The sequence below is a fragment of the Glycine soja genome, chromosome 11 (assembly GCF_004193775.1).
Source record: "Glycine soja cultivar W05 chromosome 11, ASM419377v2, whole genome shotgun sequence".
Taxonomy (NCBI): Eukaryota; Viridiplantae; Streptophyta; class Magnoliopsida; order Fabales; family Fabaceae; genus Glycine; species Glycine soja.
This window is the reverse complement of record NC_041012.1, coordinates 42371286-42486509: the sequence shown is the minus strand read 5'-3', so window position 1 is coordinate 42486509 and position 115224 is coordinate 42371286. Positions and strand designations below refer to the sequence as shown.

The 115224-nt window shown below is 30.8% G+C and overlaps 12 protein-coding genes across 21 annotated transcripts; 11 read left to right on the top strand and 1 right to left on the bottom strand.

The window, feature by feature from the left end:
* The first annotated feature begins 8342 nt into the window (after positions 1–8342).
* LOC114373473 lies at positions 8343–10694 on the top strand. Its single transcript, XM_028330936.1, has 3 exons — positions 8343–8660; positions 9058–9289; positions 9859–10694. Exons 1-3 carry the CDS (start codon positions 8400–8402, stop codon positions 10272–10274), a joined length of 909 nt encoding a protein of 302 aa, XP_028186737.1. The 5' UTR covers positions 8343–8399; the 3' UTR covers positions 10275–10694.
* A 3195-nt stretch (positions 10695–13889) lies between these two features.
* Positions 13890–17533, top strand: LOC114376183 (serine/threonine/tyrosine-protein kinase HT1-like). The gene is made up of 4 exons (XM_028334153.1): positions 13890–14058; positions 14362–15320; positions 15615–16070; positions 16955–17533. The coding sequence occupies exons 2-4, from the start codon at positions 14655–14657 to the stop codon at positions 17222–17224; spliced, it is 1392 nt and encodes a 463-aa protein (XP_028189954.1). The 5' UTR covers positions 13890–14058; positions 14362–14654; the 3' UTR covers positions 17225–17533.
* Positions 17534–30866: 13333 nt separating this feature from the next.
* LOC114373860 (transcription factor bHLH162-like) lies at positions 30867–32520 on the top strand. The gene is made up of 3 exons (XM_028331413.1): positions 30867–31059; positions 31582–31920; positions 32164–32520. The coding sequence occupies exons 1-3, from the start codon at positions 30940–30942 to the stop codon at positions 32248–32250; spliced, it is 546 nt and encodes a 181-aa protein (XP_028187214.1). The 5' UTR covers positions 30867–30939; the 3' UTR covers positions 32251–32520.
* Positions 32521–37399: 4879 nt separating this feature from the next.
* LOC114373971 (eukaryotic translation initiation factor 3 subunit D-like) lies at positions 37400–42456 on the top strand. Of its 2 annotated transcripts, none has more exons than XM_028331550.1 (2): positions 37400–39194; positions 42303–42456. In XM_028331550.1, exon 1 carries the CDS (start codon positions 37517–37519, stop codon positions 39188–39190), a length of 1674 nt encoding a protein of 557 aa, XP_028187351.1. In that variant the 5' UTR covers positions 37400–37516; the 3' UTR covers positions 39191–39194; positions 42303–42456. The 2 variants fall into 2 exon arrangements, with proteins under 2 accessions (XP_028187351.1, XP_028187350.1); XM_028331549.1 differs by lacking the exon at positions 42303–42456 and adding an exon at positions 40268–40660.
* Positions 42457–46801: 4345 nt separating this feature from the next.
* On the top strand, positions 46802–51425 carry LOC114372848 (VQ motif-containing protein 4-like). Of its 3 annotated transcripts, none has more exons than XM_028330387.1 (2): positions 46802–47475; positions 50776–51425. In XM_028330387.1, exons 1-2 carry the CDS (start codon positions 46857–46859, stop codon positions 50937–50939), a joined length of 783 nt encoding a protein of 260 aa, XP_028186188.1. In that variant the 5' UTR covers positions 46802–46856; the 3' UTR covers positions 50940–51425. The 3 variants fall into 3 exon arrangements, with proteins under 3 accessions (XP_028186188.1, XP_028186190.1, XP_028186189.1); XM_028330389.1 differs by lacking the exon at positions 50776–51425 and adding an exon at positions 48998–49516 and having other exon boundaries at positions 46805–47475; XM_028330388.1 differs by lacking the exon at positions 50776–51425 and adding an exon at positions 48995–49516 and having other exon boundaries at positions 46805–47475.
* Positions 51426–59227: 7802 nt separating this feature from the next.
* LOC114376274 (protein SMG7L-like) lies at positions 59228–65328 on the top strand. 2 transcript variants are annotated; one of them, XM_028334302.1, is made up of 6 exons: positions 59228–59492; positions 60735–60831; positions 60928–61530; positions 61630–61752; positions 61867–62069; positions 62842–65328. In XM_028334302.1, exons 2-6 carry the CDS (start codon positions 60772–60774, stop codon positions 64859–64861), a joined length of 3009 nt encoding a protein of 1002 aa, XP_028190103.1. In that variant the 5' UTR covers positions 59228–59492; positions 60735–60771; the 3' UTR covers positions 64862–65328. The 2 variants fall into 2 exon arrangements, with proteins under 2 accessions (XP_028190103.1, XP_028190104.1); XM_028334303.1 differs by having other exon boundaries at positions 60715–60831.
* A 4570-nt stretch (positions 65329–69898) lies between these two features.
* On the top strand, positions 69899–77258 carry LOC114375497 (transcriptional corepressor LEUNIG-like). 6 transcript variants are annotated; one of them, XM_028333285.1, is made up of 17 exons: positions 69899–70150; positions 70249–70346; positions 71181–71275; positions 71372–71628; positions 71995–72046; positions 72133–72232; positions 72748–72797; positions 72942–73142; positions 73941–74021; positions 74127–74180; positions 74359–74503; positions 74891–75000; positions 75108–75257; positions 75454–75609; positions 75949–76065; positions 76181–76375; positions 76798–77258. In XM_028333285.1, exons 1-17 carry the CDS (start codon positions 70110–70112, stop codon positions 76942–76944), a joined length of 2049 nt encoding a protein of 682 aa, XP_028189086.1. In that variant the 5' UTR covers positions 69899–70109; the 3' UTR covers positions 76945–77258. The 6 variants fall into 6 exon arrangements, with proteins under 6 accessions (XP_028189086.1, XP_028189085.1, XP_028189089.1 ...); XM_028333284.1 differs by having other exon boundaries at positions 71166–71275; XM_028333288.1 differs by having other exon boundaries at positions 71160–71275; positions 71372–71523.
* Positions 77259–78485: 1227 nt separating this feature from the next.
* LOC114372881 (40S ribosomal protein S6-like) lies at positions 78486–80914 on the top strand. Its single transcript, XM_028330437.1, has 6 exons — positions 78486–78635; positions 78726–78790; positions 79105–79162; positions 79261–79369; positions 79659–79931; positions 80462–80914. The coding sequence occupies exons 1-6, from the start codon at positions 78630–78632 to the stop codon at positions 80698–80700; spliced, it is 750 nt and encodes a 249-aa protein (XP_028186238.1). The 5' UTR covers positions 78486–78629; the 3' UTR covers positions 80701–80914.
* Positions 80915–82677: 1763 nt separating this feature from the next.
* On the top strand, positions 82678–83953 carry LOC114375385 (uncharacterized protein ECU03_1610-like). Its single transcript, XM_028333159.1, has 2 exons — positions 82678–82849; positions 83148–83953. The coding sequence occupies exons 1-2, from the start codon at positions 82730–82732 to the stop codon at positions 83727–83729; spliced, it is 702 nt and encodes a 233-aa protein (XP_028188960.1). The 5' UTR covers positions 82678–82729; the 3' UTR covers positions 83730–83953.
* A 1280-nt stretch (positions 83954–85233) lies between these two features.
* LOC114374096 lies at positions 85234–86785 on the top strand. The gene is made up of 2 exons (XM_028331696.1): positions 85234–85551; positions 86384–86785. The coding sequence occupies exons 1-2, from the start codon at positions 85321–85323 to the stop codon at positions 86558–86560; spliced, it is 408 nt and encodes a 135-aa protein (XP_028187497.1). The 5' UTR covers positions 85234–85320; the 3' UTR covers positions 86561–86785.
* A 2137-nt stretch (positions 86786–88922) lies between these two features.
* On the top strand, positions 88923–91277 carry LOC114375126 (dof zinc finger protein PBF-like). The gene has a single exon (XM_028332874.1). The coding sequence runs from the start codon at positions 89942–89944 to the stop codon at positions 90893–90895; it is 954 nt and encodes a 317-aa protein (XP_028188675.1). The 5' UTR covers positions 88923–89941; the 3' UTR covers positions 90896–91277.
* Positions 91278–101133: 9856 nt separating this feature from the next.
* LOC114377454 (dof zinc finger protein DOF1.4-like) lies at positions 101134–103388 on the bottom strand. The gene is made up of 2 exons (XM_028335967.1): positions 103152–103388; positions 101134–102951 (listed from the first exon to the last, which is right to left on the bottom strand). Exons 1-2 carry the CDS (start codon positions 103209–103211, stop codon positions 101938–101940), a joined length of 1074 nt encoding a protein of 357 aa, XP_028191768.1. The 5' UTR covers positions 103212–103388; the 3' UTR covers positions 101134–101937.
* Between the last annotated feature and the right edge of the window lie 11836 nt (positions 103389–115224).

Below are 115224 nucleotides of genomic sequence, written 5' to 3'. Positions count from 1 at the left end.
CTTCATTGCACAATTGCAAACACTTTGATTTTTTCACATTTGTAGAATTTACATGGGCTAAATGCATGTTTGGTTTCCAGTTGAAATTACTGTAATGCACGTTTTAACGTAGATCTAATGGAAAAAAATAAAATAAAAGTAAAAGGAAGGGTCTTGATCCTTTGATTTTGTCATCGGATTTCCAAGCATGCACTGAGTTGCAGTTAGAAAGGAAACCCACCCTTGTTTTAATCATGGAAATTAAAGACTTCTCAACAATGAGAGTAGTATTTGAAAAATGTCTCTAATATCGCCGGAACGGTTTGAGTCGGCCCCTCCTGAGATGTTGGCCAAACGATCCAATACTTGATGATGAACGTAAGATATAATGAAATATAAGGCAAAAAATATACAAAGTTGGGATATTATTAAATACTTTTTTACTTTAACTTTTTATTAGTTGAATTATGCAATATCTTATAATTTTATCTATTAAATATTTTATTTTATTTTTAATTAGACAGATTTAATTAACTTTTAATGGGGTGTTATATTTAAAATGATAAATTATTATATGATTAAATTATCATCTTCGCTTAACTGATAAATATATATATATATATATATATATATATATATATATATATATATATATATATATATATATATATATATATATTAATAAACAAAGTACAGTTAAAATATAATAATATATATATAATGCTTTAATTAATAAACTAAAACATTAAATGACTTTTTCCTGCATTTAGACCCTGAGTACACATCAGTGACAGTGTCAATGGTTAATACCAATGTTACACGTGTAATGTCCTAAAAAAACGTGTAATGTCATTAATTGTGAATACTAATCATTCTAGAGTCAACTAACAACAATGAGTAGTGAAGTAATGAATAGTCAAAATTTTGAAAATAAAAGGCAAAAATACATTAACAAAAGAGTTACAAAATTCAGAAAACCATGGAAATAAAGGTAGAAAATATACTACTATTAACTAGCATATTAAGTCATTATTTTATTATGCAAGTGCTTATGAGAACAACGCCAGCCGAGGCCCAAATAAGAACAACAATTCCTCTATCCTCATCTAATTTTTAATATCGTAAAAGATCTAAACAGATATTTATAAAAAAAATTGGAAATGATTAGAACTGTGGGGTAGTGTTAGGAGAATGGATATAATCACAAAGTTTTGTTTTATTCTATTTTCTTCGACTTTACCATTTTTAATGAAATTAAAATGTACTGCATTTTGATTTTTCAAGATTTGTTTTGTTTTATTTTTAAAATACCCCAAACATAAATAATAAATTAGGAGTTAATGTATTATAGTCTACTATAATTATCTTTGTGTACACCAAACACTGCATGAGATATCTATCTTCTGGATATCGCATTCAAAATCATGCATTATTATTATTATTATTATTATTATTATTATATACAACGGTGGAATCATTCACATGCATTCTTAATTTTGCTGATTCTTTCCTTACGCAGGTTCAATTGCACAAGACAAGCTACGATCGAAGCCGACCAAATTTAGTATCAAAGTGGATATGTTCTTCAGTTATTGAGCTCATGACCTTATACGAAAAAAAATATTGAACTCGTGAAAACGTCTCATATCTACTATTGGTTGCATTTTTATCTAAACTAGTAAAAAAAAAAAGCACTCGATGCCTAGATTTGAAAATTAATTATATATGTAATTGGGTATAACTTATTTTAAAAAAATATAACTGTCCTTAAAAGTTAAAATAAAATATTATAGTAATTTATAATAATTGAGAATAAAAATATTCAGAAGAGATACGACACCAAATGAAAATACTTCTTTTATAATAGTTATAGATAATGATTGCTTTTATTTCATTATTTGAATTTGGATGATATTTTTTTAAGTATTTTATATTATTTTTAATTGGAATTATAAGAAAAATTATACAAAATACACCAATTAGCATACTTAATTATATAAGAAGGATTGATTCTCTTAAATAAAATTAATTAAATGTCATAAAGATTGAATGGATTTTTATAGAATAATGTTAATAATTTCGATAATATTATTTAAGATAACAAATATTTCAACAAAGATTGAATGAAATTGAAAAGAAAATGTTAAACAAATCAATTATAATAATTGAACGAATAATTTTGTACCCTTATATATAAGCTTGAAAGAAAAAATGTTAATAAAATGTTTTATTTTTTTTGTCAAAAAATATTATTAATTTTAAAAAGGTCTCATCTTAAGATTTGCTTTAAATAAAAAAAATTTTAGAGGAAGTCTAAACCTCTTGTGTATATAATTCACTCTTTAAATAATACATCGACTAATTACTAAATAAAAGAATTTATAAGAAAAAGTAGGGCCAGAAAAACTCGTGAACTTAAAAAGACAATTATTGTCTAGCTATAAATACGATTCTACTTTTAAGTCTCTTCTAAGATAAGGGAAATATACTTTAAAAGATAAAGTATATATATATATTTCAAAATTTATTATAATTGTACTTAATCTTTATCATAAATGTACTCTCTTTTTTTTTAATTCACGGTCAAAATTTGCTTTCACCTCACCTACCCAACGGCCAACATTAATCACTATCAAATACAAATCTCTCGCTTTCTGATAACGAATTAACAACCTAATGACTGGAATGATCCTCTCATTCTGTGTATCAATTATCTGTTAGGTTGCATTGCATTACATGTGTCTGCAAAGTTCAAACTACATAGACTGTCTTCATTGCTATTGCCAGCCTAGATACGCCAAAAGTAGCACAGCACAACATTATGTGCACCTAAATATGGGTAATTTGTCAGACTAATCTCTCCATAACTATAAATCGGACAATCAATACCGATTATGGCACTTGATTTAGTTTCATAACTAGATTAATGATCAAACTGCCTTGTTATAGTCTCAAATATGATTCAAAAATCATGCATGTCCTGCTAGACTGACTGAAACTTATGTTAATAGCTGATGTTCTAAGAACCTTATTTATCAGGTACAACTAGGTTCTTAGTTGCTTTCTTTCTGTTATTGTATTTCCACAGCATAAAAAAATCACGCTTGCCAATAAAAAAATAACATTTTTTTCATATTTAATAAAAAATGAAATCATTCATTCGATCGAAAAGAATTTTTAGAATATTTATGTGAGAATAAAAGTTAAAAAAGATTTATTCCTACTTTCATAGACAGAAATAAATAGAAAAAGTCCGTGTAAATAATTTGTAAATCTTCTAAATTACTTACATTTTTTTAATTCTATAAATTGTCTATTTTTAGTTCCGCTATACTGTGAACCACGGTCACAACTCACAATCATCATAATTCACAACTACTATTGGGGTCCTTATTATTGCTATTGTTAGGACCACCACAATATGAGCTATCACCACTTCAATAACTCATGTATATATATTTTTTTTAAAAAAAAACAAGGCCATAAAATTTTCATGTAAGTGATTTCAACAAGGCTAACACTTCAATACACTAGATATTTGTCCCGACAAAAGATAATTAGATGGGTTGCTTGTTCTGTCTAATCTAATGCGTTGGAGGCAAGTCTCAATTAAAAGTTGAATATAATGTGTTAAAGGATACAAGTCATTGATGACCGCAAGATAACTAATATGATAAGTTGATCACATAAATTAAAGCCATCATACTTGAAAGTCATTGATGACCGCAAGTATTTGGCTGTTAAGACAAGAATTTAACAAATTATCATGTCACATGTATATATAATTTTTATTTATTTATTATTAGTACTTAAATGAAAGAGTCGTAAATAACCTGATTTAAAAAACAAAAGTTAAAGAATTGAATTGGCAAAAGAATATTAAAAATAACATTTTTTCTGATGTATTTATATGGATATTGAAGAAAAATTAATACATTCTACTAGATATTTCCAATTACTTATGGAATGAGTTTTTTTTTTCTAGACATAATAAGTAGTTTTTAGTGATATTTTATATTTTTATTTCATAATGGTTAAATAAGTAATCAGACTCATCAATAAAAAAAAATCAATTGCTGATATTTCTACACATTCATAATGTATTATGCATATACATTTAATATTAATCATTTGTTTTATTTAGCAATAACGAATAGTCGTTTTACTTTATAAAGTTAGTCGGTCACCATAGAGAAATCATATCCATTAAAAACCTACGCATCAAAATATCTATTTAAAACCCTAAAAATCCATTTGGTGATCAAAATATGATAAAATATATGAATAGGATCGGAATATGATAATATAAGGATTTAAATGCTTTTTTCCATGCTATTTAGCATTTTTTTTCATTTTTGTTATTATAAAAAAATATTTTAGTCATTACAAAATGTGTTTATTTTTGTTTTTCATCTTTAAAGCGCTTTAAATAACGTTTTTCATTGTTCAAACCATTTTTTTGGCGTTTAAAATACTATCTAAAGCTCTTTAAGAACAGAAAACAAAACAAATGCATTTTGCAAGGTCTAAAATAAAAAAAAAATACAAAGACATAAATAAAGGAAAACATTAAATTACAAGGACAAAAAATATATTTAAGCCTGATATTGAGTAGGATAAACTTTAATCTCATCCAATGTTTTATGCATACCATTAAACAAACTTGATAACAATAAGAGGTGGTATTGACAATGACAACAACAATACTAGTAGTGACATGATGATAGTGGTTGTTGTGGGAACAATGACTGTGATGATGATAACAACAATGATAATGATGATAGTGATAATAGGGATGACGATTGTAATAGTGGTGAGATAATGATGGTGGTGAAAATGATAGAGATATAATGATGATTATAGTGACGACAATGATGATGATAATGCAATGGTAGTGGTGGTTGCGACAATAGCGAAAATGAGAGAATGATTGTGACAATAATACAATGGTGATAGTCATGACAACAATGATAATGATAATATATAATGAAATGGTGGAATGGTGGTGATGAAAATATTAGTGACAATGATGATAATAATAAGGTTGGTGACACTCATAATGATATCAACAATACCTGTAATGATAATGGGATGGTGAACATAAAAAAGGGAGAGAAAATCCCTGCTATTTTACTTTCTAACTCAACTTTTCTCTTAAGATAAAAAAAAAATACTACACCAACATGATCAAATAAACAATAAAATAAGTAATTTATATCATGTTAGTGTAACAATCAATTGATTACAACAATGATAAGATAATTATTTTATATTATTCAATCCTATCATGACCACCAAAGAAACCTAAAAGTTTAACTTACACATTAAACATAAGAAAGTTATTAAAAATACAGTTAAACTTTTATTTAAAAATCGTTTGATTAAAAACTTTGTACCAGTTATATCAAGTGGGGAAAAGTTTTTATGCAATTATTGGCATTGAAGAAGAAAAACAAACAGTATATATGTATATATATATATATATATATATATATATATATATATATATATATATATATATATATATATATATATATATATATAAACAAACAAACAAACAGTGGTGTTGATTCACGTACACTCATCGAAAAGAATAGAAGCTTTAAAAGATCACACAAATAACATTTTTTTTATGTTGGTCAATGCATTTATTATTTTCTTACCTTCCTGTGTTGTCATTATTGGACACTCGTATTGGTCGTATTCGTAAAGTGCATTTGGATAAGAGAGCTAGACAACAAATTGTGAGCAATCAGTCAATCTCAATGTTAATATTGTAAAAACGCATAAAGACATGTTAACATTGTAACAGACAACACACAAGTCTTCGTGGGTTGATTTTGATTATATTTCATGCTACTTGTTTAACTCATGCATAATGGGAGAGAGCAAATGTTTTATGAATAATTTGATTTTTACAAAATTGTTTTAATATTGATTATTTATTATTATTTTAATTAATTTATTAAATAAATAAATAAATAAATGTTAATACTTTTTTATATTTCTAAAGCATTAAATATATTTACTCTTACTTAATATTTACCTTAGATAAAATATAGGAAATATTAATTAAAAATATTATAAGTTAATATAACGTTATATAATAATAGAGGAGAATGCGTAAATTGTTATAAAATTTTCCAAATAAAAATATTATTTATTATTTATAGGGTAAATGAATGGATGTAGTTGAGATGTGGACTAGTTTAACAAAAATTTGCTCTCCGTCTCTCTTTTCTCTATTCTGTGGTACATCTTCTTAGTTATTTTTAAAAGTTAAATTATTGTAAATATATTAATTTAACAATTTTAAATAACATATACTATTTTAAATTTTTTTATATCAAACTTTTTTATTTTTTGAAATTCAAATTCAACTCTTTTTTATTTACTAAGTATGTTTTAACAATTTCAAATATTTTTTATTCTCTAATATAATTAATTTTTATATTACACCTAAATTAATAATTCGTATTTCATTATACTTTTTTATATGTTTTTCCTCTCTAATATTTTTCAGATTTAATTTTATATTTTACTTAAATCTATACATTTTTATTTTATGTTTGACTTGAATCTTAACATTTTTATTTTATATTTTACTTGAGTCTATATATTTTTATTTTAAATTTTAACTAAATTATCTTATCTCTTAAATAAAAAAATAAAATATAAGAATATTTGGTAAAATAATTAGCCAAAAAAATAAATTTATTTTATTTTAAAAAACAATCGATTATTTTTAAAATATAAAATTTGATCTAGTATAGTACAGTTTAAAAGATAAAAAATAAAAAATCTAATTAATTTTTTTATTATTACTTAAAGAGAGGAAAAACAAGAAATATACTAGCCAACAAAAAATGCATGCATGATACTCCATCATGGCATGTCTTATTTTAAGTTGATACAAAATTTGACAAAAAAAAAAAAAAGTTAATAGAAAATTTCTGTATGATGATTGATGACAGATGAATAGAGTCCGTATATAATAAGCTGTAGGTATATTTGTGGAGTTGTGTGTGTGTTTTTATTCGGAGGTGGGGCATAAAAATGATTGTACTTGTAGGACGTAAAATTACAAAAAAGTCCTCCAGTTTGTTCCTCCCCCAGGCCGCACCGAACCTTTCTCCAATCGGAATGAATGTTTTATCCACAAGACGCCGCGTATTTCACCACCTTCTTGAAACAATAATCATCCTCTAAACGACGTTTGGGCCCCACCAGTTAATTATCAATCGGATAAGATCTAAATTGCACGTTCCTGATTCTGCAACGTTGCATCCATCACACCACAACATTGCTATAGGCCCTCCCTGCCTGCTTATTTCCACTTTTCCTTTTTGCCTTAAATGATGCCATGTTTTAAATTATTTTATTTAATATCATATGAGAATATGATTATAACTTAAGGAATCTGGCAGTATTTTTTTTCATGAAAAATGATAATGCGTAATATTAATAATACATTAACTTATTATGTTGTTAAGAAGTCTAGTAGTATAATTACATCTGTAATTTTTTTTTAATAAGTTATACTATTTTTTTTAATCTCTTATCAAAACTAGTTTTAACATCATTAATTTTTTAAATTGAAAAAAAATTAAAAAACTCTTATCAAATAAAATTACAAGTGATTATCTTATCAAACTTTTTCTATTATATCAACATTACTATTTGACAATAAATATTAAAATAAAAATAAAATCTAAGTACTAAAATCAAAACAATAATACCTCTTATTTTATAAGACCAAAAAATTATTTAAATATTTTTTTAAAACATGTGATAAATATATAATAATAGAAATTCTATTTTTGATTGTGTATATATAAGAGTGTTGAATATGCACCTATGTTAAATATTTGAAGGAATAATTTTATCGTTGCTCATAATAAATTTATGGAACTTAACTTGAATTGTCTTTTTGATAAAAAAAAATGTAACTCGGATAAAGAATAAATTTATTAATATGTGACTTAGATAAAGAACAAATTTATTAAAAGATATAAAAATATTGCTTGGATCATCTTTTTTACACTTTAAAAAGTAATGTTATCCTATATTTGTGTTGTGATGTTTTACTTGTTTGTGAAGAAATAATGCATGGCCAAAGGCATAAAAAACGAGAGATGAATATTCGAGTATTATCCAGATGATGATTGGGATAGACAAAGGGTAGGTTGGAAATTGGAATTATTGGAGTGAACTGACGTGGATTCTTACTGTATGAGCCGAACCACATGATTGGTCAGATCTGAATCATCCAATTGAGAGCGGCCACATTCGCAACCTCATGTGCGCGGCGGACAGAGACCAGGTGGGCCCCACCCAACCCCAGTTCGGGTATAAAGCTCATTGACAAACATGATCCAAATGTGAGTCAGACAGACAAACAAACTACTGCTACGTTAATCATGGGTCCAACCTCTATGGCCGCCGGAAGAGTCACGAGGTTTTTGGCCAGGCACTACCCTCTCGAGCACCACCGTGATAACGCCGATGTTGAGTTCGACTTTCTTGATGATATTGGAGAAGCCTTGTTAGCTCAAAGTGCTAGCAGTGATGAGTGCGGTCACCCCAATGAAATGGAGGAACAGTTCGACCAAGACGAGGATCACAGAGATACCGTCGAGGAGAATAGAACCTTTTGGGACAAACAACACCAGCTTTTGCAGGTAACAATTCATTACTTAATCCACCCAATACCTTCCTCAATTTAATTACTAATTTGCTAGCTACTGTACGCCTATCTAAGAAACTTGCATGCACCCTGTTAATTTATTTTGATTTTTTTAAATGTTCTCGTTAGATTAAATTGTTTTTTTTTTATATAGTTTTTCTATATTACATGTTTTACCTTATGTGATTTATCATGTGTCATCAAGTTAATAAATTGACGAAAAAATGATTTAGTCTATCAACAGATGTGTTTTTTTATCTATAGATCAAAGAAAATAATGAGATGATGGATCAAAATGTATTTAAGTTGTTTTTGGTTATCTGCAAAGAAAAATATAAATTAAGGAGTATATATCTGTTTTAACCAATTAAGTAGGGTTAAATTTAGTGCAGGCCAGTATATGCAGAACTAGTTCTTCGGAGTCACGGATAAGGCATGCCACCAAAGAAGCGCTTCAGGAAATTCAAAGCGCGGAAACTGTGTGCGGTTGTGGCAGACAGGTGGCTGTGATCACAACTTGTCGAAACTGTTTGATGAGAGAAGTTTCTAGGCGGCTTCAGAAAGCAGGTTATGATAGTGCTATTTGCAAAACTAAATGGAGAAGCTCACCCGATATCCCATCAGGTATATATTCACATTAATTTCAACCACTTGCATTTTTTTCCCTGTTTTTTGAATCCAAAGAGATCTTCTGGTGGGTCTTAAGATAAGATTCCTATAGTAAACTACATTATCCCCTTTTAATCCCACCTAGGTAAAGTCCCTGTCGAATTATAACTGGACTATGCAAAAGTATTTATTGTGATTAAACTATTATTAGTCAGCACTTTAGCTAGTATAGGACAGTATTCATAAGATTTGAACTAGTGGATATGCATTGTATCTGTCATATTCATTAAAAAATGTAAAAAAAATAAAATGTTTAGAGACATCTAGTTGAAGATATAAAACATGTTCCAAAGGGCCTAGTGAGTCTCCGAAGGCCACCTCGCCTAAACATTCTATTATAAAATGTGTTTTTAACTTTTCTTACCAAATTATATATTGGGTGGTAGGTGTACTTAAAAAGTGAGGGAAAAAAATCTCCAAATAAAAACTTGGGAAACTATAGGTTAGGACTTAGGACAACTTGTTGTTTAATTAAATTTAAAACATTATAAGTTTATTGATCCTTCTATGGAAACTATGTGCAGGGGAACACAATTTTTTGGATGTGATAGACAGCACAAAGAAGGGGGAGGTGAGGGTGATTGTGGAGCTGAATTTCAGAGGAGAGTTTGAGATGGCAAGGGGAAGTGAAGACTACAACCGACTTGTTAGGAGGCTTCCAGAGGTGTTTGTGGGGAAGGTGGAGAGACTGAGCAACCTAATAAAGATATTGTGTATGGGAGCCAAAAGGTGCATGAAGGAAAAGAAAATGCACATGGGGCCATGGAGGAAGCATAGGTACATGCAAGCTAAGTGGTTAGGTCCATGTGAAAGGAACACTTCCCCAACCTCACTTTCAGTGAGGTATAATTCTGAGAGGATACTGCCAAGGCCAAAGGCATCCATGTTGACTGTTGATCTGCTAGAGAAGCCTTCCCAATATGCATTGCACTGCTGTTGAGGTTGTGTAATATAATTCTAAGAGAGAGAACCACCTTTTTTTGTTTATTTTGGTAATTAATTAATTCCCCTCCCTAAAAAGGTGAATATTAAATGAGTGATTCGCAAATTAATGTCCTATACACATGTACGTAAAAACAAATTATGGAAATGAATGTGCAGTTCAAAGCTGCCTTTTAAAATTTCATAGATCACTTTTAAACCTAATTAAGAACAATATTTGTCTTTCATCAAATTTGCTAATCTTTTACATGCAAAATGCCAAACTATTTGATGAAAACATAGTGTATACAAACTCAAAAAGACCTTTTTCAATTGGTGTATATAAAGAAATGGTATAAAATAGAGTATCATAAGGGTGGGAAGTATTGTATTTAGCAAAAATAGATTTTGCTTGTAAAGAGAGAATTTGGATTGTTGAGTTTCCCCATCTAGACTCCTCTTTTATAGTCACTGACGTACAAACTTTGCATTATTCATCGCAATAATACTCCACTTTCTCTCTTAAAAAAACAAAGTATTTTATTTTGCTAGTATAAAAACAAACTTTAATTCCGGACTAACCGCATGTCACCCATGAAGATTAACTCCTTGCTGTCTAAATCAATAAATCATACTGGAGATTGCTATTTTGGGTACAAGTGAACATTGCAACGGACTATTTGCGATGACAGGATTCAGGCACTCGAGTGAATCCCATCTAGTTTGTATGTTTTTTTGTTTCTTCAAAGGGTAATTCATCGTAAATGTCCAACAATACTTATAAAAGCACAAAATGTTACACACGTTTTTTATCAGTACGTAGGAAAATATTTTCTTCATTTGTGTTCAGAAGCATTGGGAGTTTTACTCTTATGAGTATGTTTGAATATAATGTTAAAAGTTTTTTTTGATAACTTTTGAGAGTTTTTTTTTTTTGAAAATATATAATTTTTTTCAATAAAGAAGCTCTCAAAAGCATTCATATGTATCCAAACAAGCCTATAAATAGTTACTCATTTCATTTCTTTGAGTATCCTATTCGACAGAAAATATGAGAGCTTTGGTTGTTCTCTCATTTTATAGAGATATATGCATTCTCCAATTATAAGAGAGTGTGATTGTTCTCTTCTTATGTCTTTGATTTTTTTTTTTTATTATCAGTTGAAGGTTTGATACGTTAAAATATTGTATCTCGATTTCTATTTTTCTGAACACTAATTTATTACTCTACAGAACACAAAGCTACTAATAGTTTCCAGAAAGAAGCAAGTTATATAACATGCCAACAAATGTAGGATCAAATACGTCGATAAGCAACATTAATTGCCCCCACTAGCTTTCGTCCATAAGTATCATTAACTAAATTATGTTGACAATTGATTTCAGGGATGATTCAACACGAAAGAATGTACTGTACGTATACTAGTATACTCCATTAGTTTCCCCGGTCTTCAATTCATCAGTGCAACATGGAAAGGAAAAAAAAATCTTAATCCATTGGACTCCTTCAATTAGGTTAGACAGTTGTGTTTATGGAACTCTCGTAGTAGTTAATTCTACACCTACTACTTTATAGCTTGAGAGATGCTTATGTTGAGGACTAATTTGTGCCTACAATGCCAACCATTAATTAGAAAACAAGCATTTTTAGTTATTTGCTGGAGATAAGCATAGTAAACAGTAAAGATTAATAATTATATTTTAATATTTTAAAATAATATTAATATTGAAATAAAACAATTATTATTTATTTCACTCAGTTCAATATCCAAATAATGCAATTCTATTCTACTAAAATGTATTCAGATCATAGAATATAGGCTTTAATTTATTATGTTTCATTATTTTCTATTTTAATTCATTTTATGTCATCATTTTTTTCTATCAGTTCGAACATAGTCTTTAAAACAACTTGAGTGAATCCCATGTAGCTTGTATTCAGATATGCAATTTTCACACTATAGCCAATGACGTGTGTAGTTGTGTTCAGGTCGATTTTTCAAAACACACCCCCATCTTTACTTGTACATCTCCTATATCTTATTATTTTTCAATAAGTGGAAGGAGGTGTAAAAGTGTAAATGGAAGGTGTATTAGCATAAGCCTTCGGTCTTTATCTTTTAGCCCAGTGATGACATAGCTTGTGGACTGGTCCAAAGTCCACATGTATTTTTCGACTTAGCCCAAACCACCGATCTGCTTTTCTCTTCCTGGCATCATTTGGGTTCGAACTTCGAAGGGTAATAACGCTCCAAAATTAGTGGGTTTTAGTAAGCTTGGCCCAAGTTCAAAACGGCAAAAATAATGTTGAAAAGAATAAATAGAAAGAGATAAGAGATGTTTTTATTAGATTTTTTAAGAATATTCTCATTAAAAAATATCTCTTAAAAATACTCTTATTCCATATAATTATTTTTGAATTTATATAAAGAGGGGATTTTCTATTTTTGACGAATATATTTTTTATTAACTTCTAAATATACAAATTTCTTTACATTTTTGGAATCAAGATTTCAAAAGCATATAAATTGTCAAATATTACATTCATATCAAGTTATTCTGCACCCAATTAATATGATTTGAAATTGTCATTCTTTTTTTCTAAACCGAAATCAAACAGAACTGATGCATGTGGCACTCTTAGGCATCCGTGCGAACCGTACCTTCAAAGCTTTGCCCATTTGATTTTGTTAAACTATTAAACTATATAATAATATAAACTTTACTTCACATCAATTTAGCAATAACTCCATCCAGTGTTGCTATAAATAAATAAATGAGAAAGCCTTACACGTAACACTCCCATCCGTACCAATTCCTCCAATAGCGACACTTGGAATCCTCCACTCACCACGTTTCAATCTTTCTTTTTTTTTCATTCATTCATTCATTCCAAAACCAACACACCCGTTTTCTCTGACTTCCTCCTTGTGGTCCCCACATTCCACCACCGCACTACAACCTAACCCCACCCCTCATCATCACCATCTCCCTATGCACATGCATCATCTATTTCATACGACATGTCTTCTATTATCCCCCCAACCCACAACCAAACCTACATACATACCATGCCATACCTTACCTATGATGATGACTCATCTTTCCAAATTCTATAACCGACACACACTACATCTTAGCTCCTCTTGAAATCAATTCTGCGGTCCATTTCCTTCCAAAAATGTTCCAAATATATTCTTTAATATTTTTTTAACGTATTGGTACATGATAATATTATAATATACAAAATGAGTATTTTATATTTAAGGTAACTAAAATTTGAACAATAGATCATTCCATTAAGACACATAACCTACAATCATCACTTTATTTTGAAAGTTGTAGTTGGTATATTATTCTTTAACACATCTCGCTCTATTATTAATGATAATTTATTTAAAAAATAATTAAATAAGAAATAGAATTACCACTGACTGTATTGATCAGTTCATGCAAAATTAATCAAGAAAAATGTGTTAAAAAAAGTGTTGCTGTAAATTTTGGTTTTTTTAATAACAAGTGTTGCTGTAATTTGTGTTCCTCCCAGTAACGTACGGTATAATATCCTTGTATTGACCGTACTAAATATTACACTACTAAAATTAAAAACAAAGAAAGAAAGAAAGAAAGATATCCTCTACAGTCTCCACCTGTCTTTCTCTTTCTTTATGGAAAAAGATGGTATTAGGTGCAGCATTTTTCTATCCTTGCAAATGTAAAAGCAGGTATTGGCAAACAGAAACACCCTTTCTAGCATTGCGATTTGATCTCTCCACCTTGGTGAAAGCCTTGTGAAACATAAGGTAATGCATGCTTTATTATTAGTATTTTGCATGCATCATTTGCTTTACCTTTTTTTCTTCTTTTTAAAATCTGGATTACCCTTATCTGTTAATAGTTTAATGTGTTTGCGATTCTTTTAATACAATAATTGGTCTTTTTTTTTTCTCAGTGGCCATTAGGGACGTAATCATGGTTGTTTCTTCATTATCAACACAAAAATTAGTCATTTTTTTTTGTTGTTGTATATTTTATGGTTTTTGTTCAATTTATTTGTTTTGTTAGATGGATTAATTTATTGACATATCTGTGGGGGGATTTTCCAGGCTTTTACAGAAGGTGGAATTTTGACTAGAAGGGATGTTTGGCTGTTGAGTTTATGGAGGGTCAAGCTCTTTGTTGAATAGTGTTTGTGTTGCCTTTATCTGCAACTTTTAATTGAACCAATCCTACCCTTTTTATGAACATATGAAAAGATCGGTTTTTTGTGGTTCCTCCACTCATTGTTGTTGAAGGGTCTCGCGAAATCAATCAAGTTTTGAGACCTGTTTTCTGGTAGAGGTGTAAGTACAAGATCTTAATAATAAGGATTTTGTACAAAGGAAAAGTTGAGAATAAGATGGGGGAAGATGGTTATTCTTGGATTAGGAGGACAAAATTTTCACACACTGTCTGCCATCGTTTGGATCCTGCTAGGTTAGGCTCTATTCCTATCAGTGTTCAGTCAGAGCAAAAATCAAGGCCTGCTGCCTCAAAGGCTCAGAGACACCCCATAACAAACAAGCAGAGATCTTTGTCACCATTGCCTGAGACTTATCTTTCTGAGGCCTTCAGGGAAGCTAGACATGAACAGAAGAGGTTCTCCACGCCGAATCCCCGGAGGGAAAAGAGGATTATGGGGAAGTTGTTGAACAAAGATTCTAGGGAGACTAAGGAATCAAGTTCAAAGTCACCTTCGCATAGTCCAAATAGGCAAGTGAAGTCAAAGAACCGCAAGGATTCAGCATGGACTAAGCTTTTGGACAATGGTGGAGGAAAGATTACTGCTGTGGAAACAGCTGAAGAGTGGAATGTTGACATGTCTCAATTGTTTTTTGGCCTAAAGTTTGCTCATGGTGCACATAGTCGACTTTACCATGGTGTATATAAGGAGGAGGCTGTTGCTGTTAAAATCATTATGGTACCTGAGGATGATGAAAATGGAGCTTTGGCTTCTCGATTAGAGAAACAGTTCATTAGAGAAGTCACCCTTTTATCTCGTCTTCACCATCAAAATGTCATAAAGGTGATAACATTTTGCCTCCTATTTTTGTATATGCTGATTGCAATGTATATATGCTTAGTCTGGATGCTGTCTTTTATGCCTTTTTAAGTAAGGTTAGCGTATCTGTTGTTTTGTTCTACTTACTGGATTGAATTTAAAACTTTACATCATGTTGAAATATTAAGTTTTAAAAGTATGCATACTACTTTATTCATCCTATCTCATTTATTTTGGTCCAATTTCATATGATATTAAGATGATTTACGAGGATGCTAATTCAGATGCATTTCTTTGTGTGTTTTGATCTGATTACAGTTCTCAGCAGCATGCAGAAAGCCACCGGTTTATTGTATTATCACAGAATATCTGGCGGAAGGTTCCTTGAGGGCATATTTGCATAAATTGGAACACCAAACTGTTTCTCTACAAAAGCTAATAGCTTTTGCTCTGGATATTGCTCGCGGAATGGAATATATACATTCTCAAGGTGTCATTCATCGAGACCTTAAACCAGAGAATGTCCTAATCAACGAAGACAATCACCTTAAAATTGCCGATTTTGGCATTGCATGTGAGGAAGCATCTTGTGACTTATTGGCTGATGACCCTGGCACCTACCGTTGGATGGCACCTGAGATGATCAAAAGGAAATCCTATGGGAAAAAGGTTGATGTCTACAGTTTTGGGCTTATGATATGGGAGATGTTGACTGGAACGATACCATATGAGGATATGAATCCAATACAGGCTGCTTTTGCAGTAGTAAATAAGGTGTGTTCTGTTGTAATTTAAGTCATGTAGTTTTGTAATGTGAATATCTCTCTTTATTTGTCCCTTCATCATTCATTGCCAGAATTCTTTTTAAAAGCCCTGTATTATCCTGGCCTTTAATGGATTGTTCTTTGTGCAAACTGCCTTTGCATTTCTCTAATGCTTGCTAAAGGTTCAGATCCCATTCTCCCACCCCAAAGCCCACTTTGCCATCTGTGGTTTCTTATTGTTTTTTAGAGTTTGAGGTTGTTACAGACCTTTTTGAATGACCAGCATGGAAGAGTAGTGCAAACTAAGCTTCTTACAATTGGTCATTCATTTGGCTTGCAGCTAGACAAGGTATGCTCCGCTAGTGATACTTTTGGAGGAAATCAAACTCTATTGCCACCGAATAATATTCCTACAAGTTTATTCCCATCCTATAATGTACACTACGGTTTATAGCAAAACCAAGTGTTTTGACAGCTGAGAGCCTTTGGTCAAGGCCTCCTTTTCTTAGAAAACAACACGGAGTAGTACAAATTTGATTAATCCATGACTTGGGTTTCCAACTGATTCAAAAGGAAGTCAAATTGAAGTATAAATTTTAATACATACATTAAAATATTTTGTATGCCAATAACTCCTTGAGTGATATAACATAATAGTTAGTAGATTAGAAAGAATAAAGCTTATTTATTTCATAGGATCAACAAATATGCGAAGGGTTTTGCAGCAAACCGCTTAATTTCTTGTTGGTATTTGATTTGCTTGACTCTAGAGTAAATTAATAGTTGGTCAGCTATCTTTTGTTACCATATTTCTTCTCTTGTTTTAAAACTCAAATAACAGAGTTCACGCATAAAGTACTTATATTTCTGTTATGTGTTATCGTGTTTCTTCAGAATTCAAGGCCGGTTATTCCATCAAACTGCCCTCCTGCGATGCGAGCTTTAATTGAGCAATGTTGGAGCTTGCAACCAGACAAGAGGCCTGAGTTCTGGCAGGTTGTGAAGATATTAGAGCAATTTGAATCTTCACTTGCCAGTGATGGAACCCTGAGCCTGGTGCCAAATCCTTGTTGGGATCATAAGAAAGGGCTTCTTCATTGGATTCAAAAGCTTGGTCCCTTGCACCAAAATAGTGGCCCTGTGCCTAAACCCAAATTCACATGAATCTTCCAAGTGTCCTCCTGGCCTGGCTTTTATTGTACACCGGGTCCATTGTAATTAAAAATGAAAGGTTTGTTTTTCAGGTTCTCTGGTTGTGTAGTCACTTTATGACATTCATGTGATAGTATATTGATTTTTAGGCTTGCACATAAAGGTGAAAGCATCTTTTTTTTTGCGAAGTGTGCATACAAAACTTGTACGAAACTCTTGCTTCATGTGTAGTTGGTTGTAGTTGACACTTCACCCCAAAAGTTAAACACTCCTCTTCCACTTTCCTCCCCTTACAAATGAAAATTTATAATTCCGGTGTGAGTGCTGCTTCTTCCAATAGGTAAAAAAGTAGATTCTTTTATGGCTTTTTTTTTTTAATATTTAATACATGTACTAACAATGTAGAGGTTTTATACATTGTCATTTACATAGAATCAACTATGTATAGGAAGTTTTTTTACTTTTATAATAATTATGTTAAAAGTTATATAAAAAATTATTTTGGATTGGTTGCCAGTAATTTTACATGAACAATATATGTTTATTAAACTCCCTTTTATTCGTTACATCATGCACTCAATAGTTTTTCTAATATCGAGATTCTAATTCTACATTTGAAGGGTCAATTGTTTTTTTACTGATGTTCCGAATTATGCAATTCGGAACTAGTGAGATGTTGCGTTCTTGATAGTACTTTGTTTTACCCCCCGCATCTTGCAAATGAGGTTACCATCCATTCTTTGGTTAAATTGAATAGGGGCATGGAATTATCGCTAGGTGATATGAAAGACTAGTAATAAATTTAAGGGTGTTGTTTTCGGCATCCGGCATTTTTGCTAGGACACCTAGCAACATAGGTGAAAGGGTTAAAAGATCCTTCACCTGTTTATTATAAAAGCGTTACAGTGACTCGTTCGTCCGAGTTACTAACCCTTATGCCGCTATGCTTCTTCCTCTTCGTGGTGTCCTTTTTCTGCTTCTTGGTGTTCTCCTTCTTCGTAGTCTCCTTGTTCTTTTGCCTCTTCTTCACCCACACTCATTCTTCACGTGCACTGTTTCTTCTTTCTAGTTGGTGGTGGTGGTGGTTTGTGGTTCTTGCTGGTTTCGGTTCTTCTTCTTAGTTGGGTCATCCTCTTTGAGGTAAGAAGTAGTTATTCGTTCCCAGTTTATGTTTATTGTTGTTGATCTTTTGAATGATTGTATTGATTTTCGATGTTGATGTTGTTAAATGATTGTATTCGTTCCCTCTTTAAGTTGTTATTAGTTTGATGTTGTTGTATTGAAGCACTGTAGAAGAAAAAGGAAGAACAAAAATGATGTTTTTTGGGAAAAAAATCATTGACAATCAGTATGAATATCTGTATGGATTTCTTTTTAAATTGTTTTTTTCAATTTTTTTTTTGTTTTCAAATTTTTTTAATTTTTTTGTTGGATTTTTTGTGTAGAATATTTTTTAATTGAAAATATATATTTTTCAATTATTTTTAAATTGTTTTTTAGCGTAATTTTGTTTTGTAATAGTTAGTGTAATTTTATAATTTTTTCTGATTTATTTGTTAAGTATTAATTTTATTTATAAAACCAAAAAAAAATATTTTAGTTATTACTAAGATTAGATTAGATTGTTAAGACTAACATTAGATTAGATTAGATTGCTAAGACTAATATTAGATTAGATTGCTAAAAATAAGATTAAATTGGCCAAAAATTTAATTTTATATATTATAATATTATATTTGTTAAGATACAACAACATATAAACAAACACAACATTTTTATTTAAGTCAACACTTAAACAAATCAACAAAAATAAAAAATAATATTCATACTTATTAGTGATTGTCTTTCCTAGATGCATCACTTTGTTGGTCTATGCTTTTACAAATTTTTCTTTGTACGAAATCACCCATGTTTGACACACATAGTCCACAAACATAGGTTACAGGGAGCAAATCATTTTAAAGTTTTTAAGGTACTCATAAAAAGAACTCTCATATGGACAGTCAACCAAACTCTCCTAAGCCTCCATCACATAATCCCATGCATTTTTTTAAGCAATCAAAATTTTGCATTTTGCCTTTACATTCTTGTCAATGTGAAACAAAGACAAGTTCGTAGTATTCGGGAATACAGTTTTCACTGGATTCATCAAAGACAAATATCTATCGGTGATAATAACCCCAGGAAGTGCATCAACTTTCATGAAAAGATCCTGAAATCGTTGTAAAGCCCAAACAACATTATTAAGACGTTCTTCTTCCAAGTAAGCAAAAGTAGCGGAAAATGTCATTCCTGTTGGTGTAATACCAACAATATCAAACAACGACAGTTTGTACTTATTTGTTTTGTAGGTACTGTTAATCAAGAAAATCAAATTACAAGAATTGATTAATTTTACTGCATCGGGATGACTCCAGAACAAGTCACATACAACATTATCATCCTACATCCTATGTCAGTGAATATATTGATCTCGATCAAGCAGCATCATGAACTGTTGCATTTCGGTGTTACTCTTTCTTATGGAAGACCAATAAGCATGTTTGACATTATAAATTTGTTTGATTGTTGTATAACTATTGGCATTGTGCTCCTTCAACATCAAGGGAATATTTCTTGGCTTCACCATGGACTTCGTCATATCAGCAACAACAATTTTCTCATCTTTAGTCCGTCGACCCGCATATGGATGTCCAACTAATGACTTTATCATTTCATGGTTGTGAACCCCATAAATTAATTTTACCATCCATCCTTCTCCTCTCAAAATTGGCTTCGCACACAACTTAAACGGGCATCCACATTTTCTACTGTCAGTGCATGTTCTTACCAAATCATTCTTCTTAGGTCTATACTCACCACTCCTTTCGCAAGCTATTAACAAAAATAAGGTCCTTCCTCTAACACCAATATTGGTGTCTTATTTCATTATCACGACAACAAATCCAATGTCATGAGCCACCAATTGAGCCTAATGTAAAACTTCATCACGGCTAGCAAACAACTATAATACAATTCAAAAAAGATTTAAGATCAATAGACATTTATGTAATCTAATTATTGTACCAACAACAAATTAGACAAACACCCGAGAAGTATTAAAAGCATCAGAGCAATCAATGTGTTCTACTTTCACGCCAGCATCTTCCTTATTTTCAACATTCATATCAACTTTTTCAGACATAATATTATCATACATCCATTGTTCTACGTCCATCTTAAAAAAATATTTAACAAATTCAATGATAAAAAAAATACAACTTAAAAAAATTATACAATCACTTCATTTGTTATCAATACAAATATAGCTCTATACAAAAATAAAATAAAAATATATTCTACATCATATAACCACATACTATGTTTTTAATACATATCTTCATTAAAATATCATTCAATAAATATCATATAAATTCTAATAAATACATCATTCAATAAAATATCAAATTTGTTTAATTATTAATCACTATAATAAACATGTAAATACATAATTCAGTTAAATGTATAGACAAAATTATTTTAGCAATCTAATATTACTTTTACCAATCCAATTACTAAATTATTTTCAATTAATTACTAAAATAATTTTAAGCAATTTAATGTTAGTTTTAACAATTTTTAAAAGTTTATATATATTATCATTTTTTTTACCAATCTAAATACTAAATACATTTTTTTTTATTTTTTTATATCACTATAAAATAATATCACCAAATCAAAATTTTTAAAACTGCTAAAATTATTACAAAAAAAATTACATTACAAAAAATATTAAATATATAATTCAGAAAATCTTATTTACAATTTTAAAAAAAATTAAAACCTACGGATCAACAATCCGTATGTTTCTAAAAAAATTTCACGTACCTCTTCTTCTCCGGTGACGAATAACGATCCAACTTCACCGTATACTTCTAAACAATGCAATTACCCCATCGGAGATAAAAAAAAAAAACATTTAAAAAAGGAGCCTAACGGAAGCTAATGGAAGCAACTTACAATAAAGAGTGAGATTTGGCGGGGGGAAAAAAGGCGCTACAAAAATGAAAAACAGATGCAGCTATTTATAACTAAAAATATCCTTTTCGAAAATTGTTGGGTGTCCCAGAAAAATGGTGGGTGCCCCAAGCCCTTGCCTAAATTTAAACTCTACAATTGGTTTTTGTTGAAGTTCTATAATTATAATTCTGTAATACAAAAATCACAACTGTAATCTATTTTTTTTGGAATATAATTAAAAAAAATACAAAACACTAGTGAAAATAAGATTCCGGAATTCAATATAACTATACTCCACATGTGATATTATTTCCCAAATTAAACAGTTAAACTACAGGTTTTAGTTTCCGGTAATGATACAGATATTTCGGAAATATTCAACAGAATTCTGAAATATCTAATTCGTAGGCCAGTAAACAAATGGGCAAAACCAGGTAGGTACAAACATTCATCTGTGAGAGGGTGCGTGGTGGGGGTAATTGAGGGATATTAAAAATTATGGAGTGCAGGTAGAAAATTGTGGGGTGCAGAAGCAAAGGTCTCCATGAATTTTATTTTTATTTGTTTAGATTTGGATTCTGATCAGACCTGTCTATACTATTTTATTGAGTGATCCTGTCTAGGAGTCTTTCCATGGGCTGGTAATTCTTTCAATTCTCTCCCATAAAAAAAATATAATATCTTATTTGTTGTTAATAGGATTGTTTTTGAAGAAATATACATGTAAGAAAAACCAATTCTTTTAGAATTTTTATATTCTCTTAGAATAAAAAAATAAAACTATTATTCTTAAAAAAAATACTACAAAAAGATGCAATCATATCTCCCAAATAAAGTGGCTTGTAAGATAGACTTGCAAGTCATAAATCATAATAGACACGAAAAATGGGGGTTGCAAGCGATTTGTGAGCCGCTACATTGCTTGAATGAAGTAAGAATTAGGGAGGAGAAAATTACAGAACAAGAAAGATAAAAGAAAATAAAAGAACATCTCTTTTTTAAACGAGTTAAAAATAGTTATGAAAGAGATTTTGGGATGGTAGGGAAGAGAAACTGAGAGAGGGAGAAAGCGGGTGTTAGGTTTTGTTTTTTTCTTCTTTTTCTGAATGGATTGGACAAAGAGTCCAACTTAGGTTTTGTTTTTATTTCAACTTTATTGAATAATTTTTTATAGCATGAAAAATTAATTTTATATTAAGAAAAATGATAAGAAAAAGTTTAAATTGTTACAGTTAAATATGTTTTTTGCTTGAATAGAAATTATATGATTTTATATATTTATCTTTTATGTTCTATTTCTTCATTCAAATAGATTAAAAAGAACTTTTTTACATTTTTATTTTCATTTATTCAAATAATATATGTTCTTTATTTTTATTTTTTTATTTCTCTTGTTTCTTTTCCTCTTATGCTTTTCTCTATATTTTATTACTCATCCAATATAAAAGTAAGTCTTATATAACAATTTTTTAATTGAATAAAATGATCTAAATATATTTTTAAAATAAGAGCATACATGAGTCATTTAAAAAGAACGAATGGTCGTGAAAGGAATTTGCCTATTGAAATATGCCACATGTTTTAAGAGATAAAAGGAAAATAATAATTATTAATTACAATAATTATTAAGATTAAAAGAATGTTATAATTTGCCAAATATATTTTATCATTTTTAGTTTTTAATTAAAAGATTGTTTTACATTTTCCACTCTAAAATACAGGTTATATTTTAAGGAGGTCAAATACTTATTTAGGAAAAAACCCATTTGCAGGAACTGAATTGTTTGAAATCCTAAAAACAAATTGCATTGGATGATTCTATATTACTGTATTTATTTCTCTTCAAAAAAAAAAAAACTACTATATTTATTTTTATTAGAATTCATCTGCTACTCCCACGTGGAAAATAAAGTTTACGTGCTCTTTCGTATTTTATTGCTGCTTTTGGTGATAGGATGAACATATGAGACATAATGCTGATGTGAGCTACATGAGGTCAGGTTTCATTTATCATTCCCAATTGAAATGACTGATAACAGTAAAACTTAAATGCTACTAGAGTAATTAAGCATGATAGTTTATTTTCCTAATCTCTAGTTAAGCATAAAGTAAAATAAAATTATTTTAAATTATATTATATATCGTTTAACGTTAAATAAATAAATAATCTAAATATTATTTTAAAAATTGAATATATTACTTTTCGCAAACAATTTCAATTAGATATTAAGATGATTATCAATATGATTTTTTAAACATAATATTCAATATAAAAATGTAGAATATTTAGAATTTTGCAAACAAACAAAAATATTTTCTCTTCTAACCGTATGAACTTAATTATTATTTACTTATTAAAAATACAATATCAATTAAATATTTTCAAAATATTATTAGGATGAATTTAATTAATATTTACTTATATTTCAGTCCAAAATATACATGATTTTTTTTTTGTAATGAAGAAAAAATACAACTAAAATATTAGGTACCAAAAGCAGATTTTGACTACTGCTGTTTCTTTATTTATTTATTTTTTTTTTGAGTGGTCGAAGATACTTTATTTATAACTATTAGAAAAGAAATAATTTTATTTTATATATTTTTAGAAATATTTTATTCTCGATTGTTATAATATTTTTTAATTTCTAATAATAATTATATCTTTTAAATATTAAATAATAATATAAAATTATTTTACAGAAATTAAATTGGGACAATAATATGCAATTAGCACGTGATGTTTTTGCTCGCAAAATTTGGAATTGGATCCCTCACAAGTAACTTTGAGATTTTATTATTTATATATAACTCTTTTAATTTATCAGTCTTTTCTAAGTATAATATTTAATCCTGTAAGTGTGTAAGTGTAAGAGACTTCCACTATAGCAAAAAAGAGTAAAAAGTGTTGTCCCGCCAAACTGACTTTTCCCCAAAATCACGTGCAATCATGGTTCCACTTTGGGACCAATACGACAAATTAAATTAATCCATACACTGTCTAGCCAACAAGGTATGATAAGGATCCGGTAGAATAGACATTATAAACAAAATAGCACTAGTATTAAACAAGACCCTGTCAAATTAATTGTGACTTTTTCTTCTAAAATTTTCAGTTTTTAAAGCAAACTAGCCCCCTATGTAATATTGATAAATAAAAACCAGTTGTTCTACGTCATGTGAAAGGTTTAACATGTTGTCAAGGATGCGACTGAACAATAAATATAATTCAGATAAAACCAAATTTAAATCATTAAATATAATTAAGATGCATTTTTAAATTAATTTCAACTATAGGTTTTATATATTGCAATACATGTTATGATGAGAAAAATTCATTTGAGGCAAACCGACCACTTAGTAGAGGTAAATAGGGGTCATGAGTTTAGCTAAAATATCAGTCATTTTAGAGTAGAGGAAATAATTTAAAAATTATATTTTTAAAAAATATTTTTTCTCTAAGGTGTTTATAATTGAAATTTGATATTAAAAATAAAAAATAGTTATTAAAAATATTTTAAAATATTTTTCATTAAATCAAATAAATAATTAAAATTTATTTATATTTAAGTCTATTATATTTAATTGATGACATTTCTTTTGCGTGGGTAGTATATTTTTTAGGGGATTTTGGAATATTTAAAAATAAAACAATAATCAATGAGTAATAATGGACTCGTACTTTAAAACTTTAAACTGACAGCCCACACACGGCAATTAAATTTGCCTTTATATCATGACAGTATGGGATAAATGCCCGTCCTTTTCGTTATAAGACTGCATCTACGATAAGTGACTCGTGGTTAACGTTAATGAATTGTTTAACGATCTAAATGGTGATGCAATGACATACGATTTTGGTGTGTTTATACAAATAAAAATGATTTATTTAATAGGAAAATTTATATTTGATTCTTATCATATAAAAAAATTTTGAATCAGCATTAATCATACAATATGAATATGATTAACCTTTGATATTCAATGAGTTGGAAAAATTCATGGATTACTTGAATGAATACCATTGAAGATGCTCTGATAGGTAGGCAACCTTAGAGATCATTTAGTAAGAGATAATTTTTTGGTTTTCAGAATCACAGGTTAAAAAATTTAGTTTCTCATATTTAATATGTATTTTTTTAAAAATAATATTCTTAAAAAAATGATGTTTTCTAATAATGTTTTTAATCAATTTCTCACCAAAATGTTATCACAAGGGAGGTGAACTTCTTTTTTCGAGCTTAATTTTTCTACTACTATAATAAAAATATTATATTATTCTTTATTAAATTATATAATGTGATAAATTATTAAATAATCAGTAAAAATATGTAAAATTATTTGATTCTTAAAAAATTTATCTAAAAATTTTCAATGATCAATCAAATAAATTTTATTTATTTTAAATAAGCATGAGTACGAGGATTCATGATTTTTAGACATGAAAAATCTTCTCTATCAAGCATTCTCCTAGGCAAAGTTTGGTTGAGTGAAGCAGAATGAAAAAAATAGGAATTTAAATTAAAATGAATTGAAAAAGTCGTTCATGAGACTCACACTAACAAGTAAAAATTTGATTAAATTGCATTTTTGGTTCTTATAATTAGAAATTCATACTTTTAGTTTTTTTATTTCTAAATCAAGATATTTAGTTCTATTATTTTAAAAAATAAACAATTTTGGTCATTTTATTAATTAATCATCCAAAATCAAATGTTGATTTTAATGTGATATATTGATACTGACGTGAAACATACGTAGACTATTAAGACTATTGACATGATGTTTATGTGAAAAAAAATTAAATGAAGTAAAAAATAAAAAAAGTTTTTTTTCATAGAAATTGAACTCATAATCCTTTATTCATAAACAAAATAATAAATCATTAAGACATTTGCCTTATTTAGTAAACAAATTAACACTATTTTTTATCTATCATTAGTCAAGAGGTATTAATTTTTTTTTCAAATCATTAAAATTCATAAATAAGAAAAAAATTAATATATAAATATTTTTAATTTTACATAAATAATTAGAGTAAAAATAAGCTATATATTAAAATAATTTTTTTAAAAAATATGTAAATAATTTATACATTATTTTATGAAATTTAATTATAAATTGGTAAATAAAAATAAAAATATGTAAACTATTCAAAATAAAATAAAAAATATTTATATATTAAATATTTTTTTAATTTATATATATTTAAAAAATAACTTTTGACTGATGATGCATAAAAAATAATATTAATGTAGTTAACTAAATAAAAATAAATGATTTAGTTATTTATTACTTTCTTTATTAATAAAGGATTATGCCTTCAATTTTTATTAAGACGTTTTTTATTTCTTATTTTATTTAATATTTTTTCATAAAAGTATCATACTAACGATTTACATAAATTTTATGTCAATATCAATATGACACATCAAATCAATGTTTGATTTTAGGTGGTTAACGGTGGGAAGAATCAATTTTTTTTAGAAATTATTCAAAAACTAAAGGTCTTAATTTAGAAATAAGAAAACAAAAATCATGAATTTAAAATTATAGGAAGAATAAAACTTTAATTTAACCTATTTTTTTTTTCTCATTTTAAACTTATTTAAACACAATCAAACTATGATTTAATTGTTTAGTTGGAGTAGGAACGAGGATTGGAGCTAATAAGTATTCAAAAATGGATATTGTTATATTGATCAGCAGTAGTATTTAATTTGAAGGATATTGATTCAGGAATCAATTAAAAAAAAAAATAGTTAGTTCAAATTAAATACTACTGCTGATAACGAATGAATGAGTCGTCCCTAGCTAGTTCTCATCACAGTAGATTATATGAAGAAAAAAAAACTCATAATGCCTTTGTGACTTTTTATCTGATATATATTCAGTACTTAAACTATGGTTTTGTTGTTCCTTTCGTGGAGTCCATGTTTTGGTTCTATAGGGGTTGATGTTAAAAAGAAAAAGGGTTGCAAATAACACCGAATATGGTTAGATTTTAGGTGGAAAATGTGGCAAGTGACAAGTTGCCTCCAAATGATAGGTTGCTTCGTCGTCCATAAATACCAATGACTGAAGCTTTTTCATTCTTTTCAGGCAAAACAGTAGCAAGATAGGTATGTGTTCTGGAGTGTCTAAACTGTTCTTGTGTAAGATTTATTAGGAGAAAAGAATTGAAGTTGGATAGATAACAACGTAATTATTAACAACTTTGTTTCACGAAATCTTATTACATGGATTTCTTTTAATTAAGAATATAGACCCAAAATAGTCTTTGACAAAACACAGTAGAATATCTTAGTGAAATTAATCTTCTCGTTTTTTTTTTTTCATTCTTAGCTAGTGATCATTGCTCCGACTTCCCTTTGTTTCAAAATTCAGAGGGTTTTAAGTATATCTCTTTTTACTTGGTCAATTAAATTATAGCCAATGTGCTTTATTGTTATTTTAGTCCAAAGGCCCTAGCTATTTGCATAGTTTTATTTTATTTTACGTACTACTGATTCATCTTAATTTGTATTCTGTTATCAAGAAACAAGGTATTAAAGAATCACACTTTATGGTTGAAGTGCTTGATATAAGAATAATGCATTATCATATTATATCTGAATAACGAAGGCATAAAAGTCATAATTTCATTGACTAAGCAAAAAAAAACCCAAAATCATATGAGACAAAGGGGCACCAAAACAATTATATATCTTGTTTTTTTTGTAGAGATATTCTACGGTACTCTAGAAATTTAAAGATTTTTATACTGTTATTAAGAAACCGTACGTCTCTCCTTCCTTGTCTTTTAATTTTTATGTGTCCAAACTCATTGAATATTATTTACTTGAAAAACAACAATATTCTAATTAAAACCATTAGATTTCTTTGGATATCATAATAACCATTTTTATTTTTAATCTGAACACAACCATTTGCAAGCTCTCCATAGTATATGAAAGATTTCCTCCTTCTTAATAACATTAGACTTTACCAAGGAAATACAGCCTGAGTGATTAAACATGATTAAACAGTATGTATGCATTATTATAATCTTCTAACATCGAAGAGGCCCCACCTAAAGTGTCATAAAAAAAGATCGTGTTTCTTCGTGATCTAATCTCGATCATCAATCCTGTTCAGTATATGCTTATTAAGGTCATGTTTGGTTCAAAATAAAGAAAAAATAAGTTATTTAAGACACAAATGGAGTGAATATGTTTGGTTCTGGTGATTTTGAAGAGAATAAAGTTATAAATTTCTCTTTTTCCAGTTAGAGTAAAATCAATTTTTTTTCATAAAAATCAATTTTTTAGACATCAAAAATTGATTTTTTGTTTCTTTGATTTTTAGAAAAAAATTCAAATTTTTAGCCAAAAAAATGATGTTTTAGGTACAACAAATGGATTTTCTTTGACTCAAAAAATATTATTTATCACCTATTTCTCTTAAATCAAACAATATAATATATCATTTTATATTTATTTTCTTTTTTGTTTTTCAAATTATTTCTCTTCTATTTTTATCTATCTTATTTCTTTCCTTTAAATACAAACACATCCTAATAGTATTCCTACTTTTGCAGGTAAAAAATATTTTCTAATTAGAATTGAAGCTCAAGACTCTATTTTTGTTGTAACTCTTCATGAAGTTATCATGACAGATGTGAAACTTATACGTGAGAGGCCCAGTTAATTGATGCACTTGTTGGCCCTATGACATTGTCGCTGTGGTTAAGGCACTTGCTCATGTCAACGATAATGTTGCAGGAGTCAAGTCAGCAAACAGAAAACAGCAGCGTATATCATGTTGGTTCAATCCCAAGTGATACTGTAATCTTCATCACGGTTGCGCTGCAAATTCGATATTGTAAAAAATTATGAACAAATACAGATGATGATATATTGTGATACAGTCACAATTGCAGTTGCAAATACTTAAAAAAATCTTGAGGTTGTTGCGGTCACAATTTCAGTTATAAATTGTTTTTTTAAGGTGGTCAGCTGGTCATGAAGTGAGGTGAGGTAGTTTCCATTGAAATGACTTAGTGTGTGTTTGGAAATGTGATGAATTATGTTCTAAAAATCATGATAGCCTTAAAATTAATTACTCTCTGGTGTGGTGTACGTAAAATTATGGTGAGATACCGTGATTTTTGAGTCCTCACCCAGTAATCAAAACACACTATTAAACTAACGGTGTAAACCTACGTACGTGGCTGTGGAGGTTGTAATATAAAGTTTCCAATAGTGGAACTTTGAAAAAATGGTAGGTGGGATTTGCAGCTGGTTATCAATTTGCAGGAGATCTTCTTGCTATTTTTCGGAGAGAAAACAAAGAGGAATTGAACTGGGAAGGAGAAAAAGCTTTGAGATATGAGATTTAGAGAAAAACAGAGAGAAGATCTTCTTGCTATTCTCATTAAGAACTAGTTTGGAATTTCAAGAACTAAGTTGGATTATCTACGTGACACATCATCTCACTAAGTCATTTGCCATATTATAGGTTAGCTCAAGAGTAAACCAATAAGCTCCTTTAGGTCTATCAATAAAAAAAAGAAATTTATTTTTAGTATTTAATATAAAGCAAAAAAAACCTTTATATATTGAAAAAAAATCATATATATTAATAAAAAAATATCAGCATATAATTTTTATTTAAAGTAATATTTTCTTAAAAATTTATTTTAAGTACCTACCGTTGGATTAGTCCTCATCAAAGTCGTATACAATGCAAAAGATCATTTAGGCCGTTGCCTTAAGCCCCAAATTGTGGCCATTGTAGAGTGATTCAATTCCATGCTTCCATAGATAAAACTGTGTTACGTTTAATTCATTACTAATAGCCTAAGTATAAAAAGTGTCAAGATTTAAAACTGATTGAAGATTTGAAGTCACAGCAGAAACGTTACAGTTTTAAGCCAATATTTAATGTTATCTATCTATTTTCAGTGTTTCCATTATTTGAATAATATATACAACCAAATGATATCTTAATAATAATAATAATAATAAATTGCTAATAATAATTCTACCTATAAAAATGCTAAACTTGAGCTATTTTTAATGTTAATAACTAATTATTAATTTCGAATCTTCTTAGTTATTTAGTTCATTCTTTTTTGTCTTTATCTTCATATGCTTTTGAAGATCTGAAATGAATTGTTTAAATAATTTTACAGCTCAAATTAAAAGTTTTAAAAAATTAATATTTAATTAGTATTGCATTAAGTCGTTTTAAAAATTGTCTTAGGCGTCGAAATATCTATATATACAAGGCCCTGGTCCTAATCAACTGTGTAAATCTATTATTGTCTAATGTTATGGAGTTTACTTGACAGAAGCACAAATTTCGTTCAATTATAATTAATTAACTTATTAGTTAGAAAGCATGTGATTAATTTCTCTGTTAAGGGAGGACAAACATGCCCCATCGTATTTTTTTTTACAAACAATTCAAGTGTTCCCTTAAAAATGTTTTATTAATCGAAAAGAAACAATAAACTTTAAGTGATTTGACCAAAGCTAGCTAGGGCCACGACAATGCGTCCCCACCACTATTCCAATCACTGAACTTTGATCAGTAGCATCTAATAATATTATCTTGCTTTTCTAAAAGACATTAAGGATTCAAAGCAACTGACACTATTATATGAGAAGCGTTCTCTTTTCATGGAATGAGTATTTTCAGCTGTTGAAGTTGAGATACAGAAATCTGTTGGCTGGAGTATTGACATGGAGAACAACCCTAGTTCATCCAGAGTTGACAGAAAATTCATTGAGAGGAATAGAAGAAATCAAATGAAAGCTCTCTTTCGCAAACTAAACTCACTTGTGCCTCATCAAAGATCAAAGGTTTTCCTGTCTTTCACACTACTCCTTCTCTTAGCTGCTCATATATTGTATACAAGCAAAGTTATACGTAGTAAGAGTGATGATATTTTGACATTTAAAATTTGTAAACACTTCACCAAAACCTTAATTCTCTTTATCTCTATCTTCTCTCTCATTATATCATAAATTATCAATCTTATCTGTCATTTTTTTCTTTTCTTATATCTCTCGAGATATCTACACCCCTTGAAGTGTCCAAATATATGTTTTCATGTAATAAAAACTAAATAGTAATAGTTGGACGAGACCTAATTGCACATTCAAAGAGTGCAAATAGCTCAATATATGATATATATTTTTCATTTTTTTCTCTTTTTTTTCTTGTCATATTGCATCATCAATCATATCAATCACTTAATATTTCTTATTTATTTTCATCCCTCTCTTGCTGTCTACACTCTACACCTCTTAAGTCTTGAGTGTGATCAAGATTCTTTTTTCTAGTTTGACAGATGATTATTCTTTCGTTTGAATCTGTTGTAGGAGGCCATTCCACTGCCGGATCAGCTAGAAGAAGCCACAAACTACATAAAGAAACTACAGATTAATCTGGAGAAAATGAAGGACAAGAAGAACATGCTACTAGGAAATGAAAGGCCAAATGAGAGAATGAATAATGATGGAAGGAGGGTGGGATTAAAATCTCCACGGATTGAAATCCAACAAATGGGTTCAGCCTTAGAGGTTGTTCTAATAACTGGGTTGGATTCTCAGTTCATGTTCGGTGAAACCATTCGTGTTCTTCATGAAGAAGGAGTAGATGTTGTTAACGCTAGTTATAAAGTTATTGAAGATGCAGTTTTCCATTCAATACACTGTCAGGTGAGCTATATATAAATCCAACCGCTATCTGATCTTTCATTTGTATATATGCAACTAGAGGAATTATTATATGATTAAGGAGTACTATGCTTCCCATCAATTTTAATTTGACATATGTGATATGTGTTATTAACTCTTCTTATAAATTTAAAATATCAATCATATGCAACCTAAAAAGTTGGTCAGAACTATAGTTTGAACCATGTAATAATTTCATTATCTGAGTCTGGTTGCATTTTACAGGACAAGGAAGAAACTGCCAACGGAGCTGCGAGGATATCTGAGAGGTTGAAGAACTTCATCCATGATTCTAGCTACAATGCTTTTTAAATGGGAGTCATTATTATTATTATATACTCAATTTTTCTTCCATTTCATTTTACATAAGTTTTCTTTCTACTTTATTTTTCTTATATCATTTCTTTTATGTATCACTTTCTTCTTCTTTTTCTCTGTTTTTCTTTTACTTCCATCTGTTCCCCCCATATATGGAATGTACACGTAGCCTTAACTTTTTCCTAGTGTAAGACGCGTAAATTGGGAATGTTTGCTGTAACCATTTTGGTGGAAATCTAATTAAATACGGATAATTCTAGAGGATACTACTACTACCATTTTACTATCTAAGTATCTAGCTAGCAAGTAAATTCACATTGTCTGCTTGATGTCTCCTTGTTTCACGGAAATTAGTAGTCTTATTTTACTGTACTTCCACTTCTGCTCAGGATACTCAGACAGACTTTCTGAACCAAAAGATAGAGTTACATTATTTTTGTGCAAATCTTTCAGCAGTTTTTATATAATTTTGTTTTTAAGTTAATTTCTCTTCATCATATTATTAATTTATTTCACATAAAACTAAATAAAAGTTAATAAATTAGTTAATAATAACTAAAATTTAAAAAATTAATTTATTAAATTATAAGTGTTCATTCAAATGAATCTTAAAAATATAAAATATAAAAAAATAATAAAATTGTGATTTATTTAAAAAGATAATAAAATTTTTTGATAATATATTAAGGTTAAAAGAAAGAAAAATATAAAAAAAAACTTTAAATTAAAAACTATTGTTTTAAAATATATTATTTTGAGTAGCAATACTAAAAATTATAAAAAAAATTGTTTATCAAATAGTAAAAAAAATTAACAAATAAAAAAAGTTAGAAACTAATTAAAATAAATTATTGAACATAGTTTGTATATTTTTTTTCTTTTAATTATAAAAAAAGTTATTAAACTTTTTGCATAAATAAATCCTCCGTGTCATATATGTACGTGGCATTTGTATTATTTTTGGAAATTATAAACGAAATGAAAAGTCTCCAAGACTAAAATATTCCAAAGTGGGAGGTTAGCGTCTCGCATGTTTATAGAGAGGCGAATATGATAATTGGTTGCCTTGATTCATGGCTTATGGACAACAATTAGGCTTGTATTGTCATTAACTCATTATAGACATCCCACCGGCTGTGTTATCTTTTTTCTTGAATATGTAATGGGTTATCTACATTTCATACTATTCATTTCTACCTGCTATGCTTGAGGCTTCCCTATGCAAAAATAAAAAATAAAAATCCAACTAAATTTTAATATGAATAGAACACACACATATTCTTTCATTTCAAACCACAAATAAATAACAAATAACTTATTCTCTCAATTAAATACACAACTTGAAACATGATTGTCCTTACTCATTCAATTTGAACTTTTAATATTCTTTTTTAAATATACATTTCACTCACTACTCCCATGGCCAATTAAAAAATTTCTTTTCGACTATATCAAACTAATTTTATTTTATTCGTATACTTGATTTTTAAGATATATTAACTGTTTAACAGGTTTCATTCCTAGCATTAGTACAACTTGCGCCCTATTAGAGAACACATTAAAGAAAATTGATCCGATTTGGGATAGTGAATTTTTAGAAGGCCAATATTTTTTATATTTAATTTAGTCCTTTATTTTTTTTAAAAAAAAATTAACTTGGGTCTTGATTTATTTTTGGTTAACTTAATTTTTTATTTTAAAAAATTTATTTTGGTTCTTTATTTTTTTTTAAAAAAAATTAGTTAAAAGTGAAGTGGAGGGGAAGGAGAGAAAGTTGAACAAAAAATCACTTTTAAATGATTAACGATATTAGTTTAAATAGACTAAATGATTAAACTGAAAAAAAAAGATAAATGATCAAATTGAAAAAAAAAACAAGCGATTAAATTGAAAAAAAGAAGATAAATGATCAAAGTAAATTTTTTAAAAGAAAAATGATTAAAATGAAAAAAAAAAAGATAAATAATCAAATTAAATTTTATAAAAAAATAAATAATCAAACTGAAAAAGAAAAAATAAATGACCAAATAAGTTTTTTAGAATTGTTACTCGTGTTAATCAAATGGCTAAAAATCTCTCTGTTATCTAGGAATTCCAAATTTAGAAGCCCTACTAATTTGTAGGGATTGATGCATCAGATTGGTTATGCATCAAATTTAGAAACCATATGGGAATTTTAAAACAAGTTTCTCAAAACTCTTCAAAATAACATTTTGGTATTTTAAATCCACCCCATAAAAAAAATAGTCAAAAAAAGAGATTCTATAATTTATTTTGTATTTCTGAATTTTGAGATGATCGAAGATTTTTAGTTCGAATTTATTGTAAAATAACGTCCAGTTTTTATGCTCGGTAAGTATTTGAAGTTAATTTTTGTTAGTAGTTGAAAATTCATTTAATTTAATTATTTGGTAAACAAATTTTTTTAGTAATTTTTTAGTAGTTTCTTGTATTTTTTGAAATAAAAAATGTTAGACGCTAGTTTTTAATTTTTTATATTTTCTTTTATTTTTATCTTCAATATATTTATTTATTTTCCTAATTATTTTTTTTAATAATTTACGATTTTATTATTTTTTTGTCATTCTCCACCTTTTAGTTACTTCAATAATTAATTTTACCAAACATTTATAGTTTAATAGGATAATTTTTCAATTAATTTTCTCAAATATAATAAAAAATAATGTTATATAAAGTTTAATATAGATATCGACAAATGATTGATTCAAATGATATTGGATTGTGTCCTTCCTTAAATAAAATTGATGTTCAAATTTTGTGAATGAAATTAAAATGTGATTGGATGGTTAATGAAATACTTCACTAAAGGTGGGTAAGATTTTTGAACAAAATAAAACTAGTGAATGTTCCATATACAAAAAGAAGTCCAATATATCTTTAATGAAAGAGAGTAACGTCGATGAATGGATATTTTTTTTCCTCAATTAATCAAGAACAAATGAATTGAGAGATATAAAATTAATTGAATAATTAAGAAAAAAAAGAAGGTGAAAAAAAAGGTGTCAACAAGAACTTTTATAGGGAAAAAATGTTGACTACAAAACATCCCCCCAACTAATAGAATTTCTCAATAAAAAGAACTATAATGTTATAAGAGTTTACAAGTCATGTTACAATAACATATAATTGTTCCAACACATATATTAATTCTTTTTCCTGCATAAATTAGAATAATCCTCTATCATGATCATAAGAGTGATCATATATATTTTACAACAACATACAGTGAGAATGGTCAGTTGTAAGTTTATAGTTCTACGTCGTACATATTGCTACCTTTCGATCCCTATTATATATTGCTGTTTAGATTTTGCTTTCTCATGCTTTCGGTTACACATAAAAGTTGCAAAATCTGATGAAAAGGTCTTTATTAATTTAATTATATAACTAGGGTTACCATGTTTCTATATATTTAAATATTCAGTTTGGAGAAAAAGTAAGGGAACGTGAAAGAAAAGAAAAGGACAATGAATCTATAATCAGGAAACATTAATTAATAAATTATAGCTTTTCGTTTCGACAAACGATAAGTTCATTGTTTTTTTATTCCCTCTACTTTTTTTTACGTATTGTTTTTTATTTTTATTTTTTATTTGCGCAACAAGGAGGTGTTTTGTTTTTTTCAATCTTCTTAGGGGGTGGGTGGGTGAATTAACGAGGAGTTGTTTCATTCATGCGTGACAATAGGGCGAATTTGGCTCTCCTTATTACTCTTGTTACTTCAAAAGATGGGACATGTTCGAAAATTTGGAGAAACAAACATAAAAAATTTAAATCCAACCTTGTAACACTTCTAATAATAGCCCTTACACAACATCTCTTTATAAGTTGAAAATATAGTTTTTTTTTTCTAAAATACATTGAGCCGTAAATACATAAAGATCTAAAATAGAATTACAAAATTCCTAAAACTAACCATATCTAATAAAAAGAAAAAAAATAACTTGTAAAGGGGTAAAACAAAAGAGCGTTGCTGTTGAAAAAAAAGGGAATAATACTTGTCGCCAAAACAGATAGTTATCACTAATTGCTATAGCGCAAATCACACTAGAAGAAAGTAGAAACAAAATGCTTAGGATATAAGAATCTTAAAAATAGAAATGAATATACAATTATAAGATTTACATCACAACCACAATCAGTTACAAGTATGGGTACAAAACAAGTAAAACAATCCAATCACAAAATCTATTATGATTAATATTTATGATTTAATATGTTTTTAGTAATAAAAATATGTTTCTGATTTTTATAAAATAAATCAATTTTAATTTTGGTGAACACAATAATATGATAGGATAAACATCTTTTATTTTAATAGGATATTTGTTGTGTGAATAAATATGATAATGTTATCCTATTTTTTATATTATTTTATTGGTCTAATGTAATTATTATCCTAATGGGAGATCAAGTTGGGTTAGGAAACACCAAAATAAGATAATCTCTTTTTCTTCTTTTTCCTTCTCTGTTTCTCTATTTATATATTATGATTTTTTATTAAACATAATATATAATAATTTGATACGTACATCTAAAGTGTATTATAAATCAAAATATTCATAATTAAGAGGAAATAAATTATATACTAATAATATAAAATAATTTTACATTATCATCCAATTATAAATTTATAACCTACCATTTATAAGAATTTGCCTTCTATGCTAACTAACATAAAACTAAAAGTTATATTAATGATAATTTGTCATCGAATAAAAGTGTAAAATTGTTTTACATCATTAGTATGATCGTTAAACTTTATTTATAATATATAATTATAAAAAATAATAATTTTATCATTTGAATATAATTTGTAGTAATATGCTATCTTGCATGGTGTTTACCAATCATTACGTAGGATAACAGCTTATTATATCATATTGTACCATATTTTGTTCATAAAATGAGCCCTTAATATTTATTAAAATTAAAATCTGCTTACAAAAGCTAGGTTTCTCAATAAGTTCATTGAAGATTGACAGCTCAAAATATGGTGGGCTAAGGTCAAATTAAGCCCAATATATCATTTAGGTAAAAAAATAAAATCCACTAACTCAGAGTCCAACCCACACATGGTTTGCGTAAATAAGAGGCATCGCAAGGGCAAACACATGACAAAAAAGAGAGTATAAAACATTATTTTCGAATTAGGGTTTCTGACTGATCTCCCTCTCTCTGCTCTCTGAGCACACCTCCACTCTGTTCCTCAGATTCATCACCACCTTGCGTTGCGCCAATGGGAAAAGCATTCGACATCGGAGCCGTTCCGTTCAACGCCGAGGGGTGGGGTCCGCCGGACAGCACCATCACCGGCAGCAACATCAACCTCCCTCTGAACGTCCCCTTCGCCCCCTTCTCCCGCTCCGACAAATTGGGCCGCATCGCCGACTGGACCCGCAACTTCAACAACCCGACCCGCTCCAAGAACCCCGCTGACGCCGTCTTTGACTTCACGAACGACGACGACGACGACACCTTCCGCCTCGTCGACCCCAAGCCCCCGCCGCGCCCCAAATTTGGTCCCAAGTGGCGCTTCCCGCAGCAGCGCCAGCTCCCTCAGCGCCGCGACGAAGAAGTCGAGGCGAAGAAGCGCGAGCAGGAGAAGGAACGCGCCCGCCGAGATCGTCTCTACCACATGAACCGCTCAAACCCTAATCAGCAGCGCCGTGAAGCCGCTGTTTTCAAATCCTCCGTCGATATCCAACCCGAATGGAACATGCACGACCAGATCCCCTTCAGCACCTTCTCCAAGCTCTCCTTCACCGTTCCCGAACCCGAAGACCTTCTCCTCTGCGGCGCTCTGGAATACTACGACCGCACTTACGATCGCATCACGCCCAAAAACGAACGCCGCCTCGAACGCTTCAAGAATCGAAACTTCTTCAAAGTCACCACCACCGACGACCCCATCATTCGCAGACTCGCCAACGAGGACAAGGCCACCGTTTTCGCCACCGACACGATTCTGTCCACTCTCATGTGTGCCCCTCGTTCTGTTTATTCCTGGGACATTGTCGTCCAGCGTGTCGGAAACAAGCTTTTCTTTGATAAGCGCGATGGGTCGCAGCTCGATTTGCTCTCTGTTCATGAAACCTCGCAGGAGCCATTGCCTGAGTCGAAGGATGATATTAACTCTGCCCATTCGTTGAGCGTTGAGGCTGCTTATATCAACCAGAATTTCTCTCAGCAGGTGCTTATTAGGGATGGGAATAAGGTTACTTTTGATGAGGCTAACCCTTTTGCTAATGAAGGTGAGGAGGTTGCTTCTGTCGCTTATAGGTATAGGAGGTGGAAGCTTGATGATGATATGTATCTTGTTGCGAGGTGTGAGGTTCATAGTGTTGTTGACGTGAACAAGCAGAGGTCGTTCCTTACTTTGAATGCGTTGAATGAGTTTGATCCCAAGTATTCGGGTGTGGACTGGAGGCAGAAGTTGGAGACTCAGAGGGGTGCTGTGTTGGCCACTGAGCTTAAGAACAATGCAAATAAGTTGGCTAAGTGGACTGCTCAGGCTCTTTTGGCGAGCGCGGATACGATGAAGTTGGGGTATGTGTCGAGGATTCATCCCCGTGATCATTTCAATCATGTGATTTTGGCTGTGGTTGGATATAAACCCAGGGACTTTGCGGCACAGATTAATTTGAACACGACGAATATGTGGGGGATTGTGAAGTCTATTGTGGATTTGTGCATGAAATTGAATGAGGGGAAGTATGTTCTTGTGAAAGATCCATCTAAGCCCCAGGTTAGGATTTACGAGGTTCCTGCGGATGCTTTTGAAAATGACTACGTGGAGGAGCCACTTCCGGAGGATGAACAAGTTCAGCCTCCATCAGAGGGTGCTGAGGGGGGAGAGGCAACTACTACAACTAATGACGTGGAAGATAAGCAGATAGATGGTCAAGCTTAAAAAGGTAATTGTATTGAATCTGGTTCATACTCTAGTTGGTTTTATTAATGTTATTATAGATGCTTGTATCTTGTGCCCGTTTTGTGGGGGTGGGTTATGAAAATGCGTCTGCTCTGCTTAATGATCTGTGACTCTTCCTTTGCATGTTGAGATGACATGGTGTATTATGTTGTTGCTTTAGAGGTCATAGTCGTATATTAGCTTTCCTTTAAATAATTTGTGTTGAACATGTTGGTTTTAGTCCATACCTTTTAAAAAAATGGGTTGTCTATTGAGGTGCTCTAGTCCTTATTTCAAAACCTGAATGTTCCAACAAGTAGTGTTCGAAGACCTTTCTAATTAACTTGCTAGTATTAGAAAATGGACAACTGCATTTAAGTTGGTGGAAAGTTGGAAATGGCTTGGTCAAGTAAATAAGGCTATAATTGATGAAGTTGTAAATTCCCTGAATTCCAAGTGATGACTTTGCTGATAAAAGTTCTTTATCATATTCTTCGCAATAGATTATTGATCATGCAACATGTTTTATTAGTGCACCAATACGTTAAAAACATTAACATGCTGATAAAGTTACTGAATCTTAAATGTGCATGCGTAAGGAATACTCAGTATAAAGGAGAAAAAGTGATATTGATTGAAGGCGAAAGAAGACATGTCATGTAGTCATTTAACTTTCTATAACTAGTAAGTTTGGTAGTTGTAATAGTTTTGCTGTCGATGTGGGTGAACTTGAAGTGACCAATGACTTGTAGTGTTTCATTTGATAGCGCTAGAAAAGGCTCAAAACGCAGGTCATGTTGGCGAGGTCAGAACCTTGTTGTGTGATCACTAATGATAATCAATTATCTTTTATGTATTCTTATTTCATTGTTTTAAGACTTTAAGTTGGAACCCTTCATTCCTTTCTTTATGTTTATTGGCGAGATATTAGGTTTTTTAAGGATATTCAATTATTGTAGGTCAATTACCAATGCGTACAGTTTAATGTCGTTTGATATGCGGAAGTCATAATATTGATATGGTATTCTGCTAACAGTATATATTCGTATATGACTTTTATTTTTTGGGTCGGTGCAGGTCATTTTTTTATTGGAGTTGATGGCCGTTCATTTGGAAAAAAAGATCGTACTCGGATAAATTTTCTTTAACACTGCTTATTTGTCGGCCAAAATTTTGCAATATGTGATGTTCCTTTTGGACCAAAAGTTTAAAGCAAAACTTCTTAGTGTTTTTTTTCTATGCTACAGCTGTTTATGATTTACAGACCTTAGCATATTTAAGTGGAACCACCAAAGCAGTAATATCTTTCAAAATTGTATTACGCTCATTTGGGCTTAGGGTTATTATTGTGGTTTACAAATTTCCATGTTTGCACAGAGTGATCTTGAGATTCGCAAGCTACAAACATTTTGGTTTGTTATCGTATTGTAAACGACCAAATTAGATAAAAACATGCTTTTATTTCTTGTATTTTTTGTCTGAACATGCTTTATTTCTTGTATTTTTGGTCTGATACAAATATACAATTATAGGCCATGTGAGACATGAATGAGGAAATGAAGTAATTGTAGAAAATAAGCAAAAATGTCAAGAAATTAAAATTTAGGATAAGTAATGGAGATAAATCAAGAAATTAAGAAACACGTGATTTTTTTTAATGCTCTCCTTCAAGCTGGTGAATAAATATTTATTATTTGCTTTTAGTCAAAAAAATATTTATTATTTTGTAGTTTGAAGGAAAGACTTAAAAGCTGCTTTGTAGGGATTCTCTTTTGAATATATGATTTGTTAATTGATGTAACGAAGTAATTGTTTATAACTCTATTAAATGTTGGTCTGTCGCTGGAATTTTGTCATTTTGTAGTGGGTTATTAGCAACACTAACAGTTATCACAAAATAACTTATGCTACAATTTTATTTAGATGTCATCAAGTCTTGATCTTGTTACTATATTTTGCTTCTAGTTCATTTATGTCACGAATTACTTTGTTGGGATATCTTTTTCTAATTGATCCTGCACATGTCTGTGTTTGTGTACACCTTGATGGATAGCTTTTTCCTTTCTTAAATAACAATAATCTTTCTGGTTTCCTCTTTAAATTCTTAAGATTCTTGTCTTTGGCTTGTAAATAACCGACACTTGTAAGAGTAGAAAATGAGGAGATACAATACATTGGTCAACAAACTAAAATCAACGTGTGCACCTCAGTTTTTAGAAAAGTTAAACGAAAAGAACTTCTATAAAAATCAATTATAAAATCTTCATCAGGAGTATATAAAATATGAGTACTAAGTACTAAACATTTATGCAAGAAAAATCATCAAATAGTCTAAACTTAAGAAAATCAGAAATAATAAATATCAAAATAGGTATATTTATTATAAAATTATTCTTACTGTTTAATTAATATAATTATTAAACAATTCCGAACCTTATGGGTGGATTGTTTGATTTAAGATATTTTAAAGAACTTCCACATATAATATTGAAAATAATTTTGACATTTTACATTAATTGATGGAAGAAAAAAAAAATCTTAATTTCCAATCATTTCTATATATGAAAAAAAATGGTCAAAGTTTTGGTTTCAGCTTTCTATAAATTAGTGTCTGATCCTAACCTCATAGTGCACAACCATCTCTCTCATTTCTCTATCTCACACACCCACTTGAGTAGAAAAATGGCTAAAGCCTTGACATTATTCATGTTCCTACTGAGCTTTATCACTGTGTTTGAACCCAATTCACTCTCCTAAACACCAACACCCTCCACACCACCATATCTCTCCCACTCTTACACCTCATCCCCATTCACCATCCCACCCTTCACATCTTCACCATCATCATCATCACCATGGTCATCACCATCATCATCATCATTATCCGACCCATGCACCTCATCCTTCAGTTCTCTCTCTTAACCATGCTCCAGCTCCGACTCCTGCACATCATTATAAAAAAAACCTGCTTTGCAACGTTGAACCTCTGATGATGTTTGAGCGCAAACATCTCCAATAAAAATTTATTTGCGTTGTGGGAGTTGTTTTTATTTTTTTATACTCAGTTATGTTAAATTGATTGATATATGCTTCCATTTTTTTATTGTTTCAGGGATGGAGGCTTATGAGCCTAAAGTTGTAATGATGGAGGTTCAATGCTTAAATTATATTGTAATAGATTTTATTTGAAACAAAAGGATTTAATATAGAAAATGTGTGGTTAGTTTTGAATATCCATTTTTGAAAAACAAGGCTTTTGTAACGAATTTGCTTAAGCTCCATCTCATATCTCTTGTATGGGAAAATTTTGGGGAAAATGCACGTTAAATATTTTGTTAATGTTTCTGTCATGAACGTACCACCAGACCAGAAGTTTTAAAAAGTATATAACGTGCATTTTCTCCGAAATTTTCCACCTGTGCAATTAAACCCTAATCGCACAAAACTAAGCGAAGTAATTGCTCGAATTCAAATCTGCCCTGCGTTGATGTAGAATAGATTGGGCAAATTTTTGTGGCTGCGTTTCATCTCTTTTCTCTGAATTCTCAAGAGCCTTGAAATAATTTCCCCATATTTTTCATTCTGCTACTGTTTTTCTATGAAACTTTCTGTTACTAGTTTAGGAGAGAACAAAAAAAAAAAGATTTTCGGGAGGGATTAGGTAGTAGAAAAACAATTCGATACATGATGTTTGTAAAAGAGAAAAGTACTTTCTAATATACATGACGATAACTTGTTGTCTTTTTATGTGTCTATCTTCTCTATGAATTAATGAGAAAATGTCCAACTCTCTAACATTCAGCGTGGAAAGTTGACTTATCATTATAGGAAGGATAGAATGAATTGTGTTTCTCAATGTTCTTAAGAAAGTATTTTCAATAATTCACTTTTAGTGAAATGAAAAAAAAAGTGTTAAAAAAAGGATTTCTAGAAGAAATACATAAATGAAATGCATGTATCAATAAAAAAGAAAGGTGTAAATACGAATAGCCACAATTTTTTTGGCTGGATTGAGTCATGTTATTGGGTTGGATCGAATTATATTACTGGGCCTTTATTGCGCTAAATAGCACTATTGTTTCTTGCACTTCCATAAATTGTTACTAGCACCTCAAACAATATGGAAAGCCCAATTCAGAATGTAATTTACATTCCAGATTGGATTTTCTGGAATGTAATGGGTGCTGCTAAAAATTTATGGAGGTGCAGGAAGTTTTAGCCACTGTAGTATGTTTGGATTAGTTTTACAGTAAAAATAATCAATTATTTTTTATGATAAAAGTAAAACAATAAATAATTATTTTTACTTTTTCATTATAGCACCATGATTTTTAAGGTAAAATTTAGAGCAAATTACAAAAACATCACTTTTGTTTTACTCATTACACAAGGATTTCCTCTTATTTTTCAACCTACAAAAAACTCTATTTTTTGCATTCCCGTTATAGCGGTCCTCCTTGTGCTTCAAACGACGTTAACTTGGTCTGGTCACATGACTAACACTTTATTCGTGAGATTTTTTTTTTTTTTTTTCTCAAAGCACCCTCATCTCTACAATTACTTACTCATCCCTTGTATTTTATACATATTACATATGCATTCCCTGTATTTTTTAAATGTTAGGCATGATACTCCTTTATTATTTCATATCTAGATTGACAATTTGCACTGCCATATTTATTGAGAATACAAACTTGTCAATTTTGTATTATCCAAACACATTAGAAGTGGTTCTAAACAATAAACAATTCAGAATTATAAAATGTGTGAGGTGCAAATGTTGAATTCCAATGCATGGCTAAAAGGATAATGCGGTTATTGTTAGGAAAGGAATATGAGATTGTTTATACTTCATATGAATAGGATGCTGCAAAATCTAACGTAGCCAAACAAGGCACAAGGAGGCATAAAGCGTGACAGGGAATGAGGATGGTTTTTCTTCGGCCTCTGTTAGTCAATGCCAAATATTAAACCCTTTTTGACTATTTTTTTTACTTTATGTGTCACCACATCGGTCCCACTTCTGTTTCTCTAAAATTCCTAACACCAGCATTTGCAATCCCTTACCCATCCAACTCAACTCACACTAGTCGCGCGTGTTTACTTTTTTCACCTTCTTATCTATATATTCACTCTTAGTATGCTCCTAGATTAACTTTTGTGTATTACACGTCAAAATTATAAATATTAAGGTATAAAATGTGTTTTAGAACTTCTTGCACCATGATGATTTTGGTTTTTGTGCTTTTTATAATTAGTGATTTTTTTTTTATATAGAACTCATGAATTTATGATACATGGCTGAGAGATGAAATTTGTCAATTATAAAAATATAAGAAGCATAATTATTGTTTTTAAAAATACAGAAATTAAGATATAAGACCAATTTTGGTCGAAAAATCAAAGAATTGAAAATACATTGTACCTTTTTTTTATAGGACAGATACATTGTACCTATATTTCAAATATATATATATATATATATATATATATATATATATATATATATATATATATATATATATATATATATATATATAATGTATGGTAGGAATTTGTACAAAGTTGACTTCTATAGTGGCTCAAATGAAATAAAGTGTATCTTGGTCCAATATTTTCCATTAAAATTGTTGAATGTGAAAGAGTATTGATAGTTGCAAGGGTCGTTTTTCATGGTGGTAATTTTTTTCTGTGAGACATGATAATTATGAATATATACCATAATATCATATTTAAATGGTCAATATTAAAAAGAATGCACATGAATTTTAAGTAGTCACGTAATCACTAACTATTTTTTGTAAACCACTAACTAATTTTTATTTTGGATCATTCATATATAATTATATTATCTAAATTTATAATTTTCATTCATCACAATAACTAATTGTCCCACTTGATACACATACCACACTATATTGCTCCCATTATACGCACAAAAAGTAATTTTACCCTTTTTAAAAAGAATTATATTATTATTTTTTCAAAATATTTATAAATTAAATGAATTGGATTGTTTTAAATTCTCCTCTCTTCAAAATTCATTGATCAAGTTTAGTGTTTTGTTCAAATTTAGGAAATTTCAGAATGTTGCTTTCTTTAAAATTATAGTTTTTTTTTTACTAAATTACGTTAAATTTATGATTTCAGAACCTTTTAAATCTTTGCATATTCTAAAGTTTTCCTAAATTCTCATTTTTAGCAAAAAAATAATATTTGAGATTTTATAGAGAGAATAAATGACAGGACGATCTATTTATAACAATAATAAAATTACAAATTTAAATTTAAATTTAAATTTATTAAATTTCTAAAATTAATAATTAATCATAACAGAGATCCAAATTAAAAGTTATTAAATTTATAAAATTAATAATTAATCATAACAGAGAGGTCCAAATTGTACTAAAACTTTTTTTTTATTTGAAACAACAAGTTATCTTTTTTTTATTATTGAAGATAACATCTTATACTAATATATTAGAACATAATTAATAAATAATTTTATCTTTAAGTATGTAGTCATAAGTCTAATATGTGTATAAAAAAATATTTATTGGAAGAAGTCAATTTTTTAAATTAATCTCGATATCTTACAAGATTAGTATTTGAATTTCGGTTAAATATAACTTTTCAGAAATAAAAAGTGAAATAACACGGAACTGATATGTTGAGATTAAAGAAATACTATGTCACCTAAATTGTTGTTGAAAAGGAAAAAAAAATGCCAATTCCTCATTCTTGAATGGTTTTTTGGAAAAAATATCATTAAGATTTTGCGTGGAAAAAATGGATTTTCTTGAATACCAAAACCATCATTCCATCAACTAATTAGTCATAATGTCATACCATATAATGAAATAAATTATTCTAAAATTATTTTTAAAGACATTATCAAATCTATTTGATTGTTATATAATTGTTTTCCACTGTTTGTTTGCATCAGTAATTATATTGTAGCATAAGAAAATTGAATATAATCAATATATACTAAGGCTTTGGTCAGTTTGAATATTTTTCATTCTTTTCAGCAAAGTTTTCTCTATAATAGTAATTAAAAATGTGGGTGAACATATTTTTTTCTCCATCCATATCTATTTCTTTTCATTAATGTCCTCTTTATACCAATCATTCATTTGAATAATAATAATAATAATAATAATTTTCTTGATGCATGTTATCATGAAGCAGAATTTAATATATACTTAATATATATTTATTGTTAGTATAAAAGTTTTTATACTATTAATAAGTCAAAAATAATTTATTTATTATTTTAAAACAATTATTAAAAAATTCAATAAAGTTAATATACATAATAATTTACAATTAACCGCATATTTTTTTAATAGAATCGACTATATCAATGTAGTATTATTTTCTTCTAAGAAAAAAAAAATCCAATTTTGCATGTTAGATTTTCTAATGAATAGTTTGACTAGAGTGTAGTGTAGCACACAAGAGGTGCATAGCGCGTAGGGAGCGAAGGAGAGGAGAAGAGAATCTAAGGTCCCTACGAAACATTTCATTTTCATTTCATTTCTTTCTTTACCAAAACAAAGTTAAAAGAAAAAATAAATAAAATAAAAGTCTCATCTCTTTTATTTACACACATCTTCTTTCTTTTTTCTTTTTCTCTCTCAGACTCTCATCAAAGTCATTACCAATGGACTCCATTTCCCCAAAACCTCAAGAGAATAATAATAATAATAATAATAATATTCCGAAGCCCATGACGAGATCAGAACCCGCGAACTCGTACCCAACAACGTTCGTCCAAGCGGACACAACCTCGTTCAAGCAAGTAGTCCAAATGCTAACCGGTTCCTCGGAGACAGCAAAGCAAGCCGCCGCCGCCGCCGCCGCCGCCTCCTCCTCCTCCTCCTCCTCGAAACCTGCGAACCCGATCCCACCCATGAAATCCATACCCAACAAGAAGCAGCAGCCGCATTTTTCTAAGCTCTACGAGCGCAGAACAAACTCCCTCAACCTCAGGAACAGTCTCCACATCAACCCCCTCACCTCGTTTTTCTCGAACCACACTAATTCCCCGCGAAAAGCCGACATCCTCTCCCCCAGCATCCTTGACTTCCCCGCACTCGTCCTCAGCCCCGTCACGCCTCTCATACCCGACCCTTTCGACCGATCCAACGCTGCCATTGATTCCGAAGCTGAAGTCAAAGCCATCAAAGAGAAAGGTTTCTTCTTGCATCCTTCTCCCAGAGACAAAGCTCAACCCCTCTTGCTCCCTCTCTTCCCCACAACTTCTCCCAGAGCCTCCTCAGGTCCTTCTTCTTCCGCTCCTCCTTCTTAGAATTGTTTTTTTTAATTATTATTTGCTTTCCCATTTTGTGTAAGATTCTTAATTCATATATATATAATTTATGTTTTAATTAATTACTGCCATTCATGCCGATTAGAGGGGTGAGGAGTTTCAGAAAATTTGTAATGGTTGGTTAATTATCAAGAGAATGGAATAATCTTAATTGCTTCAATTGTATGTAGTAAAAATTATTCTGCCGTCTTTCAGTAAAATGCTCCGTTTCGAGTTCGTTTAATTTGTGCGAGGAAATTAAAAAGTTGAATTCCAAAATGTGAATTTTGGTTAACCTAAATCCATTTTAGCGATTGTAGTGGGATGTACGTATGTACGATGTATCTACTTTTATCCTTTTGCTGTACTTTTTTTTTTTTTTTCACATTCAACTCGTTCAATTATTGTTTTCGCAGTTAAATTTTAATGGCTTTTAAAGCTGCGTAAAACTGTTTTTAATCAAATTAATTTTTAATTATTGAATGAAATTGAGAGGCGCGTTTAAATTAATTTTAGATAAACCCACTTGGGTCCACTTAGTGGTGGAGTGTTTTAGTAGTACTAGTTTGTATGAATTCTTATTAGATTTTAATCTTAGTAATGTTAATTATTGCACACCAAAAAAATTATTTTTTGATAATAAATTTTATATTACAAAAAAATCTCTTATGAGAATAGAACTTAATTTTGATTTTTAGTCAAACAAGTTCTGACACATTGTTTGAACAAGAGAAAGGGAGTTATGGAGGGCATTTATAATTAGAGATGATATTCATAATTAGCAAAATTAATAATACAACTCTTTAGGAAGTGCAGTCTTTATAGAGAAGGTAGGGACTAGTATAGCGAAGAAACCGGCATGAGAGAGTGAGAATGAAAAGAGAGAGAAGTGTTGGTTTGAAAATCAAATTGCATTTGCAAAGGCAGCTTTGGGCTAGCTGTCATACAAAGCGTAGAAGAATGGGGAAGGAATCTTGGCCTGTCTGATGTCTTTCTCAATGAGGGAAAGATCCCAAGGATTGAGATGAAGATAGGCATTGTATGTGCTGCTTGTGTTGTAAGCATGTAGTAGTTTTCATATACTATGTGCCCCAAACACCATCAACCTATATCCATAACATGGTTTCAATTGAAAATAAAAATTAAAAAAAAATGTTTTTTTAACGTTTAATTTTTCTTAATTATGAAAAGTTTATGTAAGTTGAATTTTAGAAATTATTTGAATCAGAGTATGTCTTAAGGCATATTAAACATTTAGATAGGTACTTATAAATGTTTATCATTGAGATATAAATCTTTTCAATTACAAATTAATTATACAATGTGATAGTGAACATAAACCTTTCATAAATTTTGAAAATTGCCGGACTTATTAAGTAGTATTAATAAGAAGTAAAAGTTGCTTGATGATAATTAGATGGAGGGAGGCGACATGTACAGTTTGAGCCATTAATTTATTTTCTTTCATTTGCTTCGTTTTTCCACTGTAGAAGGGTAGGGACCCCGTTACGTTGAATGTAAAGCTTTGGACAGCCGTAAAAGCAATCATGCGAACTCTTTCTCCGATTCAGTATTTTAATTTTCCTTTTTGACTCGAAGGAGACCAGAAATGAAGTGAATGGGGACATGAGAAAAGGAGGGAAGGGAAGTGGGGCTTGTGATGATGAAAGGGAAGAAAAGATGGGAGGTAGTGATGGGAACGTGAGAGCTAGAAAACAGGGTGTTGAGTGTGCTTCTTGTTTGTTTGTGTACGCTATACATATGATTTTTGCGGACTTAGCAACTCATGGTTGGTGCTGCATTAATTGAGAATTTGAAACTTATACATGTGCACTGCTCGGAGACCCTTGTTGCCTTCTGCTTACCCCTTATCAAGGTCATCTTCTATTTCCCTCTCGCAATCATTTTCGGGAGAAAAAATATATATAAAACATGTCACATGTGGCATGTTTTCATTTGATGTATTATTGATAATCATCCTTCATAAGTCCATCGATCTTTTTGCGCCATGACAAAAATTCAAGCATAACATCTTTGACTATATCTTCTCTACCTTTGAATTCTTCATACAAGTCACTGCTATGGTCCATAGGCCTTTATTTTTTTTTTTTTATTGTTGAAATATAATATATAAGCTTAATTGTATTTTTTTTATCTCATAAATATTACAATTATGCAATTTTTACTTGTTATTTGATTCGTGTACTACCGCGCGCGGATCAATTACCTTAGTAATGTAAGAGACTTGCATCATGAAGGTTGCAAACTAGAAAGTTGGTTGTATTATGGTTATTTCTCAACGAAAGTCTTGTGATTCCTCAACAAGACTTGCATATGTCTTTAGAATAGGAGAGGAGAAACAATTTCATACTTTTTTGGTTCTAAACTAAATGTTATTTTAGGTTATTTTACATAAATAAAGAAGAATGACTAAATAGATGAAAATGAATAACTCAAAAGGTTAGTGTACGTGAGGATATAAGATCGGGTTGCATTCTCAAGTGAAACCGATCTATTTATTAAAATAAATAGATGAAAATATATTATATATAATGATGTATAATTAAATGATAATATAAAATCATTTTATACTAAAAGTGAATAAACAGTTTTACATTGATTCTTTCAAAAAAATCTTAATAAGACAAATCAAAACTTAAAATCTTAATTAACAATCGAGTGCATTAATCAATTGATGTGAAAATGTTTTTTTAGTCATTAGTCAATATTTTGAATTTTTATTAGTAAATATATAATTATATTAAATACTTATAAATCCATCATAAAAAGGTGTATTCCAAAACTCAAATCCTTATTGGTGATAAAATAACTGGAATGGAGAACCAAGTAAAGAAAGGAAGAGACGTTTATTTAAGGAAAGAAAAAAGTAATGAAACTTTGGAAAAGCACGCATAGCATATAAATGTCAATATTTTGTATTTCCTCCATGCTGATATAACAAGAAGAATGTAAACAGATGTTACATAGAGAAATAGAAAAAGACCAAGTTGTTTTCCACCTTACATTAATTAATATATCTCACAACAGCAATAATTAAACAAGACAAAGAATTAATATAGTAAAATAAGATCACCATACTTTAAAATATGCAAATTGTTAGAACCAAGGAAGTTGTTGCAACAAATTATATATGCTACTCAGGAATCTCAATAAGAAGATCAAGAGTGTCCTTAGCCACATGCCACAATATAGCTTCCTCTTTGTTGTGGCTTTTTTTTGTTCTTCAATCTAACTGGTGTCTCTGGCACAGTGTGTGATGGCAATGCAACCACGACTGTAAGGGTTTGCCCTACCCCTTTCGTTGCAATTGTAGTAGGAACGTCCACGCCTACCGCATGGTATCTGGTTACTTCTAAGGGCTGCATAGCTGATGTACCTAGCTCTGCCTTTTCCAGGATGGCCATGCATCAGTGACCGAGGTGTTGATTCTGAACTCATCAAAAACTCATTGTCATCTACAATGAGATCAGCATCACCGTTAGAGATAATAGAGTCAAATTCTTCTATTGTTGTAGATGCAAATTCATCTATTGTGGCATATGTTTCAGCCACCATGGCCAGTGCCAGGAGAAGGAACACAAGCCATGCTTTGGAACTCATTTTAGATGGAAACTTTAATTGTGGAGAGAAAGAGAGGAAAAGGGTCTCTCTTAAATTGCCATTTTCCCTGCCCTTCCTGCCAGAGGGAGGGGAAAAGAAAAAGCTGGGAAGGTTGTTAATTAGTTTAATATGTTGGGGTAGAAAGTTAGAACTAGCTAGAGGGTGTGTGTTTTATGTGTGGCTGTAATTTGTGATGTAACTTGATTTTGGGGTGCATGTGCCCGTTTTTCTCTCTCATATGGTTTTGGTGACTGTTAATGCTATATATACACAGAAAGATTTCCCTTTCATTGTCAACAATATTTCTTATTAACAAACATGTCTGCCATGGCATGCATGCTCATCTGCAAAGAATTGAAATGCATAATTTGTTAGCCTAACTGTCAATAAGTACTGGTTTGCCGAATTTAGTTCTAAAATTGACTTTGGTCTTCAAAGGTTATGTGCTTCCTATATTTTTTCCAAAAGTCTGAAAATATCACGGAAGGTTTGTTAGTTGAAAAGTTTTTAAATATTTAAACATTATAATTTTTGGGAAACTTGATTATTGAAAATCATGATTATTAGAAATGCGCAATTGATTATAATTAATATATTGCATAAGAAATAAATATTTTCGTGTTTTATTACATTATAATTTTCTTGGGTATATAAGTATTATTTACAAATATGTCCTTTATTAAAAAATGATTAAATCATCTCCTCAATAATTTCGACATTTATTATTATTATTTTTGTCTTTGTATTCATAAAATCACATTATAAAAGTCAATCATTAATTCCAGTCGTCAAAATTGGTATCACAATAAAAAAATAAATACAAATTATCTATATCATGTAATCTTTAACAAGAACAATGCCAAATTAACATAAAAACTTTAGACATGAAAAACACCTAAAAGTGTAAAAATATAAAAAATAAAATATACCATAAACATAATATAACAATAGTGAAGACCGAAAATTTTGGATAAACAAGATCATGATGGATTCTACTTTGTAATTACAAAAAAGAATAACATAGTCATTTTTACATAATTAAAACTTTTCCTCCAATCAGGAAACTTGGATTCCCAACTCTCCTCTCCTTGAAAATGTTTTTTTGTCAAAAAGTGAGCTAAAATTCATTCATAATTTTCTAAGAATTTTTTTTATTAACTACATATCAAATATAAAAATCATAGTTTCCCAACATAGTATCCTAGAAAAATTAAAAACTTTCTGCTGCCAATCACTCCCTCAGACAATTGTTTGATTAAGGTTGGACTGCACATGTGCTGGCCATTTGCCCCTCACCAATTTTCCTATTTTGGTTTGTACTTACAGATCATAAACAGTAACCAGTTGATCCAAAGGTCAATTGGACAACCAACATGGGTTCATGGGCCTTGTCCAAAACTCTACCCAAGTAATCATGGAAAATTATGTTTCTTCATCTTTTTTCCTCACCAAGGACAAGATAAATAAATAAACAAAGAATACTCACCACTCACCAGCCGATGTAGGTGATTTTTTTTCTTTTATTTATTTTTTAACAGAAGTTTTATTTGAAAAAAACCAATTCAAAGAGTTGATACAGTAACTAAAAAGCTACACTCAACAGTTCGATTATTTAGTTGGAACCTTAACCTATATATCCTCACGAAAAAGAAAAATAATTTTCCAACATGTACGTATTAAGATAATCATTTAATGCTATGTTTAGATAATACATTTAAAATAGTCATATTTAGATATATGTTATGTTCTATTAAATAATATCAACAAGTTTTAAAATTTAAAAAAGTAAAATTCAATAATTTGTTTATAATAGATTAAAAAAATCATATTTATATAATTAAAGATATTTAAACGCAACTTTGTAAAGGACATTTTATGAAAATCAAAATAATTATTTGAAAACAAATATAAATTTAGTAATGTTTGAGACTTGAGAGTAATGCCAATTATATTGAGTTTGTCTAAAGGCCCAATCAGCAACACAACTTTTTTAGTATGTCTCTTTTAGTTATGAGTGATAAAATGGACCCTTCCGTTGCCCTATCATTCCATTAACTAGACAAAAACGGGATGAGGTAAAGCAAGCAAACTCACTTTTAATGAAACGGATTGAAAACCCTTGTCATACTTTAACAATTGACTTGTCAAAAAAGAGAAAGTAGGACGGAGAATTACTGAATCAACCCATTAAAAATAATATAAAAATATAAATATAAAATCCAAACATACATTCATATATATATATATATATATATATATATATATATATATATATATATATATATATATTATTTGTTATTTAAAATATTCTAAATAAAATAAAAACATAATAATAAAATATTATTAATATAATAACTATATTAATTATTTTTTTTAAAAGAGAGAAAAAAAATTCACGATTAACCAAACCCAGTTCACCATACCCTATTTCCTAGTTACATATGTGTAGACAAAACCTCAACTTGTCACACAAAAACATGTTAAACAGATTGGCCTGAAAGTCTAATTCACTTTAACCCCGCCCCCCCTACTTCTAGTTTTGTCATGGTGTTTTCTCCCTTCCTAGAATAAGTCACTAATTTAATTCATTAAGTCTTATTATTTTTTAAATGATTCTTAAAGTAATAGAATTGCATAAGCAATTCCTTAAGTATTAAATATTTATAAACATATCTTTAAAAATATCTATAAATAAATTTAGTGTCTATAACATTTAGGGATTAACTTTAAAGATTTTTCAATATTAAGAGATTATTTATTATAACATCTAATATTAAGAAAAAATATTTTTTTCATTTTAGAGATAATTTAGGAGAAATAATAGTATTTTAAAGATCAAATTGACTATTTATTCTTCCTTTTTATAGTATTGTAGTATTGTGCTTCTGAGTTTGTCAGCACTTTCTCTTGCTGCATATCTCAATCACCGCGCAGCTAGTTAACATGTAACCTAGGATTCCCCAATAACGGTGGAAATCTTAACAAATGTGTGAAGGACGCGAGTGAAAAACAATCAAAAAGTGTATTCTGCCACATCATGCATTTATGGGTAATAGGTACCTAAGCCAAGCCTTTAATTTAATACAAATTGATAATTCACAACATTCTGGAAGGGTAAGGAAGAATTTATTCTCCAACGTTAACCACAACTTGGGTCAAAAATTCATCTTTGGCGACTAATTAAGTTAATTAGCATCTTCACTTTGTACGTAGGATATTTGTGCACTCTACACTGAAATTAAACTTCCATCTGACCTCTGATAAATTTCCATTCAAGAGTGACATAGAATTATAGAAATATGCGTGTCAAACCCATTTAACACTTCACGTTTATGGTTCATTGGACACGTTATATATATGGTAAGTTAATATAAAGGATTTAGCTTCTTTTTTGGACAAATAAAAGGATTAAGCTAGCATGTACTACATGCAAGTAAGATGATTTAAATGAAGAAAAGTATAAGAAGTTATTTGTGATTGTAATATATAAAATTTTTAATTTATTTTTTGAAGAAAAAATTATACTTTCACTAAACCTTATACAATAAATTCTTATCTTGTCATGTGTATCATAAATAAGCTTCGTGAATTTAACAGTAACGTTATATAAGTAGGACACAAATAAAATTGCATTTTCATCTGCAAATTAATGTCAACAAAGTTGTTTAGGTTATTTTAGGCCACGTCATGCTTGTGAAATTTGTTAACCTCGTAAGATTATAGCATTATTTTCATTACTATTATGAAATGGGTAGACTCCAAATGAGAGATCGTAGATATCATCCAGGTGGTACATCAGCAACTGAACACTTGTATAAAATTATATATCCGCCCATTAAATTAAAGGATATAGAAATATACCACACTCGATTACGTTAGAAAGTTGTTTAAGGCTTTCTAACAAATAAGTACAGTTCTAAAATCCGTTTGCTCAAACACCAACAAATCTTCCTTAATCGAACAATAGGTATTGCTAAATTTTTCATTCTGACAACGATGAAATCCAACCAAAATAAAATTTTGCTCTCACATATATTTTTCTTTCAAATTAATTTTATAAGATTGAATTAGATCAAAATTCATATTATAAGAAAAATATTAACATGATATTAATTACTACTTTATTGTTTAAAATTGTCTTTATCTAATCTTAAATATTTCATACACTTAATATAAATGACAAATGAATAATAGTAAATATCATATTAGAAAGTTAATTAAAAATAATTTTAATATAAATCAGCATACTTATTACATTTATTTTTTAATTTATGTGTTATCTTCTTGAGTATTCAAATAAAAAGAAAAGGATAATATTCATTATCAACATCAAACGTTATTTTAATATATCGTACTGTTATGTATAGAAAATTAATGAATCATATAATTAATATAGATCCGTAGTATTGTGTTTGATAAGCTACTTTGACCAAATTAGATAAAAGTTTATTTGTTAGCAAATGCCACTCTTTTTTATAGTAAAAGATTCAAATGATAGACAATATAACCAATGCATCTAAATAATTACTAGAAAATTAATTGCAAATCACTGAAGAAGGCGAGGAAGCTACCCTCTGGCTTCTTTCAGTTCTTTGATTGGTCCCTTCAAATTAATTTCTATGCTATGAGATCAAATTAAAAGACCATAACAATTCACAATATTCAAAGAGCATGGTATTTCCAGCTTCTTTAGCAGAGATGATCACCTCAATCATAAGCACTTGCTGTAGGATGGAGACGAGACAAGTGGGACCCTGGAACATGTTAAGTTCATGAATAATATCAACTTTGAATTCTGCCATGAAACGGATATCAAAGCACTAACCAAACAACAACTACGTAGGCCCCCCCAGCCCTAACGTCTCTATCCATCAATATGTTATATTCATAGAAAATGTTTTATAATCCAAGTTAGTGCTCTTTTAATTTAGTTTGTGTCTCCATCCTTCTTAACCAAACTCATGTGATCACTAGAATTTTGGTTAGGATATTATCATATTAACTAACCCCCAAATTGGTGAGATGATTATGCTGATGATCATGAACACAAAGGCATGCTACGCGTGGTTTGCTTTTCCGTACGGATAATTCTTTCTACACACTTTCATCAATGGCTCACATCTCTGCCATATATATACCTATGTGGAAGAATCAAAGTTTAAGTGTATAAGAAATAACTTACTTTTAACTATAATCAGATAACGAATATATATAAAAATAAATCTAAAGTAATTAACAAATGTATGCGTTTAAAATTCAGTTTGGTAGTTTTTCTTTGGATCTATTCAGACGGGTAATTAAGATAAAGCGTGTAAGTTTTAACTTGACCAAGTAATTTATTTTTCTTTTAGACAATCAAAACGCCAGTCAAAAGTTTATGTTTATCTGAAGCGTTAATTAAATGCGAAGATATTTTGGTGGCATAAACATTGAAATAAAGAGGAAAGATCAATCAAAAGAAAAAATATTGCTATACTATATATAACTCTTTTTGCAACAGTCAGCCATGGAAAAGAATTCACCGTTTGGATTTTTATATGATAATGATAATGATAGAAGTAGATTTTTGTTAGCAAATACTCTTTCTTTCTCATATAGTTGAGCAGAATGAGAATTAAATTTTTATATTATCAACTAATTAAATTTTTTATATAAATTTGTTATATATAATTATTTGTAATTAAATAATAGTATAAAAATTATATGTAAATATGCTGTAATTTAACATTTATTTTAAATTTTTTGCATATATTATTTAAATAAAACACATCATGCTACTTCAATTTATCACTCTTTACGTAAGTTGTAATAAGTCTTGGGATTCAGGCACTCACATAAAGACATTCTTCAGTGTAGGAGAAGAGTATTTGGAAATTGAATTGAATTCATAACCTTCCAACTACCCTTCAGCACGACCAGTCGATCATGCACACATGTGCAGTCAAACCTTTGTGACGTGGCAATGTGACGTAAAATTAGATCATTGAAAATGTCATGGTAAACTATAAAATTTTATTTAATCAAGAATTCATCCTTAACTTATGTATGAAATCACAATTAAAAATATCAATTTATCTTAAAATAAACTGATTTAATAAGAGATAATTAATTAAATATCAAATCATTTTTTTAAATATATCTAAATAAACAAAAAATAAAAGTTTATTTAATCATTTATAGGAAAATTATCCGTGAACAAATATTATTCATATATGTTAAACTAATAAGAAAATTAATAGGTGAAATATTTCTATTTAAAATTTTTATTACCAATTTTTTTAACATTTAGAATTGAGCTAACCATTCGTGTGAGTTTTTTTTATCGGTAGAAATTAAACATAAGATCACGCTTTTATGTGGAGTTTAGTAAATTCTTTAAAAATTCATGAGTAAATAATTAACTAAATGTATTAGGCTTAACGCAAAGTATAGTTTTTTAACTTTTAAGTTAGAAAAAATTATATTATCTGAGTTAATAAAACTATTGTTAGTATGATAGTATTTAAGATAATTATTATAGAAAATAATAAATTTATTATATTTATAATTGACGATAATATAAAATTATTTTATTTTATGTTAATGTATAACTTATCATGAGTTTCAGGGTTCGAGGATATATAATCTAAAAATATGTTAGATTTTGGGAGTATGGAGAGCAAAGGTGGAGTAGGCAAAATCCGACCCGATCCGACCGCTTGTTGTTGATTAGTACTAATTTGTCGCTTTTATTCGAATTGTGATGCTATAGTTCGAGCCTTCTTTGTCAATTGGTTTCAGCTTTGGTAGAACGTTTGTGTCATTGAAGATATTGAGATTTGAGTTAACAGTATGGACTAACTAAATCTACTTCAATTCGGATAATTGATTGGCTGACATTATTATTTGAGATTACTTTTGATAATTGTCGGTATAAAAATATAATTTTACACCGTGAATGAATTAAAAACTATATATTACAAATATGAATTTTAAAATAATTATTGTTATATCCTCTCACAATCCCATATCAATTATGTACCGTCTTAGACATAAGTCTCAATACCACACTTAAAACAGTTAGTCATGGGAAGATTCTAGTGTTCAGAATCATTTTTTTGACATAACTAATATCTTAACATTTAATAATTGTATTTCAAATGTTACTGTTATTAATTACATAAATCAATCATTTAATTGTATTTTAAATTTTGTTAATTTTATTTGTGTTTTAATTTTTAAATCTTTGTTGTCCTTTTTTATGCAATTGAAATTATATAATTGTCCCTAAAACTTTTGAGGGAGAAGTTTTTTATAGTGTATATTACTTTAAGTAATAAAAGAAAAGATACATTATTATAATATATATTTTAAATAGAAAATATGAATTAATTTTATATTTTAAATCAATAGTTAATGAATTGTAATTCAAATTTTACAATTTTAATTACATTAATGAATCAAATCAGTCACTTAATTGTATTTTTAATTTTTAATTGTATTTAAAATTTAAAAATTTTGTTACTTTTTTATGCAATTGACGTTACATGATTGTCCCTAAAACTTTTGGGAGGAAAATTTCTTGGACAGTGTATATACACTACTTTGAGTAATATTAAAGGGTTATGTAAAAATAAAATAAAATAAAGCTCTTATTATTTCTCTGAAAACGCTTTACGTAGGTGAGCAATAGCAAGTGAGTAGAGTAAACTAGAAAATTTTAAACATGAGCAATTATATAAATAAACATAATAATATATTTTAATTTAAAATCTTAAAACTTAAATTTATGAATGTTACTTTTTACTTATATAATACTTAAGCTTTTGATTCCTATAATATCGTACTTTACTTTCTTGTTTTCCAATAGTAGTAGGAAATTGATATGTTTTTTTTTTTGGGTGAATTATAGGAAATTGAGATGTGTTTAATCTGATGTAAAATGTGTTTTACTAAGTTATTGAACTTTTGCTCAATTGATCATGTATTGTATATCGTGAATCACTACAAGTCATTGTGTTCCAAGATGCACACAGATAGTTTGTCTTGGTTCACCAAGTGATCCTTCATATTTAGTCATAGAAATAGATGATGATGATAAAACACTTTATTTTATTCGTTTTACATTTTTCTTGTGCCAAGTAGAAAGAAAAAAAAAAACAATATGAAAAGCCAGAATATGGTTAAGATTGTTGTCTTGTATTCAATCTCCTCATCATAATCCTACCTTTTTACTTTGTCTGTTTCACAACTGAAACCCCAGCAAGTGGTCCAACTCTTCTTGCTTCTTCCCTTCTCCGCTTCCATGTTCCTCTCTCTCAAAGCTTTCACTTTCTGCTTCATTTGTTGCTGCTACAGTTTTTCACCCATGAATATCTTCTTCATTTGGTAATCTTTGCTTTCTAAATTCTAGCCTTCATTTTCAGTGCGTAGTTGCTTAATTTACCTTAAAGGATAACAAAATCTTTTTGTTTTGCTTTGTTTATTATCTCCGTCCTTCGTTGATGTGGGTGTTTTTTCTTATTATTGCCAGTTTAATTTCATCAATTCAGTTCTGATATGAGTTTGAAACTTGCAACTCCCAAAAACTTTGTTGTTCTCGCATGTTTGCCCCTTATGTTGTGTTCTAGTGTGTAGTATGGATATTGGGGAGGTAGAAAACTGCTATGCTAGTCTGATTGATACTTTAATTCTCAAAAAATTCATACTTGGCTATTTTTGTATTCTCTTACTTTCTTTTTCTCAAACATGGTTATCTCTGGTCCTGAATTATTTCATATATATGTACTTATTCTCAAAGATGATGAGTATGTTCTGCTCAAATAAGGTCACTGTCGTTTCTTTCCTTAAGAAGTAGTCTGCATAGATCACAACCTTAGAGTTAGTTATTATATTTAGGATGCGTGTTTTCTCTGAATGTAAAAAAAAGAAAAAGTACTTAAGCTCCTGGTATCATGTGCTTAATTGTCTGTTATCCTTTTTGTCGGTTTGGTATCCCTTGAAATTTGAGGTGGAAAATTCAGGGGCTAGTCCCTTTTTTTTTTTTGCTTATTTTATATTATTTTTTCTCTTATTGCGCATCCTTGAATTTTTCTTTCTCCTTTTCAAAAGGACGCAAAACTGACCTTTTCTCTTAAAACTCCTTTCGATCTACCCATTTTTTCAGTCATTAAATTTTGCTTGATGTTGAAATGAACATTGGAGTCTAGTGTGCTTTGTTCTCACAATATAAAGAACTTACTCTGCTCATATTAGAATTTAATAAAAATCACATGACAGAAGTATATACTTCATATAATGGTGGCCATGTATTGCATTAAATAAGGGGGAGCAATTGCATCAATGGTTGCATTGACCACAGTCATTGATCTACAAAAGTTCATCCAAGTTGCGATGACAAAAATTTCCATGGATACATTGAATAGAACATCAATGCTCTAGAAATTTATATTTTAGCATTGGAACTAAATTTCATATGTGTGATTCTGGCTTCCTTATATCCAGACTTTCAACCATGCTGCTGATTAACATTTTTATATTCATATTGTGCGGTTAGTTTTTGAAAATTTTCCCCTATCCTTGTACCAAGAATGACACTACTTACTAATAGGTCTGGTTTGTGCTAAGCAGATGCATCACCTTTGAAGGAAGCCCTTCAGTTTCGATCATGGCAACCAATCCATCTCATTTGCCTGGAATTCATAATGAAGAAAAAGTTGTCTCAGAGGTGACTTTCTGAAACTATCATTCCTTTTTATGCATTAGGTCTGGGAAATGTAACTTAATTGATATCCTTTCAACTGTGTAATGTTCATTTTTTCAGATTGGGAATTCTGAAAAGCAGTTGTGGGCATTGATCCATTCCAAAGGCCTTTTGCACTCTGATGCTCAAGACTTGTACCACAGGGTCCGGTCTAGTTATGAGAGAATAATCTTGAGTAATCACATGTTCTCAGAACTTCAGGATGTTGAATATTCTTTGTGGAAGCTGCACTATAAGCATATTGATGAATTTCGCAAAATAATAAAGAAAACCTCTGGTAATGTGGAGAGCAAAAAATCAGGAATGCCACAAAATCGTGCTGTGCAGGGAGACAGTGGCAATAATTTAAAGTTATTCAAGATATTTCTGACTGAGGCTGTTGAGTTTTACCAAACTCTGATTGTAAAACTTAGAAAACATTATGGAGTCCCAGTAGAGGCTTTATTTTATAAAAAGGGTTGGAACTCTGCCTCTGTTGAACCAGATGTCATGGAGAAATGCGAGTATTTATGTCATCGCTGCTTAGTTTGTATGGGGGATCTTGCCAGGTACAAACAACAATGTGAAAACCCTGATACTCAAAATCATAATTGGTCAGTTGCTGCTGCCCATTATTTGGAAGCAACAAGGATTTGGCCAGACAGTGGTAACCCGCAAAATCAGGTAAATGTTTCTTATCAATTGCAGCGTTGCATAATAGAAACTTTTATCATTTATTTGTGTTTTTTTTCTTCAAATTATGATAACCTTGTTTATTTGCAGTTGGCTGTACTGGCAACATATATTGGTGATGAATTTCTTGCTCTTTACCACTGTGTAAGAAGTTTAGCTGTTAAAGAACCTTTTCCTGATGCCTGGAACAATCTTATCTTGTTGTTTGAGAAGGTAATATGATATTAAGGCTCTTTGATACACTGCAATTCATTCTATCTATTGTTCAATGTTTCTAAGCTTCTTATACTTTCATCTTCTCAAGTGTCTCTATTAATGATCTTGCAGAACAGGTCATCTCCTCTGGAATATGTTTCCAGCAAAATCTGTTTAGATTTCTTGAAACCTTCTCGAAGAATTGGTGAAGAGACCAAGGTGCAATGGGAAGATGATAGCTCAAACTGCAACAAGTTTGAAGGCAAAAGTAGTCATTTAAAAAAGTTATGGTCTCTTGTGGTCAGAACAATAAGCTTCCTCTTCATATCGTCAAGGTATATATCTTGGATTCATTTCATTTTGTTTCAAAATGTTCTTGGCATTTTGCCTTGCCTTTTTTTATTCCTTGTATTTCCCTCTTGTTGTCAAATTGAGTCTTTCATATTCACAGTATCCTTGACTAGTATTTCTTCTTGAACACATGTATTGAGTTCACAGTTAATAACTAATTTATTGCATAGGGTTTCAAGTCACCTCAAAGTAGTTAGTATTTACATTTCCTTGTGTGTGAATACATTTTATGTTTCGAGTATCATATAAAGAGCTTTTCTATTTTACACCTTCTCTACCTCAAAAGAAAGATACTGATGATAGGTTTCTAATTGCACTGATTATTGCTGCATGCATGTTACTTATAAATAAGATGGAGAATAAGTACTTTTGTCGTTGGCAGTCCAAAATATTTAGAAATCTAGTTGCTCTTCTGAGTTATGAGCTGGTTAAGAGGTTTAAAGAAGAAACTGATTCTGGGCCTGTATCGTCTGAAGCACCAATGAACAGTTAAGCTGCACAGCTGAAGAAATTTTGTAGTTGATTTTGAGATGACAAACGTAGACATTGGATTCCATATAATGCTTTTGAGTATTATGTCTTTATTCAAAGTAGTGTCATCATATGCCTACATTGTTAGTTTATGCCAGACTGTGCCAGACCAAATTGTTCAAGTCAACAAATTACTCATATAATTTAGATTAATGTGTACTTTTAGCTCCTTTTATTATGTGTTCTGAATTTCTGATGTCGTTTACCCCTTATCTCTTGAAACAGTTTAGAGGAATTCTCTATTGCGTTGGCATCTACAATTGGAGAGTTGGATAAAACGATGGAGCTAGAAGATACAGAACTAAAGACCATGTTGGAATCCTATAGTCAAATGGATTTAGCCAGAAGAGGTCCTTTCCGAGCTATACAAGTAGTTTCTGTTCTCATATTTTCCCTAACGAATCTGATTGATAAACTTGGAAAAGATGAATCAGAAAACAAAAATGATGGACAGTTAATGCAACTGGCATTAACTGCTGCATTCAGCTTGATGGGACGTTTCATTGAAAGATGCCTAAAGGCTAGTTCTTTGATACATTGCCCCTTGTTGCCCTCAGTGCTAGTTTTTGTGGAGTGGTGTTCAAGCATACATGAAGTATGTGCAACCGATCAAAAGAGTACAATAGCTATATCTTATTTTTTTGAAATGTTTGTTGAACTTCTAAATCATCTAAAGGATGACAAAAAGGAAACCGAGAAGCATCTTGATAGAACTCCTCTTTGGGAGGATTATGAGTTAAGGGGCTTTGTACCTATAGCTTGTTCATATCTCTCATTGGATTTTTGCGGTAATTGGGAACACATAGACAACTTTGAAAGTGGAATTGAATTGCGTACTGAGCGCATCCGAGAAGCAGCAATCAAGATAGCAAGCAGTTCAAATAATTGGCAGAAGTGGATTACATGTGATAAATTAGGAAACAAATTTTATCTGGCTAGATCAGATCAAGATCATGACAAGAAAGAAACAAAAAATGTGGAGTCCAACAGCCATAGTACAAAATTGGAAGAGCCTAATCAGCAAACCAACAAAGACACGGGAGAACAGGGTAAATGGATGGTAAAGGATAATCTAAGTAGCTCCAGCACCAATGGAAAATCTTCTGTAGTGGAAGAAGAGGAAGTTATTCTCTTCAGACCTCTCACAAGGTACAATTCAGCTCCATCACACTGCTCTATCTCTACTGATGACAAGATGACACCAAAAGACAAGGACAACCAGAGCTTACTGTCCGATGATTGTTTGCACCGTGCTAGTTCTCTACTTTTGGCACAAAACCCAGCTCAAACTCAAAGTGATCCATGGGAATTCAGCATTTTGGATTTCAGGAGTGACAAATCATTCAAACAGCAAGAATCTTCAACAAGGGAATCAAATGCACATACTTTCTCTGAAGCCCCAATCTCTGCTGGCCCTCCTTCTCTCAATGCTTGGGTCCTTGATAGAGGAAGCTTGAGCCACAACAGAAACAATGGGACAAATGGCCTTAGTGAGCACAGGTTGCAGCCCATTGAGGAAATAGCTTCTTCATCCTTGGCCAGTATTTCCATCAATAAAGCTGAGAATTCAGTCACAAGTTCAATGGTTGAGTCTTCAAACTTCCATTACTCCTCTTCTGCTACATATTCCCTTCCAGTACCTTCTGCTCCATTACTTCCTGATAATGCTGCATGGTTTACTGATGCACAATCTAGTTTATCTTCTCCATTATTTCCTGACAACTCAGTACCAAAAAGTGGTTATCCAGATTGGAGTTCTACTTATGGACCACATGGATATGATCCTAGATTTCCTGTTCTATCAAGTGGATACACACCACCTGGCAGAATGACTTCTTCGGAATGGCTGCGTTGGTACAGAGAAAATTACAAACCTGAAAGGACTAACAATTACATGCAGCCCACTCATTTGAATAGTCCTGGTCCTGGTAATCATGTGAACGTTCCCTATCATGATACTTACAGGTTTGGTCAATTTGATAGATGGAGCAACCCTTTGCCATCTAACCAGTACACATATATGGAGTCCCCAGGGCCCCCACCATTGCAGCCAGGTTTTTTGTCTGCTTTTGGTGAGCACAAAGGAAGTGTCTACAACAATTTTCAAAGACCAACCCCTTATGGGTGTGGTGTAGTGACAGACCCGAGGAATGAGCCACAGTCTCTATTAGAGTGTCTGAAGGAGAAGGAATGGCGACTCCAGCCGGATCCTAATGTCAGAGGGCCTACATTCATGGGAAATTAGAAATTCTATCTGAAACTTTTTTTTTTACTTTTGTGCACTTTGGTTCCATAACAAGCATCAAAACAGGAAAGACGTGCGCATATATGCATAGAGATGTTTCGGTCATTTCTTGAATGAATTGAGGAACTCCAAAGAAAGTGGATGAAGTATCCTCCATTCCAGTTTTTATCTCATGGAAATCTGCACTTCTTTTCTTAATCATCTGTTCTAGGATATGCATGTAAAATATGTATATTTAGAAGAGGAAATCGTCATTCTTAGAAGTGGACACATGATTTCTGAAAACAAGGTTACTAGCCATGTTTGCTGATATATACGAGATTATCTACGGTGAGATATAAATTGTAAAGACATATATGATGCCAGAATTATGGTTGAGTATGTTATATCCAAAAATTATGGCTTAGGAAAGCCAAGTAAATGATGCCATATGTCTTTAACCATGGCAGTAAAAACAATTTTTTAAATCCTGATCCCACCTGTAATTTTACATAAAATAAAAAGTGAGGTCAATATTTAGCAAATGCAAAAAAAAGGAAAGGTAAGAAGGAAAGCACAAATTTGGACGTCTACGTTTGTTTGAAGATAGAATCAGATACTCGTACGTATCATAAGTCAAACCAGTTATCTTCAAAGCTTTAGCTCCTGTTGTGAATGAGTTTATACTTTGTTCTGCATCTTTTTAGGCTTTTGTGACTTCCCTGTTTATTCCATCTTGTAACTGGGTTTTGACTCTCTCTCTTCTTTTCTTTCGTTTTTCCTATTTCAGGGCCCAAAGTTGACTTTTGCGATGATGGGTCTGTATCTTGGCATTTGTTTCTTGGACTCCCACAATTGAATCCAACACATTCTATTGTAAATTTACATTTAGGAGTGAAATTTTGAAATGCAAGGGGAAGTGCAAGATACGAATAAGGGAGTGCAAGATTCAAATGCCTTGTCTCTTACAATTAGGTTGGGCTTAGCATTCTCTCTTAGTGCTTCCTGTCGTATTCATTGTTCAAATCTGTGTCGCAAAGTCAAATTAAAGATTTATACAGTTATACAGGCACTTAGTCCTAAATGGAAATTAAGGGACGAAGTATAATATCATGAGCCTAGGCCTAGATTTTAGAGGTTTTCACTTAAATCTCTACAAAATAATATATTATTTTTGGTCATAAGGTAAATAAGATATCTTTTTAAGGGTCTAAAGCCTTCTCTGATAGTAGAATATTAGTCCTTTAAAATATTTTTTTTTATAAAAACAACTCACTTTAATCCTTAAAAATCACAACGTACGATTATATTGGTCTTGTTTAAGTACCAATGTTTTTCGTTAAAAGGGACTCTAAAAAATATGTATCACTTGATTGTCTTCATTATTCGTGTTCCATCATGTTTGAGATTTTGAATTCAGATAAAGAATTAACCTTAATTCTCATCCCGTGAATTTCATAAATTTCCCTTCGAGAGTTTCTTAATCACAAGATTAAAATTTTCCTATCAATTTTGAGGTAAACATAGTTGCGCATAGTTACGTGTTTATTATTTTGTTTGCAGTATATTCACTCACTTTTATTGTGTAGGCTTCCCAAAGCGCACAATCATGCATTGTACTGGATTGATGATAGCACACCATTCATAAAGTTCACATTAATGACTCTGTACTGTGCTCTGATGTGTCATTTATTTGTAAGAGTTGTTCCATGTTTTAAAACTTGCATGTTACTCACTAGTTATGATACTGATGTTTCGGTGCGAGAGCAAGAGCATTAGCAGGTAAAAAAATTAATGCAAATATGATTTTTTGCATGTCTTGCACGATATCATTAGGGAACTTATTCAGTCAAGCGAATCCATGCATCTAAATTATGAGACCCTTGTCAATTAGAGTTTGCATAGGCTTTTCCTTGCATTGGCAGTGTTCAAAATACAAACTAGCCTAGTCTCTATTGAACATGAAATGTTGCAAAGTGACCCATCTAGATTGTAGAGACAAGCAGAAAGAGCAAATTAATAACTATGAAACATTACAAAACAAGACATAATATATTTAGATTGGGAGGATTTATATGGATACTTCATGTAAACGTCTGAAAATAACTTTTGGTGATTTTATTTTCTTAGTTGATGAACACTACAGCAACCAAAAATTCTAGTTGAAGTCATGAGGAACATACTGCTGGCTGAAGATGTCTGTCCCCTTTGTCACTGACTCTTTCTTGTCTTCTCCTTATGTTTTTCTTTCTTTAGTTTGACGAAACAGAAACATGAGCAGGAGGAGAACTGTAACAAGAACTTCATTTCTCTCATAATCTGCTAGCTGTTATGACCAAATTGGAGGATGTGATGCATATAGAGCTCCAGCCTTACTATATTGTAATAATTCCTCTTTGATGCTAATCTTGCCTTGCAGATAGGTGTGTACTTTCCATTCCTTGGAATTCACACCTCTTACTTTTATTTTAATTCAGATTTTTTTTTTTTCTTTGAATCAAACACACCCAAAAAGATGCTTAAAACCTAATGTTCCTGGTTTGGATTTTTCTTTTCCCATGTGTCTCTTTGCATATGTTAAGGCTCGTTAATTATCCATTTACAACTAACTTTGATTAGTTGATTAACTATGTGTTCTTGAAAAAATCATTATTTCTCTCTCTCTCTCTCTCTCTCTTATTTATTTTATATACTCACTTGTTTATAATCTCTCTTTCCACTAAAAAATAATAATTAATTGTTCTATTTTACTGCATGTCAGGAAATAAAAATGGAGTATAGTTTTAAAAAATCTTTACAAAAAAATTAATTCGTAGTACGTTGTTTCTATAAGAAAATAAAAAAATATATACATAGAGATTTACTTTTCATTTTATATTTTTATTCTTTTTATTGAAATCGTGAAGCAGTTGACGAATTCGTTTAATTTTTCTCCATAATTATGATATTATATTAATAAAATTTATTTACTGCTTCAACCATGTATAAAAAGAAATGTTAAGATGCATAAAAATATTACTTCTTCAACGGTGTATTGGTTTAGCTTAATAAAAAACCATACAGAGCTTTTTGATTACCTTGAGTTTTCTAATGTTTTGTTTTGTCGGTCTGAATCTCTCTCTATATTATTACTAAGTTTGAGTGATATTAATTGATTTTCCAGTGAAAATAGAGAGGATAAATAAGTGAGTCTATAAAATAAATAAGAGAGAGAAATAATGATTTTTTTTCAAGAATACATAATTAATGAACTAATCAAATTTAGTTGCAAATGAATAATTAATGACTCTTAATCTGTTCAAAGGTGCAAAGGTTTTTAGACACTTTTATTAATTGGAAATTGGAAAATTGTATTCATTCGGGTACGGAAAATTCAAGGTATAGGCATCTTTCATTTAATTCAAATGAAAAATTGACAATAAAACTAACTCTTTTTTTAAGTTATACGGGTCGGATTCGAACACAGTTTTTTTTATCGGTTCTTATAGAATTTCTTAGGACAATTGCCATACGTGCTAAGAATGCCGGTACAATAAAACTAACTCCTTCAATAGCACTTCCTTATGTTAAGATATTGTACCCAAACGACTAGAGTCGCTTCTTAAACAATTAAATTTCTCAAGCAGTTTTTTTTTTTGAGTAATTTCACGAGCAGTTTAAGCAATTTAGTTGTAACGTTTATCAATTACTTTGCAGAAAACAAATTTAGAGGACAGACAATAGCAATTCAAGAGGCTAATTAGGCTAGGAAAGGTTGTGGTTTCGACGGTGCTCATAATTATTCCCAAATTCCTGTTCTAACTGAATCTTGAATTAAGCTCAACTACTAATCACCCCTCTAATTATTACTCCATCAATAGAGTTTGTTCATGTACTACTAATATGTTTTCCCTCTAATTATTTTTCTGTTAAAACAGACAAAAACTAATGAAAAATGATAATTGATTATTTTAAAATCAACTTTACTATTTTTTATCTAAAAAAAGATAAATGAAATACTCAAAAAGAGGAAATTTATTCAATATTGTTATTTTTAAGTCTGATGACTTTAAGAGTAAAAAAATTGAAAGTGTATTTTTTTTGTCCAAGAGTAAGGGATATATATAGGCAAATTACTAAGAGAGGGAACCGGGTAGGTAGGTGCATCAGGAACGCCCCCACAACATATTTGGCAACAGAGGCTATTAAACATGCCTCAATTCTTAATTACTTGTCTTGGATGAGACGCAATATTCTATTTCTGCGTTTCCAAGGAAAAGGAAATTTTCATTTACGGTATAGAATACCAAAATGAGTCAATGAGATGGCAATAAGCCAGTGATGTGAGACCAAATGGACCAAAACATTAGTGGTTCCACTTCACATCACAAAACATGTGCATGCTGCAGTTTTGATACCTCGCAAAGTTATAAAACAACGTGATGAATAAAATTATGAGAATTCCAATTTTATTATAGTCTATTTTATCTGGTTGAATATGATATGTTAATATTATAAATTTTTTGATATCGTATTGAATTTATACAGATTAAATACTAATTTTGTTAATAAATTAAATTAGTATTTTTTGTTGCTTCATAAATCAGATTAGTTTAATCTTCTCAGATATATTATTGGATCTATTTTTTTAAAGAAATATATTATTGAATCTTAGTTGAGTGTAATTGAATTCAAATGAATAAACTTTTCAAAAAAAATTATTGAGCAGAAATAAAGATAAATCGGTTTGAATCCATCCATCTCCCTCAAACCCCAAAAATGAACTAATAAGAGTTATTTTATCTTGACAATGGGTCCAAATTTGAATTTTAAAAAATACTAATTACATTAAAATTTATGCAAAAAAATATTTCTTTAATAATTTTACCCAAATCCTGCAATTATTAAAAAAGGAAATGCAATCCAGGTCCAGGCACACGCAACCCTAGTTAATAGGTTACGTTGGTTTGGTTCCCCTGGAGAGTAAGGTGGGTCCCACAATAGAGCGATGGTACAGTAACACCTCTCTCTCTATATATACCTTAAAACCGATTCTTGTTTGTTTCTTTTTCTTTTGCATGGCACTGTCGCTGCTTGCCGCTTAGTTACTTCACAACACTCCATCTCTTCTTTTCTCTTCGCAATTCATCTGTTACAGTTCCCCTTTTTATTCTCTCTCTCGTTCGATTTCTATATTCCCAATTCTCTCTTCTCCTTCACCAACCCGGATCGAATTGTATGAACCGCAGAGTACTGCTGTAGAGGCAGCTTAGGCATTTTCACCATCATCATGGCCACGCCTCCTATTGATCGCTGGGACGCTGATAAAATGTAGGTCTAATCTTTTTATAAAATAATCCTCTTTTTTAAATTTCAATTTACTTGTCGTTTTAATACGGTGAATTAAATCTTGAATTTTGGCTCTGCAGACTTCGATTATATTTGCATGATTATATGATCAAAAGGGGAATGCACAACGCTGCTGAGATTTTCAAGAAGGAAGCACAAGTTCCCGATCACCCTGTTTGTATGTCATACCCTGCATCCTTTATTACTTAATTCTACTATCCAATTGTATATATTCACACACGCACGTTGAAAGTGTTGGTATTTTAATTAAATTTGCTATATATTCTTTTCATATGTTGAAATCATTGGAAGCGCTAGCTACCATCTATTCGGATTGAAATACCCTATGGCCTATAGGGTTCACTCAAATTCATAATTCTGCATCAACTATAGGTCTCTGAGTTCAATTTTTGGTTATTCTCTTTCTTCCTTCTTAAGTTATTTAAATTAATTACTATGAATCCTCGTTTCACCTTCTGATATGCCTTTACTTTGGAAAGGGGTAACCTAGCCGGTAGCCACCTTTATACTTAGCATTTGTTTTAACAAAAAAATATCAAAATATTTTTTTTTAAAAAAACTTTGGAATTCCAATGTTTGGTTGAAATTAAAGTTGGGAAAATGCATTTGCCAATTCTAATGCACATTTCAGAATTCCAATATACAAAATGAGGAAGGAATAATTTATTGCTTTGGAAGTAAAAGTACTCTTGAGCTCTGCGAATTGAAATCCAAACATGCAATTAAGTAAAGTTCTGTAGAAGCTATCCTATATGGTCCTTTTGTTGTAAGAAGGTGGTGATATATATGGGATGCACATTTCAGTGATTACATAGCATACTGAACTTAATATTCATGATTTCATGTACTTCAGCTCAATTAATATTATAAATTACCAGCTACCTAGATTGAATTGATATTGATGTATACTATGCTCACTTATCATTTTAAATCATGCTGGAAATTGATTGAGCAGACATGAATTTTTTAGATTCAGTGGTTGATTCTCCAGATGGATTTCTGCTTGAATGGTGGTCTATTTTCTATGAGGTATTTAACTCTAGGCAAGGGAAGGACCTAGAGACTGGGCCAGGGTCCTCTAGTAAGGTGGTGATCACTAACTATATGATAAAGTTGGTCTTATTTTGTGTTGTTCAATGTTTTATTCAAGCAGTAAAGAGTAATTTATTTGTCAAATTTCAGGTCCCAATGATGACACATAATGCAAGGAATAATGCTCCCCCGAGAATCCCTCAAATATCAATGAGTGAGCAGAGAACTCCACAATTTCAAGTCAACTCCAGCTTTAACAACATGATGGCTCAACCAGCCGTTTGTGTAATACCTTCAACAATGTACAATAAAGAAGAGCATCTTGGATATCTGCCCGAAAATGTTGAACCAAGTTTGCATGATGTTATAAAAAATAACCTGACGTTCTTGTCAGGGATTAGTTCAAAGTAACGTAAAGATGTGTGATTTTTTATTTATTTATTTTAATGGTTTTTGTTGTGTGTTTTGCTTTCATACTCCTGCAGTTCCTTATTCCTCTCAAACCCATAAGCGAGTTTGCATTATCATCTTTCACTGTGATATGAAATAATTTACATAAGGTTCTTTTGATCTTATGTGACACTAGTGCTGTTACTTTATATATACAAATTTAAAATGTTAGCAGCTCTGGTAAGAAAAAAGAAAATTTCTGTTAAATTGAAGGAAGTATATTCTCAACTGTTGTTACTTTTTAAATTGGCTTTATGAAGCGATGAAACGCCCTTCACTGTGTCTCTTTACATTATTCTTTCTACTGTTCTCTGTTTTGTCAGTTATCCACCGCAAGATGTACTAAGCAAGCAGGCCCAGAAGCAAGTCTTTAAGGTATGGTCCAGTTCACCTACATATAATTATGAGAATCACAAATTCAGTGCATAAGTGTAACAAATTTACTTTATTTATATTTTCAGGATAGTAGAGTTGGCATGAGTGTGGAGAGGGATATACCTAGGGACCCACTGGATGTAATGCAAAAAACAATGCTTCCTTTAGATGGACTTCATGAAACAAGTATATATTTCTTGAACCCATTATTGTAGTTCTTGCATTTTTTCCCTTTTGCTCTGGAATCTGGAAAGTCTTACCGTTTTATACCCTACTTTCTTCTTTCTCTATTTTTTCAATTGTGGTGAGCTTTGCATTATAATATAATAAGAAAAATGCATGCGACTTGTCTCTGACTCTTTGTTATTCTTATTTTGTTTAAAACAGATATAAGTATAGCATTACACCTTTTGCTTCATTTTTAGTTTGATGATCTCTTAAAGAGGCACCCTAGTATGACCCAGAAGTCATTACCTTCAGTTTTATCATTACACTTTTTGCTTTATTTTTGGTTTTGGTGTAGAATTCTGGGAAAAACGGTTTACTAAGTCTCTAAAATCGATGCTTTAGTACCCTGTTCCCCAAATAGATGTAAATAATTAAATTTGTGTTCAACTATTTACAACAAGAACTTCCCCCCAAGCTGATTAGTTCTTATTATATCGTTGTTTTGGGATCTTGATGGTTCGTTTTCTTTGCAGAAACCAATGAAGCTCTCAATATAGTGCCACTAAATGGATGGCCAATAAATGTACGTGATGGAATATGCTTCTGGAATCTTTTGAACAACAAATTCTACATGCTTTCAGCTTTTCTATGAACTTCCATTTAAGTGTATATGAAAGTTTGTCGTTGATATTATCTGGATATTAACCAAGACTTGTTGGGTCTGCAGAACCAAGTACTAACTTCACCTTTGCAAACACCAAATTGTCGACAGAAGTGTCAAATGTTGAAAACACAAAATCAGGATGCAATCCTTGCTCAAGCAATTGCAGGTACTTCTAAAAATCAGACTTCCACAGTTCCTGAAAACTCTAGCAAATGCAACACTACGAAGATTTCTGAGACTGAATCAAGTGATAAGGATAAGCAGGTATGGAGTTGTGTCCTATTGTTGGATATTCCAAAAGACATACTCTCTCCATTCCTATTTATAAGATTCAAGTTTAAAATGATACTTGTTCCTTTTTATATATAAGACTTAATACATAATATTTTTTTCATTAATTATTTTTAAACTAGAAATATCTCTCGTTAAAAGAAGAGAGAAAATGTATTGACAACCAATTAGAAAAGAGATGAGTATTAATGATAATAATAGTTTTGGAAAAAGTTATAAATTTAAGATAAATTTATTGTTATCAACTAAATTAACTCTTTTTCTTAATCTTGATGAATTAGGTAATTGGATTTTATAACGAAGAAAGTATTTGTTCTAATTTGGATTTTGAAGAAGCTGAAATTTTGATAACAGTAGGGACAAATCTTGCAACAAAATGATGTATCATACAAGAGAGCATAGTTCACAATCTTTTCTCTTCGATGGTAAACTTCAGTTGTCATTTTTGAACTCGAAGGATTCAAAAGTTTAAATACATAAAAACTAAAAAGGGAAGAAGAAAAGAACCAGTGCAATTATGCTATGGTCTTTGAATTGGACACTATGGTTTTCATGAAGATCCGTTGCATTTGAAATAATTTGTGTTATGATTTCATCTCCCTCTTCATGGAATAAGCTATTGTTTGTCATTATTAATCAAAGGTAGGAATGAACATTTCATCTCATTCAAGCTGATATATACATTATGATTCTTAAGGTTATCTAAATATTCCATATGAATCTGTGTTTCCAGTTGTTGACTTCCTTTGTAACAAACTAATTTTATGACAGATGATAAACCAAATGATTACAACTGTAGAGCATCAACACCAGCAGGATCAACAAATGCAGATGCAGTTCCAGAATGTTGAGGCATGTTTTTCTATAATTTAAAATTCCAAATTATTGAACTTTACCTTATTGATGACAGAAAATGACTGGTGCATGTGTATCTGAAATATACTTGTATTTAATCAGAATAACAGAAAAAGAAAGACAACAGAATCCATAAGACCTGGAGAAAGTGCCCGGGTACGATGCATAAACCTTCAAAGAAAATCCTGAAAATCTTTTCATTCCTACCCAAAAACAGCTTTGTTTAAAGCCATTACCATTGTTGTTATTTTTTTTCTTTTTTCGGTCAACGGGATTCCTTATTTACTATCTTTTAACTTTTTGTTCTTTCCATTCCATGGAATGCAAACAATAGAACTGTGAGGATACAGCCAATGGAAAACCTTTGGATGAAAATGTGGAGTCTTTCCTGTCTTTAGAAAATGAACACGCTGATCATAAAATTGCACCCTTCAGAAATCTGAAACGAACTTCAGCCACATGCAGAAATGAAAAAAAAGGTAATATACCACAGCTTCAAGAAAATAGTATTGCCTTAATTCAGTTCATGTATTAAACCAGCTGATCATAATTTAGTATTTATAGAAACACCAGATACTGATGTGAGGCCATAGAAACTTTCTAGTTTTGTATCATCTTAGAATTTTCTAGTTCCAGAGAAATGTATGTAGTTTGAGTGCCAAAAATCTTTATATAGGGTTGAAATCAACTCTCATAATATGATAGAAACTAGACACTAAACAGTTATGGCAAGGTCAAAAACGAAATTGAAATAAAATTAAGTAAAATATACTATAGTCAATTCAATATCAAAAGTTATATTTGGCAATTATATTTATTAAATGTTTATTAATCTCTAGCATAAGAATTTCCACCCATTATGGTAGGTTTTTCATTCAATGAGGTTGGTTGCCTTCATTCAAGCAAAAGCAAGGTTTTGTCTAGCCATTTTTCATCGGATGGAAAAGTTTTGGCAAGTGCTGGACATGAGAAGAAGGTAATACGATGCAATAAATTTTCAAATTCTAGTTTTGTTTATTCATTCAGAATCATTGCCTAGGTATTTTCCTTGTGTTCAGAACTTATTGTAGTTTATGATGACAGGTTTTCATTTGGAACATGGAAAATTTTGATTGTGTAACTACTACAGAAACACATTCACTTCTTGTTACAGATGTTCGGTTTAGACCAGGTTCAACTATCTTTGCAACTTCGTCCTTTGATAGATCTGTGAGACTATGGGATGCAGCCAGAGTAAGTTGTCACTTGTCACATTTGTCTTGGTTGTCTTTATGTATATTTGATAACTTCAAATCTTCAATATTGTTTAGAGTATGGATCATCTCCATCCTACCCTCTGCTTGCTTTCAATTTTTATTTCTTGTTTACACTTTCTCCTTCTTTTGTTTTTTGCAGTCAATTTAATACTGTTTTTTGTTTCATGATATAGCCAACCAGTTCTCTGCTCAAACTTACTGGGCATGCCGAACAAGTAATGTCATTGGACTTCCACCCAAGAAAAGTGGACCTTCTTTGCTCATGTGATAGTAATGATGTAATTCGAATGTGGAATATCAATCAAGGTGTTTGCATGCATATCACTAAGGTCAGTTTTACACCCACTGTTTTCTTTTGGAAGGATAGATTTTCCAGTACGTGAAATTGTCATGATAAGTAATCAGTAGAAGTGGAGTTTTTCCAAACTGCATAATGAATATTTTAATTAATAAATTATCTTGAATTCACAGTTCACACTAACATTCTTTATTGTTTTCATAGCTTTATTCATCAAATCACCAACTCAGTAAGCATGCAGCAGCACACGTTATTAGCATATTGTGATGTTCTTTTAGTTAGACTTGATGTTCCCATTCATATGCTTAGACACTTACTGTAAAAACACGAAGCCAACTATAAGTACTGATATGATAATGATGAATTTCAGGGAGGTAGTAAACAGGTCAGATTCCAGCCTAGTTTTGGGAAGTTTTTGGCTACTGCTACAGAAAATAATATCAAAATATTTGATGTGGAGACCGACAGTCTTCTGTACAATCTAGAGGTAACCTTCGAGGTTAATGCATGCTTATAATGTATCATAACCCCTAATTTAACTCCAATCAGTTGAAATTCGAGTTTTGCAACATGTATCATTACTAAATTTCATTTCCTTCTAGGGACATGTTAATGATGTTCTCTCCATTTGTTGGGATAAAAATGGAAACTATGTTGCCTCCGTCAGTGAAGATACTGCACGTATCTGGTCATCAGACGGAAAATGCATAAGTGAATTGCATTCAACCGGAAACAAGTTCCAATCATGCGTATTTCATCCAGAATATCATAACCTCTTAGTTATTGGTGGCTATCAGGTAAACTCTTCATCCGGTATTAGATTGATATTTTTGTCGGTGCCTTCTGTATTATTCCTAACAAAGTTACAAGGACGAACTCTTGGCTTTTTGAAATTTCTTTCTTTTATTTATTTAGGCTAAGAGACCAAGTGCACCACCTTGTATATGACCACTATCTTCTTGAACATTACATGTGCATCGCATAGAATAGTTTTCAAGTCTAGTGTTTTGATATGGATTCCTTTGAAAATGAATAATGATTTATGCTTAGGTATTTTCATGTATACAGTGGTAATAGATCCATGTTGCCTCTGTGTTACATAATGTTAGCAAACTTGATTTGTAATATCTTTCCTTCAGTATTTGCTTGTCATATTAACAACTCTTCTTCCACATACGTAGCAAATACATTATAATGTCTACAATTTATTGCATTGCAGTCCCTGGAATTGTGGAGTCCCTCTGAGAGCAGTAAAACATGGGCTGTTCCAGCTCACAAGGGATTAATTGCTGGACTAGCAGATTCTTCCGAAAATGAAATGGTTGCCTCAGCTAGCCATGATCATTGCGTGAAACTATGGAAATGAGAATTTGAAAGCATAACTGCGTCAAGGTGTTAATTATGGGAGGCTTTCGCATTACAGTATTTCTTCTCCTGCTACATTTTTTCCGATTAATATTAGATCATTATTCTATTGGTAAAAGGTATAACGTTATATACAATCTTATAGAGGGAAAAAAAAATACCGTACAGGGTTCTTGACTGAGCCGACCTGGTATAGTGCGCACATGATACAAACTTTTGTGGCATTGTTTCCCATTGGAAATTGGAAAAGTGGACATCTCAAGAAACTCCAATGCTTCATTCGAACGATGCTCAAGTAGTTCAAGTTTTTTAAAATGGCAGAGTCTCGTATTCATTGGTAGGGCATTGCAACACGGTGGGATGAGTTTAACTCTTTTTTTTATCCAGCAAAACGCAGGTCGAGTTCCAGGATTAATATAAAAGAGATAAGTTTAAAATTATACAATCTAGTTGTGTCTTTATCGAATTTTATCGGATTCGAAAAAACTCCCAAAGAATGTTATAATATTTGTTTTTAAAATTTTAATTTACTTATGCATCAAAGGATTTTTTTAAGGCTAAATAAATCATATATTAAATTATTAATGATATTTAATTATATTTCATAATTAATATACAGTAAATGTATTATAAATTTAATAAATTATATCACCAAGACTTTGTAGAAATGTTAATGTCTTCAAGGTAACTCACCCGTTTCCTATAAAAGCGGATGTTTGATTTGCAGTCGAAATGTTATGTTCAAATGAAAACCCACCAGATAAAAACAAAATGAACATAAAAACAAGTGATGTATCCTTTTATTTTTTTTTAACCATGATGTTGATACAACAGAAAAAAAAAATCTTCATTGAGAACCTTGAGCTCACATAATATGAATATTTTTCTCCCAATATAATTTATTTCATATATAAGGATTAATTAGGATATAAATCTTGAACCACTTAGTTAAAAGACACAAATCACTACCACTTGATTATGCATTTTTTTATATGATTAGTTATGATGTTCTAAGTGTATTTTTAAGGTTTAATTTAATCCTCTAATATTTAAAATTGGTTTAATTTGGTTTTATAGTCTAAATTAAATTAATAGTGTTAGGGACATGCTAAGGTCATTATACTTTGTGATTGTTTAAAATCAACATTAAGTGCACATTTTTTAACATCATCATTTAATGTAGACAACAAAACCAAAATAAACTAATTTTAAAAATTAGAGGATTAAATTGAAAAAAAAATTAAAGAATTAAATAAAACCTAAAAAATAAATTAAAAGATCGAAATTAATTTAACCTCTTTTTTTTTATGAAGTCTGGCCTGGCCTAAGCATAATTTAGGCTAGGCTATAAGTTCATGACGAACGACCTAGCCTATTTCCTCACTAGTAGTGGGTGAGAAATTTTAAATGAGAGAGGGTAAGGGCAATATAGTCTTTTTAAAAATTAAGGGAAATAAAAAGGTGTGAACTTAGCTAAAAGGGGGAGTGGATTACATGGGCCAACCCAGATGCGTAGCAGTTTGAAGGTTGGATTTCTGGTTATGGGTTGGTTGGGCCCAATTATTCAATGAAGAAAAACAACGTCACCGTCACGCCGGTAATTCAAAAACCCTAATTTCATTTATCTTTCACTTACCCACAGGGAGGCGAACAGAGAAACTCAGAGACCCGAAGGCAGATTTCAAGATGAAGGTTTGTTGTCCTCTGAAACCCTAATTTTGCTTTCTGCTTCGATTTCTTGCCATTGGGACTAATTATGTCCGCACACAACTTCTTTTGCAGTTCAACATTGCGAATCCCACCACCGGTTGTCAGAAGAAGCTGGAGATCGATGATGACCTGAAGCTGTAAGTTTTCATCATTTTATTTTTCCGTTAATCTATTTTCCCTTTGTTGTGTAATTAGTAATTACCAACAGTGTCCTTGGATAAATTGCTAACTTAAAAAATGTGAATTTGGTTAATATATGTTATTCCGTAGAAGTTATCTGAAGAGATTGTGTTCCTTGACGTTATTGGGCTATGCAATTTGATGTTAAAATGTCTCGTAGCATTTCTATGCTCGCACTGGTAAATAATGGGACTGGGAATCTGTGTTGTTTAAATTTTGATTGGTTTTGGGACTTGTTTTCCTGTTATGATAATTCTGTTTTTAATTGCAGGCGAGCATTTTGGGACAAGAGGATCTCACAAGAGGTTGTTGGTGATGCTCTGGGTGAGGTATGGTTTTGGCTGGAATCCTTCCACAGTGCAGTGTTTCCTGAGAAACATTGATCAATGATTGGCTTATTCTCCTTTTCTTGTTTTGCTACTTGCAGGAATTCAAAGGTTATGTCTTCAAAATTACTGGAGGTTGCGACAAGCAAGGATTTCCAATGAAGCAAGGAGTGTTGACCCCTGGTCGTGTTCGCCTCTTGCTGCATAGAGGTATGTCTATTCTGAAGCCTTTTGTATTTTGCTGATTATAAATACATCCTAATTATTAGTTTGAAGCATTCATTCAACTCACGTGTTCTATATTTGAATTTGGGTATGCCTTGAATATTTTGTAAATGATTACTCTTCGTCATACCTCTTTGTTTAACAACTCGTGTTTTTTTTATTCCTTTTCTTTCAAGTAAGGTCATGTTTATTTGTTTTTTAGGTACTGCTTTTTCATAACCAATTTATGTTATTGGTCCAATGTTAAATTTCTGTTTGTTGCTTACCTGAGCAGGAACTCCTTGTTTCCGTGGTTACGGAAGGCGCAATGGAGAGCGTAGGAGGAAGTCTGTTCGTGGGTGCATTGTCAGCCCTGACCTCTCTGTTCTCAACTTGGTAATTGTGAAGAAGGGTGAAAATGATTTGCCTGGCCTGACAGATGTTGAAAAGCCAAGAATGAGGGGTCCAAAGAGAGCTTCCAAAATCCGCAAGCTTTTCAACCTGTCTAAGGAGGATGATGTGAGGAAGTATGTCAACACCTATAGGAGAACATTTACAACTAAAAATGGTAAAGTGTCTTCTCTCTGTAAATGTTCTATAGAGATTTATTTTTTCCTTAAGAATAAATTACAAGTCTAACCCATTTATACCTGTGATCTTTTCTGGTGCCTGCTTCCTACCTCTAAGTTTGAATTTATCAAATTTGTTTGTTTGAAGGTGACTACATTAACAGAGCTTATCTGTTTTATGAAATTTTCTTTTGAAACTTACCTATAATCCTGTATATAGTTTGTATTTTGTTTGCAGCAAGTATTTATCTAAATCATCCATTCAGAGGTTTATGTGTGTAGCAAAATAGGACTTTTGATAAAAATGTGTTTTCTTCTAGTCATTCTTTTTGAAAAATCTTAAAAAATTAGCACATGTATCTTAAGAGGTTATCTAGGTATCTGCTATGATCTCACTTCTCGTTCAAATTTGAAAACTTTGTTTTGCATATTTATGCTGTTTTTTGATGGAGGACCCATTGAAGGAGATTATTTTTGGATATACAAATTGTGATGGTTTCTAATCTGAGTTACATATGTTTGGTTGCAGGGAAAAAGGTGAGCAAAGCTCCGAAGATACAACGACTGGTCACTCCCCTGACCCTCCAAAGAAAGAGGGCAAGGATTGCAGATAAGAAGAAGAGAATCGCCAAAGCAAAATCGGAGGCAGCAGAGTACCAGAAACTTCTTGCCTCCAGATTGAAGGAGCAGAGAGATCGCCGGAGTGAGAGCTTGGCTAAGAGAAGATCCAAGCTTTCCAGTGCAACTAAACAAGCAGCCACAGCATAAAGCTGCTTTCAGACAGATGAAGTTTAATCTTCGCTCTAGTTTTTGATAAGTCTCATTTCATGATCCCTTTCTTTTGGTATTTTGGTATTCAAATACTTTTTTAAAGTATTACTTTTATGCTTTGCTCGACAGTTTAATGGAATTTATGTTTTTTTCTTTGCTGGAATTAGTGACTTTTTGAAGTTGATATTTATACGCTGGCATATTTTTTCTACCCTCGCATTCTTGCTATAAAAGTTTTCCTCTCAACATTCTACTCCTGCTGCGGCCAACCTTCTACCATAGCCATTAGCCAAGCATGAACTTCTTTCAAAGAAATTGAAATAAAGGAATATTTTAAAATATTTTATTAATCTTGAGACATTTTTAGTGCAAATTTTTTTTAAAAATATTTTCTTAATTGTGAAAACAATATTCAAATATCTCTTTTTGGTAATACAATTTAATGTAACCACTATTGTTAACTCATGTAATATGCATTATTATGCTTGAGTTTATAGATTTAAACTACAGTGTGATCATTTTATATAAAAAAATATTTTATATAATGAAGCATTTTAGTAAAAAAAAAAAATTAACTCGCATATAATCACTACCATTTTACCAAGGGAGTAAAAAAAATCACCACCACTTTCGTTTTTGTTGTGACCATTATAACTAGCTATATATTGTCTCCTATTGTTGTTATTGTACCGTCGTTACTATTAATTTCTCATTACAAGTATTGTTATTGCTCTCACCATTACTATTAGTTTGATTCCATCTATATTGTTGCCTCCCCTTCAAAGTTCAAACAACTCGCTATTATAATGATGTGGAAAATAATTGTAGGATTTAAATTTGAAATAATGATACTGAAATTTAAAAAGAAAACTATTTAAAATAAAAAAAAAATTGATAACTAAAAACTTGTTTTGATTTGTAAACATTTGAAAACTTATTTTGGAATAATATATTTTATGTATGTCTCTCTTGAGTTAATCCATGAATCAAACAAAACACATTATATTTAACGATCAAATTGTGCCCATTTAATTAACAAGTTTAGTTTTCAATTTAAGCTTTATCTCATTTAATTTAGGCTTAATTGTAAATTTTATCATTAAATTTTCATTAATTTACAAATTTTATCACTTAAATTTTATTTTTACAAATTTTACTATATAACTTTCATAATTTTTTAGATTTTACCGTTCAAATTATTTTTTATATCAATTTTACCATCAAACTTTTAAAATATCGTAAAATTTACTATCTATTTTTTTAAATATTTTATCATGTTAATAAGAAACACATGTGAAAAAATTATTTTTTAAATTTTTTACATCGATTGTAATTATAACTTATGTCATAGGTTAAAATCATCTATTTTTAATAAATAATTTTAAAATCACTGAATTTGATATATAATTTAAAAAATTTATTTTATTAAAACTCAAGTGATAAAATTCAAGAAAAGAAAAATAAAATTTATAAAATAATAAAAATTAGAGAGATAAAATTTATAATTAATTCTTTAATTTATAAACCAAACTCATGAATGTATCTAATAAGGCTAATCTCGAACTAACATTCAGTAAAACTTCATTAATAAAATATTATGACTTTTTTCTTGTTTGGATCAAATATTATGCCTTGAGTGATCCTAAATTTATGTAAACATACAAAATTGGCCAATAGCATTGATTCCCATTGTAAATGCGGTGGGGCTTATTTGATCAACAAAAGATTGGCTTATATTGGACTTACTGAACTACTTGGGCAACAGAGAGCTACTCATTTTCTTCACATCAATCTCAACCGACCAACGAAGAACGTGGCAAATTGCCGAGAACACGTGGCAGGCTCAAACACACGTGCCAAAGCCCTTGTTTGCCACCTTTTCATTCCAACATGCAGCTCTCCCAAAACGCTGTCAAACCATTCAAGCTTTTAGCCGATCAAATTCACGTAGAAACGAAACTGAACTCAACTTCAACTCAGTATATATAACCAAACCACACCCAAGAGAAAAACCTAAAAACAAGATATGGCAGCCATGTTCTTAACCAGAAGCGCGCTTTTTCGCTTTTCAAAGTCTCTCCCTTATGCCCCTTCACTCTCCCTTAAACCCTCCATGGTCACTTTCTCCTCTACTCCCAATTCAGGCGTAAGTTCATCACAATCACAACTTTATGTTTCTTCTAATGGGTTCTATTCTGATTCTTATGTATATGTTGGAGATTTCACTTTCACTAATGATACATCCAAATAATAGTATATATAAACTGGGTGCAATTTTTTTTTGTGTTTTAGTTGTTGTTGAGTCTATTAGGTCATTCATTCATGAAAAATTTATTACATAGTTGGACACTATGGTCTCAAATAATATTCATGTGAGATATAACTAAGTTACTTGAGTTATGCTCCAACATAAACTTTTATGTTTTTGTTTAAATGTTTTGCAGTGGAGAAATGCAGCAGAAGGAGGAAGAAGAGACGGAAGAACCAATTGGACGTATGATTCTGCCGAGGCAAGGCGCGAGGCAGATGAAATGTCTGAGAGTGCCAAAGAAACGATGAATGAAGGCTATGACAGGGCCAAGGATCAAGCGCGGGAAGCCAAAGACAGAACAAAGGATTTCGCACACGACGCAAAGGAGAAGACGAAGGACGCTGCGGGGTCGATAAGGGACAGGGCGGAGAGCGCGGCGGAGAAGACGAAAGAGTATGCTTACGACACAAAAGAGAGTGCCAAGGACGCGGCGGGAACGGTGGCGGACAAGAGTAGGGAGGGGGCTGAGAGGACGAAGGAGAAGACGGAGGAGGTGGCGGCGTCGGCGGGGGAGGCGCTGAAGAACGTGGGGGAGAAGGCGAAGCAGGGCGTGCAAGGGGCGTGGGAGACGGCGAAGGACACTACGCAGAAGATCAAGGAGACGGTGGTTGGCAAGGATGATGATGATGATGATGATCATGGTGATGGTCATGGTGGTCTTAAGGATGATGATGTTGTGGAGATGAGGAGGAGAGTTGGTAAGAGATTACCATGAGAAGGGTTATTAGAGAACACAAAATCAATGGCTTCATTTAGTACTTCCATTTCTTACTATTATGCCGTATCTATGTATTTATGTTTCTAGTGATGTTTTTTTCTTCTTTTTTTTTCAACATGCGGATAACTTGGGGATATCAAGGTTGTTAGTTAATATGGGCATAATCTTTTTGTCCAGCCATGATATCCTCTTGGAATAAAAGTTTATATATTAATCATATTTCTTCCGTATTTCATATTCCGTTGCTATCATGCATCATCAATTTCAGTTAGGTAGCATTCTAAGTACAAAGTTAACAAAATCAAACCATGCACAATACATTAGTGATTTTCTGGTTTCTATAAGAGCATTTGTATGTTGTTTATATCATATAGTGGGTAGTGACTAGGGAGGTAGGATAGATAGGGGATATTTATATGACCTGTAAATATAAAAAAAATAATTGAAAATGTTAATAATTAGTCGTTAATTTTTTAATTTTTCTTGGTAAAAGAATTCAAACTTCACGCAAGTCAATCTTTTTTTTTTCTATTCACGATCAGGTCACAATCTTTTTTTTTTTTTTTTCACGATCAGGTCAATCTTATTTCTCTATTAAATATCAAATGTTGGCATGTTAGGTATGGGTTTCGAAGCTAAGTTTTAGAAAACTTTTCTTGGGTATAATCAATTCATCAAATTCATAAACAAATAAATTTCATAATTTCTTTGGTAACAAGTAAACCAGTGCTGTAATATATATTTTGGTCGAATAACAGCAGATTAGAGCGCCAAACAGAGAAAGAAGGGAACTTTTGCAACAACGAATTCTTCACAGCAACAAAAAAGAGTTGAGAAAAAGAATAACTTTAATGGGTTAGAGGATGTTCAGTCCGTGTCTACATTTTTTTTGCAATTTCAGACTAAAAAATAAATTTAAGGACAGAAATTAATCATGAAAAAGTGAAAGTGGTCCTTTAATAAGGAGAACTAACCGGACTTTATGCTTGCAGTTTTTTTTTTTAATGGAATGCTCCCGAGATATTCATGGCATTTGATATGCCAAAAAGATAATTGTAAATAAACAAGGAAACCTCCCAAATAATACTTTCAACTGTATCTCCATATGCTTCTTGTTGTATTAAAGAAAATTAAAAAAAATATGATTGTTGTTGCGATATTGAAAATAATATGCTATATTTTTTAATTTACAATTTAATTTGTAGCATAAAATATATAATTAAAGGGCATCAAAGTTTGATCAAACTGCAAAACTAGCGACAGACCCAAAATTACTACAAAACTTCGGCTTCTCTTCAGGTCCTTGTGCTGACTTATGATGACTAAAACAGCATCTAAAAATAAATAATTAACATGATGAAAATTAAATTATGTTAACTACTTTTGTCGCAACCACCATCAAATGTCAATTTTCAATGATAAATTAATAAAAGAAACATATATCATGCTACATCAGTCACTTGTATTTTTTTTCTCTTCCCTTCCAATTTGTCATTGAAAATCCAGGTCAGGCATAGCCACCATTTCATTCACCATTGTTTTTCTCATCGTTTCACACTTTCCGAGACACTACTCAAAGATCACCTCTATGGATTACAAGGAACCTCAGGATTTAAGAGTGAAGGAGATGCAAAGAATCCCCAACAACCCCAAAAGTGTCCTAGATGCGACTCTCTCAACACGAAATTTTGCTATTACAACAACTATAGTCTGTCACGGCCTCGTTACTTTTCCAAATCATGCAGGAGGTCCTGGACTCAAGCTGATGTTGGATTTTTTGGACTCCCTTCTTATGTGGAATAAATGTCCAAATAAGAAGGTCGGTATATCTCATTTATTTAAATGGAAAGAAATTAGATTAGAGACTGAAAGAGACTCATTTGAGAGGAAAAATAATTACAAATGATTGAGAGAAAGAAAGGAGAGGAAAATCATTGTAATTTTCAAAAGATATTGATAAAGAGATAAGTATTTCACATTATTTACTTTATATTTTGGAGTTTTATCTTTTTATCTCTGTTGTATCAATTGAGGATTTGGTTTTGATTTGACTATTTGTAATAAGTTTTTTACACTTGTCAAAGGTTCTCTTGTATCTTCTGAACGACCCTGTTATCTTCATTGATTATAGTGAAATTATCTCTTGTATCGTATATTTTGTGTTTTATACTTTATTGGTGATCCTCACATAATCTTACAAGTTTGGAAAAATTTATTTCTGTTCTATTTTGATTTGATTTTTATGTTTCTTCAACTGAGTTCTGTTTTCATTTTTATGTGAGAGATTTTAAGCTTATCTATGAGTGATATTGCTAAAGTGTAGTATAATCTTTATTTTATGAAATAGGTTAAGTATATTAATTTTAACATGATATAGAGTTATAATTAGAATATATCATCAATCTCATTGATCAATTGGCATAAAATTATTTTACTCTAATTATTGGTCAATTCTGTTAAATGTTTGGAGGGAGACAATGATCCTATTGAAGATTGTATCCTATAGAAAATATATGTGGTCTGTATAAAAAAAAGAAGTCACTGCTAGATATTGAATCTTGCAAACTTCACACTCCACCGGTGTTAATCTTTTGGAATTGAGTTAAATTTAAATTTTAAGAGTTTATTTATTTATATATATTTTTTTGCAGCCAAGAAATGCAGCTGAACGAAGCAGAGACGCAGGATATGATTCTGCAGAGGCAAGAGGCAAGGCAGATGAAATGTCAAAAGAGCAAGCACAAGAAGTGAAAGAAAGCACCAAAGAATACGCACAAGACGCAGAGGGACGTGAGGGAAAGAGCAGAGTGTGCAAAAGAGAAGGATGATGATGTTGTGGAGTTGAAGAGAAGAGTTATGGTGAGAAGGGTTATTAGAAAATCAATGTTTTCATTTAGTATACAGTGTTCTGGTGTGTGTTAATGTTTCTAGTTCCACTTCTCAACATGCGAATAAGTTGGACATGTATAAGTTGTTAGTTGACATGGGCAAAATCTGTTTGTTCAGCTTAAGGTGAGTGCACATTTCCCTCTTGGAATAAAAGTTTATACTCGTTGTCGTATCAATTCCAGTTAGGTAGCATTCTACGTACTAATTTAACGAAACAAAGAAAGAAAAAACTATGCACTCGTTGTCGTAGAGGAAATTTTTGTTTAATTTTAGGGATATTTTAATAGAATTTTAAGCCACAAAAAAAAATTAAATATTGCTGTCTTATGTGTGTGTTTCGAATGCTTGTAAAAAAAAAAAAGTGTGTTTCGAAGGTAATTTTTTATAACACAATTAAATTTCATAACTTATTGGGAAGAACAAATTAAATAGATAGTGTTGCAGACACCACTTCAAGCGGAGTTGAGCACATATTTTTTCTCCTTTTGGGTCAATGAGTCTATTATTTTTTTGACGAACGACTTTATCCTCATAGCCCAATGAAAGTGCCACGAACGTTCTCTGGGCCAAATTGTAATGCCATGGCCCGCAGGTTCCTACATTTGATGGACAACATACTGCAAAACATCGCAAGGACCAAAAAACCCATAAAACTTTTGTCTTCTCTTAATTTGCCCTTGTTTGGTTCAATGCCGTACAGACTTATGATTAATACAACATCTAAAGATAAACAATTAATATGATGAAAATTAAATTGTATAAAACTACAAATTTTAAATAAGTTCAGATTTGTTTTGACTACATTTGTCACAACCACAACCAAATGTAATTTTCATTGATAAATTAACAAAAAAAACAAAAATCATGGCATGTCGTATGGATGGTTATTTGGGAACATTAATTCAGGAATCTATATTCTTAAGAATTTACATGGTATATTTTTGGTGATGTGAATTATTTATTGACTACTCATATTGGTCAAAGAATCTATCATTGTCTCTTTCAATTATAATTTTTTTCATAATATACAGTGATGCAGAGAAGTTGGAGAAGAAGTGGTAGGGTGTGTGTGGGAGCAGTTGTAACCCCTCTATGATATAACGTCAGCACCATCTCCGTTGATTGCATCATGGTTTGGCTTGTCCAAGAAGCAATAACGTGGTACATTTGTATACCCCTCACTCCAGTTTAGTTCTGATTAGACTTGTGAGTACTGGACCATGAAGATGAAGGTAAAATGATATTAATTAATTAATTTATTTTAAGGTAACTAACAACACCCATCTTATGATGTCAGCGCACTTCCCCTCCATAAGACACATTTATCTTCTATCGGAAACTAACAAAAATAGAAATTCAATTTTATTAATGTTTGGCGGTCGAAGGACATGGTCCCTGCTTTGCTCTAACAAAAATAACCATTGACCTTTATTTTACTTGGACCATGTATGCAAATTTGAACCAATTACTGCCAAATCAACCATTAAATTTGTTTATCTTTAAAGAAAAACCTAAGAATAAGAAATGATACCTAGTTCAAGGAAAGAAAACTTGCGAAATCAATCATGTTTTAAGAAGAGTTTTTCTTTTCAATTGTGTTTTTTTTTAATTAAGATTTTATCACAATACAATTTAAGTAATCATTAAAAGAAATAAATTGTTAAATGATACAATTTAAGTAATTATCAAAAGAAATAAATTGTAAAATATTTTTTAAAAAAATAATATTAAATAAATAACTAAAAATTAATATCCTTTCTAAATCTCTAACTCTTAATTACTTTTTGTTATGCTTAACTATTAAATTACTAAAGACAAACAAAGAGTTAAAATAATTGTTATAAAATAATCAACTTAACATACATTTTCATATATAGAAATTTTAAATAATTAACAATTTTGCTCATAAGAAAATAAAAATTAATGAAAACGAAACTAAAAGAAAAAAGTAAGTATTAAAATTTAAAATAAGACAAAAGTAAAAGGAAAAAAGTATTAAAATCTAAAATGCATTAATCTAATTGTTTGGTGCTTGACATTTTAACTCCAATTGAACATAATTCGATGTTCATAAGTGTTAAAAGAATTGACTTTGAATTTAAAAATTAATTTTGATTAGAACAACCTCAAATGATTTATGTTTTATATAAAAAATCTGTTATTTTAAAATTAATTTCATTCCAATTTTTTCAATTTTTACCCAATCACACAATAATATATATCCAGAATGAATATGAATTTTTCAATTAAAAATTAAAAGAGCAGCAGTGGGATGCAATGCAATGAAATGAAAAAGAGAGAAAGAAGGGTAGAGGAAGGAAGGAGAGAGGAAATAGAAAGAGAGAGAGAAAGAGAGTTGCACAGTTCTGACATAGCCACCATTTCTCTTGGGTCTTTGGTCTTTCCTTGCCTCTACAGCCGCCTCATCCCTCAGGCTCTTCCTCGTGGTCCTTATTCTATACCCTAATACTACCATCATCTATGATTCTATTATTTCCTCCTTTTTTCTCTCTCTAATCGCTTCTCACTTTTCTGAGACTCACAACACAAATTGATAGAGAAACATAAAACATCACCTCTGTGAATTACAAGTCTCAGGTGGTGTTTGTTTGTTTGTTCCCACTCTTTGTGTCCTTTTTGTCAATCAAACCTCTAAATTCTCATTGCATTCCTCAGGGTTGTTCACTTTTCTTTTAAATAATTGCCCCCTAAATTAAGTACCTCTCTTCCCGATTGAGACCCTTCCGTTTTGGACTTTTTGTCCACGTTGCATATCAATTCAGAATCGCCCAATTTTACATGCCAAGTTTCCACCTTTCCTAATCTTTTTCCATATACACAACACTTCAAAGTTCAAAACACGGAAATTTATTGTATTTCAAGATCGTCAGAATCCACCAAGATTTCACAGGATCGATCCTATTGAATTAATACCATTTACACACAAATTAGATATTCCCTTAAAAGTTTTTTGCTTTGTTTTTTTTATTTTTTTTTTATGGAAATTTGAGATACCCCAGTTGTTCTTTTTGTTAAAATAAAATTGTGGGTAGGTGGGAACTCATGCACAAGGTAAGTTTCTGTGGTTTTGGTCATTGTAGATTCTCAGATACATTTCGCAGACACGTAGAACTCAAATACAACCCCTCAAATCTGAAATCCCCACACACTTTTCACTCTTTACTTTCCCTTATTACCTGCATGCTCCTCCAAGCCACCACCAACCACCACCTATAGTTTCTAGTATATATACACACAAGACAACACATCACTCAAACATCACACACACAGACACAGAAACACAAAAGTCAAAAGTCGAGATGGAGCAACGAGTTGGAGAAGGAGGTGGCATGAACAAGCAACCTCGAGATTCAAGAGTGAAGGAGATTCAACAAGGTGATGCACAAGTTCATGCTCAGGCTCCTCAACAACCCCAAAAATGTCCTCGATGTGACTCTCTCAACACCAAATTTTGCTACTACAACAACTACAGCCTGTCACAGCCTCGTTACTTTTGCAAAACATGCAGGAGGTACTGGACTCAAGGTGGAACCTTGAGGAACGTTCCTGTTGGTGGCGGTTGCCGCAAGGGGAAGCGAGCCAAGACTTCTAACTCATCATCTTCATCGGAGAATATAAATTCTTCTTTCCGGTCACTTCCTCTACAACAACCGCAAGGGATGGTGGTTCAAACTCAAGCACCACCCTTAACATCGGTAGTGAAGGCTAAAGACCCTTCTTCAGTTGTGGCTTCACCCTTTTACCAAAGTGGTGGATACTTGTCTTCTTTGGCTGCTATGCATTCACTCAACCCGTCATCATCACACCCTTTTGATCAGTCTCTAAATGTTATTGCGGGGAGTGACGCCTTGCGTTCTTCCAATTTGGGCCTTCTATCTGGTTTCAATGTTCAGCGCCCAATTGGGCAAATTTGTCCACCGTACTTGTATCATCAAATGGGGAGTGATGAAAGGGAGATGGTGTCTCTGTATGAACAAGGTTTGGTTAATCCATCTTCATCCAGCATGGCTAATACTAATACTAATACTAATGGCAGTGGTGTTTCTCAGCATGATTGGCCTCAGAGCTTCATCAATAATAATGTTAGTAATAGAGCCTCTGATGCCTCTTTGTGGAGCACCATCAGCACCACTATTGGTGGTAACTCTGAGAGGACTAGTACTAGTGGTGTTGGTGTTGATGTTGGTGCTGGTTCTTCTTCTTTCGTCACGAATCAATGGCCTAATCTTCCAGGGTATGGTCCTCCACCGTGATTTCATTCACCTGTTGCACCCTGAGAATCCTTCAAGTCGTACTTCTGAACAATTGATTTGTCTTTTACCTGCTTCATGATCTGTTTGATGTCCTTTAGTTAGGTACATGATAATCTTGTAGCATAGGTTAGTTATCGGTAGCAGGTGTATTGGTCTTGGTTGATTGTGCAAACATTGGACCGTAGAGAAATTTTGTGTTGTTGGTGTAGTTGATGTAAACGGTGGATCAGTGACCGTAGTAGCATTTTATTTCTTCCAGTGTCATAGATAGTTGAATAGAGAATTTCTGGGTTGGTTGGGTCAGGTTGGTTCGAAACTTTTTACACATAATTTTATAATTATACAGTTATCAGGTGAAGTTTTTTTATCCTGTGCCTTTTTACTTATTGACTAGATCAAAGCATAGTATGATTTGTTAGTTTAAACCAAAGTCTAAAAGGAATGTAAAATTCCAAATTAACGAGGCAACTTTGCTAAATACATGCACAAAGGGAGTAATGTCTTTGGTGAAAAAGTTGATGGAATGGTTCCATATTCGGCATGTGGGTGACTGAAGATCCAAATTCTCTTTCACTTTAAAGAGTCCCGTTTGTTTTACTTCCAATTGTGCTTTGTGCGCTTTACTATTGCTCTTCAGCTTCCTGTGCCTCATTACTAGTATCAGATTCTCGTTTTCGAAAATTGATAGTATATATAACATGATATGTAATAATGTAATTATATTTATATATATAATTTTTCTATACATTTAAAAAAAATAACTTTTTATAGTCTAGTTTGTGTTAAAAAAAAAAAAAGCATTTTCTCCGTACCATGTATGAGGGAATGTCAATCTTACTTAACTAAGGAGCATGTCAATCTTACTCCTCCAAGCTAATAATGCATGCAAACTGTTGCTTGTCCTTGTATTTCGACGTTGTCAATTACAAAAAAAAAAAAGGGGGCATGTGACCTGCATGGGTTTCCCTGATTATCTAACCCACTGTCCACATGGGTGTTTCTTTCTTTCTTATTTTCGCCCTTTTCTTTTGGCAGGACTATACATGGTTTAAATGATGGTTGATGTTCGTATAACTGTTCCACAATATAAATAGGAGCAAGCTTAACTAAACTATAGAAAATTAAATTAAAGTACGTTAGAGGCAAGTGGTTCAGTTGATTTTGCATCTCGTTAAAACCAATATATATTTATTATGCGTATGAATGTATGCTTGTATTACGGTTCCAAACCTTTTAAAAATATGTTCAGATTATAAATTTTTTTCTTTCAATAAGTATTTTTACCACTTTCTAACAAAATAAATGATGATTTAAAACATAACTTAAGTAACTGGTCCAACGTAATTGATAAATGGTTAAATTTTTTACGAATGTTGACTGAAATTTGATTTTTTTTTTTATCATATGTATGTAAAAGATTTTGTTGAAAATTCACTTTGCCGATTTACGTTCCGATGATTATTCTCATAGTTTCTGATTATGTAAATACTTTGTTTTCAGATAAACAAAATAACTTGAGTAATTAATTCAATTCAATTAAAAAATTGCATAGGACGACTTAATTGGGATAAAAAATTTAAAATTGCACGTAAAAATATCTTCACCCTAGCTAGCATATTAGCGTTGCTGTACACACGAGACGAGCTTAAGCGGTGTCATGGAAAAGTGGCCTAGGGAGGAAGTGAGCAAAAAATGTACGAAAATAGCACCACTGTGGTGTGGTCACTGGTCACCAAAAACCAGTTTAGCATAATTCTGGCTAAGCATTTCATTAGGGGTGGCAATTTAACAAATTTTTGCTTGGCAGGTATCTATGTTAATGATAGTAGAGAAATTTCTCACAAGATGAACTTGGTTCAAATTTAGATTCTTATCTCTAAAAAATTTGGAGACTAACGTGAGCGTGAATACTTCGTTATCTACTAATACATTTTTCGTATGTTTGATTACATGTTTGAATGTAAACTTATGTGATTTTTTGTTTGGATAAAAGATATATCAATTGCAATTTGACGTGATTTTCTGAATTACCACTGACTTTTAGGAGTAATAGAGAGAGAAGAAACAGGTAGGTGAAAAAAAAGAAAAATATGTGAACAATAGAAGGAAATCAATTACTTGTTTGATTCAAAGGATGAAAATAATATTAAAAAGATAAAAATAATAACTTAGTATTGTTTGGTACGTGAGATTTAAAGTGGAATTAATTTTGAAAGTGAGTTATCTATTTTTACTTATTTCTCTTCTCATTTCTTCTTTATTTTTTTTACCAAATACATTTATTTTCCATTTTATTTCTCACATATTTTTACTTTATTTCTTTTCTCTCTACTATAGAGCTGAGTGTGTGAATTGTTTTTACCAGTATGGGTACCATCTATTTTTTTTTTTAATATTTCATTGCTATTCCATCCTATCAAACAACCAATATTCTTCCACTTTCCCTCCCTTCTTTCCTCTCCTTCATTCTTCTCCTCTATTTCATCATGGGTATCAAATAGAGGGTTAGTGTGTTGGCTACTCATCCAAAAAAATGGATGCAGGTAACATGAATGCATATTTTGCATTATTTCTATCCATTGGACGTGAAAATGTGGTAGCACGCACATTTTTTTCAAGCTAAACCTTAAATTGTAGAATGTAACAAGACTAACCTTAAATTGTAGATTGAAGGTTAAACTAACTAGCTAATATTTAAGGGCTCCTCACATTTTGCATTGAGATGACCTGACTTATTTAATAATTGTCCTTGCACTTTATCAACAAATTCTACACTTAAAAATATCATAATTGAAGAGTAAAATATTTTTTAGTTGTTTGTAAGTAAACTTAGTTTTGGTCCTCAAACTTCAATTTTTAATTTACAAAAATAATAATTTTTGTCATACTTAACATACGTCGTTAATCATAAAAAGAAACAAAAATTACTGTTTTTATAAAGTTTATAGAACAAATTGATGAAAGTTAAAAAGTTTATAGAACAAATTGGTGAAAGTTAAAGTTGGAAAACTTAAACTAAGTTTCACCAAATTGATAAAACTATGTGTACATGTGTGTATGTGTGTTTTCATTCTAAGATGCATAATGTTACCTGAATTTCTTACTAACTTGAATTTCAGAGTCTTTTTATCACAATATTTGTTCATTGTTATTAACCAAAAGTATAAGAGTAACTACTAAAAATTCCAAGAGTATAAGTTTGACCCATTACCCATATACATATGCATGGGTCCAGCTCGAATAACCATGTTTAGAGAATGAAAGTGTAAAGTACTACATTACTCATGTTTGTTATTACGGCTTAGGAGTAAAATATTTATTAAATTTATTAATTACATGTTCATTTTTTTTCTATGACTTGATCGATATATATAAAATTGTGTTGACTTTGGTGATACTATTGATTTTCTAAACAAACAAAGAATAAGTGTGTTCAATGAGATTAAAAAGAGAAAGAGAAAATATGTTAAAGGAACTGAATATGATAGTAAAAGAAAGCATATCAAATATATATGTTCAGAGATGTAGATCAATTGATTGATTTGAATACGCAAATTATTATAAAATACGTACGCATCACATTACATACTAGGCAACCAATATAAGTAGTTTAATAAATAACAGTATTTCGATACAAAGGTTAACCCTGCAGGAGCCACTTTTGTAAAGCCTTAGAATGGAAGTCACAGAGAAAATGAGAACGTGGGAGCGAGTGGGGAACCTTGTACATCATGTCTTGCTGACTCTGCTCCTTCAACTCTACATATGGTCGTGTTTGCTTAAAGCTGTTAGTGACACATGCACGGAGGAACAATCCAGTGTCTGGCTTTATCACCACAATCTAATCCACCATGATTTTGATGTATGTATGCGTGGGGTGGGACTCTCTTTTTTCTCGCGCTGTGTGAGAAAATATATCATTAGTAACATAGCATGAGCTAGTGGTGGTGGACCCCTTATCTATGCCATCAAAAATTAATATCAATGGGACTCGTCACCCTTCATCTACACCTCTGTTGCTTCGCCCATCTCCTATTAGGATCCACTAGTTTCTCAGATTAATTAAGCAGCCACTTTTTTCTTTGTCTATTTGCTTTGCCAATTATTTTCGTAAGCTCTACTGATTCATCTAAATTCATTCATTCATTTCAATTCATGGTTCTATCTGTGTTTTTTTTTTCTGAAAAAAATAATTTTACCTAAGCTACTTGACACTTATGTCACATCTGATATGTGTTAAATGAGTAGATGTGTTAAAGTTGTATGAATTGGTGATTTCCTATCTCAAACGAAGCTAGCTAGAGTATGGGCAACATCTTGTCTCCTCATAAACTCATCCTTGAGTTTGTAAAAGTTATATGGATTGGTGATTTCCTATCTTAGACGACGCTATTATAATTGGTAATTTTGACCGTTTTTCACCAAAACAAAATATATCTGACTGCATGTGGTGATTTCCTATCTTAGACGACGCTATTATAAATGGTATTTTTGACCGTTTTTCATCAAAACAAAATATATCTGACTGCATGTGTAATGTGACCCACAGAAATAATTGACTACAATCAACACTCGTTTGATTTTATTTTTTTTCAGTTTCGTCTTTTATGTTTAATTTCTTTTTGCTTTAATTCTTTAAAAAAATGTCATTAATAAATCAAATTATCCCTTCTTTCAGTTTATCACATTAGTTAACTTAGTCAACTTAATTAATTACATGTAAAAAATTATAAGAAACATCATTGCTATAAACATTTGTCACAACCAAAATCAACATCTGAATACAAAAAACTAACAAAAGTGATCAATTTATTAGTATAACAAACAAACTTCAAGACATCAAAGTAAAAATCTTTTTAAAGTTAAGAATTAATGTGAAATTGAAAAAACTCAAATGAGGAATCCAAATTATATTAGCCAAAATAATTTATTTTTCATTATATGATGAAGTTATCTAATATATATTAGAGCCAATTCCTTACCAATTAAACAAAAAAATAGTTATTTAATTACAACTTTGTCAAATAATTAATTATGAAGTTATCTCACATTTTACTAGTTTTTCTTCTAAAATTATTGTTTTTATTTTAAAAAGAAACAGACTTATATCACTATTAATAACTAAAGAAGCAATATAACCAGAAATATGCTGGAAAATATGGAGAATAGGATAAGATGGTAGTGCTTTAAGAAGAGAATGAACCACACCAATAACTTGCCTCCTAGCATAATCAATGTGGAAAAGGTTTAATTCAATGGAAGTAAGGACGGACATTTATACTAGATACTGCCAAACTCAAAAAAATCAACAGCAACGGCTTTTAATTTGTCCACTTGTTGCAGTCAGATTCAAAGCACACTTGTTGCAGCCCCATTTCGATAGCAACTTGAATAGCAAAGAGTAAACCCATAGGCTTCTCCTTCCTGGACATCAATACAAGGCCATCACATTCCCAAACGTATCTCTAATGCCAATTCCGAATCCAGTGCTACAGTTCTTTAGGGAATGATGAATTATCAACATTGCATTTCATAGTGCCTTGAGGAGGTGGTATATGAATCAAGGAGTTATGATCAATATTCAGATTCTGATTGAAATATCAGAATGATTCTTACATTCCCATAGCATTTCATTTCTTCTCCGCCGCAATCGATGTTGAGGATCAATTCCATTCATGACTCATGAAACTGAAAAAGACCTCTGTAAAAGAATTCTGATGCAGCAATAAATCATCTATAACGTGCGCGTCTAATTAATATTGAGCACGCTTTAACTGGACAACTAAAAAAATATATGGCAAGTTGACTCAATATTAGAATCACACAATGGCCAAATTGAAGAACAGTCCACACCTCGGTTCCTTAGATTTTCCCGTGTAGGAAAACATTATTATTTATTGTATTGTCTGCATGCACGCACGCCACAGTACGTAGGAATTGCGCAGGATTACTGTAGATTAAATTTAATAGTATAACTTTTTTTTATGTAATATTCTACAGAAAATTCACTCAAACTCATTTTATGGCTACAAATTACTATTTTCTTTTATATAGAAAATACTGAAAATGATTCTTTAATTGAGTTTTTTACCGCCATTATTTAATTGTTTTTTGAAACTCAGTTTTGAATTTGAAACCTTTGACCGTACAAATTAAGATTTTCCTTTTAATGCTACTTTTTTAAATTTTTATCCTTTTTAATTTACTTATTCTTATTACTTTTGATTTTCTAGTAAAACAAAATCACTTTTACCAAAATTCAGATTATGTCAATGATAACTTATAGAAGTTGTCCCTATTCTCAACTTGTATGTACACACTACACAGCATGATCATAGGCTCCTCACAACTGTAAATTAACAAACAGTAAGCATTGACTTATAAAAGTGAAGGCATCAACAAATCCAAAACAGAGAAAAAAAAGGTGTGTATGGTGGTGATGGAATTTATTCGATTCTTTTCTTTAGCCTGAAGAACAAGGCATATTATTCCCTAACACATATTTCAACCTAGTTTTGACTTGGTTCCAACAACTAAACATTTTCGAACATTCCCTTGCTTTATTTTTCTATTAATTTTTTGGGATTCCGTGTGAGTAAAGTTTTGAAAGTTTGACGCTATCATACCAAAAAATTTTAATATAAGCCTTCGCACACGCGTATTTTGTCCTGGTTTAGTTGCTGTCTTCAACAGAAAAAGGTTGTGCTTGTGAGTTGTGACGAAATCTATGCACTCATGCAATACAACTGCTCGTGTCTGGTTTGTGACCAGTTGTCGTATTTTTACTTGGCTTCCATCAAGAATGATGTTGGTGGAGGGTTTTTCTGGTTTAAAAATAAATATTTAGCCAAAATGTTTTTAATGAATTTGGTGGGGTGTGGGAAAACGGCAAAGATTATGTTGCTGAAAAATATTAGTATTATTTTAGACTCTCGTTTTCATTGGTAATATAAAATACAATATATTATTATGTTAGATTATGTTGGTTGAAAACCATGGGAACAAGTTTTGGGGGTCTACAGATAAGTCAGCGCAGGGGCGGGGGAGTTGAAGAGAAACACATATATTTATAAAATATCATATTATTGATCTTAAAAAAATATCATTTTATATTTGTGTATTTTTTTCACTTGAAAATAATTAAGCCAATTCAAATATCTATGTATATAACAGTGCCATAAAAATTTTCGATAAACCTATATTTTTATCACATCGCTGTATAAAACTTGAGTTATCCTGTTCTTTTGAACATTTTTTGGAGTGAGTTAGGTTCAAGAAAATTTTAATATGGTGAAATATGTTTTTAGTTTTTGTATGTTTCGGTAAATTTTGATTTTAGTTCCTAAATTTTAATTTGATTTCTGGATTTTATAAAAGCAGTGGTTTCGTCTTTCTTTACGGTGAAAATCGTTTGTGCGAAAGAATGAAAATCAATATTTTTTAAAAGTTTAAGAATTAAATTAATCAAAATTAAATTACGAGGATTAAATATACAATTTTTTTTATCAAAAGTACATGAAATAAAAAATATATTTTATCCTTTTTATATGATAGCACACCATATTATGTCTTAATATCTACAAATGTTCAGTTTTGCAAATTTTAAGATAGAAATTCAATAAAGTTTATGACACTAAAATATCAATTCAATGAAGTTTTTTTTAATGTGTATAAAGATAAGAAATAAAATTTTATATAAACTATCCAAACCACCCCCAACTAGCCCAACCCTAGTATGTCTCTTGCATTGATATATATAATAGAGTATATATGCGAATAAATTTTTTTAAATACTATTTTTAATCAAATAATATAATTAAAATGATGAAAAATCAAAGTAAGTCATATATTTAATTTATTTATTTTCTAGAAGAAATTGTATACTAATGTTAGACATTAATTTTTTCTTAGTTAATATAACTTTTGTCGAAAAGAATTTACGTAAATATTAAACTTATACTAATAATATGATGTATTGTGTATACTAGGGTATAACATTATTTTTTTTACTGAAAAATATACTCCTTTATGTTAGTATATAATGTATTGTATCATATTATTAGTATATAGATTTATAGTATCTATATTAAAAGCTTAATTTCTGTTAATTAAATACTACTAAAATAGAATTCTAATTCTTTTTTTATATGACATCTTTTTAGTATTCTTATAAAAAAATTGTGCAAGTTTTTTTTCCTAACAGAGCAAAACAGTGAATTAATGAACTTAAAGCTTGAGTGACACATATTTGTCCAAAAATGTCTCAACAGTTGGGACTCATGACTTTCTTATTTATATACATATTTTTTTTTTAGTCTCCCAGAGTAAAACTTGTTTGCCAATACTTCCCATAGAGTCTAACTAAACTAGTTTTGCCCAATTATCATTTGTAATATGGCCATATATATTCTTTTAAGTTCGGCCCTCAGGCCCAAATCTTGTTTTCACTTATGGTTTGGAGGCCTTTGGTATGTTCACCCCCATAAAAATACGTTTTTGTTATGTATCTCTCAGTAATAATTAAGTTTTATTGTGATAGTCTTTTATGTTATTTTGAATAGTTCCAGTATCATCGTAATCTTTATTATAAATTAGTAAACTTTCTATGGATCAATGCTTTGAGCTTAATTCTGACGGGAGTTCCCTTGGTAATCCGGGACTTGCAGAGTTATTGGTCATCAATCAAGGTTTGCTCTTGGCGTGGACTATTGGCATCAGGTATCTCATTTGCGAAACTGACTCAAAGCTGGTTGTGGTTTTCATAACAGCAGGAGTCTTGCCCTTTCATGTTTATGCTCCCTTAGTCAACCATATTCACAGTTTTGTTCCTAAGGAGTGGAATGTCTCTATTAATCACACTTTTAGAGAGGGGAATAATTGTGCGGATCTCTTGGCTAAGAGAGGTTCTTCTTCTCCATGTGAGACCTAAGTGTTTTGTGTTTGTTGTTATTTCTGAGTGATAAAAAAAATAGTAAACTTTCTTATAATCATTTAATATTCTAACTTTCTCTCTTTGATTTTCTTCTCTTTCTTTACTTCATCGTTTTCTAACTTTCTGTTATATTTACTACAAGTTTATTTCATGAACATTCTAGTATTTACAAGAAGTTTATTTCAAATAAATTCTAATCAAAAGAAATTAGTTCAGGTTCAGTTTTAGCTCCCATCCAGGTTTCATGTCCCAGAATATTCAAGCTTAATTGGTTGAGGAATAATTTGATAAAACTAAGATACGGGCTATTTATTTGCTTCGACTGTTTGGTGGATTTGGTGATGGAGAAATTGATGAGGAAAAATGGGATATCTCTCATCATGTCATCAAGAATTAATATAAATCTGCTGTATGGAGATTTGGTTCTTGTTGAACGTGAGCTTGGTAGTGCACGTGATGGTTCTCATTCCTTGAGTCTCCTTTGGGAAGTTGCACGTTAAACCATTGATCATTGATGGAATTTAGCTGCCTTCCTCACTCTCTTCGGATTGGAAACTGAGATCATGAAGCAGCTAGTTGGAAAGTGGGGTTTTCTTCATTTGATGGTACTACTACTACTGCTGCTGCTGCTGATGCCATAAAAGCTGAAACTTTAGCTTTGCTGCATGGACAGGCCCAAGTGGGGTTTTCTTAATTAATTTACACCCATTTTACCACTAATTTTATACCCCATAAAGGGTGTGAAAAAAAGAAATATTAACCTGGTACTAACACCCTGTTACGTACCCCAGCCTATCCAGAACGTGATCTGTTGCTCACCCATGCAATGCGGGTTACATTTGATTTACCTTAAAAATATGGAACTAAAATATAGCCCAGTAAGTTAATTATGGTGTAAATGTTACGAGAGATAGGTTACATGAAGGCTTTTTTTTTTTTTTTTTTTGCTTCTCAATAAGTTTGAAGAAGTATAATCTTTTTATTGAAAAAGTATTTGTTATATGAAAATATAATATTTTTTTGTTATAAAATTGTTGTTATGCATCACTTAAAATTGAAATATTGAGGAAATGTCCCTTCTCACTGTAGGACAGCACGAGTCCAAACACTGCTTAAGTTCCTATCGTGAGCAAGAGATATTAGCTAGATTCCCTAGGCCATCTTACAGTTACATACCATTTCAGCATGCTCATTTGTTTTCAATATTGTGAAGTATCTGAAAAGATATATATATATATATATATATATATATATATATATATATATATATATATATATATATGGATAAATAAAAGCAAATATTCTGTGCATGGACCAAAGTTAGTTTCTCAGAACCAATAGATAGAACAAGGTTGAACACATATAAGCACCAAACCACCGACATACATTAAATCATTAATCACCTAAAGCCAAGTAAATAATCCCCCTCTCTTCTATACCATTATACCAGATATGCCCAATATATTCCCATTCTCACCCTATCCAAAACAAAAATCATCACAAAGTTAACAAAAATGAAACCAATATTAGTTCCTTTCTTTAAGGACAGCATCATACCCAGTAAATCCTCTACCTCACCTAGCTAATCACAGATAGTAGTACATTACAAGACAAGAAAAAAGAAAAGGAAATGTCATCGCATATGTACATAACAAAATGAAAGACCAACTTACTTAACTATGGAGAACTTCAATTCAACACAAAGCATTTCCATAGAGAACACTACTGCGCAGCAACTGTGAGACGATGAGAGAAGAGGATCCGAGGTTCCTCTCAGAGCAATATATGCAATTCTTTTCCCAACGACCTTGACACATAAAACCAACAGGGCTGAAGAGAAATTTATATATATTTGCAGGATGCAGCTGACATGATCACTCCGATCCAAACTCCTCTCACCTTTAGGCTTTAGCTTTCCCATTTTCTTACAAGTATCACTTTTCCTCTCTTTTCATTAAATTTTGATGTAATTAATTAAGTAAACCAAAAACCCATTTTGGCCCAAAAGAAAGAAGAACAAAAAGAAAAAGAAGAAAGTAGCAGCAACGAGACAGAAGGGGGAGACAAACTTGAAAACCATACTTCTTGATTCGATTGGATTTGTATTTTTCTAGATCAGAGAAGTGACTGATGAACCAATATTAGCAGCTTGATCGTTCCAAACACCCAAAGCTGTTGCCGCTGAATTATTCCAATAAAGAGAAGGATCGTACAAGCCCACATGCTGGATCTGGCTTTGGCAAGCAGCACCATTATTCCACTCCAACCTGTTGTTTTGTCCTAATTCTACTTTCACGTCTTTTAAGGCCACCATCCCTGCCTCACTGCTATGATCACTTGCCATTTGCAACTGCTCTAGTGGGGTTAAGCCTAAGCCATGCTGGAAAGTGTTGGTGCTATCAACACCATCTGTCATGAACTTCTGTTGAAGCAAAGAAGAGCTCAAAAGAGAAGACATAGCTGGAGTAGTAGTACTAGTGGTGGATGTATAACTTGAAAGAAGCGTATTGTTTGAACCAAACCAGTTTCTGTAACCGTTATTATCACTAGCTTCATTGGACAAAACCCCGGATGAAAAACCTAATCCAAGGGCATTATTCAGCTGAAGATCAAACCCGGAGCTGGAGATTCTAGAACCGAACCTAGAGAACAATGGAAGATTCACATCGCTAGAGCTACTTGGTAAGCCATAAAACAAAGGGTTGATGTGATTTGAGGTTGAAGCAGTGTCGATCGGGGGTTGTAGTGGAGCAGAAGAAGAGTTAGAAGAATTATTAGAAGCAGCAGTGTCAATGGCAGCAGAAGAAGGGTTTGTCGTTATTAATGGACGCTTGACACGCTTGTTTCTTCTGCAGCCTCCACCAACAGGAACGTTTCTGAGAGTTCCACCTCTTGTCCAATAGCGCTTGCAGGCTTTGCAGAAGTGCCGTGGCTGAGACAAACTGTAGTTGTTGTAGTAGCAGAACTTGGTGTTTGATGAGTCACAACGAGGGCACTTGGGGGCTTCTTGTTGTTGTTGCTGCTGCTGCACAAGCTGATCTTGACCTGGTTTTTCCAATACCTTATTATTGTTGTTGTTACTACTTCCACCGTTGGAACCCATCAAGACCTTGTGATCATCCACCTGATGATGAAAATATTTAGAGGGTAAGAAAAATTAATAAAAATATACAAAGTAAGGGAGACCCAGTTTAAGGTGGCGTTGTTCTAGGGTATGATAACAACACACACAGTGGAGATATTCTCTTCCAAAAGCAAAGCAACAAAATTGCACTGGTCATGTATTTGTCTAATTAATATGTGTGTGAGAGAGAAATGGAGAACCTGTGGCCATTGGTTGGTCGTTGGAGGGATGGCTACCATTTTCTCACAGTTAGCCGACATTTTGCTCGTTAGAAGGAATCCTTGAAAACAAAGAGTAAAGAGACAAAGAACAGATATATGAGACTCGCTAGCTTGAAGGTTTCAAATAGTAATCTAATGTGATGTGAGCTTTAACTGAGGGAGTGAGAGACTCAAAATTTGAAGTTGTCGATCACCATATAGCTAGCAATAAGCAATTCATGAACTTAATTATTTAACTACTGTAGGATGATAATATATATTAAATTGGTCTTACTAACCATTGTTATAAACAAAATAATCGAAGTTCTTTATTTTTTTATTAAAAACCACCGCATGCAACGCATTAATAATATTAAATATTATATTTTTATTTTTTATTCGTTTTTAATTTTCAATCGTTACCCTGAAGGATAATCCTCAGCAAAATTGATATTAGAATTATATCAGTTGCTTTACTGTAAAGAAAAAATGTGTAGTTGCACGTACAACGTAGTTTGATTTCACGTGGCGAGTTTGCTCTAATACTAGAATCTAGATTTAGATTTAGATTAGATGATTACTAGTTAAACAATTATGATTTTTTTACATTTCAAATTTTAATTTTGTATCATTTTATGCATTTTGCTTTTCTTTTTATCTTACAAGATTGCCTCTAAAAAAATACCTTAGGAAAGGAAAACAAAAACTTGTATAAGATTGAATTAAATTAATGCAGATACTAAAATGATTTTAATTAATATTTATGTAGTGCATGTTAATGTAATTTTTTTGCCGAATCGATTGATAAGAACTTATTATAAAAATTAATAAACTTATACTACCGATCATAATTTATAAATTAGTTGAATAAGGTTTAGCTTATAAATTATAAATTAGTGGAATTAATAAGTTATCATATACTTTTAATTTAGTCATATAAATTTATAAAATAATCAAATAAATAATTTATAAATTAGTTGAATAAGGTTTAGCTTATAAATTATAAATTAGTGGAATTAATAAGTTATCATATACTTTTAATTAAGTCATATAAATTTATAAAATAATCAAATAAATAATTTATAAATTAGTTGAATAAGGTTTAGCTTATAAATTATAAATTAGTGGAATTAATAAGTTATCATATACTTTTAATTTAGTCATATAAATTTATAAAATAATCAAATAAATTATAAATTAACTGAAATATAACATGCCAAATACACTACTAAAAAACAAAAAATAAAATAAAATACAAGAGGCAATGGTGGTACAGCAAAAATGAGTGATTGAAAAATGAAAGGCAAGAGCCAAGAAGCCTGATATAAGTATACATGATGTATACTTTTTTTCACTCATCAAAAGTATACAGGAAAACGTAATATTTAAAATACAAAAAAAATTATTCTGGTAAAAAAATATTAATAATTTTTAATAATTAAAATCTTTAAAATGTGTCTGAGAGTTACAGAGACCATCAGTATTCAGTCATTTCAGGAGACGCTGGTTCCGCGCATTACTACCTAACATTCCCTCGTAGTTGTGCAGACTACAGATAGAATCTGATAAATAGGTACGAAGAGGGAATCTCCAAAAGCCCAATGCCCTATGAGAGGAAAAAAACTCCATTTCAACGTTGTTCTAATTAGTAGTAATTACTAATTGCTGTAGTAATTTTAATACAAAAATTCAGCAATTAGATTTCTAAAGTGTTAAATAGTTCTGTTACTTCTTTGGACAAGAATACTAATGTGAAATTTCAACTTAACCAAAATATGAGAAAACATGCCATTTGTATTAACCATAATATACTAGTATGTAGACGAATAGACCATATTATGAGTATAATTACAAATAAAACCTTTGTCTTTTATACAGGGATTAAAAGGGTGAGACAATTGCATAAATTATTAAAGAACAGAAAACTATGGTATCAATTTTAAGACTTTTAATTAAAATACTTTGTATTAAAAACAATTATTATCTATAATGATTTTATCCAAGTTAGCTTGAATCAATGAGATGATTATTATAATATGCAAACATTGGTGAGTTAAAAAATGAAGGAAAACTGAGAACTACATATATTTGTGTTGTCATGGACCAAAAGTTTCCAAATGAAAGGGACCAAAAGCCATCATCTTAAGAACCTAGGAAGGCCACACTTTGCACTTAAGAAGCTCTTGCTTTGCTATGCTCGTTCTTTCTCCTCTCCCGCGTAATTTGGCCACGACATTTTTTTGGTTTATTAATTACTGGATATATAAAAACTTATTATGAAAGAATCATTAAAAAATTAATATTTTATTTTTAAATTATTAAATTTCTTTAAAATGTGAAATGCTTCTTAATATTATATTGCTTGGTAAGAATTCATAATTTTTTTAATCAAAGGTAACAAAACCGTTAATGGGGGTGTCAGAAAGAGACAGAGAAAGGGCTTGGAAGAGTGAGGAGATGGAGCCTTGAGGTGCAGAATCATGTGGTGGCAGCTCAGCTTCTAAGGAAAAGGAATTAAAGTGAGATTAAAGCAAAGCACAGATGGGGAACAAATGGATTTTGTAGTCTCCCAAGGGATCTTCTACTCCTCTCAACTTCCCATCATTATTCTTCAGCTGTTCAAATCTATTTTATTATACTTTAAAGATTTTTGGTAACTGAAATATCACTACACTCTTGCTTTTTTTGACACTTATAAGATTGTATATTATTTATAAACAAATATCAGGCATAAAATCATTAAAAAATAAGGAGAAGTGTATATAAACGTTTAGATATACATTATGTAAATAAAATTTTCATATCAATGTAAGCTAATTCAAAAACGCCAGTATAGATAAATGTAAGCAAATATTGACACTATTATATATTCACCGGTCGAAAACCAATCACAGTGGGTCATTATATAATTTAACATGTTACTAGCTAATAATACTATTATTGTGTAAGAAGAAATAAATTTAGACCACTAAATCAATATGTCAATATGTTTATCCATAATAGGTGAATATCTTAATTTTAGGGATGTTTAACGCCCTTCAAAAACCATATTTTTACATTTAAAGAATTTTTTGGTTTGTACTAAGTTTTTTAACCAGACATAAAGTATTCAACTATCTCTATTAAAATACCTTAAAAAAACTATTTCTTTTAAAAATTAATTCTTATCTCATCTGAATTTGACATAAAGGTAATCTTTGAAAAATCCAATTTTGAATGATTTTTTTTCCTTTCTTTTAATTAGAAAAGGCAAACTGTATGTTAATTGCTGTAAAACTCACATTATGTATGGCCGTGTTCAAGAAAGACTTAGATCCATTATATATAGAGCCTTACAGAGTTATATAATTACCTTACCTTTACAAAAGAGGCTAATTTCACAACTAGAACTTGCCACCTTTTTTTTACAGCACTAGAACATACTAAGACTCTCCTTCAAAAGGGTGAGATATATATAAAGAAAATGTTTTTTTTTTTTCTAGAATCTAATCCCAACCTTATCCTAACTAAAAATGTGTAGAGATTATTTCTAAATTTCGAAGGCCAAGATATTAAATATGTATTTGGTTTTATATTGAATGATCTAGAATGAAATTAAAATACCAATTAATTAATGTGATATTAGGTAAATCTTTACATATTTAGTTGTATATTAAGAAATTAATTATAAGTTTAAAATTGATTTATGAATTGAAGTAACTTTTAATAGTTTTTAGGTTAGATAATTTTCTTATAAAATTTTATTGTTAACTTACTTTTATAATAAAAATATATAAGCATAAATCACATTATTTCAAAATTAATTTTAGATAAATCAATTTTTAAAAATTTATATTTCATTTAAAATCAATTTTCTCTAACACCCATCTAAACACACACTCATAAAAGGTAACAATGTTATATTGTCGTGTCATGGTTTACTTTAACTATTTAAATAAAATAATAGTGAAAAGAACCATTCATATATAAAAAATATATGTTTAGATAAAATCATTGTGTAGAAAAATTGAACATTTGAATCATTTTTATATTTATTTTAAACAAAACTTACCTTATTTCTGAACCAATCTATTTTTATACGAATTTAAATAACTAGGATTTAAAAGAATAAATAGACATGCACTGACATTGTAATTTTAATACATCAATTACAAATAGTCATGTATGCAAAAATTATTTATTTTTATAATATTTATGTTGAAATTTATACGATGATTTATAATTTAGTATATAGTATAAAAACTCTTACACAGAAAATATAACTATATTGAACTTAATTTATGTACTGTTGTTTAATTGTGTTTAAAAACACCTATTGTTGATTGGTTGTAGTGAAGTTAATAAACTGTAACCATGATGAGCATATATAAAAAAATAAACTCTAACCATGATGAATTTTCTTAAAATATTAGTAAGTCGAATCTTGAAGCCATTAACACTAGAATGGCTTATTTAATCACAGTACCTATCTATACCGAAAAAAAAAATTGAAAGTTGACGGACACACCATTGGACTCTTTGTTAATTGCTTAATTTCGGTTAGAAACCTTTATTTGATGACATTTAATGTAGAGAACAGAGTGAGTGGTGTGTTTGTTACAATGTGAATTAACAAAAGAAACACGGGAAACTACAGGATGAGTGAATGAGAATATATATATTTATTTTGTGTGAGACATATACTTGCCTATAGTGACAGAAGTCAATGTGATTTTATTTTTTTTATATGTAGTTGCAGATCTGGTATGGACTTCTACATTTTTTCTCTGAGTGCAAGTTTTAATCTCCTTCTAACGGGAGATTCTTTGACACCTATAAGAGCTAGTTCAGTAGTTATAACTGAAGAAATTATACTTGTGATTTGAACTAGTGAAGTAATCCTCTAAATGGAATTTTGGTGACAATCTCATCATGTTATTGGTATCCTATCCAATAGAATTGAAGATAGCCTGTTAAAAAACCCAAAATTTAGCATAATAAGTGACATGAGTTATTCAAGATTTTATGAGATTTGAAAGTAATTAATTAATAGCATTATATAGATCCTTTACACTTTTAGTATACGTACTATTTACTCTTAAAAGAATATGATAATACTGTGTCATGGAAGAGAAAATCAAAATATAGTTGTAACAAGATTGATTAGGTCTATTAATCTATTTTTTGTGGTTTTCCTATAACATGGCATTGTTAAATTTTTGAGTGACAAGAGAAGATGCAGAATCAACTTTAGAGAGTTAGAGATGGAGGTGGAAGTGGGTCCTCCCTACCCACACCCACTAATCGGTCGGGACCCATCACCGGCGGACAAGAGATTCCAATTTGGCAAGCATGAAAGAAACCCAACGCGCACGTTAAAGAGAAGGGAACCCTGTAATTCTGCAAACAGATAGAGAGATAAAGCTTAGGCCTTGGGGGGACCAAAGCATCAACTCAAGCCAACTGTACTCATCAAAAACTGACAGCAATGCACCCTAAACAATGTGCAGACAAAGATCTCACTCCCTCCATTTCAGATTCACTTTTTTTTTTTATATAAAAATTTTAGTTGAACTAAATCCTTAGGATTCATTGTAATTGAGTCACATCTCATGATTAAAAAAATATTTATAAAAATACTTATAAATTATCAATTAATAAGTTTTCATAGCAAAATCAAATTCATGTTTTTTTAAAATATAAATGTTTATTCCGACTGAATCAATCAATGTTGTTGGTTAGTTTTATTTTGTTAGTGCCTCTCACTGTTTTTGCTTGGAAATCTTCATGTCTGCAACTCAAATTACTTTTTTGCCTCCTTGTTTTTTGTCCTTTTCCTTCCTAGGCTCTCGGCAACACTGACTAGTTACTATTCCCCCCTGATATGTAAAAGGCACGCTTTTGTCCAAGCCAAGGGTGCCCGAATAATTCTATTTCTTTTCTTTATCATCCCTGTGCACAATGTTTATGCTAAAAAGATAAAAATGAATGGATTTGTTAGAGTCACATATTACTATGAACTCACACATCATGCATAGCATGTACCTCCTGTACTTTGTGTACAGACCATCATGGCTGTCTTGTAATCCAAAAAGAGAAATTGTTTCTGTACATTGTACAACAACGTTTAGATAGAAAGAAAGAAATGAGAAAAATGTGTAATAAAATTAGTGATTAAATTGATAAATAGAGAGAGAACAAAAAATAATGTTAATAGAAGTGTTGTAAGGAAAATGTTGTGGGAATATTGTAATTTAGATCAGACAAGAGGGAAACAAATGCTAATGATATATATTAGGGTTCATGGTGGTTGAATAGGGCAATTTTGATGGCAAGAAAAGATGAGGATTTTGATGTGAGTTTCCCCCGGCCATAATTCAACTCGTTGACAACCCATTTAGGTTCTAAATTAAGGGAATAATTCCTAAATCATATGATTGCTTTGTATATCTTTAAATGTTGGAACTTTGTTGAAAAATGGATGCCATGAAGGTAGTATGACACTTCAGGGTGTGATTCACTAGCATTTTGCCATGCACGTCATCACTCCCAGATCCAATTCCAATGAACCATATTAATTAAAACAAAAAGTCTTAGCCTATTCAAGATACAACAATGTTAAATATCAACGCTATCCACTTTGATATTGCAATCAACAACAGAAAACAAAAGTGGCTGGAAATTAACCAATTAACTGTTGCATCCATTATTTTTTCTCCTACTTTTGAGTCTTGTTTTTATGGGTGTATCCATGGTATCTTAGTCAATGATTAATATCTAAAGATAATGATATCTATTTAAGAGTATGAAATCCTTCTCAATATATTGTTCCATATACATAGAGACTTAAGTATTAAACCCTGATGACGTGTTTAGAAGATAAAGTTGTCTTACTAATTAATCATACCACAATACTTAACTATATGTATTTGTAATATTACTTTCTGATTTCCATCATAGCATGGTTTTATTTTATTTTTAAAAAAGTATTATAGTTATATTGGAGAAATTATGTTACTGACGTTCCTGTTTTTCGTATTGTTAATTGCTAACAAATCCAAATCAAGGTGTGGCAATATAAAATGAGCCACTTGATAATAGTGGAGAGTAATTAACAGAGAATAGTGAACAGTCACACCAGGGAATTGGACCACAGGCATGCACCAAGCATAGAAAATTCCAGTATACGGTCTTTTGATACAGAATCTATCACTAAAATTAAGTCACGTTTGGTTCGGACTGTTTCTTAAGGAAGTTTTAACACCCTTCAATCCCGTGGTGTCTGAGAATGTTGGCGAGGGATTATTTTACAGTATTATAATACGTACTGCAATATGTCCTACACCACTACTATTTTAATCTTTTCCTCTTTCCCTTGGAATCCTTTTGTTTGAAGATTCTTCCACTTTGACAATATTAAGAGACTAATCGGTATTATTATAAGTATGAAAATGAATAAATAAAAAATCGAAAGGATAATGATCGCAAGCAACCTGTCAACAGCTCTTATTTGCAAATATGAAATTTCTGTGTCAGTATTATTATATGATTAATGACTATCTAAATGATAACACCTTCGTAATTATGTGTTTACTCAAATTCCCTTCGTTTGTATTTTTCTTCTTGTCTGTTATACACAGTTGTTGCGAAGCAGATATATGGCGAGCAATTTTCAGTGTGCGATTATTTTAGTACCATCAGTCAGCTATGGGCCCTGATTATGATTTTCAAAGAAATTGTATTCAAGTTAGGTCCACAAACCTTACACTACAGCGTTTCCTAGAAAAGTCCAACATAAGTTGTAGGGTGTAATCCTTTCTAAATCAGTAGTTAATCACCCTCGATCAATTATCATTTACGATTAATTATTTTCCATTTAGTGACTGAATTAGATGCAATATCTATCTCAGTTGTTCCCCTGATACTTCAACTTCCTTACCAAATTATCCCAAAATAAGTATGATGATTGACAGGAAGCTAATATCACGAGCCCATAAAAAATCTATAAGGTTTTAATATACTTTTTGTGTTCATAATTTACCTCAATTTGATTTTATTCTCTATACTAAACACTTGATTTTTAGTTCTTATATTAATAATTTCATTCTGTTTGAGTTTTGGTATCTGCCACCAGCAATATGCCACATATGTATTCTAGAACAGATAAACATCAAAAGTAATGTTTAATAAATTATAATGACCGAAATTTAAATGGAATGGAACTATAAGAATCCAAAAATAGCTAAACTTCTAGAGTATAGAGACAAAAATAAAAATCAAGGTAAATAATAGAAACAAAAAATATATAATAATGAACCAGGAAGAGTGCGCTTAGATTATGTGAATCTGCTGAGAACTACGGGTACTAAAAGCCAAATTTTATGACTAGCTAATAACTACAGGGCTAGGATCATAAAATCTTTGTAAGCAACGGAAATCAGATATTCTAGTTCTGTTGATAGCTTTGGGCAATTAAAATTTATAGTTATCACAAACAATTACTATTTACTGGTACCAGTGCTGCCTGGCTAGTACAAACACGAAGCTAAAAGCTATAATTACATGTCTCGAGTCATCTTTGCAATGGACAATATTTGGAGATTTTATACAGAGCAAGATATATCTTGCATAGAACCTCAAAATTGGTTAACACACAACACAAAAGCCTCGTGCAATTAAGTTCATCATATCTGACATGAACCAAGCAGAGTTACTACTATGATTGGTTTCGTACCTGATAAGAAAATCCACATCCCAGATTCACATGTTCCCTACTTTTCATTTAACATTATGCAAACACATTGCTTTCTCTTTCTTTATCATTCCCACAATAATTATACCCTTAGTTAGAAATGTGCTGGACTAGTGATTTGAACCATAGAAGGTTGATTTGGGATATTGGTGTGACATCTAAAGAGAAAAATAGAATAGAAAATTAGTTGTTAAAGTGCTTTGGATACGTGCAAAGAAAAAAAATAGCGATCAATGAACTGGGTAAATAACATAATATTTAGTTCTTTAAGAAGGAATCGAGAGAAATAAAAAATTGAAATTGAAGGAAATTATTAAAAATAATTTCATATAGTGAATAACATCCCTAAAAACATTATTATTTTTAATCAACTGATCCGTGTAGCCGTCTAGCCGAACTATGTAGAATATAACTATTGTTGGAGGATACCAGTAAGTAAGAGTGTATGTGCCAAAGTGCAATATAAAAAGAAACTCTTGTATCATTGTTATTAATTGAGAATAATCTTTGATGAGTTGAAATTTTGAAATTTTTCTGTACAGCTGAAGTTCTATATTTGGTAGAGGACACAAAAATTTCATATACTACGGATACATGCACTTGGTCTTAGCTGCATGTTTACAACATACACCAATCATATGTCAAACATATATATATATATATATATATATATATATATATATATATCTGTTCATGAAGCACCGTTCATAGTTTTGAGTGGTCCACTACAAGAGGCTGTTCTTACCTTCCTATTGACGATACATGCCAATTTTTCTACCTCAATAATTGAATGAATTTTTCCATCTCATGAGTTTGATAAAACAAAACCTCAAAACACTCCTTATCAGCAATTTTTTTATCAGAACACTCCACTACATCGGTCTAAACTAATAATATATAAAGAGTGTATATTGAATGAAATGTTTCTGTTTTACATATCAACTAAAGAAAAAGAAAAAATAATTTGAACCGTTTCTGTCCTTGGCCGATGAGACGAATTAATCATGTTCAGATATTATATTGGCATCTCTGCATGCTCAAACTTCTCATATTGCTTCAACCAATTAACTCAGTCCTGTTTGTTACTTCGGCTTTAACCTATTGGTACAGACATGAATAATTTTGAATTTGAGGTTTGGTATCATTAGACTATAACACTGTGCGCTTTACATTATATATATAAGCTAGCTACCACTTCCTTTTCGATCGTCTTTGAATTAATTATTTATTTATTTACTTTCTGTCCCAGAGAATCATTTCCGGATTATAATGTAGGACTATGATTAATACCTTACAAAAAGCATCTGTAGAGGAATGATTAAACACAACAAATCCCACCAGCTTTCCCTCCTACTGTGTAATCGTTACAGCTATTCCTCACTAGCAGTGCCACTGTTTCACCACCAATTTTTCTTGTACCTTCTACTACGTTCTTACCTTCATTATTCATTATTTAATCCAACAATTAATCCTTCACAGTTCTATAGAGTTTAATTATTTGAAAATTACTTCATGAATTCTACTACGTTCTTACCTTCAATTCATTTTATCACTTTTGATAATATTGTAATTTGTAAATGATTTTATTTTCATTTTAAAGTAAAACAAATCATAAAAAGATAACAGTATAAGTATGGAAAACATTATCAATTCTACTACCTAACAAGTGTTTAGGTAGAATAACTCCTGTGCATGATAAATAAAACATATACCTGTGCAAGTTTGGAAAACTAATTTCACCTGATGTGTCTGCTAATTAAGTTTTGACTTTTCTACGAACTGAGTCAATATATACCTATTCCCTGATAATTACATCATAGCATATATAATTGCTGGTTTATCGTATGGGACAATTTTGCGATCGGGTTCTCAATCACTCACACACCAACTTCCGTATATAATAAGAACACAATTTGACAATTGTCCCATCATGACAATGATAGTGAAAACGATATAGTATTTTTTTTTATCCCCATTCTTATAAAGGAAACATTGTTGCCCTATAACTATTGAAATTTCCACTTGATATATAGCAATATAGCGGGTAGCCTCCCACAGTTTGAAAAATGGGGCAAGCAGCAAAGCGACATTTGTGCAACAAATAAAATATGCAATGCTGGAAGAGGTTGGCGAGCTCTAGGAAACCAATTTCTATGCTTGGATATTAAGAAATGAGAGGATGTTGGGCCAATGATATACCCATATGAAAAGCTGCATGATTTATATATAGGTGGCTGATTATTGTGAATTAACAACTTATAGAACGCAATTTAATCTGGAGAAAGCCATTGATCTAGCCGTGTTAAGCTAGCTACTTGAAGCACCATAATACTATATTAGACGATAATGGGGTCCCCAAGTCAGCACACCTTCATCAACGTGGCCTACCAAATAGAAAAACTCTCCTTTTATTGATATGGCCACACATCATAGAATTTAAAGAATAGAAGAGGAGTATTAAGAAAGTAACTCACTGTATTACTAACAAGATTTAATATAATTGATAAATTATTAGATTTTTTAAGTATGCTAACAAAGATTTTGTTAAAAAAAATATATTTTCATGATCTTCTTGAAATATTTGGGAGATTAGTGTCATTACTTGTGACTTTTGACTTTAGAGAATAAAAATATCTTAAGAGAAAAAAGAAAAAAAAAACTCATTCTATTTGATTAAAATTTTAATGTTGGGCGATCACAAGTGACCACTTTCTCTCTCAGCCCTTAGGTTTGGGCTATCACATCTGCTTTATGGGGTGGGGGAAAGTGGGTAGATAGTGGTTTAAAATTTAAATCAATAGAATTGGGTCGCTTCACCTATTTTTAATCAATACTGGGCCACTGTAATATTGCAGCCTTATCTACCATTTTACTTGGATTGGGCCTAATACAACTCACTTAAAAACAATACAGTGTTGTTAGATGCACTAGTATTTTTTTTTATATTTTATGAATTAATTTAAATTAATGAAATAGGAGTTGAACATGTGACTTTTACATTATTAACACAAAATTCTAACCAAATGAACTAATAGATAAATTATGTTATAAAATAAATAATATTGTTATATATAACATTAAATTTTTAATATATATTTAATGCGCATGTAAATTTAAATAATAAATTTTGTGATAATTAATTTTGATATAATTTATACGATTAATGAATTTGTATGTATTTTTAATTTATTAATAAATTATTTTTTTAATATTAAATGTTTTTTATTTATAAAAAAACATACGAATTATATCAAAATTATCAAAATATTTTTTTAGCTAATTCGTATGAGTTGTATCAAAATTAATCGTCACAAAATTTATTATTTAAATTTACATGTACAA

What these genes read in the sequence shown, in the direction of transcription:
- LOC114373860 (XM_028331413.1), top strand. Translation starts at nt 30,940, where the DNA reads ATGGAGAACAACCCTAGTTCATCCAGAGTTGACAGAAAATTCATTGAG. An exon ending in TGCCTCATCAAAGATCAAAG is followed by an intron (nt 31,060 to 31,581) that starts GTTTTCCTGTCT and finishes AATCTGTTGTAG; the next exon opens with GAGGCCATTCCACTGCCGGA. An exon ending in TCCATTCAATACACTGTCAG is followed by an intron (nt 31,921 to 32,163) that starts GTGAGCTATATA and finishes TGCATTTTACAG; the next exon opens with GACAAGGAAGAAACTGCCAA.
- LOC114376274 (XM_028334302.1), top strand. Translation starts at nt 60,772, where the DNA reads ATGGCAACCAATCCATCTCATTTGCCTGGAATTCATAATGAAGAAAAA. An exon ending in AAGAAAAAGTTGTCTCAGAG is followed by an intron (nt 60,832 to 60,927) that starts GTGACTTTCTGA and finishes TCATTTTTTCAG; the next exon opens with ATTGGGAATTCTGAAAAGCA. An exon ending in TTATCTTGTTGTTTGAGAAG is followed by an intron (nt 61,753 to 61,866) that starts GTAATATGATAT and finishes ATGATCTTGCAG; the next exon opens with AACAGGTCATCTCCTCTGGA.
- LOC114377454 (XM_028335967.1), bottom strand. Translation starts at nt 103,211, where the DNA reads ATGTCGGCTAACTGTGAGAAAATGGTAGCCATCCCTCCAACGACCAAC. An exon ending in CGACCAACCAATGGCCACAG is followed by an intron (nt 102,952 to 103,151) that starts GTTCTCCATTTC and finishes TTTCATCATCAG; the next exon opens with GTGGATGATCACAAGGTCTT.
- LOC114375497 (XM_028333283.1), top strand. Translation starts at nt 70,110, where the DNA reads ATGGCCACGCCTCCTATTGATCGCTGGGACGCTGATAAAAT. An exon ending in ATGCAGAAATGAAAAAAAAG is followed by an intron (nt 74,504 to 74,890) that starts GTAATATACCAC and finishes CCATTATGGTAG; the next exon opens with GTTTTTCATTCAATGAGGTT. An exon ending in GACTATGGGATGCAGCCAGA is followed by an intron (nt 75,258 to 75,453) that starts GTAAGTTGTCAC and finishes TTCATGATATAG; the next exon opens with CCAACCAGTTCTCTGCTCAA.
- LOC114372881 (XM_028330437.1), top strand. An exon ending in ATCGATGATGACCTGAAGCT is followed by an intron (nt 78,791 to 79,104) that starts GTAAGTTTTCAT and finishes TTTTAATTGCAG; the next exon opens with GCGAGCATTTTGGGACAAGA. An exon ending in AACATTTACAACTAAAAATG is followed by an intron (nt 79,932 to 80,461) that starts GTAAAGTGTCTT and finishes GTTTGGTTGCAG; the next exon opens with GGAAAAAGGTGAGCAAAGCT.
- LOC114373971 (XM_028331550.1), top strand. Translation starts at nt 37,517, where the DNA reads ATGGGAAAAGCATTCGACATCGGAGCCGTTCCGTTCAACGCCGAGGGG.
- LOC114376183 (XM_028334153.1), top strand. Translation starts at nt 14,655, where the DNA reads ATGGGGGAAGATGGTTATTCTTGGATTAGGAGGACAAAATTTTCACAC. An exon ending in ACCATCAAAATGTCATAAAG is followed by an intron (nt 15,321 to 15,614) that starts GTGATAACATTT and finishes ATCTGATTACAG; the next exon opens with TTCTCAGCAGCATGCAGAAA. An exon ending in CTTTTGCAGTAGTAAATAAG is followed by an intron (nt 16,071 to 16,954) that starts GTGTGTTCTGTT and finishes GTGTTTCTTCAG; the next exon opens with AATTCAAGGCCGGTTATTCC.
- LOC114375126 (XM_028332874.1), top strand. Translation starts at nt 89,942, where the DNA reads ATGGAGCAACGAGTTGGAGAAGGAGGTGGCATGAACAAGCAACCTCGA.
- LOC114373473 (XM_028330936.1), top strand. Translation starts at nt 8,400, where the DNA reads ATGGGTCCAACCTCTATGGCCGCCGGAAGAGTCACGAGGTTTTTGGCC. An exon ending in AACAACACCAGCTTTTGCAG is followed by an intron (nt 8,661 to 9,057) that starts GTAACAATTCAT and finishes AATTTAGTGCAG; the next exon opens with GCCAGTATATGCAGAACTAG. An exon ending in CTCACCCGATATCCCATCAG is followed by an intron (nt 9,290 to 9,858) that starts GTATATATTCAC and finishes AACTATGTGCAG; the next exon opens with GGGAACACAATTTTTTGGAT.
- LOC114374096 (XM_028331696.1), top strand. Translation starts at nt 85,321, where the DNA reads ATGGATTACAAGGAACCTCAGGATTTAAGAGTGAAGGAGATGCAAAGA. An exon ending in ATAAATGTCCAAATAAGAAG is followed by an intron (nt 85,552 to 86,383) that starts GTCGGTATATCT and finishes ATTTTTTTGCAG; the next exon opens with CCAAGAAATGCAGCTGAACG.
- LOC114372848 (XM_028330387.1), top strand. Translation starts at nt 46,857, where the DNA reads ATGGACTCCATTTCCCCAAAACCTCAAGAGAATAATAATAATAATAAT. An exon ending in TTCTCCCAGAGCCTCCTCAG is followed by an intron (nt 47,476 to 50,775) that starts GTCCTTCTTCTT and finishes TCTCTGGCACAG; the next exon opens with TGTGTGATGGCAATGCAACC.
- LOC114375385 (XM_028333159.1), top strand. Translation starts at nt 82,730, where the DNA reads ATGGCAGCCATGTTCTTAACCAGAAGCGCGCTTTTTCGCTTTTCAAAG. An exon ending in CCTCTACTCCCAATTCAGGC is followed by an intron (nt 82,850 to 83,147) that starts GTAAGTTCATCA and finishes AATGTTTTGCAG; the next exon opens with TGGAGAAATGCAGCAGAAGG.